Source organism: Hemitrygon akajei, chromosome 20 (assembly GCF_048418815.1).
Source record: "Hemitrygon akajei chromosome 20, sHemAka1.3, whole genome shotgun sequence".
Lineage (NCBI taxonomy): Eukaryota > Metazoa > Chordata > Chondrichthyes > Myliobatiformes > Dasyatidae > Hemitrygon > Hemitrygon akajei.
The window spans coordinates 20320578-20464756 of NC_133143.1; the positions used below are offsets into that span (position 1 = coordinate 20320578).

At 42.9% G+C, this 144179-nt stretch overlaps 1 protein-coding gene across 3 annotated transcripts; it reads right to left on the reverse strand.

Moving 5' to 3' along the window:
• Positions 1-48566: 48566 nt before the first annotated feature.
• On the reverse strand, positions 48567-115704 carry LOC140713622 (Y+L amino acid transporter 2). Of its 3 annotated transcripts, XM_073023964.1 has the most exons (11): positions 114829-115233; positions 113214-113292; positions 104243-104761; positions 88367-88492; positions 86202-86346; positions 78503-78626; positions 70770-70873; positions 65398-65494; positions 62762-62911; positions 56256-56439; positions 48567-51359 (listed from the first exon to the last, which is right to left on the reverse strand). In XM_073023964.1, exons 3-11 carry the CDS (start codon positions 104685-104687, stop codon positions 51283-51285), a joined length of 1452 nt encoding a protein of 483 aa, XP_072880065.1. In that variant the 5' UTR covers positions 104688-104761; positions 113214-113292; positions 114829-115233; the 3' UTR covers positions 48567-51282. The 3 variants fall into 3 exon arrangements, with proteins under 3 accessions (XP_072880065.1, XP_072880063.1, XP_072880064.1); XM_073023962.1 differs by lacking the exons at positions 113214-113292; positions 114829-115233 and adding an exon at positions 115501-115704; XM_073023963.1 differs by lacking the exon at positions 113214-113292.
• Between the last annotated feature and the right edge of the window lie 28475 nt (positions 115705-144179).

Here is a 144179-nt window from a genome sequence, read left to right on the forward strand (position 1 = left end):
TGTAAAGAGGTCACAGGACAAATTTATATAAACTAATAGAAAGATGAATGAATGAAGAGATGAAGAAATATTTTTCATTCGGTGTGATAGTCCTCTGGAAAACAATCACTGGAAGTGTGCAAGAGGCAAAGATTCTAAACTCCAATAAACAATCTGCTGGAGGAACTCAACAGATCAAGCACCATCTGTGGGGGAAAGGAACTGATGACATCTCAGCTTGAACCCTGAAACGCTGACAATTCCTCTCCTGTCACAGATGCTGCTTGTCCCACTGAGTTGCTCCTGCAGATTATTTGTTGTTGCTCCATATTCATGTAGCTGCAGACTCAAGTGTCTCATCTCCAAACTCCACCTGAGTGTGTACTTGCAGAACTATGTACTGATCTAGTGTCGGAAGGGGAGAGGGGCTATTATACTGACCAGCACAGATACAATGGACAGAAGATCCACATTCGCTGTCATATATTTTTTAATAATTCCCTCATTCTCAACTGTTTGTTCTCATTTCTGATTCTGAGCAACACTTTCTTCATTTGTCTGATAACTCAGTCCCAAGTGTTATAGAAAGCCAGGTGACAATGTGGGGACGATGAGATTTTGTACAGAAAGCTGGTACAGTCTGAAGTAAAATTATAAATCTGTACATTATCCCACACACAGCAATTCAGGAACAGCTTCTTCCCATAGAACCACAGAACCATAGAACATTACAGCACAGAAACAGGCCTTTTGGCCCTTCTTGGCTGTGCCGAACCATCTTCTGCCTAGTCCCACTGACCTGCACCCGGGCCATATCCCTCTCATCCATATACCTGTCCAAGTTTTTCTTAATGTCAAGCATTCACCACTTCATCTGGCAGCTCATTCCATACTCCCACCACTCTCTGCGTGAAGAAGCCCCCCCAATGTTCCCTTTAAACTTTTCCCCCTTCACCCTTAACCCATGACCTCTAGTTTTTTTCTCCCCTAGCCTCAGTGAAAAAAGCCTGCTTGCATTCACTCTATCTATACCCATCATAATTTTATACACCTCTATCAAATCTCCCCTCATTCTCCTACGCTCCAGGGAATAAAGTCCTAACCTATTCAACCTTTCTCTGTAACTCAGTTTCTCAAGTCCCAGTAACACCCTTGTAAACCTTCTCTGCACTCTTTCAACCTTATTAATATCCTTCCTGTAATTAGGTAACCAAAACTGCACACAATACTCCAAATTCAGGTCTCACCAATGTCTTATACAGCCTCAGCATTATATTCCAACCCTTATACTCAATTCTTTGATTTATAAAGGCCAATGTACCAAAAGCTCACTTTACGACCCTATCTACCTGTGACGCCACTTTTAGGGAATTATGTATCTGTATTCCCAGATCCCTCTGTTCTACTGCACTCCTCAGTGTCCTACCATTTACCTTGTATGTTCTACCTTGGTTTGACCTTCCAAAGTGCAATATCTCACACTTGTCTGTATTAAACTCCACCTGCCATTTTTCAGCCCATTCCTCCAACTGGTCCAAATCCCTCTGCAAGCTTTGAAAACCTTCCTCACTGTCCACTACACCTCCAATCTTTGTATCATCAGCAAATTTGCTGATCCAATTTGCAACATTATCATCCAGTACACACATTATTATCTTCTGCCATTCAATTCCAAAATGGACATTGAACCATGAACACTACATTAGTACTTTTTATTTCTGTTTTTGCACTATTTATTTAATTTAACTATTTAATATACATATGTAACGGGGGGTTTCTTTTTCTTTGTTACTGTGTATGTAATCAAAATGGCGTCTTTGTTTTGTTAAAAGTAGGAATGCTGGCGCCTGTGTTAATAGTAGGAATGCTAGCGTCTTTGTTATGATAAGTGCTGGAAGCTTGTTTGGGACTGTAAACTGATTGTTGGCGGGGATTTTGGGGAGTCGGCGCGATGGAGTGAGAGAGAGAGGACGGGATGCTGGAAGCTGGGCGACGGTCCCCGGCCCAAGGTTTTCGGTGATGAGAGGAAACGGAGACAGAGGAGTGTGGAGCGTCTGGTCGACCACCGTGGGGGTCCCAGGAGGCGGGTCGAGGAGTTCGGAGGGGATCGAATGGTGGCCAGAAGACTTCAGTAATTGAGCTCCAACGGTTGTGCATGAAGTGGTTTGGACTTTGATAAGTTTGGCGCCTTTTCTTTTTTTCTCTTATTCATATATACTGTATCGTTAGTAATCGCTTAGTTATAGTAATCTTTATAAATTGTACTCATTTAATCGCATAAGGTGTACTGTCTGTTCTTTAGCGAGGCGGGAACATCACACAGCATCCACACCAGCTGATTACCCAGTTTGGCGGGGCCGAAGGCTGCTCCCCCTAGACTAGAACGAGTTTGAGCGATGCCTGAGGCGACCCAGGGGTTACATTGTGGGGGTGTTCGTCCGGGATTGATTTCTGTGGAAGCTGTGTGATCGCCCTCTTTAAATTATGTCTGCGGCGAAGAGCTGGTGTGCCTTTGTGGGTGTGCGATTGCCGGTTATCTCTGCATGTGTGTTGGGTGGGGTGGCTGCTGTTGGTAGCCCGGAGGTCGTTGTTCGAGTTCCGACTAGCGCTGACGAAAAGGTGGTGGGGCCATGGGCTGTCCATGCTGTTAAGAGAGCGGGGAAGGTCTGGTTGGAAGGTTTCAGCAGTGGTGGGCTCCGCCCGGTTGTTGGAATAATGTCCAGCCCTAAAGGGGTGGAGACGTGGGCGGAGCAGACCGCTCAGTTGTTGGGTGAGTGGCAGTGCTTGGCTGAGGGAAAGCGACAGGGATTGGTTGAAAGTTTGAGTAGGCGGGCTGGTAGCGTTGTTAGAACTGTCGGGCGCAATTACCTCGAAGTGACAGCTGCCAGTTCTGGGAAAGTGTGGGAAAATGCGTGTGGTTCGACTGGAAGTCAAATGCCGCAGCTGGGGGGCTTATCATATCCGTGGCAGGAGATGGGTGGGAAGTTTTTAGGGTATCCCTTTTGGTTAGGAGAGCAGATAAATTGCTTGCGGAGCCAGGGGGATCTGTCAAGGGGATCAGTTGTTCCGTTGATCCGAGAGGTGTCGGGAAACTTAGAGGAGGCCCAGTGGGGGAACGGCTTGGGGTCTCTGGGAGAGCAGGTTCCCAGCAATGTACCAAGGAACTCCCGCAAGGAACAGACCCTATTCCTGAAGGCTTAGAGGGACCACGCGCACAGGTGTTGTTACGGATGGATGGAAGTCAAGTTAAAGCCATCCTCGGCACCGGGGCGCCGGTTAAGTTGCTGTACAGTTTGTTTTATAACCGTTTTTGGAAGCCTTTACCCTTGACGACATTGACGGCACTGGAGATTTGGGGTACCAGTGCCGGTGATTATAATGACGACAGTTGTTGGTCAGTGAAAATGGAGTTCTTAGAGGCAAATGTGGAGGTGACTGAGGTTCGTGAATCGTTAATGCTGATGTGTCCGGACACTGTCGAGACAGGCAGCGTTTCGGTTATGGAGAGAACCAATATCCTGTTGGTGCGCTTGGGGGCCTGCCCGGAGGAGGTGGGTGAGAGCTGTTTGGAGGCATTATCGATGCACCCAGAGTTTCGAGCTGCTTGTGCGGACGTGTGTAGCAGCCTTGGGCCGATACCGAATTCAAACAAGAGCCGGTGGTGGTATGGCCTGGAGGAGTATCTGAGGGTGAGACCCTCTTAGTGGACGCTGCGAAATACCACCAGGGAGGGGAGTTGACTGCTGAAGACACCTCGGTGAGGCAGAGGTTGCGGCGACTGGCCCCTACAGCGTGGCAGACATAGGCAGCGTGTGTGTGGATTATATTGGGCCGTAGAGGCGATGGCCTATCTGAGTGGTGCGAAGAGGTTTAAGGTGCTGGATCTGAGGAGTGGATGTTGCCAGATCCCGATGAGTGAGGCCGACAAGGAGAAGACGACGGTTATAAGTTCCCTAGGAGTCTTCCGGTCCGAAAAGATACCACAGGGTATCTCCGGAGCCCTTGCAACCTTCCTGCAGGGCATGTGGAAGACCATGGGGGTGTGGAGGCGTTTGGAATTTTGACGTATGTGGATGATCTCTTGGTATTTGGATTTGCCTCAGGAGAATATGAAGTGAGGTCGTTGCAGGAGCGGCTGAGAACTACAGAGTTAAAGTGTTTTCTGGACACATGCCAGGGCTGGCGAAGGTCGCAGCTCGTGAGTGTCTGTCTCTACGGAATCAAGTTTGAAATGAAGACTGAGAGACCGGAGAGAGTGATCTGGAACCATTTGAAAGACGTACAAGTTGGAGAGAACGAAGAAAGTTATTTGACTGAGGGCCACAGCAAACTGAGAGCCTGGAGAAGGGAGTTTGCGGAGGTGAAGAAATTGCGGACAAATCTCGGAAGGGGGAAGCGGTAGCTTGAAGGGAACCTGCAGATGAACATCGACAGTTCAAATGAAGTGCAAAACCTGAAGGTTGATCTGGAAGAAGTCATGAGGAGAAAAAAGCTGGAGAGAAGTGCAGTGAATACAGAACTGGAGGGTGACCAATCTTTAACTGCTGCTTTGCAGGTTGGGGTGGAAGAAGCTGTTGGAGTAACTGCATTCCAGATTGAGATGGCCGGGATGCAGGAGTCAGAACTGCTGAGCCAGGGGCCAGAGAAGATGATAATCTCAATTGCAGGAGGCTGAAGAGACTGCAGGAGCAGTGCAGGCCACGTGTTTCCGTTTGGAGAAGATCAAACAGCAGCTACCGATCAAAGAAATGAGGAAGAATACGGATTCAAAGGCTGATGTGCTGGATGTGTGGTACATGCTACCTTTTGCTGACTTTCCCTCGATTGAGGAAGAGACCTTTGGCCCTTCTTCCACTGAGTCAGGTGTAGTGGGGAGGGTTAGCTGTGTGCAGTGTGGGGCATGAGTGAGAGGTTGACAGAGGAGTTGGTAGTGGACCCAAGGTATCCCCAGCTGTGTCCTAGCCTAAGGGTTTAGGTGAGGGAGGTACGGAGGTCTCAGAAGGGTTAGGGAACGCCCAGATAGTTGGCCTATATAGCGCCTAAGGAACAGGGCGTGAGGTTTACTGTGTGGGGAGGAGATGTCACTGCTTGTGCTTGGGTTACGGTGTGTTGGCAGGAAAGGTGACGAGTTATCTAATAGTCATGAGGACATGACTTTTATTTGGTGGGGGGAGAGTGTAACGGGGGGTTTCTTTTTCTTTGTTACTGTGTATGTAATCAAAATGGCGTCTTTGTTTTGTTAAAAGTAGGAATGCTGGCGCCTGTGTTAATAGTAGGAATGCTAGCGTCTTTGTTATGATAAGTGCTGGAAGCTTGTTTGGGACTGTAAACTGATTGTTGGCGGGGATTTTGGGGAGTCGGCGCGATGGAGTGAGAGAGAGAGGACGGGATGCTGGAAGCTGGGCGACGGTCCCCGGCCCAAGGTTTTCGGTGATGAGAGGAGACGGAGACAGAGGACCCCACCGAGGGGGTCCCAGGAGGCGGGTCGAGGAAGTCGGAGGGGATCGAATGGTGGCCAGAAGACTTCAGTAATTGAGCTCCATAGATTGTGCACGAAGTGGTTTGGACTTTGATAAATTTGGCGCCTTTTCTTTTTTTCTCTTATTCATATATACTGTATCGTTAGTAATCGCTTAGTTATAGTAATCTTTATAAATTGTACTCATTTAATCGCATAAGGTGTACTGTCTGGTTTTTGGGCGAGGCGGGGACATCACACAGCATCCACACCAGCTGATTACCCAGTTTGGCGGGGCCGAAGGCTGCTCCCCCTAGACTAGAACGAGTTTGAGCGATGCCTGAGGCGACCCAGGGGTTACACATATATACCTGCTGTAATTCAGCATTTTTTCTCTATGTTTATCATCTGCTGCTACAAAGTTAACAAATTTCATAACATATGCCAGTGATATTAAACCTGATTCTGATTCTGAATTTTATGATTTTTATTTTGTCTCTGCCCAGTCATTGGAAGGTGTCCAGTATTACTGCTAGTAAAGCTGCTGCCTCATCGTGGGTTCGATTCTCACCTCAGTCACTGCCTGTGCGGAGTTTGCAGTTTTCCCTGTGTCTGCGAGCATTTCCTCTGGCTCAAACAGTTTTCTCACAAGTCCCAAGGACAGGTGGGACAGGTGGGTCAGTTCATCATTACCTGTTGCAGTTCCACCGTTGTGACTTGTTGATAAGTACTGTTCTAGTCCAAAATGGCAGGGCCCTGTGTAGCGGCAGGGCCATATTTCAGGTGTACCTGAACAAGACTTGTGCACTGAACAACGGAGGCACAATATACCGCACGTGCTGGAACTTGGAGCAACAAACAACCAGTTGGATGAACACAGAGGGTCAAGCAATATCTGTCGGAGGAAAGGATTTGTTGACATTTTGGGTCAAAACCCGGCATCAGATCTGAGAGTGGAATGGAGATGGCCAGCATGCAGAGGAGAAGAGGAATGGCAAGAAAGGATCCTGAGCTGATTGGTGGACTGAGGATGGATGTAAGGTGACAGACAGGTAGTGCCATTTGTGGGGGGCGGGGTTAGCAGGGACAGACTTGAAAAGATGTGGCAGGTGAATGACAGATGGAAACAGATGAAAAGAGAGAGACGAAAAAGAAAAAAATGACAGATGGAGCAATGTTGGAGGGTGGGGTGTGTGAAGATAACAGACAGCTGCTGGAGGAAGATACGTAGAAACACAAAGGGCTACAAGAGCTGAATTTGGATAAGTAACGGAGATAAAAGTGGAAGCCATCAGAGGAAATGGAACAGTTGGAATCCCATGGGGTAAGTAGGGGGATGGTGGGTACCTGTGTGAAGTATGTGGATGAAGCCAGGAGGGAGAAGGTGACAGAGATGGATAAAGGGGTCTGGAGGAGGGTAAGAAGGGGGACAAAAATGCAATGACTGGAGGATTAGAAGGAGAGGAGGTAAGAGGGGACAGAGGGGAAGAAAAGAGAGGCATTGATCATGTGAATAGTCGGAGGCCTTTTCCCAGGGCTGAAATGGCTGCCACAAAAGGGCACAGGCTTGAGGTCCTTGGGAGTAGGTATAGAGGAGATGTCAGGGGTAAGTTTTTTACTCAGAGAGTGGTGAATGCATGGAATGGGCTGCCGGCAACGGTGGTGGAGGCGGATACGATAGGGTCTTTTAAGAGACTTTTGGATAGGTACATGGAGCTTAGAAAAATAGAGGGCTATGGGTAAGCTTGTAACTTCTAAGGTAGGGACATGTTTGGCACAACTTTGAGGGCCAATGGGCCTTTATTGTGCTGTAAGTTTTCTATGTTTCTATGCTTAAAACAAAAAGGGAGAGGAGGTTTACTGGTTTACTTTAAAATGGGGGGGGACGGTTATTCATGCCATTGGGTTGAAACTACTGAGGCAGAATTTACCTTGTTGCTCCTGCAGTTTGTGTTGGGCTTCATTCTGGCAGTCAAGGGGAAAGAGATAGACAGGTCAGTGTTTGAATGGGAAGGGGAATTGAAATGGTCTGCAACTGGGAGCTTGGGATGTCTATTGCGGAATGAACGTATGTGTTCGGTGAAATGGTTGCCAAGTCTGTGTTTAGTCACATTGATGCAGGGGAGACCACATCAGAAGCACTAAGTGTAGTAAATAAGGTTAGAGGACCTGCACGTGAACCTTTGCCTTACCTGGAAGGATTGTTTAGGTCCTTGATTAGTGACAATGAAGGAGGTTCAAAAACAAGTGTTATATCTTCTGCGAGGACAGGGGGAGTGCCAAGGATGAGGGATGAATGGACCAGCAATCATGGCGGGATAGATCCGTCAGGAAGAGTTGATGGTGGGATCACATTGCAGCTGGTTGCAGATGGAGGGTGTGGAGACTCATAGGATGAAAGGTAAGGCTAGGGGAAGTCTATTTCTGTTCTGACTGGGAGGAGAGCCAAAGTATGAGAAACAGAGGAGATGTGAGATGGGCTCCATCAATCACAGCAGAGAGGAAGCCACAAACTTCCTCAAATAGGAGGACAGTTCAGATTTCCTGGAACAGAAAGTTTCACTTTTAATGCAGATGTAGCAGAGATGGAGAAGCTTGGAGAAAGGAACGACTGCTGACACAGTGGGAAGAGAAGCAGTCTAAATAGCTGTGAGAGTCAGTGGATTAGAAGCAAATGTCAATGTATACTTTGTGTCCTGAGATAGAGACAGTGAGATGTAAGAGAAATGGGTGTCCAAAATGACCTATGAAAGTGAGAGACATTTTGAAAAATTTAATTGAAAGCACCTACTCCATTTTGTTCCAAGGCTAGTGGTCTATGTACAAAGTCAAAAATGTAGTGCTCTCACTTCTCAAATTGCATAATCAGATCCTTGGCTATTTTGTTCAGTGATGTGACTCAGTATTCAGTATTTGTCAATAAATATATATGAACCACTTTGTGTGAATTTTGACCCTGCTTTCCATGAGCAATATGTTAATAACAGGAGAATGCCTCACATGGATAGCATGACTAAAAAGTATTTTCTGTTGTAAAGTGCCACTGTGCTCTATTTTCAGACATTACCCATTGCCTTTGCATAAGAATATCGCCTTAGACTATCAGACAGAATTTGGCGTTGTGCCACATAAGAATCATTCATCATAGATATGGGGTCCCTTTTTGCTCACCTCATCTATCTTGACCACAATGCTTAAACGTGCTGATCACAATTGCCAACATTAGTCCTTATTTTCATATCCAAATGCACTTTAAATGGTATAAGCTGTCCTCTGGCCAAAGGGAATACATGCCTGGAGGCAGAAGAAAAGGGTAAGGTTCTAAATGAATACCAAGTTTTTACCAAGGAGAAGGACAAGATGATGATGCGATCAGGAAGGAATATTTTGATGTACTGGGGCACATTGAAATTAAGGAGGAGGTGTTGCCCTCTTGAAGAATGTTAAGGTGAATAAGTCCTCAGAATACATAAGGAAGCAAAGTAGGAGTTTGTCAGGATCTTGGCCAAGATCTTTGTATTCTCTTATCCAAAGGCTAAGTTTCCCACAGCCAAAACCTTCCACAGCAACCAATGTAACCACAGATCAATGAATATTCTGAAAGACCTTCTTGTCTGAGAAATTCATCTTTCATTTGCAGATAATTATTCTGTGAAGCTACACTCTACTGGTCATTCCAAAAGAGAAATTGTAACTATTTATCTACCTTTTGCCAAGCATAGTGTCCCAGTGTGTTTCACAGGAGAGTGGTGGAGAAACCATCAGGTTCTTGACCAAAGGGGTAACTTCAAAAAAACACACCTGCCTCATCATTGAAATGTTCCCACAACCAATGGACCCACATCAATGACTCTTCATCTCATGCTCTCAATATTTATTGCTTATATGTTTATTATTATTATTTCTCCTTTTGTATTTCCAGTTTGTTGCCCAGTCCTCATATTCAGCAACCTAATTTTCAAAGTTCAAAGGGAATTTATTATCGAAGTACATATATGTCACCTTATACAATCATGAGATTCATTTTCTTGCAGGCACACACAGTAAATCCAAGAAACATGATAGAATCCATGAAAGAGCATATCCAACGGGATGGGAAAACAGCCAGTCGGCAAAAGGTAACAAACTATGCAAAGACAAAAAGAAAAAAAAATGTAGCAATAAATATTGAGAACCTGACATGAAGAGGTCTTGAGAGTGAGTCCATAGGTTGTGAGAACAGTTCACTCTAATTCAAGACCCTGGTGGTTGAGGTGTAATAACTGCTCCTGAACCTGGTGGTGTAGATCCTGAGACTCCTGTATTGTCTTCCAGATGGCAGCAACAAAAGGAAAGCATGGTTTGGGTGGTGAGTGTCCTTGATGATGCATGCTGCTTTCCCGCAAAGGTAGATAAGTCACCTGAAGAAAATGGACTACACCCCAGGGTTCTGAAAGAGGTATCTGAAGAAATTGTGGAGGCATTAGTAGTGATCTTTCAAAATTCACTAGATTCTGGAATGGTTCTGGAGGACTGTAAAATTGCAAATGTCACTCCACACTTTGAGAAGAGAGGGAGGCAGAAGAAAGGAAAATTATAAACCAGTTAGTCTGACTTCAGTGATTGGGAAGCTGTTGGAGTCCATTATTCATGATGAGTTTTTGGAATATGTAGAAGCAGATGATAAAATGGGCATAAGTCAGCATGGTTTCCTTAAGGGGAAATCTTACCTGACAAATCCATTGGAATTTTTTGAGGAAATAACAGGGAAGATAGACAAAGGAGAGTCAGTGGATGTTGTTTACTTGGATGTTCAGAAGGCCTTTAACAAGATGCATGAGACTGCTTAACAAGGTAGGAGCTCATGTTATTCATCATCATCATCAGGTGCCGTGCCCAGTTTGAGCTTTGATTGCCATGGCCCACACACTCCTGTTTCGGGTCAAGTGGATCAATTCATTGGTATTCATTCTGGCTGCTGTCTCCATCGTCATTTATCTTTGCCTTCCTCTTGCTTTCTTCCCTTCAATCTTTCCCATAATTACCAAGCATTCTAACTCCTCTTTCCTAATCACATGTCCTGATGAAGGGTTTTGGCCCAAAATGTCGTCACTACCTCCTCCCATAGATGCTGTCTGGCCTGCTGAGTTCTGTCAGCATTTTGTGTTTTTATTTATTTCCAGCATCTGCAGATTCACTGGTGTTGTCCAATGAAGTTACGTTGCCTTTTCATGATCTCATACATTATTTCTCTTTTTGTGCTTGCTCTGTTCATGACATTCTCGTATTAGAGGAAAGATACTACCATGGATAGAAGTTTTGCTGGCTGGCAGGAGACAAAGAGTGGGAATAAAGGGGGTATTTTTGGTTGGCTACCAACGACTAGTGGTGTTCTGCAGGCGTCGGTGTTAGGACAACTTCTTTTCATGTTATATGTCAGTGATTTTGATGATGAAATTGATGGCTTTCTGGCCAAGTTTGCAGACAATATGAAGATTGGTGTGAGAGCAAGTACTGTTGAGGAAGCAGAGGGTCTGCAGAAGGATTTAGACAAATTGGGAGAATGGGAAGAGTGACAGTAGATGAAATATAGCTTAGGAAAGTGTATAGTCATGCACTTTGGTGGAAGGAATAAAGGCACAGACTGTTTTCTGAATGGGTAGAAAATTTAAAAACCTGAGGTGCAAATGAACTTGGGAGTCCTGGTGCAGGATTCACTAATGGTGAACTTACAGGTTGGGGAAGATAAATACAACATGAGAGTTAATTTCAAGAGGACAAGGATATGAGTGAGGATGAAATGTTTTATAAGGCATTGGTCAGAACACACTTGGATTATTGTGAGCAGTTTTAGGCCTCTTATCTAAGAAAAGATGTGCTGGCATTGGAGAGGGTCCAGAAGAATGATTCCAGGAATGAAAGTGTTTATATATGAGGAGCGTTTGATGGCTCTGGGCATGTACTCACTGGAATTTAGAAGATGAGGAGAGATCTCATTGAAACCTATCAAATATTGGAAGTTCTGGGTAAAGTGGATGGGGGGGAGTATGTTTCTTATAGTCAATGGGTCGAGGCCCAGAGAGGCACAGCCTCAGAATAGGGGGACATCCATTTAGAACAGAGATGATGAAGAATTTCTTTAGCCAGACAGTGGTGAATCTGTGGAATTTATTAGCACAGGTGGCTGTGGAGGCCAAGTCATTGTGTATATTTAAAGCGGAAGTTGATATGTTCTTGATGAATCAGAGCATCAATGATTACAGAGAAAAGGCAGGGGAATGGAGTTGAGAGAGATAATAGATCAGCCATGATGGACTGGCGGAGCAGACTCAATGGGCTGAATGACCTAAATCTGTTCTGAAGGCTTATGGTCTAATTGCTTCCCAAATCTTGATAATGTGCACAATCCCTGAATGTCCACATCTCCTTTGACTGATGCCTTCTACTGAAGGAGATGGACTTCACTGACTGAAGCACCCTGGGTGCCCATGACCTGCATCTGCCGACACCGTGGTGACCTGAAGGATGTTGGGAGCCACAGAAACATCCCATAGGAGCTAAGTGTGAGGTGTAGACCAGGTCAAGTGTTGTCTGACCCGATATTAACTATCAGCAAACATTACAGCCCCTCTCATATGATTTTATTTCTGTCATCTTCCGAGAAACATTTTAACAAAACCCTTAGTTTATATTATGTTTAAAATGCTCACTACTGTTCAGTCTATTGTGAGCCAACTTGTGCTCACATAGGATACGACCATCCAGGCCATGCCACCTTCTCGCAGCTGGCACCATCCAGGGGTACAGAAGCATGACATCTCATATCACCTGGTTTAGGAATAGCTACGTCCCTCAGCCATTTAGCCCTTGAACCGAATGGCACAACCCAAATCACTTCCTCAGTTTTACAACACTTTGATCACTTTACAATGGATTTACTTTGTGTCTTAATTGTGTTTTTGTAGAAGTTTTTGTAGAAGCTTTGTAGAAGCTCCAAAGAAAACAACCAATGTTTCTCCAGCCTCTCATGATAGCATATGCCCTCTAAACCAGGCAGCATCCTGATGAATCTCCCCTGCACCATCTCCAAACCCTCGACATCCTTCCTATAGTGGGGTGACCAGAACTATATGCAATACTCAAGATGTGGCCTAACCAAAGTTCTATAAAGTTGCAACATAACCTCCTGACTTTTGAATTCAATGCCTTGACTAATAAAAGCAAGCATTCCATAAGTCTTCTTAACCACCTTATCAACTTTCTAGGAGCTATGAACTTGGATCCCAAGATCTCTCTGCTCAGTTACACTGTTAAGGATCTTGCCTTTACCGTGTACTGTCTCCTTGCATTTGCCCTACTGAGGTGCAGCACCTCACATTTATCTGGGTTAATGAGAATGCAGGGTGACTTGGACAGGTTGGGTGAGTGGGCAAATGTATGGCAGATGCAGTTTAATGTGGATAAATGTGAGGTTATCCACTTTGGTGGTAAGAACAGGAAGGCAGATTACTATCTAAATGGAGTCAAGTTAGGAAAAGGGGAAGCACAACGAGATCTAGGTGTTCTTGTACATCAGCCAATGAAAGCAAACATGCAGGTACAGCAGGCAGTGAAGAAAGCTAATGGCATGCTGGCCTTTATAACAAGAGGAATTGAGTATAGGAGTAAAGAGGTACTTCCGCAGCTGTACAGGGCCCTGGTGAGACCCCACCTGGAGTATTGTGTGTAGTTTTGGTCTCCAAATTTGAGGAAGGACATTCTTGCTATTGAGGGAGTGCAGCTTAGGTTCACAAGGTTAATTCCCGGAATGGCGGGACTGTCATATGTTGAAAGATTGGAGCAACTGGGCTTGTATACACTGGAATTTAGAAGGATGAGAGGGGATCTGATTGAGACATATAAGATTATTAAGGGATTGGACACGCTGGAGGCAGGAAGCATGTTCCCGCTGATGGGTGAGTCCAGAACTAGAGGCCACAGTTTAAGAATAAGGGGTAGGCCATTTAGAACTGAGATGTGGAAAAACTTTTTCACCCAGAGAGTGGTGGATATGTGGAATGCTCTGCCCCAGAAGGCAGTGGAGGCCAAGTCTCTGGGTGCATTCAAGAGAGAGTTAGATAGAGCTCTTATAGGTAGTGGGGTCAAGGGACATGGGGAGAGGGCAGGAATGGGGTACTGATTGTGTATGATCAGCCATGATCACAGTGAATGGCAGTGATGGCTAGAAGGGCTGAATGGCCTGCTCCTGCACCTATTGTCTATTGTCTATTAAACTCCATCTGCCATTTCTCAGCCCATATCTGTAACTGATCTATATTGTGCTGTATTCTTTGCCACTATCCACAACTCCATCAATTCTGGTATCATCTGCAAACTTACTAACCCACCCACACATTTTCATCCAGGTCATTTACATACACCACAAACAACAGAGGCCCAACACAAATCTCTGTGGAACTCCACTAATTACAGACCTCAGTGCCTTCCACAACTACCCTCTGTTTTCTATGAGCAAGCTAGTTCTGAATACAAACAGTCAATTCACCTAGGATCCCATGCAACTTAATCTTCTGCATTATCCTCCCTTGAGGGATTTTATCAAATGTCTTACTAAAATCCAGGTAGACAACATCCACTGCCCTACCCTCATCAACCTTTTTCGACACCTTGTCAAAAAATTCTTGTTGGTAAGGCATGACCTGCCATGCACAAAGCCATGCTGGCTCTCCTTAATGAGGGCATAGTTTTCCAAATCCTATCCCTAAGAATTTTCTCCAGCAACTTCCCTCCAACTGATATGAAACTCACTAGTCTATCGTTCCCAGGATTTTCCCTTGTTCCATTTTTACATCATTAGCCACTCGCCAGTCCTCTGGGACCTCACCTATGGCTAGAGAGGACACTAAGATACTGGTTAAAGGCCCTGCAATCTCACCTCTTGCTTCCTTCAATAACCTGGGGTAAATACCTTCTGGCCCTAGGGACTTATCCATCTTAATACTCCATAGGAAGCCAACACTTCCTCCTCCCTGACCTCTAAATGCTCAACCGTATTTACTCACTAAGCACCTCACTCATATTCTCTGCATCCAAGAAAATGTTACTCCCTTTATCCGTTATCCTTTTAGTCTTGATATATGTATAGAATGTCTTGGGATTCATCTTAATCCTATTTGCCAAGGATGTTTCATGGACCCTGCTGGCTTTTCTAATTACCTTATTTGGTTCTTTTCTGGCTTCTTTATGCTCCTCATGTGCTTTGTTTGATCTGGACTTCCAAAGCTTTATTTACTTTTCCTTTTTCTTCTTGACTAAATTCATCACCTCTCTGGACATCCGAAGTTCTTTTATCTTTCCATCCCTGCCCTTCCTTCTAACAAGAACATACCTTTCCTGTACTCTGTGCAATTGATCTTTAAACAACCTCCACATGTCTGATGTGGACTTGCCAGAGAAAAGGAGTTCCCAATTAATGCTTCTTAGTTCCTGCCTAATGCCCTCATAATTTGCCCTACCCCAATTTAGAACTCTCCCGCAAGGACCTTGTCTATAGCTATTCTGAAGGTTAAGGAGTTGTGGTCGCTGTTCCCTAACTGCTCACCCACTGAAAGGTCAGTCACCTGGTCCAGTACAGTCCCTCCTCTCACTGGACCGTCCACATATTGATTTTATTTCCTGGATACACTTACCAAATTCAGCCCCATCTAAACCCCTTACACTAAGAAGGTCCTAATTTATATTAGGGAAGTTGAAATCCCCCATGACAACAACCCTATTAGTTTTACAAATTTCCACAACCTTATTCCACAATCTGTTCCTCAATATCCCGATGGCTATTAAGGGCTCTGTAGTACAATCCCAACAGTGTGATAGTGCCCTTCCTATTCCTGAGTTCCTCCCATATGGACTCAGTGTCTGACCCCTCCGTTATCTCTCCCCGGAGTGCAGCTGTGATATTGTCCCTGAATAGTAATGAGACTCCATGCTCTCTTTTCCCTCCTCTTCTATCTTTTCTAAAACTTATATATGATATAGGAGTAGAATTAGGCCATTTGGCCCATCAAGTCTGCTCCGCCATTTCGTCATGCCTGATCCAATTTTCCTCTCAGCCCCAATCTTCTGCTTTCTCCTCATATCCCTTCATTCCCTGATCAATCAGTTTTACTCTGTGCCCTGTGAAATAAGCTTCCAAAAGAACTCGCAGCAAAACCACAGCTTGCGTCCAGGTTTTGGATCTGCTCAGTGACACGTATTTGGAAGTGTTGGGAAGAAGGAGGAAGAATTCTTCATTTGCATTGAAAGCTTAAAAGAAGAAACTAAAAGGATTATTTGCTGACATTGTTGGCCATTAAGTCCATGATGAAAATAAAGCACGCATTTGTAAACTGATCCAACCCTAACCCTAACCCTAACCTCTTATTCCCCCACAGTCCCACAGATTCTATCCCTCACCTACACACTAGCGACAAGTTAGGACCAGTTATCCTACAATCCCACACGTGTTTGTGGTGTGGGAGGAAAGGAATGCTCGTAGAGGAAACCCACTCAGTCAGAGGGAGAACATTCAATCTTCACACAAAGAGCACTAGGGGTTAGGATTGAACTCTGGTCACTAGAGTTGAAGGCCAGGTTTTTGCTAACTGCACCACTGTGTCACCTAAATGTATGATGCCATAAGGCAAATGAAATAAATGTAACCAGAACATTTAAAATGGAACCTGATAAATACTTATAGAAGAAAGACAAAGAAGTCTTAAAATGCTGGAAATCCAAAGCAAAGCACACAAAATGCTGCAGGAACTCAGCAGGCAGGTGTGTGGGCTTAAGGGGAACGAGGCTAGCTGGCAGGTGATAGGTGAAGCCAGTTGGGTCAGGAAGATCAAGAGCTAGAGAGGAAAGAATCTGACAGGAGAGGAGAGTGGGAGAAAGGGAAGGAGGAGGGGATCCCGGGGGAAGGCATAATCAGCAGGCGAGAAGAAGTAAAAGTTCAGAATGGGGAGAATTTGTTTACCTGAGGAAGAAATGGATATCCATGCCATCAGGTTGGAGGGTACAGTACCCAGACAGAATAGAAGGTGTTGCTCTCCATAGAAGAAAGTCATTACAGAGAAAGAGCAAGGAAGTGGGATTAGATCAGGCAGTTCTTGATGGAGAGCAAGTACTAATGCAGATAGAATTGTTTGCATGAAATAAAGGACAATTTGTTTTTTAATCTTGGGATGTCCCAAACCACATCACAACCAGCACAATCAGTAAATGCATTGGAAAATTGCAGCCTTGGTTCCAAGTGCAAGCTCCCACAGATATCAATGTGATTATGAACAGGCAATCAATTCTGCTGATGCTTATTGAGAAAAAAAGCTTTGGTGAGGTCATTGAAAGAGGCATAGGAATGAAGTTCTCAAACTAGCACTTGTTACTTTTTTAACCCCTACCCACCCTTGCATTACTAGCACAGCAAAATTGTTGCTGTGTATCCATTGCCTCCTAAATGATCTTGAGAGAAGGAACTAGCCCTTTTAAACAAAAGTTAAAGCAAATATATAATTTTATATATCACAGTCCATAAACTCAGAACATTCCAACACTTTTCTGCCAGTTAGTTGGTTTTGAAGTTCAAAAACCTGGTACATTAATCACTATTCCTGCCCCTCTCTCAGACAAGTTTCAGTAATGGCTGCAACATCATAGTCCCATGTACTGATCCATAATATTCTTATCCATAATACTCCTAGCATTAAAAAACACACACTTCAAACTACACAACCCATTGTACTTGTTATTTTGATTTTGTCTTTCAATACTGTAATTTTCATTTCCTTTATGTTTATGGGTAAGGGTAATGAACTTATGTTTTATCCTATGTACCTGCAAATAAGTTCTTCATTGCACCTGCATATTTATCTACTTTCCATTGGACAATAACTCATCCTTAGCTTTGACTAGTCACTCCTAATCTTACTGTTGTACATGGCTCTCAGTTTCCCTGTGCCTTACATTTTAAATGACTACGTTTGAACATGGTGAAAGTTTCAGAACCTGTCACAGATCAATGTCCAGGAGACACATTCCTGCCACTGCCCAGCTGCTGCAGGATCATGGCTGGTGTGGGTGGTGCTGTTGCTGCCCCACAGCCCTGCTGAACTGGGTTGGCCTGGCCTCCGTTAGCTTGTACATTCGCTCATGGCGGCATGGGATTTCAACAGGTGCTCCGGTTTTCTCCCACAACCCCCAAAAGGTATGCTAGTTATTCGAATAACTGACTATTGTAATTTGCCCCTTGTGTAATGGTTGGTCGGAGAATTGGGTGGGGTGAGGAGTGGTGGGGGAATTGATGGGGATAGATCACAGGGAAAATAAAGAGAGCAATGATAGGAATATTTCTGAGAGCTGGTATTAAAAATAGTAATGCCAGCTATCTGGAAGAATTTCCTAGCAACCCACTCAAAATGCTGGAGGAACTCAGCAGGCCAGGCAGCATCTATGGAAAAGAGTATAGTCGAAGCTTTGGGCCAAAACCCTTCAGGTAGACTGGAGAAAAAAGCTGAGGAGTAGATTTAAAAGTTAGGGGGAGGGGAGCGAGAAGCACAAGGAGATAGATGAAACCTGAAGGGGGAAGGATGAAATAAAGAGCTGGAAAGTTGATTGGTGAAAGAGACAGAAGACCATTGAAGAAAGAAAACGGAGAGGAGCACCAGAATGAGGAAACGGGTGAGAGAAGGAAAAGATATGGGAAATGGTGAAGTGGAGGGGGGCATTACTGTAAGTTTGGGAAACCGATGTTCATACCATCAGGTTGGAGGCTACCCAGACAGAATATACACCTAAGTGTATATTCCAACCTAAATGTGGTCTCATCATGACAGGAGAGGAGGCTATGGACGGACATATCGGAATGGAATGGGAAAATGGGTGGCCACTGGGAGATCCCGCTTGTACTGGTGGATGGAACGTAGGTGTTCAGCGAAGCTGTCTCCCAATCTACGTCACGTCTCACTGATATACAGGAGGCCACACCGGGAACACTGAACACAGTAAATGGCCCCCAACAGACTCACAGGTGAAGTGTCGCCTCACCTGGAAGAACAGTTTAGGGCCCTGAATGGTAATGAGGGAGGAGGTGTAGGGGTAATTGTAGCACTTGTTCCACTTGCAAGGATAAGTGCTAGGAGGGAGATCAGTGGGCAGGGACAAATGGACAAGGGAGTCGCATAGGGAGCGATCCCTGAAGAAAGCAGGAAGTGAGACGGAGGGAAAGATGTGCTTGGTGGTGGGATCCCGTTGGAGGTGGCGGAATTTTCGGAGGATAATGTGCTGGATGCGGAGGCTGGTGGGGTGGTAGGAGAACAGGGTAAGAGTAGACGTGTTTCACTGTCTACTCCCATAACACTACACATTCCTTTTCTTACGTTTTTGTCTTCTGTCACCTTTCAAGAAATACTTCGACAAAACTATTTGCTTATATTATCTTAATATGGGGCAGAATTGAACTCCCAATCTCCCTCCTTATAAGCTTGCACCTGCACTGCACTTTCTGTCCCTGACCCAGTTTATTCTGCATTGTGATTTTGGCTACTTTGTTCTACCTGACTGCACTGTGTAATGATCGGGTCTGTACGAACAGTATGCAAGGCGAGCTCTTCACTAAATCTCAGCACCAGGGATAATAATAAACCAATTCCAGCATCGTGCATTCCATTGTGAGCGAATAGGCGCCACAATAGCTTAGTGGTTAGCGTGATGCTATTACAGCTCAGGGTGTTCTGGAGTTTGGAGTTCAGTTCCAGTGCTGTTCTGTGAGGAGTGTCAGTACGTCCTCCCTGTGGAATGCATGGGTTTTCTCCAGGTGCTCCGGTTTCCTCCCATTGCCCAAAGCCGTACCGGGTAGGTTAATGGGTCATTGTAAATTGTCCCGTGGTTAGGTGAGGGTTAATTGGGTTTGTTGGGGGTTACTGGGGCGGCGTGACTTAAATGGCTGACTCCACACTGTATCGCCAAATAAAAAATATATCGTTTCACACTCGTCATCCTTAATCGCACTGTTCGATTTAAGAGGAGTTTGGATAAGTACATGGATGGTAGGGGTATTGAGGGCTAGGGTCCTGGTGTAGGTCAGTGGAAGTGGGCAGTTTAAATGGTTCAGCATGACTAGATAGGCTGAAGGGCCTGTTCTATGTACTTTTCTATGACTCTATGACTCTACATTGACTCACAAACCGAGTGGCTTCTTCCTACGTCGCAAGAAAACAAGAAATCAAATAGCAGCATCTTGAGTGAAAATCCAAAACATCTGCAATTGTTTTGCTCTCATCGTCAACATTTCCTCAAAGTATCTGGTGTACTCACTGTTGAAGTGTCGCCTATTAGTTCTGCCTCTCCAGGGCCTTTGACCAATCCGCTGTAAACGGTGCGACACATCCATGCTCTTAGGAGTTAATAAACATCATGGTGTAGGGTAGATGGTAATCAATCGATCCAGGAACATCGTGTGCTTTACCACATCTGAGGTAGATGTTCTTGATTCTATTAAAATCCACTAAAAATCGAGTATAAGTTTGTACTTGTGAAGGACCTGCATGTGTTTTGCAGCAACGACACTGAATATTCATTTTTTCCTGTCTCACTCTTATCTCAATGTTTTATGCATGAGGCCAGGACGTAATTTCTTCCATCGTCTCTCCACAATTAACCTGCTGCCTGCTACCACTTGCTACGACTGTGTTGCACAGTGTAATGTGATCTAAACTACATGTAGCGAGCACACAAAAACTACAGCACAATGCCGCCTTTCATCCTTCCGTCTGGCTGCACATGCCAAGTTACCTGTACAGAGAAACTGGGATTGTTCTCCCCAGAGGTTCAGAGAAGGCTTAACTATTCAAGATTATGACAGAGTAAATAGCAAGATCTTCCAATGGTAGGATTAAAAAAGCCCAGAAGAACACTCACTCAGCAAGCTATTTGATAGAGTGATAGAGATTCCATAATAATGGTCATGCTGTTGCCCACCATCCTATTGAAGTCTTTTGAATCCTCGTCACCACTCAGTCTTGAGAACAAACTTAGAAATAAATAGTTGAACAAGCTGATAGGATGGAAAAGAAGGTATATGGTATGCTTGCCTTATTAGTTAAGGCACTGAGTTCAAAGTCAGGAACTTTTCCTGTAGTTTTATAAAACTCTGGCTCAGCCACATCTGGAGTATAGCATTTATTTCTGGTCACGTTGGAGCGTATGCAGGAGAGTTTTACTAGGATGCTGCCTGGATTAGATGGCAGATGCTATGAGGAGAAATTGAACAAACTAGGGCTGTTTTCTCTGGAATGGTGGAGGCCAAGGGAAGATCTGATAAAGTTTATAAAGTTATGTGAAGCATAGATCTGACAGCTGGTAACTTCCTAACACTGGAGGACAATGCATTTAAGGTGAGATGAGAACAGTTTAAAGGAGGTGTGAGCAACACACACAAAATGCTGGTGGAGATGTGAGGGGTTTACACGGAGTGCTGGGTGCCCGGAATTCTCTGTCAAGGTTGGCGGTGGAAGCAGTTATGGCAAAAACGTTTAAGAGGCTCTCTATAGGTACATGAAGAACGGGACTACAAAGAACTGGATGGCAGAAGTGGAAGAGTGAATCTGGGGTTGATTCAAGGCAGTAGACTGGACTGTGTTCAATGATTTGGCAGTATACCAAAATGAACATGCCACAATCATTACCAATTTCATAAGGACATATATGGCCAAGTGTGTACATACAAAAACATTCTCAGTCTTCCCCAACCAAAAGCAAAGGACGAACCAGGATATTCCTAATCGGAGGGCTAGAGCTGGTGACCGACAGTCATATAAGTAGTTCATGCCTGACCTCTGTGTGTGTAAAGAGACAATTCCAGACTAAACTGGAATCACAGTTAGAGACTCTCAACAGCAATGGCAGAACTTACACATTATAACTTCCTACAAGGTGAGATAGGTTAGCATAAGTGGCAACAAGCCATCACTCCCGAAAGAGCTCAATGTCTTTTATGCAAGCTTTGATCGTGAGAACTATGACAAGCACGCACAGGCCTCACATTTCAAGATGACAATTATTGGCTTCTGATGTTTTTGATCCAAGATCCTCAAAGGATTTAGGAGAGAGGCACAAAACTTCTTAACTTGACAATTGTTTTATTAGGAGTTGTTAGAACACTAAGAAAACAGGAACAGAACAGCAATAAAGTAGTTGAAGAGAGAGAGAAAAACTAAGATTAATGATTTGTGCTTTGCTCAAATACCAGAGATTTTAAAAAATTCCATTCAAATCTATAGATAAGAACTAACTAATTAGAAAGAACTTATTCAATACTGCAGTACCAGGTTCTCTCTTCCTTTCAAGCGGTACACATAGCCATTGGGAAGGTATACTCCATGTGCATTCTTAACTAAGTATATTTATTGCATATTTGGCTTTGTAATATCTGTAGCTTGGGGAACATGAATGTTTGGTCGAATTTTTATGTTTGTAAATAAATGATTAATACGTCCATTCACAATCAGTATTTTCTGTCTCCCTTGCAGACCCACGAACCTGATGCAACATTACAACATATTAATATCAATATTAGCACTCACATAAGGAGGCAAAATTGGCAAAGAATATAATAGCAATTATGCCAGAATAAACTTCATAATGTTCAGTAGTTTTCGACTTGCTTGAAGTCTTCTGGCTGGTTAGTCATGTAGCTCAGCAGTTAACCACAGCGCTTGTTGTCCTTGTCAGATGCCACCTTAGCTCACTTCCAGTGGCTGGCATGTACCCACTTACTTATACCTTCTACTTTCACTGCCTTGTTGCTAATTAGCAGAACTTGATAAGGAACTTCCCATCGAGCTCCCAATGGATCTTTATGCAGTTTCTTAAACAGGACCCACTCACCAGGTATCAGGGTGCACCCTCCTTCTATTGGATCACTCCAGGAGGCAGAAACCTGTTGAGAAACAGACTGTACAGTGTGGGTTAGTTTCACACAATAGTTAACTGAACTGTTTGCCATAACATGTATAACTGCCTCTCTGAGATCAAGAGCTCCCAGCAGTGACATAAGGTGTCCTATTACTGCCTCGAATGGACTTAGTTTAGTTTTCTTGATTGGTGGTGCTCTCATGCTACATAAATACACAGGAAGAGCTGAAGGCCATGATATACCTTCCTCGTGATACTCAGTCATCATTATTTGATGATTCAAGTCAAGTCACTTCTTATTGTCATTTCGAACATAACTGCTGGTACAATGCATAGTAAAAATGAGACAATGTTTTTCAGGACCATGGTGTTACATGACACAGTACAAAAAAAAAGACCGAACTATGTAATAAAAAAAAACACAGAGAAAGCTACACTAGACTACAGACCTACACTGGACTACATAAAGTGCACAAAAGCAGTGCAGGCATTACAATAAATAATAAACAGGACAGTAGGGCAAGGTGTCAGTCCAGGCTTCGGGTATTGAGGAGTCTGATAGCTTGGGGGAAGAAACTGTTACATAGTCTGGTCGTGAGAGCCCGAATGCTTCGGAGCCTTTTCCCAGATGGCAGGAGGGAGAAGAGATTGTATGAGGGGTGCTTGGGGTCCTTCATAATGCTGTTTGCTTTGCGGATACAGCGTGTAGTGTAAATGTCTGTGATGGCAGGAAGAGAGACCCCGATGATCTTCTCAGCTGACCTCACTATCTACTGCAGGGTCTTACAATCTAAGAGGGTGCAATTTCCGAACCAGGCAGTGATGCAGCTGCTCAGGACGCTCTCAATACAACCCCTGTAGACTGTGATGAGGATGGGGGGGTGTGAGATGGACTTTCCTCAGCCTTCGCAAAAAGTAGAGACACTGTTGGGCTTTCTTTGCTATGGAGCTGGTGTTAAGGGACCAGGTGAGATTCTCCGTCAGGTGAACACCAAGAATTCTAATCATTTGTTGGACTTGTCCTGATGACTCTGGGAGATGTGCACAATGAAAAGACCATTCAATGTCCATCTATCAATATAACTCCTGACAAACACTCCCAGAGAAATGTGCTCCCTGGTCAGAGTCAATGTGACACGGCAATCCCCACCTAGGAATCTAGCCCTTGATCAGAGTTCATGCTCTGTGTGTGTGGCTCTGGCTTTCCTTGCTGGAATAGTTTCCACACATCTTGAAAACTTGTCTGCTATTATCAGTAGGTCAGAGTATCCTTGACGCTTTGGTAAAGAAATATAGTGCACTTGTAAGTGTAAAGATGGATTTAGTTGTGGTAGCTTCTCAGCTGCTCTGGGATAACTTTCTGACATGTCATGCATCTTTCAAATGTTTCTCGAGCTTGTGCCCTAAACTTAGAGTTCACCACCACTGGGAGAATCTGTCAATCATCTTTGGTAGTTCAATGTGTCCCAGAGAGAATACTTGCTGTGCCAGATAAGGAAGCAATGTGGTTGGGGCTACCAGTCTATGACTAGGGCCATAGCTGTATACTGCATTACTGTTTAACTTCCCACCATTCTCCACCCAGAACCACTTTTCTCATTGAGAAGATTGAGCTTGAGTCTCTCAGGTATCTTGTGTGTTTGTCTGTGATGCAGAGTTCAGCTTCAGTTCCATAATTCCAGTTGTCGGGTTCACTGCAGATGTTCTTGGCTCTTCGTTTACTTCTTTTATTTCTTCTGTTGCTGCCTATGTTGCAATGTCATCTGGGAATGCATTTCCACGGCTTTCCATTGTAGTCATTTTGGAGTGGCTTTTACATTTTAATACAGCAACTTCTGACGGCAGTTTTATGACATCCATAAATTCTTGTACTAGTTGGCCGTAAGAAATCCTCTTTGTCTCCATCAATTTCCGAAAATCATGCACAACTCCAACAGCATATTGAGAATCAACGTAGATATTAGCTGATCTTACTTCTGCCAACTTACAGGCAAAAATCAGAGCTTTCAATTCTGCCTACTGCACAGAGATACCAGGAGATATGCTTCCTGATGCCAGCATTTCAGTTCCAGAAATAACCACCCATCCAGCCATTCAAATTCCTCTCTCAATCACTGAGAAGCCAACAATATGTAAGAACAGATCCAGTTTTGATAAAGGCATTTCTTTGTAACAATTTGTCTCTTCATGGCATATTATTATTCTGGCGCAAGCATGGTAATCATAGCTTTCTATGCCCGATGCTAACAGTGTAGCTGGATTTGCTGGATTTGTTCGTTGAATACAGTAGGTAACTCAAGAACAGTGGACAACTTAGACCACCAAGCAGCTTTTACTTGTGAGGTCCTATCCATAGTCAGTAAAGTGTGGACATCAAACATTTAAAGTTCAATCCAGCATGATGCAAGAATAAACACCACGTCTGCTAGGTAGGTTGTCTGCACTGCTTGCAAACAAGCACACCATCCTAATGCTATGTTATTCAGTTTAGCAGAATAATAACCAACTGGATGCAGTCAGTCTCCATGCTGCCATAATGTAGCCATGTTTCTCATTGACATACAGGGTAAATGGTCTGCCCATATTAGTGATTCCTAATGCAGGTACAGTACACAATGCTACCTTTAAAGTTTGAAAAGTTTCCAGTTGATCTTCATTAAAAGTCACAAGGTCGTCTGAGTGCTTACTGTTCCTCAGCAGATTGTTGAGTGGTTAAACGATTTCAATATATGAATTGACCCATGCTTTGCATTAGTTGTACAAACCCAGAAATGACTGAAGTTGCTGAACTGTTGTAAGAGGCTGACTTAACCACTCTTGCACAATCTTCAGTGATTTCCCTTTTACCTTGGGAAATTTTCTGTCCCAGGAAAATTATTTCCGTTTGTTGCATTTGTGCCTTGTCTAGATTCACTTTGTGACTTTTGGAGGATAGATAATTGAGCAAGTAAGGCACATCATGTTCATTCTAGTCTCCAGCTTCAGGACATCATCCACGTTTGTATGATGGTCAAATCAGTGGCTGGTAAGTTCCTCAGGTTTGTCTCACAGCCAGGTGATAGACAGTGGGACTGTTGTAGAGCCCTTGTGGTAGCCTCATCCACTGGTATTGTTGACCATCAACTGTAAAAGCCAACCATGGTTGTAATTCAAGCATAAGTGGTATAGACCAGAATTCATTGGCCATATCAATAACCCGTAAACAACTTGTATGATGATTTCAGGACATTGAAAATAGTTGATGGATCTGCCAACTTGTCAATACATTGACTAACAATGGTTTCACCTATAGTCCTGTGTGTCTTCATTTCCTTGGTCTTTATTGGAGCAACCTGTGGCAGAACTCTCAAGCTTATATTTTCATCACTGTCATCCTCATTTAAGTCACTAGGGGCCGCTGTAGAGTCCATGTCAAGTCCATCCTGTAGTTCTTCGGAGTTCCGATGGTGTTGCTGTGTTGGGAGAGTGTCCAGCATAGACTAGTTCATGTCCATCCTGTAGTTCTTCGGCATTCCGATGGTGTTGCTGTGTTGGGAGAGTGTCCAGCATAGACTAGTTCATGCCCGTCCTGTAGTTCTTCGGCGTTCCGATGGTGTTGCTGTGTTGGGAGAGTGTCCAGCATAGACTAGTTCATGTCCGTCCTGTAGTTCTTCGGCATTCCGATGGTGTTGCTGTGTTGGGAGAGTGTCCAGCATAGACTAGTTCATGTCCATCCTGTAATTCTTCAGAGCTCCATATCCACTCTATCAACATCTTTCAATATTTGGTAGATTTCACTGAAATTTCCCCCTCTCAATTCTTCTAAACTCCAGTGAATACTATCCAGAGCTATCAAATGTTCCTCGTGTGTTAACCCTTTCATTCCCAGAATCATTCTCATGAACCTCCTTTGTTCCCACTCCAATGCCAGCATATCTTTTTTTAGATAAGGGGCCCAAAACTGCTCACAATATTCCAAGTGCATTCTGACCAATGCCTTATGAAGACTCAGCATTACGTCCTTGCTTTAATATTCTATTCTCTCAAAATGAATGCCAACATAGCATGCGCCTTACTTACCACTGACTCAACTCGCAAGTCAACCATAAGGGAATCCTGCACAAGTCCCTTTGCACCTTTGATTTTTGAATTTTCTCTCCATTTAGAAAAGACTATGCCTTAATTCCTTCAATCAAAGTGCATGACAAAATGCTTCCCTGTATTATATTCCATCTGCCACTTCTTTGCCCATTCTCCAAATCTAAGTCCTTCCACAGACTCCCTGCTTCTTCAGCATTATCTGCCCCTCCTCTTATCTTCGCATCATCTGCAATCTTGACCACAAAGTCATCTATTCATTGACATATAATGTGAAAAGAAATGGCCCCAACACCGATCCCTGCAGGACACCACAAGTCGCTGGCAGCCAACTAGAAAAGGCCCCACTGTTCTCATGCTTTACCTGCAGCCAGTCAGCCAATATTCTATCCATGCTAATATCTTTCCTGTAATACCATGGGGTCTTGTTTTGTTAAGCAACCTCATGTGCAGCACCTTATCAAAGGCCTTCTGAAAATGCAAGTACCGTAAGCAATTCCCACTGACTCTCCTTTGTCTATCCTGTCCGTGTTGCTTCCTCAAAGAATTCCAACAGATTTGTCAGACAAGATTTCCCTTTCAAAAACTATGCTGACTTTGGTCTATTTTATCATGAAGTACCTTGAAGTTCCCTAAATTTCATCCTTGGTGTTGGACTCCAACACTTTACCAACTACTGAAGTCAGGCTAACTAGCCTATAACAAACAAGAGAAAATCTGCAGATGCTGGAAATCCAAGCAACACACACCAAATGCTGGAGGAACTCAGCAGGCCAGGCAGCATCTATGGAAAAGAGTACTGTCAACATTTCATCAACTATACTTTTTTCCATAGCCTTCTGAGTTCCTCTGGCATTTTGTGTGTAGCTAGTCTATAATCTCCTTTCTTCTGCATCCCTCCCTTCCTGAAGAGTGGAGAAAAAATTGCAATTTTCCAATGCTCCAGAAGCATTCCAGAGTTCAGCGATTCTTGAAAGATCCTCTGATGATGCAACAGCCTCTGCCCTCCACTCTGTCCTGTCCCACCAGGAAAATGTTGCCTCATACGCCTGGATGTTCTTTTTATCATCTTTGGCTCAGTGTTTAATGCAATCATCCCTCTGAAGCTGGTGGGTAAGCCGTCCTCACTGGGTCTCAACCCCTCTCTCTGTAACTGGATCTTGGACTTCTTGATAGAAAGACCACAGTTAGTCCACGTTGGCAGCAACATCTCTAGTTCCATCACGGTTAACACTGGCACAGCTCCCTCCCCCCAGGGCTGCATGCTCAGCCCACTGTTTTTCTCTGCTGATGCATGGTTGTACTGCTAGATCCAGCTTAAACTGAATCATCAAATTTGTTGATGATACAACAGTGGTTAGCCTCTTCAATGATGATGAGACAAAGGAGGTAGAGCACTTGTAGAATGGTGCAAACAGTACATCTTGAGTCTCAACGTGGACAAGATGAAAGGGATGATTATGAACTTTAGGAAAGTGCAGGCTGATCACTCCTCACTGCACACAAATGGCTCCTCTGTGGAGAGAGTTAGGACCACCAAGTTTCTGGGAGTGAGCATAACGTATGATCTCACCTGGTCCGACAACATGATGTATTGCATTATGCACCTTGGTCTGGAGGAACTTGGTTCACTTGGTGGTATACATGTGCGCAGCTGAATAACAATAAACTTAAACTTGAACTTAAATTAAACCTGAGAGAGTAGTGAATTTTGCCAAATACATCTCTCCCTACCATTGGTGGTATCTACAGGAGGTGCTGCCTATATCTATCGTCAAAAATCCTCACCATCCCCACCATGACATCTGTTCGAAGCTACCATCAAAGAGGATGTATAGAAACCTGAAGTCCCACACCACCAGGTTCAAGAACACCTGCTTCCCTTCAACCATTAGGTTATTGAAACTACCAGCAAAACCCTCATCACTTCAGTTTAGCAACACAAAGATTACTTTGATTAATTTGTACTAAAATGAGCATTTATTTGTTCTAATTGTGCTCTTTCTAATTAAAATATATATGTAATTCATGTTTATTTCATATTTTTCTTGCTTCTTAAATGTGCCCATGATGATTCTAGTTAGTTTTTCATTGCACCTGTACATTCTGCTACTTGTACATATGACAATAAACTTGATTTGACTTGGATATGCAAAGAATAGTAAGATACTGATCATGCACAGACAGGAGGGTTTAGCTTAAGTAGGCATCACTAACTTAATTATATCATGGGCCAAATGTTCTCTTGCTGCTCCAGGTTATGAATGTAATGGCCCATAATGCATTGTATTAAAGGGTGATGGAAACAAATCTAACGGTAAGTTTTGAAAAAATGTTGAATAAACAATGCAGGACATTGGGGTAAAGTACAAGACTGCGGTAAAATTTGGACAATGAACACAAGCTGCTTTGGCCAAGGCACCACATTGATCATAGAGTCATAGAACACATAGAAGGCCCATTGGCCCACAGAGTCCATGCCGAACTATTTTACCTAATCTCATCAACCTGAACTTGGACAATAGCCCCCATACCCCACCCCTCCATGTACTTATCCAAACTTCTCTTGAAATTGAACCCCCATCCACTGGAAGATCATTCCACACTCTCATCACTCTCTGAGTAAAGAAGTTCCCCCTCATGTTTCCCTTAAACATTTCCCTTTCACCCCTAGCCCATGACCTCTATTTCTAGTTTCATCCAACCTCAGTGGAAAAAGCCTTTACAAGGGTTTGACTGCTGCTCCCCCTACTCTTGCCACAAAACCCCATCCAATACCTCCACCATTTGCACTATTTGGTCTCTCTAGGTTCCTGCATTAATTCCATCTTCTCATGGCCAGTTAGATTGGTCGATGATGATCAATCACTCATCCTGAAGATTGACAAAGAGATGACAGAGGATCACCCTGAAAAAAACAAAGATATGTCTGCTACATAAAGTCCTAAATATCAAGAATTTGTGGTCAGAACCAAGTGCGGGTGAGCAATAATAGGTTAATATGGTGACAAAAGCAAGGAGCTAACTGAAGAATTGACTCATACAACAGCTGAAGAGAAATGAAATGCGGATTACAGCCTTTTTAAAGGATGAAGACTGTCCACCACTTAATACTGATGTATTTGATTCCTTTTTTAAAAATTCATTCACTGGATTTGGGTGTCACCAACTAAGCCAGCACCTAATGTCCATCCCTAGATGCCCTTGAGAAACACAGAAACACAAAAAACCTGCAGCACAATACAGGCCCTTCGGCCCACGCAGTTCTGCCGAACATGTCCCTACCTGAGAAATTACTAGGCTTACATATAGCCCTCTATTTTACTAAGCTCCATGTACCTATCTAAAAGCCTCTTAAAAGTTCCTATCGTACCCAGCTCCACCACCGTTGCCGGCAGCCCATTCCACGCACTCACCACTCTCTGAGTGAAAACCTTACCCCTGACATCTCCTCTGTACCTACTCCCCAGCCCCTTAAACCTGTGTCCTCTTGTGGCAGCCATTTCAGCCCTGGGAAAAAGCCTCTGACCATCCACACGATCAAAGCCTCTCATCATCTTATACACCTCTATCAGGTCACCTCTCATCCTCCTTCGCTCCAAGGAGAAAAGGCCGAGTTCACTCAACCTATTCTCATAAGTCATGCTCCCCAATCCAGGCAACATCCTTGTAAATCTCCTCTGCACCCTTTCTATGGCTTCCACATTCTTCCTGTAGTGAGGCGACCAGAACTGAGCACAGTACTCCAAGTGGGGTCTGACCAGGGTCCTATATAGCTGCAACATTATCTCTCGGCTCCAACTTACAATTGGAGCAGAAAGGTAATGTTGTAGCTATATAGGACCCTGGTCAGACCCCACTTGGAGTACTATTCCACGATTGATGAAGGGCAATACACCATACGCCTTCTTAATCACAGAGTCAGCATGCACAACTGCTTTAAGTATTCTATGGACTCGGACGCCAAGATCCCTCTGATCCTCCACACTGCCAAGAGTCTTACCATTAATACTATATTCTGCCATCATATTTGACCTACCAAAATGAACCACTTCACACTTATCTGGGTTAAACTCCATCTGCCACTTCTCAGCCCAGTTTTGCATCCTATCAATGTCCCACTGTAACCTCTGACAGCCCAACACACAATTCACAACACCTCTAACCTTTGTGTCATCAGCAAACTTACTAACCCATCCCTCCACTTCCTCATCCAGGTCATCTATGAAAATCACGAAGAGCAAGAGTCCCAGAACAGATCCCTGAGGCACTCCACTGGTCACCAACCTCCATGCAGAATATGACCCGTCTACAATCACTCTTTGCCTTCTGTGGGCAAGCCAGTTCTGGATCTACAAGGCAATGTCCCCTTGGATCCCATGCCTCCTTACTTTCTCAATAAGCTTTGCAGAGGGTACCTTATCAAATGCCTTGCTGAAATCCATATACACTACATCTACTGCTCTTCCTTCATCAATATGTTCAGTCACATCCCCGAAAAATTCAATCAGGCTTGTAAGGCATGATCTGCCTTTCACAAAGCCATGCTGACTACTCCTAATCATATTATAACTCTCCAAATGTTCATAAATCCTGCCTCTCAGGAACTTCTCCATCAACTTACCAACTACTGAGGTAAGACTCACTGATCTATAATTTCCTGGGCTATCTCTACTCCCTTTCTTGAATAAAGGAACAATGTCCACAACCCACCAATCCTCCAGAACCTCTCCTATTGATGATACAAAGATCATCACCAGAGGCTCAGCAATTTCCTCCCTCGCCTCCCATGGTAGCCTGGGGTATATCTCGTTCGGTCCCAGAGACTTATCCAATTTGATGCTTTCCAAGAGCTCCAGCACATCCTCTTTCTTAATTATCTACATGCTTAAGCTTTTCAGTCTGCTGAAAGTTATCACTACAATCACTAAGATCCTTTTCCATAGTGAATTCTGAAGTATTCATTAAGTACCTCTGCTATTTCTTCCCGGTTCCATACATACTTTCCCACTGTCACACTTGATAGGTCCTATTCTTTCTTGTCTTATCCTCTTGCTCTTCACATACTTGTAGAATGCCTTGGGGTTTTCCTTAATTCTGCCTGCCAAGGCCTTCTCGTGGCCCCTTCTGGCTCTCCTAATTTTCTTCTTAAGCTCCTTCCTAATAGCCTTATAATCTAGATCTCTAACATTACCTAGCTCTCTGAACCTTTTGTAAGCTTTTCTTTTCTTCTTCACTAGATTTATTACAGCCTTTGTACACCACGGTTCCTGTACCCTACCATAACTTCCCTGTCTCATTGGAACGTACCTATGCAGAACTCCACACAAATATCCCCTGAATATTTGCCACGTTTCTTATGTACTTTTCCCTGAGAACATCTGTTTCCAATTTAAGCTTCCAATTTTCTGCCTGATAGTCTCATAATTCCCCTTACTCCAATTAAACACTTTTATAACTTGTCTGTTCCTATCCCTCTCCATGCTATGGTAAAGGAGATAGAATTATGATCACTATCTCCAGAATGCTCTCCCACTGAGAGATCTGACACCTGACCACATTCATTTCCCAATACCAAATCAATACAGCCTCTCCTCTTGTAGGCTTACCTACATACTGTGTCAAGAAACCTTCCTGAACACACCTAACTAACTCCACCCCATCTAAACCCCTTGCTCTAGAGAGATGCCAATCGATATTTGGAAAATTAGAATCTCCCACCACAACAACTCTGTTATTATTATACCTTTCCAGGATCTGTTTCCCTATCTGCTCCTCGATATTCCTGTTACTATTGGGAGGCCTATAAAGAACACCCAGTAAAGTTATTGACCCCTTCCTGTTCCTAATCTCCACCCACAGAGACTCTGTAGACAATCCCTCCATGGTGTCCACCTTTTCTGCAGCCGTGACACTATCTCTGATCAACAGTGCCACACACCCAACTCTTTTCCCTCCTCCCTGCCCTTTCTGAAACATCTAAAACCCAGCACTTGAAGTAACCATTCCTGTCCCTGAGCCATCCAAGTCTCTGTAATGGCCACCACATCATATCTCCAAGTACTGATCCACGGTCTAAGTTCAGCTGCTCTGTTCACAACACTCCTCGCATTAAAATAGACACATCTCAAACCTTCAGTCTGAGCGCGTCCCTTCTCTATCATCAGCCTATCCTCCCTCTCACGCCGTCTACAAGCATTCTCTATTTGTGAGCCAGCCAGTCTCTTCAGTTTGGTTCCAACCCCCAACAATTCTAGCTTAAACTCTCCCCAGTAGCCTGAGCAAACCTCTCTGCCAGGATATTGGTCCCCCTGGGATTCAAGTGCAACCCATCTTGAAGGTGGTAATGAGCTGCCTTCTGCAGTCCATGAGGTGTAGGTACACCCACAGTGCTGTTAGGGAGGGAATTCCATGATTTTCACCCAGCAACAATGAAGGAATGGTGATTTTTTTTTCTAAGTCAGGATGGTGAGTGATTGGTGGGGGATTTCCAAATGGTGGTGTTCCACGGTATACCTGCTGTTCATGACCTTCTAGATGACAGTGGTTGTGCTCTGGAAGGTGCTGCGTTAGGTGCTGTGTTGTTGCAGTGCGTCTTGTAGACAGTACACTCTGCTGCAACTGGTGGAGGGCTTGGATGCTTAAGGAAGGGGTGCCAATCAAGTGGGCTGCCTTGTACCGGATGGTGTCAAGCTTCTTGAGTGTGGATGGAGCTGCACTCATCCAGGCGAGTGTCAAGTATTCCATTACGCTCCTGACTTGCAGATGGTGGACAGGCTTTGGGAGTCAGGAGGTGAGTTACACGCCACGGGATTCCTAGCCTTTGACCTGCTTGGAAACTTCCAAAACATTTGGATAAAATGGTGGAATCCAGCACCAACTAATTTTGAAATGTAGATCAGTGAGACAAGGCAGTGACCAAATGGATTTTGGTGTGTTTTTTTCTTAATTCATTCAGGAATTTTAATACTTATAGAACTAATTTTAATATGAATTTTAATGAATTCATATATGCCATTCGGCACCCAGCCATAATGTCAAGCTGGAGTGACCTGCCAGACTAGCTCAAAGAGCAAAAACAGTGTAAGACACATTGATTAAGTGACATGATCAGATGAGGATGGTGGGTTGCTTACTCTTTAGTGATTTCAATGACAATCCAGTGATTTCATTGTTATTCCTGGCTTTCAGAATCAGGTTTAATATCACTGGCAGATATCATGCAATGTTTTGTTTAGCACCAGTACATTGCAATACATAATAATAAAAACTAATTTTATATATAAATATACCAATAGCGCAAAAAGAGAGGAAAACGTAGTGAGGTAGTGTTCATGGATTCATTGTCCATTCAGAAGTCTGATGGTGGAGGGGGAAGAAGCTGCTCCCAGAACATTCTGTGAGTGTCCTCAAGCTCCTGTACCTCCTCCTTGATGGTAAAGGTGAGAAGAGGACATGACCCGGGTGGTCGTGGTCTTTAATTATGGAAATCTATTTGAGACCTTCTTTAAAAAAATGATAAATACCCTAGGTATTGAAGTATTATCTGAATATCTCTGCATTCCAGTATTCTGATTACTTTGTTACTGTATGCCATAAATTTAGGAAGGTGGGTTACATCATACCCTATTATTTTGGAATTATGGTAACAAAGATGTGAAAGTAGGGAGAATGGAAGGTGCCACTGGAACAGTCACCAGGGCTCCCGGGGAAGCACTTCCTCTGCCCTGCATATTCTCAGACAGAGAACGGGAAGAATTTTTGCTTGAGTAGTGGATCTTTGAAAGTCTGTTCTGGAGGAGTGCTGAGTTCCAGCTGAGTGTAAGGAATTACAATCCCTCATTGTCAAGAAATAAACGGGCAGGCTATTATTTAGACAGGGAGAGAATTCAAAATGCAGAGATGCAAAAGGACTTGGGAGTCCTTGTGCAGGATACCCTAAAGGTTAACCTCCAGGTTGAGTCAGTGGTGAGGAAGGCAAATGCAATGTTGGCATTCATTTCTAGAGGTATAGAATATAAGAGCAGGGATGTCTCTATAAGGCACTCATGATACCATGCTTGGAGTATTATGGGCAGTTTTGGGCTCCTTATTTTAGAAAGGACATTGGAGAGGGTTCAGAGAAGATTCATAAGAATGATTCCAGGAATGAAAGGGTTACTGTATGAGGAACATCTGGCAGCTCTTGGGCTGTATTCCCTGGATTTCAGGAAAATGAAGAGGGATCTTATAGAAACATTCTGAATGTTAAAAGGCCTGAACAGATTAGATATGGCAAAGCTATTTCCCATGGTAGGGGAGTCTAGGACAAGAGGGCACGACTTCAGGATTGAAGGATGTCCATTTAGAACAGAGATGCACAGAAATTACTTTAGTCAGAGGGTGGTTAAACTGTGGAATTTGTTGCCACGTCATTGGGTGTATTTAAGACAGAGAAAGATAGGTTCTTGATTAGCCAGGGCATTGGAAGGTATGGGGAGAAGGCAAGGGAGTGAGGATGACTGGAAGAATTGGATCAGCCCATGATTGAATGGTGGAGCAGACTCGATGGGCAGAATGGCCTATTTCTGCTCCTATATCTTATGGTCTTATATGGCCAGCTTGAGAATAAGTAGGGGTTCAATGCTAGGGACATAGACGTGGGAAAGGACTCTGATATTGGTACATTTATCATTCCAGTAAATTTGGAGCTTTTTTTAAAAAACAGGATTGGTGTTTTAAAACCCTGACTGTCAGAACAAAAAAAAGCTTTATTTGAGATTTTACATGTCCAAGAAGTCTACAGAGTGCCCTGTAAATCATGAGTTCTGTGGAGATCTGAAGTTTTAAACTTCAAATACCCTTCTCCACAATCAGCTAGTCTGTGGAGCCCAGACCAAGCATTTCTGTAACATTTCTACCCACTGAAATCATACTCGACCATTGCTCCAGGAAGCCAATTGAGTCAAACCGTCTGAATTCATGCCTCCGAGATCCAAGTTGTTTGATGTGATCCTCACCTCCAATGCTGCAGTCTTTTCTGAATGCTAGCATTCATTGTTTTCGTTAACCAACAGAACTGTAATAATATATGAAAGAAATGTTGAGAAGTATTGGAGTATAAAATATTATGGAGTATAAAACTTGTATTATTTGCTGTGTAACCAAAACTATGTGAAATGCTAAAGACAATGGTGTGTTAATATATGCTAATGAGAGGTAGCTAAGAGAGATAGTCAGCTTTGAAGTTTGCTATGTGCTCTGCATGTATCCAATTGAATGTAGACGACAATGGTGTGGTAATGAGAGGTAGCTAAGAGATGTTTTGCTTTGAACTTGTTTGCTGTGTAACCAAAGCTATGTAGTTTGAACTTGTTATTTAAAATCTTAAGAATGTAGGAGACAATGGTGTGTTAATAAGAGGTAGCTAAGAGATGTAGACTAGAACATGAATAAGTCAATAGGTAGAAACAATAATGGCGGATTCACTTGTGATATGCACCTATAGACCGCTTGGATATGTTAATGCAACTGGTCCAGGAGATTGCTTTAAAAAGCTGCTGTATCCGAGGATCGGAGACAATCAGCGACTAGCTCAATGACTGTCTCAGCTTTGATTTGCAAATTAAAGTTTAACCCTTCTTGAAGAATCTTCTGCGTCTCCTGGTCATTTGTAAGGCACGAAAAACCACGACAGAAGCTGGGCAAACTAAGGCAAACTGTCAGTAATATTGTTAAGTTTTCACAAATAAAATGAAGTGAGGTGTTTTATGTTTAATAAACTCTGTAACACATTTTATTGAACTCCAAAATCTAAACACAATAGCAAGCTAAAAATTCTTACTAAACAACCTCATCTTGTCAAACCAGCCTCTTAAAGTGAAACCCCAAACCAACCATTGTGAGCCTGTCCAGAACTTGGACAAGCCACCTGGCTCGAGTCCTGTGTGGAGGAACCGCAGGTGCCTTTGGCTCATCCAGAGGTGCGTTGACACACTCATGGTCATGTTGTGATGCCAGGGGCAAGGCAGCAGAATACTCCATATCTTGGTGGGCTGGTTTAATGTGATCTACCAAAATATGTTCAGTTTTACCCCTCTTATCTATGGTAAAAGTCTTCTCTCCCCATTCCAAAATGAGGACCAGGACATCCTCTGAGGACCTAAGGAGAAGCTGGTGTGCATCATGGTGGATGAAAACAAACAAGGCACAATGGGGGTCAACAGGATCCCAAAAGTGCTGTATGACATGATGGGTGGAAGGAATAGGTGCAAAGTAACTGCATTTACCGAGGAGGGTGGAATGCTGTTGAGAGGCTGACCAGTTGGTCATGGTGTCAGGAATGAAATCACCTGGCACTCGTCACAGCTGCCCATATACCAGATCAGCCACTGACATCTACAGGTCCTCTTTTGGAGCTGTTCTGTGCCCCAGCAGGGCCCACGCGAGACGATCATGCCAACGCTCATTGGGCAGGGAAGCACTCACAGTAGCCTCTCCTAAGATGCAGTGAAACCACTTGCATAGGCCATTGGACTGTGAGTAATACACTGTGATGTGATGTAGCCTAACGCTGAGGTCCTGGGCCACCTCAGCCCAGAGGTCTGAAATGAACTGGGGTCCACAGTCAGAGGAAACAGCAGATGGGGTGCAAACCAAGCAACGCAGGTGCTGATGAATGCCCGAGCCACGTCTGTAGCTGTCGTCGACAATAGAGGGACAACATCCACCCACCTGATGGTACGGTTCACCACTGTAAGAAGGTGCATAAAACTGCAGGGGGAGGTGCTGGAAGAGGACCAACAAGGTCCAGACAGATTGACACGGTTGAACTGTCACTCAGGATCCTCAAAAGTGCTGGTGTCTGAACATGATGGGTGTTTTTTGCCCACTAGCACTCCACACGGGCCTGCAGTCCTTTCTGAGGCTATGCCAAACAAACTTTAGTGCAGCCAGTTTCTGTGCAGCTTCCCAGCCCGGATGCCAGAGGCCACGTATGGAGTTAAAATCAGTCTGTCTCCAGTTCGCAGGCACGATGGGGCGAGGGCGACTGGTTGAAATATTGCACAGGAGAGAAACCCCAGCTGCCCCAAACTTAATGTCAGCCAACCACATGCCCATGTCTGCTGTTCGGTAAACCTGGACCTCTGGGTCAGTAATTTAGTCAGCTGCCATGCCGGCATAGTCAACCACTATGTGTATGGCCTCAGTGGCTGGCCGAGAGAGACAAACAATCACAGCATTATTTATCCCCTTGATATGTTGTATGTCCATTGTGAACCAGGTGTAAGCCAGGTGGCATTGCTGCCAGGCAAAGTGGACAGTCAGATAGAGTCCAAGAAGCTGGATTTCCTTTCGGCGGGATGGAGCTGCTGCTGAAGAAGGCAAGTGGCTTCCACACACCTCTGAACAACTGTTTGTGCACAGCACCCACAGCGTAGCCTGGTGCGTCCATAGGGTCACTTTGGAAAGAGCTTATTTGACAACATCATGTCCGCTGACCAGTCAAGCACGTGATTGGGGTATTGCCTTTAAGCCACTATACAGGGGGAGCACAAGTTCAGCAGCTCGCAGAATGGAGCGGTGATCAAAATTCACTGCACCTAAAAGCTCCTGTCGTTTTTTAGTAGTGTCTGCCCGTGGGAAACCCAGAATAGCGGCTACTTGTGATGTGAGGAGTTTCGTACCTTCTGCAGAGATGTGATGGCCAAGATAGTCAATGATTGACAACCCGAACTGGCATTTAGTAGGGTTAATAATCAACCCATATTGGCTTAAGTGCTGGGGAAGTGTGCAGGGATGTGATACATGTTTGGATTTGGACGCACAGGTGACTAGTATGTCATCCAGGCATGCAAAAAGAAAATCTAAATCTTTTAATACAGGGCCCATCAGCTGTCAGAAAGTCTGTGCTGCATTTTTCAGTCTAAATGACATGCAGAAACTCAAAAAGGGTTATCACAGCTGTTTTGGGGATGTCCTCCAAGCACACAGGCACCTGATGGTAGCCCCTAACTAGAACTATTTTGGAAAAAAAAATTAACTTTCCATTTAAACGTGCTGGGAAGTCTTGGATGTGTGGGTCCAGGTAACAACTGGGAGTGGTGGCCTCATTAAGGCTTCAGTAATTGCCACATTGGCGGTAACCGCCATCAGACGTGGGAACCATATGGAGGTGTGAACCCCAGGAGCTAGTCGACTGGCATACAATGTTGAGCCTTTCCACGTTGTCAAGCTCAGCCTTTGCGATTGCCAGCTTTTCTACACGCATGGACAAGGACAAGCGGGCCAGTTGTGGGAATGTGGTGCTCGAACCCACGTTTTGTGACAATGTGGGCTTGGTGAGGTTTGGGAATTTTGCTCAGCAGTCGAGTAAACTCACATGTAGCAGTGCATGCGCTTGACAGAGTTGTTGTGGGAGCAGGGTAACAACCCAAAGTTCTTGACAGCCACAAGCCAGCAGTTCTTAAGATCGACCAACAGGCCTTGGGCACATGGGAATTCTGCACCGAGCAGAAGTCTATCCACTTTAGCCAGGATGAAGTCCCACGTGTAACGTTGCCCACTGAAGCAGAGTCGTGTCCCGTAAGTCTGGATCCTGCTGCCGTTGGTGGCCTCCAGCGAGGTTTTGTTGCTCCTTGCCTTCTCATCAATAGGTGATGCTGGCTGCACACTCACTTGAGTACACTCCCGTGTCACATAAGTAGTGTCCTCTGAAAGAATGTCCGTGATGAACAGTAGGCGTCCCTGGCCACTGGGGCACATGGTGTCACAGACCTCAGACGTCCTGATGCGGTGGCGCTGCCGAAGCTGCACGGTTCTCAGCACTTCCTAGCAAAGTGACCACAGTAAAAGCACAAACCCGGTGTTGTCCGTTTCTCAGCCTTGGGCGTCCTTATGTTGAGGGCCTTGCTGACCAGGCTTATTGAGGTAGAGAAAGGCGAAGGAATGATGCATCTCTACCTGGCTGACTGTAGACTATCAGCCATTTTAGCAAGCTCTTTATGGACCATCACGAGTGCATTAGCGAGGGCTATGTGAACTTCATCAGGCACTTACTGCATGAAGAGTTCCTTTAAAGTAAAACAAGGATGGCAATTTCCCAGGAGAGACAGAAAGCGCAGAGACTGGGTAAGGCCAGCAACTGTTTGGCATGCTCAGACTCTGATAGTCCAAAAGTTTGTAAAAGGGAGTTTTCAGAGATTGGTATTTGTCATGTTCAGGTGGGCGTTCAAGCACTGTCGCAGCTGTGGAACTGCTGAGCGACACTCCCACGTGGTAGAATTTGGTGTCATCAGCGAAATTGGCCTCAGCTTGTACAGACAAAGCAACGGTATTTTGCTCCTAAAACTCTGTCAGTTTCAAAGCAACTCACACAAAATGCTGGAGGAACTCAGCAGGCCAAGCAGCATCCGTGGAAAAAAAGCACAGTAGACATTTCAGGCCAAAATTCTTCGGCGGGACTGAAGGAAAAAAGCTGAGGAGTAGATTTGAAAGATGGGGGAGGGGAGAGGGAAACACCAGGTGGTAGGTGAAACTTGGAGGGGGAGGGATGAAGCAAAGAGCTAGGAAGTTGATTGGTGAGAGAGACAGAAGACCATGGAAGAAAAAAAAGTTGGGGCAAGGGCACCAGAGGGAGGCAATGGGCGGGCAAGGAGATGAAAGTGGGAAAAGGGGATAGGAAATTGGGAAATAGTGAAGGGGGGGAGGCATTACTGGACGTCAACTATGCTTTTTTCCATTGATGCTGCCTGGCCTGCGGAGTTCCTTCAGCATTTTGTGTGCATTGCTCGGATTTCCAGCAGTGAGGCGTTTTATGTTTAATGAAACCCGTAACACATTTTATTGAATTCAAAAACCTAAACACAAAAGTGCGCTAAAAATTCTTATGTAACAACATCATGTCAGACCAGCCTCTTAAAGTGAAACCCCAACTCAATGTCAGTGGCTGTTAATTATGCACATTTCTCCCAATTATGTTACCCTACAATATTAGCTAAGCGACCTCTACCAAAGGCAGTAAAACCAGTGCAGAGCCGGGAGACGTTGTACGTTACTTATCTGCACTGCATTTCTCTGTGGCTACAACACTTTCTCATGCACACACGAGGAAATCTGCAGATGCTGGAAATCCAAGCAACACACACAACGCAGCAGGCCAGTCAGCATCTATAGGAAGAAGGACAGTCGACATTTCGGGCTGAGACCCTTCGTCAGGACTAACTGAAAGAAGAAATAGTAAGAGATTTTAAAGTGGGGGGGGGGGGGAATCCGAAATGATAGGAGAAGACAGGAGGGGGAGGGATGAAGCTAAGAGCTGGAAAGTTGATTGGCAAAAGGGATACAGAGCTGGAGAAGGGAGAGGATCACGGGATGGGAGGCCGAGGGAGAAAGAAAGGAGGAGGGGAGCACCAGAGGGAGATGGAGAGCAGGCAAGGGGGGGGGGGGGTGGAAAGAGAAAGAGAGGGAGAGGGAGGGAGAGAGATATCTGTTTTTCTTTTTACTGCTGTGATGGTGCCAATAAGTGGTGACTCCTTGCATGCAGTTCTGATGGGAATCATCAAATATTCCCATTTAGGACTACTACCGCTGAAATCCAGTCACAGCCATGGGCACTTCAGGAAGCAACATCCTTTCCAGGCGTTTAAAAATTTTTACCAATCCTGAAATTTGGTGAACCCCGAATAGCAAACTCAGATTGCAGGGTAGTCCACCTTTAAGAACATAGAAGTGCAGAAGCCTTGCTGATCTATAGGTATGATTGAAAAATTAAGGCCTTAACACCCAATCCCAACTATCCTGTTGATGAATGTACAGTCTTAGGAAAATATAATTGAAGACCTCACAGCAAGTTGCAGAACATGAGGGACATCAGGGACTGCAGTGTCATTTGCTTCACAGAAACATGGCTCACCTCCACCATTTTAATTTATTTTATTAAGATACAGTGCAGACTAAACCCTTCCAGCCTTTTGTGTTGTGCCACTCACTGTAAAGTATTGTGCTAACCATTATGCTACTGTGCTGCCGGATGCAGTGTTGCAGCCCAAAGCCGTCGCCATCCACAACTGATTATTTTAACAATCAAGGAGGTCGATCCTGCTTACCCAATCTGGAACATCAAGCGGACAGGTGTCGTCCATTTCTATCTGCCAAGGGAGTTTTCTGCCATTGTCATGGTAGCCGTGTATATTCCAGCTCAGGCCAATGTCAGGCAGGAGCTGAGCATGTGATCAGCAGTCACGAAACAGCACACCCTGAGCCTTCTCAGTCATTGCAGGGAATGTCAACCAGGCCCACTTGGAGAAATCTCTGCACAACTACCACCAACACATCACCTGTGGAACCAGAGGCAGCAACACACTTGACCACTGTTACACCAGGCTTACCCATGCCCACACTTTGGTAAGTGCAATCACCTGGCTATTCTTCTACTCCCAGGGTATAGGTAGAGGCAAAGGACCGCAGTGGTGAAGACCAAGAGGATATGATAAGGGGAAGCAGAGAATCACTTTCAGAACTGCTTTGAGTTGGTGGGCTGGACAATGTTCAATACGGAGGGGCAACTGCACAGGATTGGAAATATCTGCACTAAGTTGTGAACTCAGCCAGATCCACAATGGGCACCCCAGCATCGAGGACATCTTCAAAAGGCGATGCCTCAAAAAGGCAGCATCCATCATCAAGGACCTCCTTCATCCAGAACATGCCCTCTTCTCATTGCTACCACCAAGGGGGTGGCACAGGAACCAGAACACACACTCAACATTTTTGGAACAGCTTCTTCCCCACTGCGGTCAGGCATCTCAATCAATCTGCATTTCTTCATTTTTTCTCTCATTTTGCACTATTTAATGATTAAAAATACACCTTTTTGTAATTTATAGCTTTTTATTGCTATGTATTGCAAATGTTACGTATCTCGTAACTGGATCACTTACCAGCAAAGATAGAGAGGTCCGCTGAAGTCTGATGGTACCATTTTTAAACGTTTTTATTTATAAAGGGGCACAAAAGTAAGGTTAATACAAACATTCAGATAACATACGTCGTCAATACTCAATCTAAAGCGCAGGTATAGTAATAATCAATAAGAAATAAGCTCTATCGTTGTCTAGGGGATATATATATATATTGTCCAGTGTATATCTAAAAGTCTCTTGTGTTCACTGCAGTTCCACCAGCTGCCGTCTTTTGGGGGGTGTCGCGGTGGTGCACTTTTGTTAGAGAGAGAGAGATAGAGCTTGAATGAAACAGTTACCCGGCGGGTTTTTTCCAACCTTTAGGAGTTCGATCCGTTGGAGTCTCGTTGGGGGGTGGCCGTTCACTCGTGGCCTCTCTTGTAGCTAAAGCCTTTATTTCGTGGTGAGGTCGCCAATCCCAGGTAAGGAAAAGACGCACACGAACCCCCCCACTGGCTGTCACTATTAAACGCTGTCACAGGATTTCTAGCGTGTCTTCTGGTGCGTCTGGGGGGCCGTCTTTACAACCCCTCTTTTATCTGAACTCACAGGGTCTCAGATGTCAATCAGGTTGGGATGATGCAATCTCTCTCCATCTCTCCACCCACATTGCCCCGAGGGTATACACGTAGTACGGTTCCCAATTCACAAAAGTGTCTCCACGAGACAATGACCAGTCGCCAGCTTTTGCCTCGCTGTGAAATGAGGGACACCGCACGTATCTCTCTCTTCTCTTGGGTCATTGACCCCCCCTTCACTAGGGCTCTTGCGATTCTCACAAAGGAGGGGCCTGGGGTCATAACACAAAGTACTACTGCCACAGAACAACAGATTTCACAAATTATACCAGTGATGTTAAACCTTATTCTGATACATTTATTGATTGATTTGGCTTCATGGGAAGCAAACAAAAGTATACAGTACATACAACAATACCGCTACGAGGATGAGTAATCTCGATGGAAAATGCTGAGACAGTGCGGTCAGACATGGGAAGAAGCCTCTTAACAATGTGTGCCGTCAAGCTCAAAACCCATCCTTAGGCAGATACACAACCAAGCCTTATTACTTGGGATTTGTATCCCATTCATTTTACTTCCTGGATGCAGAAGGGATTTTGCTTTTTTAATTACTACAATTGAGTTGTTACGGATCATGTTACAGAGATATAGAAGCACCCAGAGATTCAATTTAGACAAATTAGTTGTACGATCGGCCACTCTGATATTAATAGCTTGCGAAGTCAGCCGGTAAGTAGATTGTAACCATAGCAACCACCTGCCGGTGGGACAGTCCAACAACATTAACATCAAGCCAGAGTCCCAAGCTGAACAACACCATGGGGTATTGTCCTAGAGGCTCGTGGCACACTAACACAGCAGGGTGAGGTCTACCCAATGTGTGCTATTCCATTATAGAGCAATAAACAAGAGGAATGCAGCAAGAGTGGAGCTCATGACCGGATTCTGGGTTGTTTCTGATCCAGCCATGGAGACCTACAACTCTCACGATAGCAGAGAAAAGTCGCCAACTGTCCCAGGCTCCGGAAGGACAGGTAGCACAGATACGTATCAGCAACAATTTCAATGGCAACTTCCCCCTTTATCAATGGAGAATGAGGTGTTATATTCAAGGGAAAAATTCCATTGAAGAGGCAGGCAGGCAACTGTTGCAATTGCACAAACATGTCCTTCATCAGACTGTGCTCCTCTGAAAAATATCCCAATGTCTGAAGGAGGAGGAGCTAGGAAAGATGGTGCCAATGGTTTTTGCAGACCCAGGTGACTTCATGCATGAAATAGCTTATCCTTCTACTCTTAGGTCTTGCTTTTCTTTTCAAGGTGGCTGGGGTTCTGTCAGAGTCTGGGATCTACAGCTCAAACTACGGTTCTTCACAAGCTGTGAGTCTTCGGACCCGCTGTGCAGCCTGGCACTTCGCTAAATGAGGAGCGGCCAGGAAGGCATGCACCTTCAGGAAGCAACCCCATACACAAGCCGCCGACTGAAGCACCGTGGGAGACTGAAACGTAGAGACAGCAGGCAGTGTATGTGCTGCTGTTGGAAGGCCTCTGTACTTGAGTTATCTCCCCCTTTTGATGATGAATTATAGTCTGCTGGTCCTCGAGTTGGGGGGCCTGGAGAAGTGACATGGCTTTGTAACATTGGCACAGTGGTCTCCGCTCTCATTGCTGCAGGAAAACACCCTCTCTTGCCCTCGTTGAAGAGATAGAGCCTGTCTGAGATACTGAAGAACTGTAGTTTTTGATGAACTCTAGATCAAGGCCTCTTTGGGGGGCTTTTACCATTGCTTGCAAGGTGGGGGTGTCAGTGCTTCTGCTGTCACAAGGGGGGGCTTCAGGGTTCTGATGTTTCTATCATTCATTCTATGGGGTTTCTTGTTTCATGGATGTCTGTGAGGAGTAAGAATTTCAGCTTGCATACTGTATACATTCTCTGATATTAAATTGAACCATTTGAATCCACATCACAACCCACTTCTCAAGGTAATAACGATGGGCAAGAAATACTGGTCTGGCCAATGACATCTGTGTATCCAAGAAACAACTCTAGGACCTGCTAATGTCATCCATGTAATATGAGTATTATAGTCTTTAAACAACCCACTCCTGAATTTCCTTATGTAGTGAGTGGCATGTTCTCTGCTTTTCTATTTTACATCCTTTACATTAAAACGGTTTTTATTCAAGAGGGGTCTTGTGAAGTTCTTAAGCAACAAAATGTTTGACTGAAAGTGGAAAAAGTTGCAGATGCTGAAATGCTCAGCAGGCCAGGCAGTGTATATAAGGAGTTAACTTTGCAGGTCAAAGACTTCAGGAGAAAGTGGTAGAGAGTGTAGGGGAGTGAACATCTTCAATGGGGGAGGCCAGGATTGCTGATGGGATAAATAGTAGGGTTGATGGATTAATGGGTAGAGTTATGGAGAGAGAGAGAGAGAGAAAATATAGCGCAAGTTGTGAAATGCGGGCAGTTAGGGAGAACACAAACAATACAACATTAAAGCTATTAAGTGTAGGGTGTGGGACACGTCTAGAAGGTCAAGGTGTACTAATAGAGAGAGAATACCTGAGCAATTTCACAGAAGAATAAATTGTTGAAATTGATAGTCCTGGTACAGAGAAAGAAAGTAAGTTACTTGAAATTGCAGAAATTAATATTGAATCCAGAAGATTTTGGTATGCCCAGCTGGAATATGAGATATTGTGCCACAAGTTTAGATTGGACCAAATAAAAAAAAGTGAATTGAATTATAGCTTATATCAGATTTTAGAACTTATATTTCAGTAGACAATTTCTTTATGAAATTAATACACACAGGACTGTCTGCAGAGAGGATTGGAAGAGCCATCTGGCGTTGTAGCAACACAAGAATTCAGCTGACATTTCACAGAGTTATCAGAATCACTGACTCACATATTTAATTGTCTGACCAGTAAAACCAGGTTGGTGAATGATGTCAGATTGGGGTAACAATGACAATCTACGTAATTGAATAGAGTGCACTGCCGAAACATGTAATTAAGTCACTAAATTTACTCCAAATATTTTGCACATTTGTATTGTTTGTACAATTCAAACTCTCCATCTACTGGAGAAAGCTTGTTTAATCTCTTCACTCTACTGTAACATTTCAATGTCCTCCTCTCTTTCCTCTATTCACCTGCACTTGTTTAAAACTATAAAACTTGTTAGTAGCTTCCTGGATGAGGTGATTGAAATGCAAAATCTGCCGCTGAATTGGAATGAAAACTATTTTAATTGTGTGCCTGGATGATCTCTCAGTAGTTAATAATTAGTACTCAGTTCAAACTGGATTGTGTTTAACTGCAGACTGCAAAACATTCATGGACTCAGTGACTTGGACTAGTTTTTATGTGACTGTATTTTACTATCTATTTTAAATGTGTCTTGTGCTGTGTATGACTATTGGTACTGCGTTTTGCACCTTGATGCTGGAGTAAGTTTTATTTGGCTGTATTCATGGATGGTTGCATGAAAGTTAAACTTGAACTTAAGAAAAAACCAAGAGAGAATGCTAGGAGTTGGCAACAGATAATGTCCCACAGTTCATCCAGGCTTTATTGATGACATTACAATTTGAGTAATGATTAAATAGGTGTTGCCTTATATGGCAGAATACTGACCTGAAATTTGTGGTTAACAGAATTTGCATCCTCCCATTACCCATTATTATCTGGGAATTTTCATTCCCCAGTATTCCATCCATTTATCTGTACCCCCAAATCTCAAATATCAACTGGAGCTGGTCTTAGTCCCCTGCCCTACTTCCGACCAGAGATGCCACTTTGCAGAAGGCATCCCGACTTGTCAGCAAAACACAGCTCACTTACCTGCCCCTCAGGGGTCAACAAATACCAGGTTGATCTGTACCAGGTGAGTCAGCTAAGTGACGAGAAGAAAGTGATAACCAGCTCTGAGAAAGAATCTACCAATAGTGGATTTACAATCTCAAGAGAACATCAGTGGCAGCCATTGGTGCCCTCAACAGAGTACTGTTAAAAAAGCAATAACTTAAAGCCAGAGAACCACAACTGCTACTGTGCACAACTAAATATTAAATGAAAGAACTTCCCCAAATTGGTCAACTAGAGTGGCAACTATAGTTGGTGATGACAATGGACCTCCTTCCTGCCGGCATGAACATCCAACTCACTGACCTCCATTGATACCCCTGCCCCTCACCTCATCTATTATTTTAGTCTGGTTCTCTTTTTCCCCCCCTCACTATAATCTCTCCCCCCAGCCCTACCTTTCTTTCTCTTTTATTTCCCATAATTCTCCACCTTCCCCCAGCCCATTACTTCCCAGCTCTCTACTTTATCCCTCCCCCCACTTCTTATCCCCCCTCGACCATCCCATGTTACTTCACTCCTGATGAAGGGTTTCAGCCCGAAACGTCATCATTACCTCCTCCCATAGATGCTGTCTGGCCTGCTGAGTTCTGCCAGCATTTTGTGTTTATTTATTTATTTCCAGCATCTGCAGATTCACTCATGGGACCTAACATTATTCATTTGAAACCAACCCATACTGTGTAGGTCCCTCAGACTGGTTGTCAACATCTGTATTCTTTTCTCCAAAAACCCCTTAATCCTACACTTGGGAGGTAATGGAAGTGTCTGAATTGTTGAAACATCCCACTTTCTTAGATATTTGTTTCCATTACTTATCTTTATCGGTCTCCTTGCTGTGATGTGTCTTACAACAGCTGAGAGGAACAGAACGTCTCAGTCTCTTGGTTGAGACTCCAAAAACAACCCGTTTTACCACTTGAAAATTCAAGGCTAAATAACTTCACATTGCAAATGTTAAGTTCAGATAATATGAAGTTCTTGTTATTTCTTTTGCCAGAATGTATCATGACATGGCATTGATACCAACCAAGGAGTGTGTCCACAACTCATACCTTGCTCAAAGAACTGCCCTAATAAGTCTGAATAGTTATATCCTAAATTATTTTATTAAAATACTTAAGATTTTACACTATTGTGTGCATGTTTAAAGATTTGACTCAAGACTGAAACAAGCATCATATAATAAACTTTCTGGTCTATTCAGGTAATTGAGAGGATAATCACCATCTCTGCAATCACCATCCTTCAAGCAGCAGTTAATAATATAAACAATTCTGAACCCATTGCATTACTCCAATATTTTGATTGCAGTAATTGCAAATTGTTACAAGAAAGAAGATATTCCACATACTTGTGAAAGGACTTATAAGACTGAGTAAAAAATTAAGATTTAAGACTATACCTGCTGTGAGGTGGCATGGTAGTGTAGTGGTTAGTGCAGTGCTTTATAGTACAGGCTACCAGAGTTCAATTCCAGCCGCAGTGCCTGTAATGAGTTTGTACGCTCTCCTTGTGAATTTTCTCCGGGTACTCCGGTTTCATCCTGCAGTTCAAAGACCTACCGGTTGGAAAGTTAATTGATCATTGTAAATTGCCCCATGACTAGGCTAGGATTAAAACTGCATAATTGCTTGGCCGTGTGACTCAAAAGGCTGGAAGGGTCTATTCCATGCTATATCTCAGTAAATAAATAAACATTTTAATGAATATTTCTAGTATTTCTATGCTCTGCATATTATGGAACTGAATTATTCTAGAATTTGTATGTCTATAAAAATGATCTGTACACCAAACTCATCAAAAACATTTTATAATTATCCATAAACTGGTAAGACTTTACAAAAAATACAACTTTATAACAAACAATAAAACAATTACAGGCAATAAGTTTCCAACCAGTGTTTGAACCTTATAAACTGCAAATGATTTACGCATTAGATTTTGTATAAAGTAGAATACAAGAGAGACCATGCATGTTTGTAAAGTTACCTACAACCAAGTTAGGAATCCCTGCTGTATGTTGTAAACACCAGTTACACTCAATTCCCTAAACATATGTCAGTATGTGTGCAGCTCATCATCAGCTGAGAGATATCCTAATTGGCCAGAAGCCAATGAAATCAGACTTGATACTCCCAATCTTCCCTACCTTAAAGCTGATGATAGGGCAGGTGAATCAAAACATCTTCAAAGACCTTGTGGTTCAATTGAACTTACACAGTGAGACAAGTATCATGAAAGTTGCTCTGTGAAACCAAAAACTTGATTTAACCGAGGTGGCATCAGTTGGACAACCACCAAGACTGATTTGTGGTTCACTGTCATTAGGCCAGCAGAGCCATCTTCCAACATCACTACTTCTACGGGAATTAGAGGTAGTGTAGAGAGTAGTGGAGTGACTGGGGAAGGGGGCGGGGGGAAACAGGCGGTGTATCACAGCAGTACCTCAATAACAAAATAGATGATAGTTATTTCTCCACTGTACGTCAGCTGCGCAGTTGCAATGTGACAGCCTGTCTGGTCCAAAGACTTCTTGGCATAACTCCCCATGAGTAACAATTCATACTGAATAGCAGGCTGAATATCTGCGGCATGAACATCATAGCAGATGCAAATCTGTGAACAGCTTAGAGAATTATAGCAACAATGTCCTCAAGGAATTATGTAATTGCTCATCTTGTTTATGAGGCAATAAATCTGAGGTTCAAGAGTCAAGGCTCACTGATCTAAGCTGAAGTAGTCCATTGCTACTTGGGCTTTGTTTGCTCGGTGCAAAGGACATCTGAAGCAAGTACAGGTCCCATCATATGCAAAGTTGGATGTGACAAATAGTATTTGTATATTTTGTTATGATGTGACAATAAATAGGTATCGTCATAGTACAACATCAGCAGGCCCTTGTCGTGCTGATTGTCACTGGAACAGAGCTGAAAAAAAAGTCCCTCTATTGAAGAAACATGAGCTGGGCTGTGTCAGGAAAGGAGTTCAGACTCACAGAAAATAGCAACAGTACTGCTAATAAACATGATTTACTTAGAAAGCACTCTATTTAAAGAATGGGTGAAAGAAAGTTCAAACAAACAAACTAATGTAATCTTTCCCCAACTAAAGCCAAATAATAACAACAGATTCCAGTTAGTGAAGGATGATGGTTCTACACATATTTATGTTCTTCAATTTAACCCCAGTAACTGTGCATAATTAACTGTAAAATTAACCAACCATTGTCAGTCTACACAACCAAGAAAAAGGCAACAAACCTTCCTTATCTCATTAGCTCCAGTGAATCTTGCTGGCAAGTCTATGTGTAAATGTTAAAGGTAAAAACAGGATCAAACCCTTGTATGTGGCAGAATTTAAAAACATTTAATTTTGCTTACAAATTTTAACCTTAAAAATCTTTTTCTATTTTTTCCACAGATTTTTCTATTCTGTTTCTTCAATTATTACCAAAACAGAATTGCACATTTAATTGGAATGCATTAAACACATCATAGTTATGGACTTCTAGTTCTCTGGAATTTGATTGGTTGAATGCTGACTGACCAAATCTTTCTGCTATTTCAGAAATTATCTGCTCTGGCACTTCGAACAGAGGCAATTACACAACAAAGGTTTCAGGAGGTTGTGGTGGGGATTGATGCAGTGTCAGCACCTGGAAAGATTCACTCCAGGCTTAATTTCTTCATGGGAAAAATCATGCATCTTGAACAAGGAAAACTGCTTGCCATGAGTTTGCCTTTCTATATATAAAAAAAAAGTGAATTTCTAAGGGATTCTTGAATTAGTAATGATAATACTTAAGGGAGTTGCTACAAAATAAACTGGAGGAGCTCAATGTTAGACAAGGAGTGCAATGTTAAAAAGTGTAGGAGCGGTTATACCAGAGCTTATGACAACAGATCATGTTGAACTCCATGGAATCTATACATGACAATTGGCAAGGTGGATGAACATCTACCTTGGAGGTGAACTTGGAAATATAGCGCTGGTCCTTTATCACTTCTGGGTCTAAATCTGGAACTTTCTCCCCAACAGCCTTGTGGGAGTACTTTCACCAGAAGGGGGTGGGGGGGGGTCATCACCACCTTCTCACTGGCGGTAAGACTTTGAGCAATACATGCTGGCCCTGCTGACAACATCCACATCACAGGAACTTAATAAATCAAAAACATCTCTTGAAACATAAATCCATCCAATGGCTCAAAAGAGAGCAGAGAGTTACCTAAATTAACTCTCTCCATCACAGAAAGAAAGTGGGCATTGACAAACACAAGCACCAACATTTGCAACAAAACTATTATTTTTAAAAGCAGGAAAATAATGCATCTTTTTAAAATTAAAACTGTTTTTCTAAAAGAGAAATATTCAATCCTTTGAAAATAGAGGAGACTCCAGCATTTTGATAATCAAGAAGGCAGGATTCAAAGTTTTAATAGTGTGAAAGATTGGCATTTGTGTAAACAACTTCTGGTGCCACAGTTATGGACAGTTCTTTGGTTGTTTCTTGTTAAACATCTTTCTCTTCAAACTCATTTTCCGTTAGACAGCACAGAGCCAACTTCTGCATGTACAAAGAAATGATACCTGGGGGAAAAAAAAGATAAAGAAACAACATTTTTTAATAAGCAACACACTCTTGTCTTGTTTGTAACACATTTTAATACAAGTATTTAATCACACGGTAAAGTAACTAGTCATTAAATAATGAACCTTCATATTGCTGTGCAGGAAAACATACACAATTAGAAGAAACTAATTGGACCAAATTTCTCATTTACCTAAAACTTTAATTCAATTTCTCTCTTCAGAGATGTAACCTGATCATATTATTTCCAATACTTGGGCTTTTATTTCATTATAATTCTTTTTAGACAATTATTGAGAAAAAATAAATCTCCCACATCCAATTCAAATAAAAATGGATCAGACTCACATTTAAGTAACAAAAAGAGGGGATATTTTCACCAGGAGACTGGAGGAGCTATGCCAATTTAAGTAGGGGAACAGGTATTTAAGCTTTAACCAGTTCCACCATTCAGTAAGATCAGAGGAGAGCTATGGCCTCATTTCTTACTTCTGCCTCTCCCCACCTTTCCTCAATCAAATTAATGCATTGGCCTGCTGAGTGATTCTGACATTTTGTCTTTTACTTTGGATTTTCAACATCTGCAGGTTTTTGCTTCTAGTTTCTGCCATCTTGCTTCTTATTAATACTTATTAAGACTTCCTGGTCCACACGTCCCTCCCCATGGATCTCCCACTTGGCACTTATCCCTGCAAGCGTAAGTGCTACACCTGTCCCTACACCTTGTCTCATACCACCATTCAGGGCCCCAACAGTCCTCCCAGGTGAGGCAACACTTCACTTGTGAGTCTGTTGGGGTCATCTATTGCATCCGGTGCAGCCTCCTCTACATCGGCAAGACCCGATGCAGATTGGGGGACCGCTTCGTCGAGCACCTCCGCTCCAGCCGCCACAACAGACAGGATGTCCCGGTTGCCACCCACTTCAACTCTGCTTCACATTCCCATTCGGATATGTCCATACATGGCCTCCTCTACTGCCACGATGAGGCCAAACTCAGGTTGGAGGAGCAACACCTCATCTACCGACTGGGTAGTCTCCAGCCCCTTGGCATGAACATTGAATTCTCCAACTTCTGGTAATTCCCTCCCCCTCCCTTCCCCCATCCCACTTTCACTCTGTCTCCTCCTCCAGCTGCCTATCACCTTCCTCATGGTTCCGCCTCTTTCAACTACCCATAGAGCTTTCCCCTTACATTCCTTCTTCACCTCTCCTGCCTATCCCCTCCCTGCTTCTCCTCCCCTACCCCTTGATCTTTCCTCTTACTGGTTTTTCACCTGGCACCTACCGGCCTTCTCCTTCCCACCCTCCCACATTCTTTATAGGGCCCCTCCCTCTTCAGTCCTGACGAAGGGTCTCGGCCCGAAACATTGACTGCTCATTTCCATGGATGCTGCCCAACCTGCTGAGTTCCTCCAGCGTGTTGGACGTGTTTCTTATTAAGAGGGTTGTGGGTACATGAATGCTTCACCTGTTTGCTGGGCACAGTCATCTTCACCTATCTATAACTTCTTATTGGCTCTTTCATCAGATTTTTCCCCCCCAATATGCTGTGATCAATGCCACTCATAAACAGCCTCTTTTGAAAGCATCTTTGAATATCAAGTGTTATGTAGCAACTGGTCTCTTGGCAAATACGAGTTCCCATTTGGATGCCTTTGGGGGTTTCAGCACTTGTCCTTTGTCCTGACATGCAATAGTAATTTCAGACAATGCTGATTGAACGTACTATATTTACTAAGGTAATTGAGCATGTTACTAGCCTCTACGTTTATAACAATTGATATCCACTACATGATGATTCAGCATATGTTGATCTTATATTTATGATTCACTTTGAACAAAATCCCAAGCATAAAGTCATAATTATGTTCTTGAGCTGTTAAACTTCTTTTTGTAATTCCAAATTCTTTTGTTTTGCTTTCCAAATATGTGAAGCATTCTCCCTGCTAATGGAGCACTCTGGCAGTTCGGGGCGATGGCCTAGATAGAGTAATGGTTAACTACAGCTTCATGACTCTCTCAAACATACAATGATAAAGACACCTCACCAAGTTTGAATGTGACACACCCCAAAATAAACATTATTGTCCAAAGGCTGCATAGTTTTATATTTACATAGCAGTGCTCACATAGGTGTGGTCCAACCAGGACTTTTATATCCTGCACTCCAGTGATCAGGTTATGAATCACAAGTGTTATCAGCATTTCTGTTCATTTTCTCCATTGGTGCATACACTTCAATGATTAGGAGCAGCAAGTCCCTTTGGATCCCTGTGCTTCTAGTTCTCCATTATTTAGAAATTCCCTGTTTCATCATTTTGTTTTCAAATTGCGAATCTCACATTTATTTATTTGTTTATTGACATACAGTGCGGAATCGGCCAATTCTGGTCCTTCAAGCTGTGCCTCACCGCATCACCCAATTTAACCCTAGCCTAATCACAAGACAATTTACAATGACCAATTAACCTACTAACTGGTACATCTCGGGACTGGAGCACCCGGAGCAAACACACACATTCCATGGGGAGGACGGACAGGTGACATTAGAATTGAACTCCAAGAGTAGTAGCACTATGCTACTGTATCAGCAACTGGCATACACTGAATCTGTTGCCCATTCGCTCAACCTTTCATTCCTTAATGCTCAAATCTACACCGTTTGCAATGACCTACACTTCGTCTCTTTGTCAAACTTGAATAAGTAGTTCCCACCATCATTTCTAAGTGAAATGTTTTCAACATACCCTCAGAAGACAGAGTGAATCACAATCCTGTAATTCCAAGTTCATTTCTATTACTGACCTTGCCCTTCAACTAATTTCCAAGCCAGGCCAATACAGTGCAGTCAATTACTCTCACTTGCAAGAGCACAGTTGGAAGTATCTGTAGCTTGAAATTTTCAGAAGCAGTGTTCATAAATTGGTGTCTATATTTTGTTCATCCGTCGCATGGATGCCTGTTCTTTCATTAACTAGTTTGTAACTCAATCACAACGCTCACGATAAAGCACTCTAATTGAGTGAGCCACTCCCATGCCTGATGGAACACAATTAGATATAGATAACCACATAATATACGTGTAGCTTTGCAATAGCTCAGGGACCAAGTAGAAACCACAAAATGCAGTATTAGCTTGAAGAGATTAAATAGCAATATAAAGGGGATTTCTTCTTTTTCTTTGTTACTGTGTATGTAATCAAAATGGCTTCTTTGTTAAAAGTAGGAATGCTTCTTTGTTGCGAGAGAGTGCTGCAAGCTTGTTTCGGTTAAAATTTACTGATAACGAGAATTGTATTCCTTTGTAAACCAATTGGGATTAATGTTGTTCTTTCTTCTGAGTCTGTAAGCTATTGTTGGCGGGCTTTTGGGGAGATCGGTGCAAGGGGTTGAGAGAGAGAGGACGCGATGCTGTAAACTGGGCGAGGAACAGACCCCAAGCAGGGGTCCAAGGCCAGGAGGTACCTCGAGGAGAGGAGATGAAGCTAGATGTGCTTGGTTGACCACTTCGGATGGTCCTAAGCTGCGAGTTGAGGAGTTCGGAGGGGATCGAATGGTGGCCAGAAGACTTCAGTAATTGAGCTCCAACGGTTGTGCACGAAGTGGTTTGGACTTTGATAAGTTGGCGCCTTTTCTTTATTTTCTTTTCCTTCATATATACTGTATCGTTATTAATCACTTAGTCATAGTAATCTTTATAAATTGTACTCATTTAATCGCATATGGTGTACTGTCTGTTTTTGGGTGAGGCGGGGACATCTACACCAGCTGATTACCCAGTTTGGCGGGGACAAAGGCTGCTCCCCCTAGACGAGAACGAGCTGAGCGAGCCTGAGGCGACCCAGGGGGTTACAGCAACAATGGGTTTCACCAACACCTTGCTTTTATAAACACTAACATGTTTAAATAGTAAAGGCCCTTCACAAATGTATCACAAAACTAAGCTACACCCAGGGCAACATAAAGGCTTGTCAGGATGAGTGACTGACACTTCATTAAAGTATATTTTAAAATCCATTTTAAAGCCGAGAGGGTGAACAAGACTTAAGGAAGGATTCCCAGAGGTTTGTATGCCAAAAGCACTGGTGGGGTGATTACAGTCTGGAGACTAGGGTTGGAGGTTAACATAATACACAGAACATTGAACAGTACAGCACAGTACTGGTTGTTCAGCCCATGATGTTGTACCGACCTTTTAAACTACTCCAAGATCAATCTAACACTTCCTTCCAACATAGGCTCAATTTTTTCTCCATCCATGTGCCCATCTAAGAGCCTCTAAATCTCCCTGTTGAATCCATCTCTACCTTCACTCATGCACTTAACATCCTCTATGTAAAAAAACTTGCCTTTGACACTCTCCCTCTAGTTTTCATTAAATTAGCCATTTTGGCTCTGGGAAAAAGTTTCTGTCCATGTGATATGCGCCTCTTATCTTGCACTTTTCTAAGTCACCTCTAATCCTTCTTCACTCAGCCTCTCCTCATGGGACATGCTCTCTAATTCCGGCATCACTCTGGTGAATCTGTTCTGTACCTTCTAAAGCTTCCACATCCTTCCTATAACAGGCAACTAGAACTGAACATAATACTCCAAGTTTACGGATCTCATTTGTCATGGGACTTATAACGTCGAGTCAGTGTCAGCTGAGGTATTGGTGAGTGACTGGAGAAAGGGGTTCGGCCAGCAGCAGAAGTGTGGATGAACTCCAGTTCAGAAAAGGCACTGCTCCACGGCTTGCCCAAGATACTACTATAATAATTTTGTCCAAAAAAACAGGGACAGAGACTCCGCAGAGTGCAGGAGAAATTATTAGATTGAGATAGGCAAAGAACACATTAAGACTTCCTAGCAGAGAAAGAAAAATATAGTATTTTCTGCATATTACTTACGTAAAAGCTTTTCTAAGCACTTGGGTTGCTTTTCAGGTGGGAGATAAACACAAAAGAAGTAGACTGGAGCTCCAGAGAGTGCGACTGCAATTCCAACCAGGGAGTTTATGGTGTCGCTGAAGAGAGGAGTCACCACCAGAAACAAGCTGCACATGCAGTAGATAATTGGGAAAATCAAGCTGAGCTGCAAAAAAGAAATTTCAGATTTTAACATCACTAATGACAGCTGACGGCAAAGAATTTTGCAGATATTCACATTATTTCATGGTTACAGGATTGTGGTCAGCTCCTGCCATTGTTCCATTGACATCAATGGTATTATATGTCAGCCCAGGACCGTGCCTGGCAACCAATTTTATCAACGCACACACAAAATGCTGGAGGAACTTAGCAGGCCAGGCAGCACACAGTTAACATTTCGGGCTGAGACCCTTCATCAGGACTGGAAAAGAAGGTGGAAGAAGCCAGGGTAAAAGGTGGGTGGGGGGAGGGGAGGAGGTAAGGAGTACAAGGTAGGTGAAGCCAGGTGGGTGGGTGAAGTGAATAGCTGCGAGGTGATAGGTGGAAAAGGCAGAGAGCTGAAGAAGGAGGACTCTGATTGGAGAGGAGATCCCATCTTCCCAGCATCTGCAGATTTTCTCATCTTTGTTCACAAGCAGCATTTTTAAAACCAGCCCTTCCCCTTCCCCTCATCATTGTGTACCTGGGGCTTGCCACACCAATATTTTTTTTCTCTTGCCACTCGTGGGTACCAATTTTACATCCTCCTTTCATCTTGAATGACCCAGCAACCCCACTAATGTTTTAGTTGTTAATAAAGCTCAGATGTTTAGTAAGAACTGTCGTTCATAAGGAACTCATGTCTAATTCATTTTATTGAAGTGTTTTTTTTTAAGTGCATGGAGCTGGCTGCCAATTTTTCTACAGCTGGCATCAAATAAATTAGTGCAAATTAATCAAATTAATCCTGCAGCTAGAAAGAGCCATTCCAACAAGGCAGTATACCTGTGGTACTGTAATGCAAATGCCAGTTAATGCACCCTAACAGGGAGACGCAAACTCACAACCTCAGAAGCTAGAAGCCAATGTCTGCTCTCCCTGCACATCCATCCAAACCATCACTTACTGTGCCCAATTCAAATGAGCACTTAATTAACTGAAAATTAAAATAACTGCAGACGATGGAAATCTAAAACCAAAACAGTAAATGCCGCAAACAAAAAGCACAACAGGTCAGGGTCCTGACGATGAGTGTCGGATCTGAAATACTGACTCTATTTCTCTTCCCACAGTTGCAGCCTGAGTTGCTGAATATTTCCTTTCTGGTTTGAATATTTAATTAACATCAGTATAAGTAACAAATGTCTCGAGGTGATTTCCAAATCCCAGTATTTAAAGTTTGGTTTCACTAAACTGGCAGTCTGAATATTTTATGTGTAGAATACACAAGTTTAAGCAACAGCAGTGTAACACAAAGATCCACAAAGGACGAACAGAAGGGACGTTAGGGATCATTCTAAGGACCCTGACCTGGAGTTGCAATAAGACTTTTTTTTTGTGATGGTGGGACTCGTCTCTGAGGGCTCACGACCGGCCGCCTTTCCATATCACAAGGATGCGGCCTGGAAGGCAAGCGCAGCTTCACAGTCCCGATGCTTTGTGGCCCTGTGGACAAACCAACTCTATGCCGGTGTTGCCAACTAAAGTGTCACGGGACAAAACAGAACATCAGATCCGCTGCCAGCGGCCCTATACTCGACGAATCGCGCACTCTCTCTCTCTCTCGGTGGGGGAGAGTTTGTTGCCGATTCTTGAGTTGGAGAGCTCAGGGGAAAAAAGTAACGCAGCAGACTTTATCATCACAAATCAGCGAGTTGTTTAGTTTATGTCTCCCCTCTCGCTGAGTTACACGCCTATGTTAGAGACAGAGAGCCTGTGAACTGCCGGGTGAACGATCAGTTTTTGTTGAACTGCAGATCATGGTCTTTCTTTGGGGCTTTGCTATTGCTTGCATGGTGGGTGGAGGGTGCTGATGCTTTTTGCTGAAGCAAATGGGGGGGTCGTTGCTTTGCTGCTGCTCGTGTGTGGGGGGGAGGGGGCTTTGCAGTTTTAACTGTCACTCATCTGTTTTTGCAGGTGCCTGTGAAGAACAAGAATTTCAGAATGTATATTGCATACATTTATTTGATATTGAACTATTCCAGAGTTATTGAATTGTGGATAGCTGGGATAGAGATACAGAGCCGGAGAAGGGAGAATCTGATAGGAGAGGGCAGAGGACCGTGGAAGAAAGGAAAGAGGAGGAGGACCAGAGGGAGGCGATGGGTAAGTAAGATAAAGCGAGAGAGTGAAACAGGAATGGGGAATGGTGAAAGAGAGCGGGGAGGGGGTCAATTACCAGAAGTTCAAGAAATTGATGTTCATGCCATCAGGTGGAATATAAGGTGTTGCTCCACTTTTTCTGGCAGATGGAGTGCAGGTGCTTGGAAAGCAGTCTCCCAGTGGTAGAGTGGGGAGGCTTACTCAACAGGTTTCAGCAAGAAAAGGGTTGAGCGAAGTAACTTTCTGGCAACTTTCTTCTTGATTCTTCATCTGTTGGTGCACAGAGGAACAGTGAGAATGGCTCCAGGAGATGTGGGAATTCTGAGAGACCTCCAGCCTCCCGGATAACCACATCTGCACCAGGTGCACTGAGCTGCAGCTCCTCAGAGAACGTGTTCAGGAACTGGAGATGCAACTTGATGATCTTTGGCTCATAGGGAAAAATGAGGAGGTAATAGACAGCAGCTACAGGGAGGCAGTCATCCATAAGGTGCAGGAGGCAGGCACCTGGGGTAACTGTCAGGAGACTGGAAGAAAAAGAAAGAGATCTAGGAGTCCTTGTTCATCAGTCATTGAAGGTGAATGAGCAAGTGCAGCAGGCAGTGAAGAAGGCTAATGGAATGTTGACCTTTATTACAAAGGGAATTGAGTACAAGAGCAAGGAAATCCTTTTGCATTTGTACAGGGCCCTGGTGAGACCACACCTGGAGTATTGTGTACAGTTTTGGTCTCCAGGGTTAAGGAAGGACATTCTGGTTGTAGAGGAAGTGCAGCGTAGACTCACAAGGTTAATTCCTGGGATGTCCGGACTGTCTTACGCAGAGAGGTTAGAGAGACTGGGCTTGTACACGCTGGAATTAAGGAGATTGAGAGGGGATCTGATTGCAACATATAAGATTATTAAGGGATTGGACAAGATAGAGGCAGGAAATATGTTCCAGATGCTGGGAGAGTCCAGTACCAGAGGGCATGGTTTGAGAATAAGGGGTAGGTCATTTAGGACAGAGTTAAGGAAAAACTTCTTCTCCCAGAGAGTTGTGGGGGTCTGGAATGCACTGTCTCGGAAGGCAGTGGAGACCAATTCTCTGGATGCTTTCAAGAAGGAACTAGATAGGTATCTTATGGATAGAGGAATCAAGGGATATGGGGACAAGGCAGGAACCGGGTATTGATAGTAGATGATCAGCCATGATCTCAGAATGGCGGTGCAGGCTTGAAGGGCCGAATGGTCTACTTCTGCACCTATTGTGTATTGTTTATTGTCTATAAAATGGGCAACTACTGCAGAGGACCCGGTAGCCATTCTCCTCAAAATTAAGTATACCAATTTGGATACTATTGAGGGGAACAACCTACAGGGGGGAGCCAGACCAACCTGATCTCTGGCCGTGAGACCTGTGCTGTGGCTTAGAAGAGAAGTGGAGGGGGGTTTAAGGAGAAGAGGACTACAGTAGTGATATGGGACTCCATAGTTAGAAAGGTAGACAAGAGATTCAGTGGGGGTGAAAGAGACACCGAGATGGTATGCTGCCTCCCAGTTACCAGGGTCAGGGATGTCTCAGATCAGGTCCACAGCTTTCTAAATTGAGAAGGTGAGCAGCCAGAAGTCTTGCTACATTTTGGCAATGACTTAGGTAGGAAAAGAAGAGATCCTGAAGAGAGAATTTAGGGAGCTAGGTAGAAAACCGAAAAGCAGAACCTCAAGGAAAGCTTTTAAAAACGAATAGAAGGCAACTAAAAAGCCACAAGGAGGGGAAAGGTGAAATACAGAAGATAAGCCAGCCAATACAGTAATATCAAAGAGGATACCAAAAGATTTGTCAAATATATAAAGAGTAAAAGAGAGGTGAGTGTAGATAGGTCTCGGCCCAAAACATCCACTGTGTACTCTTTTCCATAGACGTGCTCTGATCTGCTGAGTTTTGCCAGAGAATCCACTGTGTACTCTTTTCCACAGACGTGCTCTGATCTGCTGAGTTTTGCCAGTGTTCTCTGTGTGTTCCTGTAATTATAGTAGTTGGCAAATGCCCCTCCAAGCTCTTCACCTTTATTCCTTGTGACAAGAGGAGGCTCCACAAACATCACCCTTTTGAATAGGATCAAAGTGCCTATTGGCAGTCCAAATGATAACTAAGAGTCAAGGTGTTGATTCCTGTCTGCATTGTACACGATTACCACAGATTGTATTCTTTGCCCAATTTGATGCAAACGACACCAGGCACACCAATGATGTATTTTAGCTTTATTTCCCCCTGACTGTGTTCTTTCTCACATAATTTTGTACAATACGTTTAATTTTTATTTTCCTTGTGACTGTTAAGTGTCAAATGCCTCATGGGCGCAGAGAAGCTTCTCATTGCACCTGTGCATACATGTACTTGTGTCAGGGCACGAATTAACAACGTAACAATAAACTCAGGTATCGAATCTGCTCCATAAATACCTGTGCTCCAAGCTCTTTCAGTCCAACCACAATGTTTCATCACTCGTCTCCCAGCGTGTCACAAGTGGGAATTTCAAATACATGACGCCCAGCTACAACACTAATTCTTCAGGTGGGGAAACAGACCACCCTCACATTCAGCAACCTTTGCATAACAACCAGACATGGGCTAAAACATGTCAATATTTATTTACAGCACACAGTGAAAGATAATGGGCACAATGTCTGAGGTGAAAGTCTTTAGTAGCCCCCTTTCCTGCACGTTCAATAGCAATATCATTGTTTAATGCAAACGTCATCATTCTTAACTATATCACTGACTCAAAACCAGAAGCTGTCACAGTGGCACTGAATAATCTGTAGCAAGTGCCTCATCTGAACAATACACCAGGACTGTGATAAATTGGACTTACCCTACACTTAACAGATAAACAGGAAACATTAGCAGCTCCACAGATCATCTCCAGGATCCTTTATAATGTAACACTGAGAGACAGTAGTTAAATTTAATCAATTTGCCAAGTATGATTTACCGTCAACTGTACTTTGGGAATCTATATTCTTCCTGCAGTTACAATGCAAATTGATAATAGCTGTGACACAGACTGCTGCTTAATTACAAGGTAACCAGGGAGTTACATGGCATCAGATCCATGCTTGGGAAGTAACAATGGGAACATCTGAAGGCAGATCCTTGCTACTTTCCCACAGAGATCTTCTCCAAGAGAAACACACACACACACACACAAAAAGTACATAAAAAATTAAATTTGTATCAGTTTTCATGACATCATTGCATTGAAGCATTTTCCAGTCATTTGATTATTCAAATGCATATGGGGTGCTAACGTTTTCTTTGTCATTAATTTTTGGAGGGGTTTTTCTTTGTTTTGTGGATGACTGTGAAGAGCAAGAATATCAGGCTGCATACTGTATATATTCTCTGATATTAATTTCAACCACTGAATGCAGGGAAATCTGCAGTCACTTTCAATGTGGCAAATTCCCTTGAGAGACCAAACACAACTTGGCATCGGACTGTAGAGGCAGAAATGAGGACCCTGAATCACACCTGGGGCACAATAGAGAAGAGGGCCAAGGACAGACAGAGATTTAGGACCTTCATTGTTGCCCTAAAACGCCACTGGTGTAACAGACAGTAACTACTACTACTATTACCCCCATGAAAAGCCGTGCAGAAACAACCACAACATTTGTTGTGATGTCAACTGATTGACAAATACAGGCTGGCCGATCATCAAAGTTCACTTGCACCCAACTAGAGATAACAGAGTCTTCAGTACCATCCAAAAGTCACCTCCATTGATAATCCAACACGTTCTCAGAATCACATTGGATAGTCCCTAGATTCATGTACCAGAATCTTCAACACAGATGCTGAATCCAGTTATCTCCTCCACAAACAGGTGCTGCACTAGATGAGCTACAGTTTATCCAAAACAGAATGGAAGCACAAAAGAGTGCACACTGGAATCTGGAGCAACAAACAAGGTGCTGGGAGAACTCAGTGGGTCAGTTTACACCATGGGTGCGTGGGGTGAGTGGAATGGAGAGCTGGAGTTTCTGGTGAAGACCCTTTATCTGTCCAGATGAAAGCCCTGGACCTGAAATGTCAACTGTCCATCTCCTTCCATAGATGCTGCCTGGCACACCAAGTTCCTCTAGCATTTTATGCTGACACAACATACATGTTCAGTGAGTCTACTTTAACTAATTTTACCTTCACTGGTCTTGGTAGATCTGGGAATTTCCATCTCAGGTATATCTGGCTGGCAACAGAGAGGCCAATGAAGAGCCAGTAGTTAAAGCTGAAGTAATTGATGAGCGTGTAAATATCTTCAATGCAGAGATAGATTAAAGCCATCCCTCCCTGAATAACAAGAATAAACAACATTTAACTTGAGAGTCAATAGAAAATGACAGGAAGACACCAAGGACATACTCTTCTTCAATACTTAATTACATTTCACTTTTTTCCTTCAAAATAGTAAATATTTTCAGTAGTTTTATATCATATCTCATAAGCATTTTTGATGTGCAATGTACTGATCAAAGTAGGTGGAGGTATATAAGATCAAATTTGTACACCACTTGATATTAATAGGCTAATCAGAATATAACTTCTGTTACTGTAAAATTAATGACATTCTACATCCTTCAGCCTAGGAGTTCTTTATTTCCTCAAAACATGCACAAGTTTTGCATCAGGGAATTTGGCAGCCAGATCCTGTCATACTCAAGCAGCTGTGTGTGACTGACGTTCATACAGGTGAATCCTTCAGCCAGCTTCTCCACTAGAACCAAACAGGTAGGCTGCTGATCAGGAAGAAAGGCTGTGATATCAGGAGAAGCAGTGTCAGGGGAGGAGTGACATCAGGTGATGGAGCTGAATACCGGAGGAGGCTCTAGCTGCAGCACAATCATTTTACTGCCAATGGGCAAAATAAGTGGCAAGACTCAATATCAATGATTTGGGTGAGAATATACAAGGTATAGTTCGTAAGCTTGTAGATGACACTAAAATAGATAGGATGTAGATTCAAAGTCAAAAATTACAGGGGAGTTTTGATCAACTGGGTGAATGGGCCAAGGAATGGCAAATGGGAGTTTAATTCACATCACTGTGAAATGCTCGATGTTGGAAAGTCAAATCAAAGTAGGGCATTTACAGTAAACGCCAAGTCCTTGGTGAGTGTGCAGAAGAGGGACTTTGGACTTCAAGTAGATGGATTCCTGAAAATGGAGTCAGGTAGACAAGGTGGTGAAGAACATTTTTTTGGCACCTTGGCCTTCGTCAGTCAGTTTAGAAGATGGGAGGTTATGTTTCAGTTGTACAAGATGTTGGTGATGTACGTGTGTTCAGTTTTGATCATCTTGATGTAGGAAAGATTTTATTAAACTGCACAGAGTGCAAAAAATATTTAAAAAGATGTTTCCAGGACATGAGCGAAATAGTTACCCACTTGGGATCAATAAAGTACTTATTATTATCGTTGCTGTTATTATAGCAAGGGACAGGACTTCCTTCCTCAGAGGATAGGAGATTTGAGAGGTGATGACTTAGGTATAAAATCATGAAGAGCATAGGTTTAAAGTGAGAAGATAGTTATACAGCAGGAATTTGAGAGCTAAGTTTTCCACCCAGAAGATGGTACATATGGAATGAGCTGTCAGAGGAAGTGGCTAAAGTTGGTACAAAAGACAGCTGCACATGTACATGGATAAAGAAGGTTTAGAAAAATTGGGCCAAAAACAGGCAAATGCAACTAGCTTTGTTGGGCACTTTGGATGGTGTGGATGAGTTTGGTTAAAGGCCCTGTTACTATGCCGTACGACTCCAAGGGTCTCAGATCCAGAATGGACATATTGAGCAAGTGAGTTCAAGAGAACGCAGGGGAAATTTCTGGGACAGACATGCAAAGAATCCCATCATCAATTATTTTGAGATCCAATTCATTTGCAAGCCAGACAAACCTATTGTGCCACTTCCAGACCACTTAAAAAAATAACTGCCATCATATATTTGAAGTTATATATGACTGTAAACTTGCTAGAATACTCCACATGGAAGTTTGTAGAAATTGTGTTTTAACTAACAAATTTTCCCAATTGGTAACGGGGTCAGAAGGAAGTAATGAGCAAAGATACCATTCCATTACAGAAGGGAGGACGAGTTTATCAAAGACCGTGGCTGCATCATTTGGGACCCTGACAGCATTCTAGAGCACAGTTACATTTGGTGAAAAATTAGGGAAATTATTACAAAACTGGACAAAGGGAGGCTAACATTATATTATACTGCTGAATGACATCAATTTGAAAAGGATCACCTATGAAATATTTTAACCAAAACCCCAAAATCTACCAAATGTTGAATAGTCTTTTCCACTACCCATTGTATCTATGTCACGTTGATTTTCTCTGGCTATGTCAGTAATACATCACGGACAAAATACAAACTGAGATGACCGTGCATCTGCATGGATTTCATCTCTAATAATCAGAATGTGACATAAGATGGTGAGAGTGGGGAAGTGGGAGTTAAAGGGAAAACTAAAGCTAAATAGATTTATTCACAATGATGACAAAATTGAAGCACTCCATTTTTTAATCCTCAGAGGACTTTTGTGGTCCAAAATTACCTTGCATCAGTATGTTTGTGGGCAATAAAGAAGCTGCTTCTATTCCCTTGTCCAAGTGTTTGTAAAATGAGGGTTAGCAGCGAAACTCACCAATTCTTTCCTTCTGTCCATCACCAGCACCAGGTTAAATAGATGCAAGTCTCCCAACAAGCTCCACTAATCCACTTAATGTTGATAAAAGTATGAGAACATTCATTTCATGGAGTGTACTTACATTAAAGCACAAGGCTGGGATCGGGGTGCATCTAAAAACATGGATCATGCACAGAAAATTTGGTAGGTGACCTTCCCTTGAAGCAACAAAGTAAAGCCTGGAACATAATGATTGGAAATAGGAAACAATGTTTTACCAGTTGTTCAAACTTATTCACAATTAATCTACTTAACATACTGGAAAGAAACCAAATGCAGAAAGTTTAGCTCAACAATAATATTGTTCTGGAAATGCCACTGGAGTTTAGTTCAAAGTACATTTATTATCAAAGTATGTCTACATTATTCAAGCTTGAGATTCATCTCCTACCAGGCAGCCACAAAACAAAGAAACTCAAAAGAACTCTTTAAAAGAAAAGACCATCAAACACCCAATGTGCACAGAGGAAAGAAAATAATGCAAACAACAAACGCAAGCATTCTGAACGGAAGTCCACAGACACTTAAACTCAGCACAGAGCAGAGCCGGGAGCTAAACCGGCCCATCCCTTGCCTTGGACCCCCACACCCGGACCTTTCCAATTTACTCCAGCACCTAAATCACCGCCCAAACAGCGAGTTCAGTTACTTCGATACACTCAATCAGCATTGCATGTTCAGGAAGAGGAAATGCTTGGTACACATCCAGCTGCAGTAACAGGATCTGTATTTCTCAAATACATAAAAAGCAAGATGCATCACCTGTCCACACCTAGAGAGAAACTTTCAATATAGTAAAATTCCAATAATTAGCCATGCTCAGGGCTTCAGTGCTGCTGGACCAGCAGAATGTGTAGACAACTCATTCAAAGCACTTTTAACTGACTTTTAAAAAAAACATTACACAGTATCCAGCGAGTGAGACAACTTCAAAAGAGAGAATGGGAAAATGCATGGGAACCAGGGCCTTAATGAGCAGAAGGGGAGGTAGGAACCAATCCTCAGTCAGAGCTTGGAAAATAGCTGGTGATTCAGGTGCCGAACTATCGGCATAATCGTCCAATTGCACATTATTAGAGGAGCTTTAAACCTTAACTGAAGATCAGTGACCCATATAACAGCTACTGTCACAAATTATAAAATTATAAGGACAGACATCATGTCTAGCCATCTAATCCAGAGAGGGATTGTAGTATGAGGGAAATCAGGACGTCCAGGCATTCTGCAAAACTAGTCGGCTCGTACTCAAATATGGATATATTTGTCTTCAACTCTGTGATGAGGATCTGCCTTAAATTCACTCTTCTTCGCCCACTGACAACCTTCCAAGAAATCTGGTTTCTTCTCTTCTCCTACTGTCGCTGTTTCACTATTAATGACTACAACTACGGACTTTCAGGCCTTAAACAGCATCTCTCTCTCTCTCTCTCTCTCAGTTTTAATAAAATTAAAGAAAATACAATTGTGTGCACCACTGATTTACTTTAAATATAGCAGTGTTTGCATTATCCTAACAATTTGAATATTGTTTGAAATTCTTCAAGTTAATTCTAGCATCAAAAATATGTCTGGTAATGAAGTCAGCCACCAGAGAGAACTTGTCCAGATTTTTTTTAGCGTTAATTTCCTGTTCCTTTCACATCAAAGGGAAGTCCAATTCATTTGATTAGACTGGCAACAGATGGAGAATAATCACTGCTCTGTCTTCAACTCATTAGCCAATTGTGCCTTGTTTAGTGAAACTCGCATTGTAACATTAAACACTGAACGAGACATCTGGAAAAGCAATGAAGCAGACAGTCGCAATGCAACCATGCAAGTTGTGTCCAAGGTACAGTCGGCCTCTGTCTCTGAACTTACTTAACATAATGGCACAATAAATCTTTCCTAACAGAAATAAGCATGGGTAAAAATGCATGGCGCAGTGAGCTATAACAGCAGAATTCTACTTCAGGGCTTGAATTTAAATCCAGATTGCACTTGTGATATCGAAGTTCTCTCTCACTGGATGGCAAAATTACCTCAGGAGATGGATGAGAAGGAAGAGTCCAGGGTGACAATTACTCAACACCTTAGTAGTCAATCAACATCAGAAATGAGAAGCAATTTCACTCTCCACAAAAGCTGCCTGGCCTGCTGAATACTTCCAGCATTATGTTTGTATTATAGCTGCTTTACTGAATACATTTTACTCTAGATTTCCTATTTCCATTTATAGATCCAGAGCAAAATTAGTCAAATCCTATATACATATTCGCGTAACCATCATATTCGAGCCTGAACTTTACAGTATGCTAGTAGGCACCTCTTCCAACTAATAAAGTGGCCACTGAGTCCATCTTCATGGTCTTCTGCTGCTGCAGGCCATCCACTTCAAGTTTCAACATGTTGTACATTCAGAGAATCATCTCTGCACACCACTATTGTAATGGCCATTCTCCTTTGACCATTCTCATTAACACGGCATTTTACCCACTGAACTGCCACTCACTGAATGTTATTTGTTTCTCGCAACATTCTCTGAAAACACCAGAGAATGTTACGCATGAAAATCTCAGGAGATCAGCAGTTTCTGAGATACTCAAACCACCCTATCTGACGCCACGGTCAAAGTCACTTTTATCGCCTACCTTCCCCATTCTGATGTTTGGTCTGAACAAGTGAACCTCTTGACCATGTCTGCGTGCTTTATGCACTGAGTTGTTGCCACATGATAGGCTGATAAAATATTTGCATGAACATGTAGGTGCACGGCTGTATCTAAAGTGGCTACTCAGTGTACGTACTGTGATTAATTAACTTAGCAAATGGAGTATTTTGGGAAGCGGGAGGAAAATGGACCAGCTGGGGGAAATCCATGTGGTCGCAGGCGAATGTGCAAACTTCACACAGAAACCACTGGAAGTCAGGACTGAGTCTGGCTACAGCTCTGTTAGCTCCATAGCAAATGGCCATTTCACCCATGGGCCCAGAGCTGCAAGTTTCAGCAGAATTTTCCCATTGAGCGTCATACTTTCTCTTTTTGCGCTCTACCAAGCAGGAAGAAAAATGCATCATCTAGGCTGAGGTACCGAGGCTCAGGGAGGAGAGGAGCGGGCCAACTTGTTGATCAGAAGATTGGGGAATCCTAGGGACAACAGAGTATCAAAGTCAGTTCAAGGGTCGGGGCCAATCAGGGAAGGAGAAGATTGGAAAGGTAAGAGGGGGCATCCCAAATGATGTAAGACTAATATGGAACTTAATTTAATGTGGATCACATCAGGCACAGAGCTTTTAGAGAACCACTGAAACGTAGGTGCTACTTCCTCTACAACCCTCAAAATGCAGTACTGAAAGGAGAATGAAGTAATCTGATACAGGTCTGATACTGAAATCATCTCAGACCTTATAAGGAAATGTCTTATTGAATTTCCAGTGACTTAAACCAATGCAGAAATGGTCATAACAAAGTTTTAGTCAGTACACAGCATACTGTTAATCTTGCAACATTGAAACAAATAGCCCTATGTAATCAAATTTCTAGAACATCTATCAACTCCTTTCTGCAAAGCCCCTTGGATCTGCTCCAATTCACTTTCAAGGACTCTTCGTCTCATGTTCTTGATATTTATTACTACTTACAGTCGGCCCTCCTTATCTGCGGGGGACTGGTTCCAGGACCCCCGGCGGATAACAAAATTCGCGGATGCTCAAGTCCCTTATTTAACATGTATCAGTGCGGTGGTCTTTAGGACCCAGCGGAACCCTGGACTTAATTTAACATGTCTCCGTGCGGTGAACATTAGGACCTGGCAGCGCAGCTCTGAATCCGCAGTGTTTCTGTTCACGAAAATAATCACGATCGCGATTGAAAATAAGGTGGAAGTAATAAAGCGATCAGAAAGAGGTGAAATGCCATTGATCATTGGAAAAGCGTTAGGCTACAGTTGGTCAACGATCGGAACAATTTTAATGGAGAATGTGAAAGGCCCTGCCCCGATGAAAGCTGCAATTATTACTAAGCAACACAGTGGTTAAATTATTGAAATATGTATGTTTCTTAAGTGTTTTATATGCATAGAAAGGTAAAATATGTACTACATACTAAGAAAAATGTTTGACTAACTGACGCTAAATAATACCGGATGTACCTGTTCCGACTTCAAATCCGACTTAACGACAGATTCAGGAATGGAACTCATTCATAACCTGGGGACTGCCTGTACTTTTAAGTCATTTCTAGATTACTTATAATACCTAATACAATGTAAATGCTATGTAAATAGTTGTTACAGTGTATTGTTTAGGGAATAATGACAAGAAAAAATAGTCTGTACATGCTCAAGCAACCAGTGCTGGAGAGAGAACTTCCGAGTTTTCCCGATCCGCGGATAAGGAGGGCCGACTGTACTTATTATTAATATTTCTTTCTTTATGCATTTGCACAGTTTGCCGTCTTTTGCATACTGGTTGAACTTCCAAGCTGGTGTGGTCTTTCATTGATTCTATTATGGTCATTATTCTATTATTGCTTTGCCCACCAGTAAATGAAAATCAGGGTTGTATATGGCGACATATATATATTTCAACAATAACATTTACTTTGAACTTTATGTTGAAAACATTTTGCAATAGGATGGAGAGCAGTGGAAGGAAAGAGAAAGCACCACTAATTCATTATCACCATAAACTTAACAATTTATTATGCATTTTAACTTACGTACACAGGAAACTTCAATAAATAATGCAAAATATTGCTGCCACAAATGTGGATTTTTAAAAAAATTGCTGGAAGTAGTCAACTGGTTAGCCACATCCACAGAGCAAGTAAAAGGCGTTGCATGACATATTTCATCAAAATGATAAAAACCATGAACTTTCATTTGAAATTTGATGAGCACAAATGATGAAAAATGACACGCCAAGCTATCCTGCTGAGAGAAGTTATTACTTGAAAACATCCATTCACTCTCAGCAGTTACTACTTCTGATCAAATCTTCATCAGAATTTGAAAAGGGATTCCTGAAACATTTAACTGTTTCTCTCTCCACAGATACAGTCAGACCTGCTGAGTATCCCCAACATTTAGCTTTTTCACTGCAGCGTCTACATTTTGGTTTTGCTTTTCAGTTACTGATGCACGTTAACTCAGAATGTACTGTGAAGGTCATTCACACTCCCAGTGTCCTACACTCAACATGCCATCACTGCTTGTGGGATCTTGCTCTGTGCAAGCAGGATGACACCATTCCCAAGTTACAAGAGACAATACCTCAAAAGCATTTCGTTATCTATAAAGTAACTTCGCCCACCCAAATGTCTTAAAATGCATGATATACAAGTATCTCCTTTTCCTTCCACAGGGTCAGTCTCCAGCTTATTAAAGAGCAAGCCATTCTTCTCAATGAGTGAAGTTAGGCAGTTTGCATTCCTCCACCCACCACCCCAGACCATTCCACACATCTCAGACTTACCGGGACGCTGCAATGATTGAAGAGTTGAGGCCACCGTAACAGGATATTGCCACAGACAATGGTATGAGCCACTTCACGTAACCCAAAACAATCTCTGCAAAAGTCTTAAGAAGCATCCTCATGAGTAATTCTAAATTTCAACGTGCTTGCAAAAACTTAATACTTAATAGACAGAAAATAAAGTACATTTGCTGAGGTTATTTTAATATGGCTTCTGATGACCATTAAGCATTATACAAATCCTTAATTTTTATTTATTTATTGAGATACAGCACGGAACGGGCTCTTTCAGCCTTTCGAGTCACGCTGCCCAGCAATTCCTCAATTTTAATCTGGGCCTAATCACGGAACAATTTGCAATGACCTACTATTTACAATTAACCTACTAACCGGTACATCTTTGGACCGCGGGAGGAAACCCACACGGGCACAGGGAGACATACAAACTCCTTACAGACAGAACCCGCGTCGCCTGTACCGTACAGCATTGTGCAAACCACAATGCTACCATGACACTCTATACAGCTGAATACCAGAAGTAGTTGTTGAATATCTTTAGGGCAACTTATGCGACCTTAAGTTTTCTCAGCTCGGGGAGGAAAAATAACTTCTGAAAGTGGCTGAATGAGACTTTGTGTCACAGAGCAAGTCTGACCCTCACAAACCAAAGATGGTTAAAGACAAGGTCCCACCTCAGTCTTATCTCAGGTTCTTACTTGTTAACAGACTGGGTACATTCTCTGATGACTGGAAAACAGAAACCCTCTTCCTATCTTCACCCCCACACAACCTCACACCAGGTTAACGATATACGTGAGCTGATTCACTTGCATCCTCATGATAAATCCTCAAGTCCAAAATGCGATGGAGTACAGCCTACTTGCTCGCAGCACCAACAAGTCCAAAATGCGATGGAGTACAGCCTACTTGCTCGCAGCACCAACAACTCACAAAATGCGATGGAGTACAGCCTACTTGCTCGCAGCACCAACAACTCACAAAATGCGATGGAGTACAGCCTACTTGCTCGCAGCACCAACAACTCACAAAATGCGATGGAGTACAGCCTACTTGCTCGCAGCACCAACAACTCACAAAATGCGATGGAGTACAGCCTACTTGCTCGCAGCACCAACAACTCACAAAAAGCCTGAAACAACCAACATAAGTGGCACCTTATCACCACCTTAAAAACATACCCCCTCCACCGATGGTACTGTGCATCATCTCAGTTGGAAAGGAGTACAAACGAGGAACAGGCTCTTCGGCTCACTAAGCCTGCTCTGACCGTCAGCCACCCATTACACAATAATCCTACATGAATGTTATTTCTTATTCTCCTCAAATTTCCATCAACTTACATAACATCCCCACCTCCGTCCAATTCAACTCACGAGTAGCAATTAGCTCTCCAACCTGCACGCCTTGTGGGAGGAAACTAAAGTCTGCAGAAGAAACCCGCACAGTCACAGGCAGAACGTACAAAAACTCCACGTAGACAACACCTGAGGTCAGGATTGAACCCTGACTGTCAGTCCGAGTCCATTAGCTGTTTATCTCCAAAAATATCCCCCAAACATGTCCTCTACCAGGATTAATGACAAGGATAATGATAAGGATGAAGATAAAGCCACCACCTCAGGTTGACCACCATTGTGACTTGCTCCAGCAATACATTTCCGTTGTTGCTGGGTCTAAACACCTTGCCCACCAGCACTGCTGGAGCACTTCCACCCGAAGGTCTGCAACAGTTCCAGAAAGTAGCTCATCACAACCCTCTGAAGAGCAATTAGGAAGAGGCTGGCCTTGCCCAGGTCACTCTGATTCCAAACAATAAATAAAATAAAAACACAAACTGGACTCCAGCTTTGGGCAGTCTAATGAACAACAGAATCAGAAATATTGTATCTATCACCTGATAACTTGAAGAGATTCAATAAAATCCACAGGTACTCCAAGTAGCGTTGTGGCTAGCATAATGTTATTACAGTGCGAGGGATCAGGGTTCAATTAGCGCCGTTGTCTGTAAGGTGTTTGTACGTTCTCCCCGTGACCACATGGGTTTCCTCCAGCTTCTTCAGTTTTCTCCCACATCCCAAAGGGTTGGTATGTTGTGGCATGCTATGTAGGCACCAGAAACCTGGTGACAGTGGCCCCCAGTACACTCAGGACACAAACAATGCATTTCACTGTGTGCTCTGACGCTTCAGTGTACCTGCGACAAATCTTTAAACTATGGGTGAAGTACTTGCAAACCCTCACCTCTATCATAGCCATGTTTGATAGAGGAAAGAGCCCTAAATACTTCAAAGAAACAATGGTATTTATGATATCTGTGGTATAGAGTTAGTGTTGGAAAGTTATCAGCAGATGACGAATGACAATACTTTGCATTTTGTATGTTAGTGCAAGAAACTGAAATTTGTTTTTCCAATCTAAATGAGTCACTGTATATACTTCTTGGTGTTAAAACAGTTGTGACATGTCTAATGTGGTTGCGTAGTGAGTAGTGCTTGTTGTTCTCCTTTCAGCTTCCACCGCATCATACAACAAAGAGAGACTCAATAGCCCAAGATATACATATCAACTTTTGAAAGAGTAAATATTAACATGCACTGTAATCAAAATGCCTCTCCTTTCAATAAAGTTTCCTGTTTCTGAACCAGAAACTCTCAGCATCAATTAAAATGCTCTAATACACAAAAACAAAAGGTTTTCCTTGTCATTTTATCATTCTAATTAAGACATAGCCAACCCTTTAGGTTTCAACAAGTACATTTAGTGTCAGAGAAATGTATACAATATACATTTATAATCTATAATTCAATTACAAGTTATAGCAATGTGAAGAACAGCAAATGTAATGACTTTATTATGAACTGCTTAATATGGTAATAGAGTTCTGACAGAACAGGCATCAAACTTCAATACAAAGTCTAGTCTGACATGCATTATTTGTAATTGTTTGAACAGGTTTGAATGATGACGTTATAACTTCACCCTAGGAAAAAGGCATACAGGATTGCCTATGGCACAGAACACTAGAATAAAGAGGTCATGCCAGTACAGTATGAACTATTAGGGCATAGCCAGAGTTTTGTGTACAGTCTGGTCACATTAAATGAAGGATATGCTTCAACTACAGAGGGTACAGAGGAGAGTTACTGAGAGGATGAGGGGCTGGAAAATTACAACACAACATAAAGTTGCTGCATACCACAGCAGGTCAGTTAGCATCTCCTGTAATGTTTCAGTTCAGGCACCATATCATAACAAAAGGACAGTCTTGAAGCATTAACTGTTTCTCTCTCCACAAATGCTGCTTGATGTGGTGAATGTTTCCAGCTCTTTATGTCTTTGTTTCAGATTTCCAGCATCTGCAAGGTTTTTGATCTTAAATCGCATAAAGTTCCAGTTGTGACGAGAAACCGATGAAGCTGGAACAAAACAAAATGCAGACGCTGGAAATCTGAAACAAAACCAGAAAAAGCTGGAAATTGTGGGCATGGGGGGGAAGGAGGGGGGAGGAGGAGTGGGAGGGATAAATAAGGTTAATATATTGATGATGGAACTGGAAAATTGAGAATACAGATGTATTTGAAGATTCATAGAAACATAGAAACCTAGAAAATAGGTGCAGGAGTAGGCCATTCGGCCCTTCGAGCCTGCACCGCCATTCAGTATGATCATGGCTGATCATCCAACTCAGAACCCTGTACCTGCTTTCTCTCCATACCCCCGATCCCTTTAGCCACAAGTGCCATATCTAACTTCCTCTTAAGTATAGCCAATGAACCCGCCTCAACTATTTCCTGTGGCAGAGAATTCCACAGATTCACCACTCTCTGTGTGAAGAAGTTTTTCCTCATCTCGGTCCTAAAAGGCTTTCCCTTTATCCTTAAACTGTGACCCTTCGTTCTGGACTTCCCCAACATCGGAAACAATCTTCCTGCATCTAGCCTGTCCAATCCCTTTAGAATTTTATACGTTTCAATAAGATCCCCCCTCAATCTTCTAAATTCCAGTGAGTATAAGCCTAGTCGATCCAGTCTTTCTTCATATGAAAGTCCTGCCATCCCAGGAATCAATCTGGTGAACCTTCTCTGTACTCCCTCTATGGCAAGAATGTCTTTCCTCAGATTAGGGGACCAAAACTGCACACAATACTCTAGGTGCGATCTCACCAAGGCCTTGTACAACTGCAGTAGAACCTCCCTGCTCCTATACTCAAATCCTTTTGCTATGAATGCCAACATATCATTGGCCTTTTTCACCACCTACTGTACCTGCATGCCCACCTTCAATGACTGGTGTACAATGACACCCAGGTCTCGTTGCACCTCCCCTTTTCCTAATCGGCCACCATTCAGATAATAATCTGTTTTTCTGTTCTTGCAACCAAAGTGGATAACCTCACATTTATCCACATTAAATTGCATCTGCCATGAATTTGCCCACTCACCTAACCTATCCAAGTCACCCTGCATCCTCTTAGCATCCTCCTCACAGCTAACACCGCCGCCCAGCTTCATGTCATCCGCAAACTTGGAGATGCTGCATTTAATTCCCTCGTCTAAATCATTAATATATATTGTAAACAACTGGGGTCCCAGCACTGAGCCTTGCAGTACCCCACTAGTCACTGCCTGCCATTCTGAAAAGGTCCCGTTTACTCCCACTCTTTGCTTCCTGTCTGCTAACCAATTCTCTACCCACATCACTACCATACCCCCAATACCATGTGCTTTAAGTTTGCACACTAATCTCCTGTGTGGGACCTTGTCAAAAGCCTTTTGAAAATCTAAATATACCACATCCACTGGCTCTCCCCTATCCACTCTACTAGTTACATCTTCAAAAAATTCTATAAGATTCGTCAGACATGATTTTCCTTTCACAAATCCATGCTGACTTTGTCCGATGATTTCACCTCTTTCCAAATGTGCTGTTACCACATCTTTGATAACCGACTCTAGCATTTTCCCCACCACCGATGTCAGACTAACCGGTCTAGAATTCCCCGGTTTCTCTCTCCCTCCTTTTTTAAAAAGTGGGGTTACATTAGCCACCCTCTAATCCTCAGGAACTAATCCAGAATCTAAGAAGTTTTGAAAAATTATCACTACAGCATGTGGGAAATCAGGGATACTTCCAGTGTCCCTGACGACTATATGTGCAGGAAGTGTGTCCAGCTGCAGCTTCTGGCAGACTGCATTGAGCATCTGGAGCTGCGATTGGATTCATACTGGAGCATCCGCGATGCTGAGAAAGTCGTGAATAGCACGTTCAGTGAGTTGGCCACACCGCAGGTAAAGGCTACACAGGCAGAAAGGGAAGGGGTGGCCACTAGACAGCGTAGCAATAGGCAGGTAGTGCAGGAGTCCCCTGGGGTCATCTCCCTCCTAAACAGATATACTGTTTTGGATACTGTTGGGGGAGATGTCTCATCAGGGGAAGGCAGCAGCAGCCGAGTTCATTGCACCATGGGTGAACTCCCTAAATTCACCTTGTAGGACCTCATCCTGTTTTTTACCTATATTGTTGGTACCTATGTATGGTACCTTATTCATAGAGAAGAAACAGGATATCCATGATAGGGCAAAGATTAAAGCTGACTGGGTAATGTAATGCTTTCAGTTCTGTTAATTACAGAAAAAAATCCAAAATCTGGAACTACTAAAAAAAAGTGTTAATTTGCAGAGGAAAGGGAAAGGAAGGGAGAATAAGAACAACTTTGACAAATGGTTATTCAATTGAAACAACATGACAGGGAACAACCATATTGTACTGTTTGGATTGGACCCTGCAACCCCGACAACGAGTGATCACTACCTTTCAAATTGCTGCAAACTCGGAACAGTTCTGCATTGATTTTGTGATCAAGGTTGCACAGCAAACAATGGCATTTATTTGAGATGACAATAGACAAATTCCCCAAGTCAACCAATTTACAGTCTTACACGGACACACATGGTTAACACTAGTCCATTGTCATGGTCATGATTTTAGTATTACATACAAGTGTACTTAAGGCAAAGGAACCACCTGCCCCATGGACGCAGTCTTTTCCAAGTGATTATTAGAGTAGGTGGTGTCTAACAAGGTTAACAAGAACAGTGTACATGAGTAATGTTTACAGGTTGAAGGAACTGTGTGTTAAAGAGGATAGTGTACCAGTGTTTGTATGGTACTTGAACAATAAACCACTGAAAGCACAATGAGCCAAACTGCCTTTAAGCCACATCGACAGATTCATAATGAATTTGGGAATGATACCATATTGAGAGGTTTCTGATAGGAACACTAGCCAAGTGTTCAGTGGAGAACTGTATGTGTGTAATGTGAAGGGTTCATTTATTTGCCGGTTAAAAACCGCTTCTGCCCTGCCAGTTACTGACTGACCCTTTCAAGGGATGCAGCAGCTCGTTCCCATTGGCTGCCTTGCTCGCCACAGGTGCCTCAGAGGAATAGGAATAGCACGTGCGAGAGCCTCACTGGCTTTCCTTCGTCTCCAGGGGCTCATCGTCACACTGAGATTGCGACCAAGAACCACTGTGAAACTGCTGCAGATAAAGGAGGTCCCACTTGGCTAAGTATCCTGTTGTTGAAAGTTAAGTTTTGTAGTTGTGTAATTTGGGGAGACGTAATGTAGTACCTGTTGAATTTGAAGTGTTGCTGAATGTTTAGTCATATCATTTTTGTAACTTTGGGTGGCTTAGATGTCTGGTTGAATATTTTACTGTTTCTTTGTAAATAAATAGCTAATGTGCTTATCAGTGTCTTCTGTCTCACTTACCAAACCCATAAACCTGCTTCGTCATAATAATGTGTGACTAAACATAAAGACACAAGTGTACACAGAGGCTAGCGAGGTAAAAACTCCATCCAAACCATCCTTCATGCCCTTCACTCTTTTTCCCAAAGAAACACAAATCTATTTTCAGCAGGGTCTGGTAAATTCTGCTGCACTTTTTTCCTGATTGACTTTTTTTATGAATGAACCGTTCTGCACTGTTCAGGAAATTCAACGTGCTACTTCCCGTTGTCACAAGCACATCCCCAACTGAATTCCCAGTGAGGGAGATACAGACCAACACCATTCCCTGTGTAGCTACCTTTTAGTGTCCTTAGGGATACGGTTGTTAGGCAGGAGTTGTGCTCACCCCACTGGGAAGTCTGCAGCTTAGCATTTACATCCTTGGGATATATTACTCCACTGAAATTACTCATCCCTACACAACCAGTCTCCAAGTCACCTTAACACCATCTCCTCTCAGTCACCTATCACTGCTGGTCCCCTTCATAAATCTACTGACCTGTGATTCCTCCAGTTCTCCTATCTGGCACACTACCAGTAATACCGACCAGCCTGGGCAATTCCCTGGTCTCCATTAACTCCATCTGTCCTGAGCCTCAGCCTTCACCTCCTGAGAGCCATGAGGTGGCTCGTTGTTCGTTGACAAAGGCCTCTTGCTCAGCTGAAGTTTCATGAGGTGATTGAATGGCCAAACCGTTCCAACACAACCCCACAGAGAGATGGTTGCATCGGAGTTATGACATTACTTCACTGAAGAATGTTTCACCTCATGATACCAATTTTGTAAATAATAACTACTGCTGTAAACCTGAATCCCAGCTTAAGGAACCCAATGCGTTAAAAGACAACAAAATCAGTGTCACCACAATCCAGCAATTGATTCAGCTTGTGTTAACAAATCTGTACAAAGACTTACCACAGCCACAGCATCACTGTAGAGGATGGTGGGAATGTCCAGGACTGTGTAGTAAGCCACGTTTGTCAGAAGGTAGATAACTGTTACAAGAGGCATTGAAATACCAATAGCTAAAGGCAGGTTTCTGTCACAAAGCAGAGAAATAGGTCATCAGTTACAGGTTTGCAATAGCACATCAAGAAGTAAGTGAATATTCCCTTAGGATAGTCACAAATACTCATAACATAATGCTATAAAAACTTAGATTAAGATTGCAAATAACTCTTGTAAATGCTGCCACAAGGAAGGACATTCCCTACAGAACTTCTGTGGTATGTCCTGATGAGGACAATATTTCCAGCACGGCATTCTTCCCACTAATAAAAAGCATGATGACAAGGACTGATTAAATGGTGAAGTACATGGCCTTAAAGAGTAGCGTGCATGACAGGTCGTGCCTTACAATTGAGTTTTTTGACAAGGTGACCAAAGAGACTGATGACAGCAGGGCTGTGGATGTTGCCTACATGGATTTTAGTAAGGCATTTGACAAAGTTCCTCATGAGGGGCTAATCCAGAGGATTAAGATGCACAGGGACTGCAGTGAATTGGCTGCTTGGATTCAGAACTGGCTTGTGCGTAGAAGAATCAGAATCAGCTTTATCACCACCAGCATGTATCATGAAATTTCTCAACTTAACTGCAGCAGTTCAATGCAGTATATGATAATATAGAAAACAAAAGAAATACAGTCGGCCCTCCTTATCCGCGGGGGATTAGTTCCGGCTCACCCCAAAGATACCAAAAAACATGGATGCTCAAGTTGGTGGACTTTAGGACCTGGCAGAGCTCCAGACCTTATTTAACCTGTCTCAGTGCGGTGGACTTTAGGACCCTGTGGAGCTTGGGACCCAACCCCCGCAGTGTTTCTGTTTCGTTGTTGGAAAACGATCACGATTGAAAATAAAAGTAGAAATAATAAAGCGATCGGAAAGAAGTGAAACAGCATCGGTCACTGGAAAATCGTTAGGCCAGTCGGTCAACGATTGGAATAACTTTAAAGGATAAAGTGAGAATAATGGAGCATGTGAAGGCCGTGCTCCGATGAAAGCTACAATGATTACTAAGCAATGCAGTGGTTTAATTATTAAAATATATACGTTTCTTAAGTGTTTTATATGCATAGGAAGGTAAAATATATACTATATACTAAGACAGAAGATTGACTGACTGACGCTAAATAATACCAGATGTATCTGTTCCAACTTAGAGAACTTCCAGTTATTTTTTGCGATTCCCGATCTGCGGTAACCTATGCACATCCTCCCATACACTTTAAATCATCTCTAGATTACTTATAATACCTAATACAATAGTTGTTATGCTGTATTGTTTAGGGAATAATGACAAGGAAAAAAGTCTGTACATGCTCAAACAACAAGTGCTGGAGAGAGAACTTCCAGGTTTCCCTGATCCGCGGTTCGTTGAATCCATGCATGCGGAACCCGCGGATAAGGAGGGCTGACTGTAAATAAAGCCATTATAATAAGTGTATATATATATATATATATATATATATATATATATATATATATATTGAATAGATCAAAAATACTGCAAAACAGAAATATTATATGTTGGAAAAAAATAAGATAGTGTTCATGGTCTCAAGTGTCCATTTAGGAATCCTATGGTAGAGGGCAAGAAGCTGTTCTTGAAACACTAAGTGTGTGCTTTCAGGCTTCTGTACCTCCTTCCTGTCAGTAACAATGAGAAGAGGGCACACCCTGGTTGACAGGGGTCCTTAATACAGGACATTGCCTTCCCAAGGCACCACTCCTTGAAGATGTCCCGGGTACTATGGAGGCTAGTGGTTGAAGGGACTTATTTGAGCTGTAGGCCGTAATTAGTGGGGCTCTGCTGTTCGTGATGTATATAAATGACCTGGATGAAAATATAGATGGGTTGGTTTGTAAGTTTGCGGATGATACCAAGATTGATGGAGTTGTGGATAATGTAGAAGATTGGCAAAGAACACAGCACAATATAGATCAGTTGCCAATATGGGCTGAGAAATGGCAGATGGAGTTTAGCCCAGATAAATATGAAGTATTACGCCTCGGTAGGGCAAATGCAAGGAGACAGAACAGTGTTAAAAGCAAGGTCCTCAACAGTGTTGCTCAGCAGAGAAATCTTGGGATCCAAGTTCACAACTCCCTGAAAGTGGCTACACAGGTCGATAAGGTGGTTAAGAAGGCTTATGGAATGCTTGCTTTTATTAGTCAAAAACCAAGAGGTTATGTTGCAACTTTATAAAACTCTGTTGGGCCACATCTGGACAGACTCCGAACCCTGACTGCAGTACCACCAACGCAGGTTCCTACGGCCATGGACACCCCCTCAGAGACTCCGGCCTTGAACTTCTAGTCAGACCTCCTCGTGCTGCCATCTCCCCCCCTCCCCCCACCAGCACACTGGATCCCAGCCTTGACCTTCGAGCTGGACCCCCATGTGCTGCCTTCTCCCCTTCCTCCATCACCACCACGCTGCCATCTTATCTTTCTGAGCCTGAGGTTCAATCACCGGTTCCCGGGCCCTCGGGGGCTTCAGCTTCCTCTCACCCCCACCCCTTCCCCGCTGACTCCACCAGCCTCCCACCCCCCTCGGACCAGAGCTCTCAACCCTGCCGGGTCTTCACTATCCCCTCCGACCTTCCTCTCTCTGAGGCTGAGCGCTCTGTCCTTAGTAAGGGCCTCACCTTTGTCCCCCTTCGCCCTCACCTCAGTGAGTTCCGCGTGCGCCAGGACGTGGAGCTCTTCTTCCACCGGCTCCGTCTTCGAGCCCACTTCTTCGGTAGGGACTCTCCCACCCCCACCGATGACCCGTTCTCCCGTCTCCAACCCTCCTCCTCCTCGTGGACTCCCCGCCCAGGACTTCTACCCGCCCTGTATCTGTTTATCTCTAATTGCCGTCGGGACATTAACCGCCTCGACTTCACCACCCCTTGTTCCAATTCCAACCTTACCCCCTCTGAACGCTCTGCTCTCCATTCCCTCCGCAACAATCCCAACCTTACCATCAAACCCGCTGATAAGGGGGGTATTGTTGTCGTCTGGCACACCGACCTGTACATAGCGGAGGCACGACGACAACTCGCTGACACCTCCTCTTATCTACCCCTGGACCATGACCCCACTAGGGAGCACCAGTCCATTGTCTCCCAAACCATTTCCGATCTCATCAGCTCGGGAGATCTCCCACCCACGGCCACCAAACTTAGAGTTCCCACTTCCCGTTTCTACCTCCTACCTAAGATTCACAAACCTGCCTGTCCAGGCAGACCCATTTGTCTCTGCTTGCTCCTGCCCCACTGAACTCATTTCTGCCTATCTCGACTCTGTTTTATCTCCCCTTGTTCAATCCCTTCCCACCTATGTCCGTGATACTTCCCATGCTTTACATCTCTTCAAAGATTTCAAATTCCTTGGCCCCCACCGCCTCATTTTCATCATGGAGGTCCAGTCCCTATATACCTCTATCCCCCACCAGGAAGGTCTCCAAACTCTCCGTTTCTTCCTGGATTCCAGACCCAGCCAGTCACCCTCTACCACCACTCTTCTCCGCCTTGCGGAATTAGTCCTCACCCTTAACAATTTCTCCTTTGGCTCCTCCCACTTCCTCTAAACTAAAGGTGTAGCCATGGGCACCTGCATGGGTCCTAGCTATGTCTGCCTTTCTGTTGGTCATGTGGAGCAATCTATGTTCCAAGCCTACACCGGTATCTGTCCTCTTTTCTTGCGTTATATCGACGACTCCATCGGCGCTGCTTCCTGCGCACATGCTGAGCTCGTCGACTTCATTAACTTCACCTCCAACTTTCACCCCACCCTCAAATTCATCTGGTCTATTTCTGACACCTCCCTCCCCTTTCTAGATCTTTCTGTTTCTATCTCTGGAGACAGCCTATCCACCAACGTCTACTACAAACCTACAGACTCCCACAGCTACCTAGACTATTCCTCCTCCCACCCTGTCTCCTGCAAAAATGCTATCCCTTTCTCTCAATTCCTCCGCCTCTGCCGCATGTGCTCTCAGGATGAGGCCTTTCATTCTAGGACAAAGGAGATGTCTTCCTTTTTTTTAAAGAAAGGGGCTTCCCTTCGTCCACTATCAACTCTGCCCTCCATCGCGTCTCCTGTATTTCATGCACCTCTGCCCTCACCCCATCCCCCCCACCAGGGATAGAGTCCCCCTGGTCCTCACCTATCACCCTACCAGCCTACAGATCCAACGTATAATCCTCCGTAACTTACGCCACCTCCTACGTGATCCCACCACCAGCCACATCTTCCCCTCCCCCCCCACTCTCGGCTTTCTGCAGGGATCGCTCCTTACGTGACTCCCTTGTCCATTCATCCCCACCGACCTCCCTCCAGGCACTTATCCCTTCAAACGGAAGAAGTGCTACAACTGCCCCCACACTTCTTCCCTCTCCACCATCCCATGTTACTTCACTCCTGATGAAGGGTTTCGGCCCAAAACGTCGTCACTACCTCCTCCCATAGATGCTGTCTGGCCTGCTGAGTTCTGCCAGCATTTTGTGTGTTTATATCTGATATGAGCTGCCTTAATGACTTTCGCACGGTAGCACTCACACCTACAGTGATGAAATGCTTTGAGAGGTTGGTCATGACTAGACTGAACTCCTGCCTCAGCAAGGACCTGGACCCATTGCAGTTTACCTATCACCACAATAGGTCAACTGCAGACACAATCTCAATGATTCTCCACACAGCCTTAGACCATCTGGGCAATACAACACCCACGTCAGGATGCTGTTCATCGACTATAGCTCAGCATTTAATACCATCATTTCCACAATCCTGATTGAGAAGTTGCAGGACCTGGGCCTCTGTACCTCCCTCTGCAATTGGATCCTTGACTTCCTAATGGGAAGACCACAATCTGTGTGGATTGCTGATAACATCTCCTCACTGACGATCAACACTGGTGCACCTCAGGTGTGTGCTTGGCTCCCTGCTCTACTCTCTATATACCCATGACTGTGTGACTAGGCATAGCTCAAATACCATCTACAAATTTGCTGATGATACAACCATTGTTGGTAGAATCTCAAATGAAGATGAGAGTGCATATATGAGTGAAATATATCAATTAGTGGAGTGCTGCCGCAGCAACAACCTGGCACTCAACATCAGTAAGATGAAAGAGCTGATTATGGACTTCAGGAAGGGTAAGATGAAGAAACACATGCCAATCCTCAGAGGGATCAGAAGTGAAGATTGTGAGCAGTTTCAAGATCTGAGGATCTAACCTGGTCCCAACATATTGATGTAGTTATAAAGAAGGCAAGACAGCGACTATACTTTATTAGAAGTTTGAAGAGATTTGGCATGTCAACAAATACACTCAAAAACGTCTATAGATGTACCGTGGAGAGCATCCTCACGGATGGGGGGGGGGGGGGGGGGGGGCTAATGCACAGGACCGAAAGAAGCTGTGGAGGGTTGCAAATATAGTCAGCTCCATCTTGGGTACTAGCCTACTAAGTACCCAAGACATCTTGAAGGAATGGTGTCTCAGAAAGGCAGCGTCCATTATTAAGGTCCTCAAGCACCCAGGGCATGCACTTCTCTCACAGAAGCCTGAAGACACACACTCAGCGATTCAGGAACAGCTTCTTCTCCTCTGCCATCTGAATCCTAAATGGACTATGAACACTACCTCACTTTTTTTAAGATAAATTATTTCTGGGTTTTTTGCATGATTTTTAATCTATTTAACATACATATAACTGATTTACTTATTTATTTTTCCTCTTCTTTTATATTATGTTTTGCATTAAACTACTGCTGTTGCTGCTATGTTAACTAACTTTAGGACACATGCCGGTGATAATAAACCTGATTCTGATTCTATATCATCTCATTATTCTTTCTGGCATGCCTTCTCCTCCCATAAATAAATTTCTTATCTTGGTTTCTGATTAGCTCCAACTCCCTTATCATCCTTTCCCTGTTCACATGCCAACAGAATATCTTAGGATTCTCTTTTTTTTTTTAAAAATGTTTGCTACTGATCTCTTTTCCTTCCCTTTCTCTTTTTGTCTTTGGGAACTTTCTGTAATCAGCCGCATTCTCGACTGTGCTAACAGCCTGTTATCTGTGATATGTTCTACCTTTTTTGGTTTTACTGTTATCCTTGTCTTAGATTTTCCTACATCATTTTTCTCATGGGAATGAATCTAGATTCTAGCGAGAACAATCTCCATCTTAAAGTACCCATTGTCTAATTTACAGTAAAGTAGAAAAATTTATAACCACTCAGCCCATCATCTCTGTGCAAGTGAAACTACAGCTGCTCAACCTTATCCCACTTTCTAAAGGTAAGCCCAATGGTAAAGGAGTCCATTGCTCCATGGGTCGCAGCTGCTCACAGACACACCCAACTACTGTTTAAACTTTGAGATATTAGCATCATATGTCCCTTCTATGTAATATGCCACATTGGGTGCCATGGTAGCGTTACTGTTAACAAAAAACTACTACAGCTCAAGATGGTCCAATGTTCAAAGTTCAATTCCAACACCATGAGGAGTTTGTACGTTCTCCCTGTGAACTGCATGGATTTCCTCCGGGTGCTCCAATTTCACCCCACAGTCCAAAGATGCACCGGTTAGCAAGTCAACTCGTCATTGCAAATTACCCTGTGATGAGCCGAGGAGTAAATAGGTAGATGGCTGGGCAGTGCACTCATCAAACCAGAAAGGCCTGTTCGCGCTCTATCACTAAATCAGATGAATAACATAAAGAACTTTAGTACCAACTAAGGATAGTATGGAATGAGTAGTCTTCCCTTGGCATTCTTCCTGCTCTATTTGGACGTGTGAGTTTTGTCTATAAAGCTTTGATGCAAATTTACCTGGGTCACATCAATCCTTACTCCACTGAAGCCAGCAAATGCTCACGATTAGGAATTAGCTGCTTGGAAGGGTAGCAGATGCAGATTTAACTGTGATATTCATTGATGAATTGTAGGTTCTCATGTGGAAAACAAAATATAGGGATATGGGAGAACTGTTCCACTTTAGGTACTCCATCAAAAGCAAAGCATAGGCTGGTGACCCAAACTGCTACCGCAATGTAACATCTCTAACGCAAGCTAGGATTTTGTGAGCTGCTGAGTTCTAAACCTTAAAGTATTTATACATTAACTATTTTAAAAAATTCATATGAAGAAATATCACAATAGCTGACAAAAGGAGAATTAAAACATTATTGGGGACAGCTCAAACGCATCCAACCAATACATGGTCAAGCAATTTGGAGTGTCGATGCCGATTGGCTAAATCTGGAATTTGATGCTTTGCATGCATGGCATTGGAGGCTGAAGTCAGATCTATCTTGCTCACATATTCAGCAAGAAATGTTGTTTGAGCGAGAAATATTCAGCGAGAAATGGCTTTAGAGAGACGCCAGGAAGTGAGGCTCCTCCCACCATTTAGAGTTCATTGTGGAAGAGGAAGAACTAATGGACAGTGATGGGCCAAGCATCAAAACCCAGATGTGTGGGCAAGTGCAGGATATCCTGTCTCCCCTATTTTTTAAGCCACTCTGCTGCAGCGCTACCAAAGACGACAGAAGATAGAAAATGAAATTCCAGTGTTTGCTCTTGTGAAGAATGAAGGCTTTGTGCTCACCTTTCAGGGTTATGTATCTCCTCAGTCACAAAGTTCAGCGTGTCCCAACCTGAGTAGGAATATAATGCTGAGTACAGAGCGAGAGCCATATCTCCACCATTTAGCTTGGAGCCCTCAAAGGAATTTTGGAATTTATCCGTTTCTCCTGCAATAGATGATTCCAATATTAGGATCAGTACATTCACTGTCAGTGCATCTTCCAAAGATCTTTGATATAAAATGTACTTTTTGACAAGGTAATACTTATTCTGAGGATCAGTGATTTGCCTCTCTCAAAACTGCATGACAGATTGAATTGAATTGACTTTATTTCTTACATCCTTCACGAGTAAAAATCTTTACGTTACATCTCCATCTAAATGTGCAGTCACAGTAATTTTTAATAAGTTATAATAAATAGAACAGTCAATGCAGTATAGAGTACACTCAAATCAGCATGAGTTCATCAGTCTGATGGCCTGGTGGAAGAAGCTGTCCTGGCATTCATGCTGCGGGACCACATCCCAGATGGTAGCAGCTGGAATAGATTGTGGTTGGGATGGTTTGGGTCCCCAATGATTCTATGGGCCCTTTTTATACACCTGCTTGTTATGCAGATCAGTAAGTGATTTTTTTTTTAAACTTTCTGCTTATTGACTGGGACTCTCATACTATAAGAAGTCTAGATAGGATAGAGTCTGTCAAATGTGTTCCGGAAATTTTCCTTAATCAGTACAAAGTCTCAACGAGAGAGTGTGCAATGCTTGATGTACAGGGCAGATGACAGAAGTTTGTGTAGGGGAACACTTTGCATCTAGTGATCATAATACCGTTAGTTTCAAAGTAAACATGAAAAAAAAAGAGGGTTCTGGTCCTTGGATTGAGATTTTAAATTGGAAAAGGGCCAATTTTGATGGTATCATAAAGGATCTAGCAATTGTAGATTGGGAAAAACTGTATTCTGTCAAACGTGTACTTGGTAAGTGGGAGGCCTTCAAAAGGGAAAGTTAGAGAGCACAAAGCCTGGAAATGCCTGTCCGAATAAACGGTACAAATAACAGGTTTAGGGAACCTTGGCTTTCAAGAGAGATTGAATCCCTGGTTAAAACATAAAGGTGTATAGCAGGTATAGGCAGGAAGGAACAAGTGAGCTTATGGAGTACAAGAAGTGCCAAGAGAATACTTAAGAAAGAAATCGGGAGGGCTAAAAGAAGGCACGGTGTTGCCCTAGAAAACAAGATGGAGGATAACCCCCAAGGGATATTTTACATGCAGTGATGCTTGAAAGTTTGTGAACCCTGTAGAATTTTCTCTATCTCTGCTCGAATACGACCTAAAATGTGATCAGATCTTCACTGAAGCTTACGAGAGTCTGCGACTTGCAAACAATATACCATCGCTACAGCATCAGAGATGCTGGAAAACATGGGCCTCTTCACAAATCTCTGGAGCCACTCTCAGAGACAGATATCAGCAAAGCTCACCAGTCTTCTTGGGCCGATTAAGCAAAACAATATATGAAGATCACAATCTCAAATCTGACACAAAGCTCATGGTCTATCGGCTGTGGTCACTCCCGCCCTCCTTTAAGTTGCTGACTGGACCAGAGTGGACATCAAGGAAAGATACCACACAGAATCTGCTTCCACAAGGTCCTCCAAATTCACTTTTAGAATGTTAGGCAGGCCACATAATCTGCAAGCTCTACACAGACACTTTTCCGAGCTCTGTCATAGGACTGTTCAGGTGGACAGAGGTAAAAAAAAATATCAGAGATGCTCAAAGCCTCCTTCAAAAAGTGTAACATTCCCACTGACTCAAGGAATCCCTGGCCCATGATCACTCAAGGTACATAAGAAACATTCAGGATGGTACTGAAGTCATACAGTAAAAAAAAACTCAGGCCCTTTGGCCCAATTTGCTCATGCTGATCAAGATGCCCATCTAAGCTAGTCTACCTTAAAACGTTCCATCCTGAGCACATGAAAGCCCTGGATAAACAGTGAAAGGATATCGCCCTTTGCAAACTACCCGGCATCTGCTCCATGAAATGTCTCCTGCCCCATCCCTAGAAGAGATCCTGAGTCCCACACTGGTGTCACCTGTAACCTCAGAACTGGAGCGAGATGAAAGCTAGGCATACTTTGCCCCAAGGAGCTTCCCAAGAAGAAGAACAACAATGTTACCTTGACACAGCTTTACCAGGCCAGCCACGATGATGATGATCAAGGCAATCACCTTTGCAAAAGTGGACACCACTTGTAGAGAAGCTCCCCATGTCACTCTGCCACAGTTCACCATCGTCAGCAGTACTTCAGATATAAAACAGATGGTTATGTCATAAAACAGGTATAATATTCAACAGGAACTTATCATCATGAAATGCAAACGTAATACTTATCTGCCTGCCTTCCCTGTGACCCTTCTGACACTGGAATCCAAGATAAAAATTAAAAAACCTGCAAATACTGAGGACTAGAGTTGTGAAATGCCAGTCACATCAAGTGGCACCTCTTCCCCTCTCCTCTCATTTCAGCATTCCACAGGAACCAGTCCCTTCAGGACTCCATTCTCCACTTTTCCATTCCTACTGACCACTGTCCCTTTCATACAGCATGTTTCGGCAAAATATTACTTGTCTTCTACCTCACTTCCCAGCTCTCAGGCAAAGCAGCATTTCACTTACACTTCTAATCTAACATATGGCATTTGGTGCTCACAGTGTGAACTCCTCTTCATGAGAGCCCCAGCACACATTGTGGTGACCACTCTGTGGAACATCTGTGACAACCCTGAGCTTCCTGTTGCCTCCCTCTTTAACACTCCATCCTATTCCAACTCTGGTGTCTCCAGTAACTTCAGAGCGAGGCCCAATACAAGCACAAAGAACAGCACTTTGTCTTCCTTCTGAGCTCACTGCAGCCTTCTGGACTCAACATTGAATTCTACAGCTCAAAGTTTAACCTTTTCTCTGTCTGTATCAGTCATCCACCTGTGATATTGGCTCAGCTGGTTTGTTCTTTTCCGCCCGCTTTTTGTCTTCTGTGGATGGAGATCATGCCCAGACTGACCTGCCATTCATAAAGTTGAGAACTATGCAGCATGGACCTTTGGCCAATTTATCTTTGCTGACCTAGATGGCTTTCCATTTGCCTGCATTTTGCCCATATCCCTCCTAACATTTCCTACCCATGTACTTGTCCCAATATCTTAAACATTATAACTGTACTCTCTACTACTTCCTTTCATACCTTGTTCCATTAACCTGTCAGAACAATATTTACATTTAGACCATTTACATTTAGCATGACTTTGGCTACCAGTCTTCACATCTGAATATGTATTGGGGATTTAATTTGGAGTGCAGCTCTGAACAATGGGTTCCTAAAAGCCGTGAATCTCAGACCAGACAATGCTTGTTAAAATTCATTTAAATGGCTGGTGTGCATGTAAATATGGAGGTGTGAAGTTTCTGTGTAGTTTCAAAGAAAGCATTGTCTATACTTTGTAAATATGGAGTTGCCCTTTGATGTTTAGCACATAAAGTATCAGGCCTCACACTGGGCCAGCAGTCCTTTCGGCCGAAAACGTCTCCATGATGCCTGCTGCTTTGCATCTACCAGTACTGTACTTTTCTCAGGTAGCTTCAATCACACAACAAAACCATAACCCTCTTTGTGAAAAAGCTTCCCTTCAATTCCCCCCCCCCCCCAACGTTAATCTCATGCCCTCTAGTTTTAGGCTGCCCCTATCTGAGGAGATGACTGCAGCCATCCATATAAACCTCTATACAGTCGCTCCTCATTGCCTCTGCTTCAAGGAAAACTGTCCCAAGGAAGTCTATCCAATCTGCCCTCATAACTCAAGCCCTTCCAGCCTGCCAACTTTGTTCTGAGCCATTTCTGCACCTTTTCTAAACTAATCCTTCTTACGATATGGCAACCAGAACAGCACATAAAATCCCAGGTGGTATCTCACCAGTAACATGACAGTCCAACTGCGCATCCTCCTGTTCTGCACAGACTCCTACATTCTGTTCTCACCCTCGAACAGCTCCCTTTCACTCGCTGACCAGATAACCCTTTATTAGCTTATCTCCATGTTCCCCCTGGTTTTACCATACCAGATACAGTCCCATCATCCTCCCCCTCCCTGCAGAATAAGCTTGTTCATCTCCGTCCAAGTTCTGACAAAGGATCCAACCTGGAACATTAACCTGCTTCTCTTCCTACAGATGCAGCCTGACCTGCTGGTATTTCCAGCATTTCATGGTTTTATTTTAACCCCTTTACCCAAGCTTGGGCTGCAAATTTATTCAAAGAAATACAACATGCTGGAGGAGAAACTCAGCAGGTCAGACAGCATCTATGGAAATGACTAGATAAATGACGTATTGAGCTAAGAGACCCTTCTTCAGGACCTAGAAGGAAGCAAATTTATTTAGACTTTTCTCCTAAACAACTGTGTATTCTTCAGCCAAAGTATAATGAATTTTAGAACAACTCTGATCATTTTGAATAGATTGTTCACTGCTTTCTCAACCAGATAAACAACACAACTATAATTTGCTCCACTAAAGCCCTTCATAACTATTGAAAGTCTTTTTATTAAATACCCTGTTCTCAGTGGAAATGATATCTTACAATTATGGCTTTCTATCCCGCAATCATCATTTGAATCCTTAAAAGGCAATCTCAATGAGCTTTCTATAATGGAACACTCAGTAACTTGAACTTGTGTTAACTGTCACCTAAAAATCCTTTGTACAAAATAAGTACATGCCCAAAACAGTCCATATTTAAAAATATATTCTCTGTAACAATGCAAATTTCCTCCAGGTGTTCAGGTTTCCTCAAACCTGCCAGATATGTTGCCTCATTATTTAATAGCTACTAGAAATTGCCTCCAGAATACAGATGGGTTGCAGGAAAATTAAGGGATGTGGGACATTTATGGAGATCCAAGAGGAAAATGGAGTTGTGCAGTTGAATACTTACTTTTAGCACAGAAGCAATAGAGTCAAAGAGAAGTACAGCACAGAAACAGGCCCATTAGACCAACTAGTCCACGCCGAGACCATTTAAACTGCCCAGTCCCATCTACCAAAATGTGCCAAAGGGCCTGGTTCTGTAATGAAGGACCTCATGGAATGTGGAATAAAATTGCAGGTGCTGGAAATCTAAAATAAGAATAAGGTCCTAGAATCACTCAGCAATGACCAGAAACACTGTTCTTCTCTCTCCCCAGAAGCAACCTGACCTGTCGAGTATTTCCAGCAATTACTACCTCCTTGGAGATGCTGCATCACTGAGAACCAGCCCAGCAATTGTACAGTCCTCATTCACACTCACTCACCTGGGTGCAAAGGACTAATCTTACTGGCTTTGCACACCCATAAGTCAAATGAGAAAGATTGGGAAAAAAGTCTAACCTCAAGGCATGGTACTGAGGCTCCAAATCACCTCAATAGACTATGACAGAGGCAAAGACTTACCTTGTGTCAAAACTGTTATGTAGCTTGACTTTCAGATACAAACTAACAAATTGCTGTAAACTAGAAAGAGTACAGAGAAGATTTACAAGAATGTTGCTAAAATTTGAAAACCTGAATTATGGGAAGAGGTTGAGTACATTAGAACTTTATTCCTTAGAATGTAGAATATTGAGGAGGTGACCTCATTGAGTATAAATCATGATGGGCATAGATAGGGTGAATGTGCAGATTTCCTCCCCCACCCCCCCCCCCCCCCCGGGTTTAGGGAACCTAGCACTACAGGTCACTTGGGCAATGGGACTAACTCAGATGGACATCTTAGATTGGTGGACCTGTTGGACAGAACAGCCAGTTTCTGTACTCTATGATGCTGACTCAAAACCAGAATTGAGCTTTTTAGCCAGCAGACTAAAAACCACATAATTGTTGGGAGAGGACCTCGATACAATAGCTATCACTGAAGAGGTAGTGCTAAGCAAACTCGTGGACCTGAAGATAGACAAGTCCCCTGGTCCTGACAGAATGCATCCCAGAATGATGAATGCGGGGGAGGTATGACCTGCTCAAAAGTGATGGGTTGCACCTGAATGCGAGGGGAACCAATATTCTTGCAGGTACTTTGTTAGAGCTGTTGGGGAGTGTTTAAACTAATTTGGCAAGGGAGTGGGAACCAGAATAGACTCAGGATAGGAGAGATGGTAAAGATAGCATGCAGTCAGATTGTCAGGAAGGGCAAGCAGGTGAATGGGCTTAGTTGCAGCCAACAGGCTGAGTATCAAAACATTAGGGATGCAGAATCAGGAAGGATAGCAAATAAGGTACTCCAGGTGGATGATCTTGTTGAACTATTACCAGGCATAATGTTGTGGCCATCACTGAATCATGGCTGAAGGACAGTTGTAGCTAGGAGCTGAATGTCCAAGGTTACACATTATATTGGGAGGGATAGGAAGATAGGCAGAGGGGGTGGTGTGGCTCTACTGGTAAAGAATGGCTTCAAATCAGTAGAAAGATGTGATGTAGGATCAGAAGATGTTGAATCCTTGTGGGTTGAGTTAAGAAAGTGCAAAGGTAAAATGACTTTGATGCCAGATATATACAGGCCTCCTAACAGTGGCTGGGAGATGGACCACGGGTTGCAACAAGAAGTAGAAAAGGCCAGTCAAAAGGGCAATGTTATGGTAGTCATATGCAGGCCGATTTGGGAAAAGCAGGTTGGTAATGGATCTCAAAAGACTCAGTTTGTCGAATGCCTAAGAGATGGCTTTTTAGAGCAGTTTGTCGTTGAGTCTACTATACTGGACTGGTGTTATGTAATGAGCCGGAGGTGAGTAGGGAGCTCAAAGCAAAAGAACCCTTAGGAACCAGTGATCACAATATGATTGAGTTCAACTTGAAATTCGATAGGAAGAAAGTAAAGTCTGATGTATCAGTATTTCAGTGGCGTAAGGGAAATTCCAGTGGTATGAGAGAAGAGTTGGCAAAGTAAATTGGAAGGAGCTGCTGGCAGGGATGTCGGCAGAGCAGCAATGGTGTGAGTTTCTGGGGAAAAATGAGGAAGGTGCAGGACAATTATATTCCAAAAATAAAGCAATACTCAAATGGTAAAATAGTACAACTGTGGCTGACAAGGGAAGTCAAAGCTAATGTAAAAGCAAAAGAGAGGGCATACAACAAAGCAAAAATTAGTGGGAAAATAGAGGATTGGGAAATATTTAAAAACCTGCAGAGAGCAACTAAAAAAATCATTAGAAGAAAAAGATGAAATACAAAAGCAAGCTAGCAAATAATATCAAAGTGGATATTAAAAGCTTTCTCAAGTATGTTAAAAATAAAAGAGAAATGAGAGTGGACATAGGACCACTAGAAAATGAGGCAGGAGAAATAATAATGGGGACAAGGAGATGGCTGATGAACTAAAAGAGTATTTTGCATCAGTCTTCATTGTGGAAGACACTAGCAGTGTGCCAGATGTTGTAGTGTGTGAAGGAAGAGAAGTGGGGCAGTTACAATTACAAGAGAAATTGTTCAAAAAGCTGAAAGACCTGAAGGAACGTGAGTCACCGGACCAGATGAACTGCACCCTAGGGTTCTGAAAGAGGTAGTGTTATAGAATGTGGTGGCATTAGAAATGATCTTTCAAAAATCACTGGACTGACATGATGCCAGAGGACTGAAAAATTGCAAATGTCACTCCACTCTTTAAGAAAGGAGGAAGGCAGCAGAAAGGAACTTATAGACCATTTAGCCTGACCTCAGAGGTTGGGAAGATTTCGAGTCAACTGTTAAGGGTGAGGTGATGGAGTACTTGGTGACACAGGAAAAGATAGTACAAAGCCAGCATGGTTTCCTTCAGGGAAAATCCTGCCTGATGAACTTGCTGGAATTCTTTGGGGAGATTACAAGTAAGATAAAGGGGATGCAGCAGATGTTGTATATTTGGACTTTCAGAAGGCGTTTGACAAAGTGCCACACATGAGACTGCTAACCAAGTTAAGAGCCCAAGGTATTACAGGAAAGTTACTAACATGGTTAGACCATCGGCTGATTGGTAGGAGGCAGCGAGTGGGAATAAAAAGGATCCTTTTCTGGTTGTCTGCCAGTGACCAGCTGTGTTCCACAGTGGTCAGTGCTGGGACCACTTCTTTTTATGCTGTATATAAATGATTTACATGATGGAATAGATTGTTGCCAAGTTTGCAGATGATACAAAGATTGGTGGAGGGACAGGTAGTGTTGAGGAAACAGGTAGGATGCAGAAGGACTTAGAAAGATTATGAGAACGGGCAAGGAAGTGACAAATGAAATACAATGTTGGAAAATGCATGGTGATGCCCTTTGGTAGTAAAAATAAATTGTGTGGACTATTTTCTAAATGGGGAGAAAATCCAAAAATCTGGAATACAAAGGGACTTGGGAGTTCTCGTGCAGAACACCCTGAAGGTTAACTTGCAGGTAGAGTTGGTGCTGAGGAAGGCAAATGCCATGTTAGCATTCATTTCAAGAGGAGTAGAATACAAGAGCAGGGATGTGATGTTGAGGCTTTATAAGGCACTGGTGAGGCCTTGCTTTGAATATTGTGAACAGTTTTGGGCCCCTCTTCTTAGAAAGGCATTGAAGAGGGTCCAGAGGAGGTTCACAAGGATGATTCCAGGAGTGAAAGGATTATCATATGAGGAACATTTGATGGCTCTGGGTCTGTACTCACTGGAATTTAGAAGGATGAGGGGGGATTTCATTGAAACCTTTCGAATGTTGAAAGGTCAGGCAGAATCGATGGGATAAGGATGTTTCCCTTGGTGGGAGAGTCTTGGACAAGAGGGCACAGCCTCAGGATTGAGGGGCAACTTTTCAAAAACAGATGCAGAGAAATTTCTTTAGCCAAAGGGTGGTGAATTTGTGGAATTTGTTGCCACATGGGGCTACGGAGGCCAGGTTGTTGGGTGTATTTAAGGCAGAGATTGATAGGCTCTTGATTGGACATGGCATTAAAGGTTACAGGGAGAAGGCCAGGAACTGGGGTTGAGGTGGAGGACAAAAAAGGATCAGCCATGATTGAATGGCAGTGCAGACTCGATGGGCCAGATGGCCTCATTCTGGTCCTAGTCTTATGGTGTTACAGTGGCCAACGGCCAATGAACAATCTAATGATAAGGATCTCTTCCACTATAGGACTGTTGATTAAAAATATAGCCAGTCAGAACCTCGTCCATAAACATGAAGGAGGTACACATAGTCAACACTAGTACATTTACACAGGACACAAGAAACATATTGCTGCAATCACAAAGAAGACATGCCCATTGCTGTGTTTTATTAGGAATTTGAGATTCGGTATGACACCAAAGTTTTTAGCAAATTTCTACACATGTACATGGAAAGTGTTCTGACTGGCTGCATCACCATGTGCAACAGGAATTTCTGTGTGCAGGACTGGAAGAGGCTGAAGAGGGTTGTAGACTTACACAGCTCAATCATAGGCACAGCTGAGCCCACCATCAAGATCATCAAAAGCTGATGCCTCAAGAAGGCAGGATCCATCATTAAGGACCCCCAGCACATGTCCTTTTCTCATTGCTACCACATCAGGAAGAAGGTACAGAAACCCGAAGCCACATGCAATGGTTCAGGAGCAGCTTCTCCTCTATCGTCCGGTTTCTGAATGGATATTGAACCCATGAACACTACCTCAACACTTTTTTTAATTTTATTTTTGCACTACTTATTTAACTACCGTAGATGCCGGATTATATGCCGCTACTTTTTTCCCACGCTTTGAACAGCTTTGAACACTGCGGCCTTTACTACGGTGCGGCTAATGCATGGTTTTTTTTTCATGCCGCCAAAAACATTTTGCCTCGTAACAGTAGACCAATAAAATTGATGAGTAGTTCACAGAGATCCAATGAAATTGTACGATAAATCAAGCGTACTTTCACAATTAAATTATTGTAAATTAGTCATTTGTACTCACCCTCATCAACATGGAAAACACTCGAAGAAAAGCATTGTGCTGCCTTTATGGCAGTTATTTAGTTTATAATATTTTCGCTTAGTAATTCATTTGTTAGTATTTTCTAGTTAAAGTTAGAAGTGTTTTAAGTATATTTGTTTTCTGTACTACATCCCGGGATGCTATGACATCACATCCGGTTTCGCCGCGTCTTGTGGGAAAATACCGGTTTGCGATAAATGGAAAGGAGGGGGGCGAGCGCATTAGACCCGCGCGAGAACGCTGCTTTTAAGTTAAAGGCGATCAATAACTTTTCCTGGTAGGCTGCAGTATATATTTTTTTACCAGTCGTTAGGAGATATTGGAATGTTGTTCGTGCACTGTTCAGTAAAAAAGTATACACAACGTAATTTGTGTGTTACCGATACGTATGTATATTTAAAAGTAGCCGTGTTACAGGCACGGTTCGAAAAAAAAGCATTTGCAATATGTATTTGTTTATGTTACCATACGGATTTAATTAAAAGTTAAAAAATCCTCACGTGTAATATCTTTCTGTGTAAATATCTCATATTACAACGTGGGACACCTGTGGCTTAAAATCCGGTGCGGCTTGTACAAGTACAAAATTGATTTTCTTTCTAAAATTAGAGCCTGCGGCTTTTAATCAGGTGCGCTCTGTAGTACGGAATCTACGGTATATATTATACTAACTGTAATTCTCTATTTTTATATATTGTATTATACTGCTGCTGCAAAGACAAGAAATTTCAAGACATAGGCCTGTGATATTAAACCCAATTCTGATTCTCTTTCACACTGTTTCTCCATTTATTTATTGTTTGGAACTTACAGTAAATTTTTTATGTCTTCCACTGTATGGCTGCCACAAATAACAAACTTGACTATGACAGTGATATTAAACCTGATTCTGATATACTGTCACTCCTAGTACATTTACACAGGACATGCAGATTGACACCATCTCCTTCATTTAAATTACAAGTGCCAATGTCTAAATATAAAATTAACTGGTGCTCCACCTCTTTACTAGCTGTACAAACAACTAAAGACGAGAAGGTCTGCATGTTTCTAAGTGGTCTGTTACCCAGAGATGAGTCAGTCCCTTGACTCACAAGCGATCAGGCTCTCTCTCTCTCTCTCGAGGATTCATGCAAAGCATCTAACATGAATAATGAGACTATTTCCATTTGCTGGAAGTCTTGCTCTGCTCCCTCCAGCAGAGCGTCCTAGAAACACTGCTGCTAAACTTGCAAAGCAGGTTCAGTCCAGTACTGCCAGCCCATGAAGAAAATATTTCAGTTTCCATTACAGCGATAGGGATAACTTTCTGTTCCATGTTCTGACAACTTCCAACCTAGAAACTGGCAACTTGGAAGCTGTTTGAGGAAAGCTTTCAAGTTCTTAGCTTCAACATAGCCCAAGCCTACTCCAATCCAACCCAGCTTATTCGAAGTGCAATGTCTCTGCCCATTACAACTTCTCCTGCTGAGCAGCACCTGGAAACCTTCATTTCTGTGAAAGCTGGACCAGTTTGGCCAAGCCCCGCCCCTCCCCCCAAAGGCTGAATATGGGCCTTTATAAAGGAGGCTAGCACAAAGAGCTTCGGATGGGGATAGTGTTCTTTCTCAAGCAGCAATCATTTGTTTAATGCAGCTGCCCAAAACAGACACACAGGCGAGTTTGTAGCTGGGGTGTCTGTCTAGCTGCAGGTAAACTTACCATGTAGCAGGAAGGAATCATGTCCCCTCTAGCACATGGGATAGTGGGGGGAGGTGGTAATGGGAGAGAATACAGCTTCTCTGGTTACGATACCGCACAAGTCTATTACACTATTACACACATAGAACATAGAAAAGTAAGTCCAGGAACAAGCCCTTCAACCCAGGTTGTGCCAAACTAATTAAACTAGCACTTAAAAGCTCAACTAAACTACTTCTTATGCCTACACAAGATCCATATCCTTCCATTCCCTGCATATTCATGTGCCCATCTTAGAGTCTCTTAAATGTCTGCATCCTATTTGCCTCCACTACGAGTCCTGCAAACCATTTCAGGCATCTGCCACCCCTTCTAATAGAGATCTTGTTCCACACACTTCCATTAAGTTACGCTCAACTTAAATGCCTGCCGTTTAGTGTTAGACATTTCTACCTTGGGAAAAAGATACCGGCTGTCCAATCTATCTATGCCTCTCATAACCTTCTATCATGACTCCCTTCAACCTCCATCACTCCAGAAAAAACAACCCCAGTTTGTCAAACCTCTCTTTATAGCACTTACCTTCTAAGCATCCCAGTAAATCTACTCTGCCCCTTCTTCAAAGCCATCCCTCCTGTGATGCTGTGACCAGAATTGAGTGCAGAAATTGAAATCATATGTCTTACAACTTAAAAATTCAGCGAGGAAGGAAGCAAAGAGAAGTTCCACGAAAATCACTCAAAATGCATTCAATGGAATTACTTGGATAGATTCCCTGTATGTTGAAAACTTCCGGATATATTTGTTTACTTTCCCAACCCCCTCCCCACCATCAGTTCTGTACAGACACAGTGACTAATGGATTGCAGCATACAAATATTTGCGACAGACTGAGTATCAGATAGGCATTTTATTTATATTTACTGCTGATGCACAAATTTGATCTGACCAGTTGCTCTAATGATCTGCTGACGGTTTAGTTGTGTCCATTTCCACATCAGTCAAGAAAACGATTCCTTCAGAACTCTCAGAACATACACAAGATGCTGGAGGAACTCAGCAGGCCAGGCAGCATCTATGGAAAAAAGTACAGTCGACATTTTGGGCCGAGACCTGGAACCCAAAATGTCGACTCTACTTTTTTCCATAGATACTGCCTGGCCTGCTGAGTTCCTCCAGCATTTTGTGTGTGTTGATTGAATTTCCAGCATCTGCAGATACTCTCTTGTTTGTGCTTTCAGAGTTCTTCCCACATGTTTAAACAAAAGCATCAGACTGTGGAGAGATTAAAGAGATTGAAGCACTAAAACCTGAACAATAATTAATCTCAATTTCTTGCCTTCTGCTTCTTCACAAGTTGAATCATGCCAATTATTTTCATTAGGCCTTATACCATGACAGCAAATGCCAAATTATACTGATTCTTTATCAAGTTACCTGCAAATTTATAGCAGTTATGGACCTCAACATTTGACTTGAAGTAATTTAAACCATGGTGCACATTTTCTCAGAGTATAAGATTTAGAGCTAATTGACAGACCACTTCAGGGCGTTCAGTTTATTTCTTTGGTTTTAAATGTTTTGGTAAATGCACATTTTAAATGAGTTTGCTTAACAATTTGTAGAATTAATCATAGAAAATATGATATTTGCTGATACAAAGTTAAATTCAAAATAGAAACAAATTCAAAAAAGAGTAGGTGGAGCTAAGGAGACAATGGCACCTAACAGTGAATCCTTAGCTTGCATCTTCAGAAACAGCTCTATCTCTGTCCTTAATATCTCTATTTTTTCCTTTCAAGGTTCTTTTGAAGACCTTGACCTGGAGTTACACTCTGACTTCGGGAATGGGACCCGCTATTTGATATAGCGAGGGCACGGCCTAGAAGTCTAGCACACACTCAGGGCTCCGGGATTTTGTGGCTCTGGAGGCAGGCAGACTTGAGGTTGGTGCCTCCGCAGGAAATCGGTGTGTTGTAGGAGACAGAAGATCAAAAGCAGCAAACTGGCTGCTGTCTGTGTGCCCACAGACACGAGGTCTTTGGGCACAGAGGTAGAAAAAAGCGACGCAAGAGACTTTTAACATTGTAAATTAGTGGGTCTCCCCTCTCGCTGTGAAACGGGGACACCTCTTTTTCCCTTACGAGGGAGAGAGAGAGCCTGTGGTATATCAAAATACCGGGTGAATAAGTAGTCTTTGGACTACTGCAAGTCTGTGTCTTTACTGGTGCTTTGCTGCACGCTTGAGTGCTCGATGGGGCGGGTGCCAATTCTTTTTTTGCTGGTGGGGGAGGGGGGAATCGTTGCTTTGCTACTGATTATGTGTGGGAGAGGGAAACCTTTGGGGTTCTAACATTTAACTGTCATTCATTCTTTGGGGCACTCCTCTGTTTTTGTGGATGCTTGTGAAGAAAAAGCATTTCAGGATGTATATTGTATACATTTCTCTGACATTAAATATACCTTTGAAACAGAATTCCTAAGAACTCCAGATAATTTTCTGGAGGAGTTGAATACAAGAATGGCCTGTAGCTTCATAAGCTATCTAGTAGTGAAACTGGATGAACTAGCAAAACCATTTTTCATATTAATTTGACCAAAGAGGTAATAATTATATCACTTGTATTCATCGGTACAACCATGAAAGCCAATTTTGTAGGAAAACTTACCCCTCCTGATCACATCCATTATTTGACAGAGGTAAGACAAGGGAAACTGGGAAGATCCATTTATAACCATATAACAATTACAGCACGGAAACAGGCCATCTCGGCCCTTCTAGTCCATGCCGAACACTTACTCTCACCTAGTCCCACTGGTCCACACTCAGCCCATAACCCTCCGTTCCTTTCCTGTCCATATACCTATCCAATTTTACTTTAAATGACAATACCGAACCTGCCTCTACCACTTCTACTGGAAGCTCATTCCACACAGCTACCACTCTGAGTAAAGAAATTCCCCCTCGTGCTACCCTTAAACTTTTGCCCCTTAACTCTCAACTCATGTCCTCGTTTGAATCTCCCCTACTCTCAATGGAAAAAGCCTATTAACGTCAACTTGATCTATCCCCCTCATAATTTTAAATACCTCTATCAAGTCCCCCCTCAACCTTCTATGCTCCAGGAATAAAGACCTAACTTGTTCAACCTTTCTCTGTAACTTACGTGCTGAAACCCAGGTAACATTCTAGTAAATCTTCTCTGTACTCTCTCTATTTTGTTGATATCTTTCCTATAATTCGGTGACCAGAACTGTACACAATACTCCAAATTCAGCTCTATCAATACCTTGTACAATTTTAACATTACATCCCAACTCCTATACTCAGTGCTCTGATTTATAAAGGCCAGCATACCAAAAGCTTTCTTCACCACCCTATCCACATGAGATTCCACCTTCAGGGATCTATGCACCACTATTCCTAGATCACTCTGTTCTACTGCATTCTTCAACGCCCTACCATTTACAATGCATGTCCTATTTGGATTATTCCTACCAAAATGTAGCACCTCACATTTATCAGCATTAAACTCCATCTGCCATCGTTCAGCCCATTCTTCTAACTGGCCTAAATCTCTCTGCAAGCTTTGAAAACCTACTTCATTATCCACAATGCCACCTATCTTAGTATTATCTGCATACTTACTAATCCAATTTACCACCCCATCATCCACATCATTAATGTATATGACAAACAACATTGGACCCAATACAGATCCCTGAGGCACACCACTAGTCACTGGCCTCCAACCTGACAAACAGTTATCCACCACTACTCTCTGGCATCTCCCATCCAGCCACTGTTGAATCCATTTTACTACTTCAATATTAATACCTAATGATTAAACCTTCCTAATTAACCTTTCGTGCAGAACCTTGTCAGAGGCCTTACTGAAGTCCACGTAGACAACTTCCCTCGCCAACTTCCTTCTTTTTCTTTTCCCTTCTCTTGAATGTGAACTTACTGCTAAATACAGTTCAGTCCAGTTGGCATACATGCAAAACCCGACAGCCAGTGTTGACTAATTACTGAAGAATGTTAGGCAATCCAGTACGAGCCGACTTTCGCACAATATGTCCACCAGGTTCTTGAAGCAAGTTGCACAACCCTACCTCAGCAATGGAACACTACAGACCACCTCCTGCACCACCAAAGACTCGTCTCTGACGTCTCTTTCTCCACTCTTCATTGTGTTCTACAATTTATATTCCACATGTCACCTGTACCTGTGATATTGCTGCATGAAAGTTATCTCACTGTACCCCACCACACTTGTGCTCATGACAATAAACTCAACTCAACCTGAATACATGCAGAATCTTTAACAAGTCACCTCTTCCTGACCAGTGCACCCAGACAGTTCATAAGCGCACCTGTAGAACTGAGAGCGCAAGCCTGAGACAGCATCAGCCAAACCACAATTTTCTATTGATTTTTCATTAAGTGTTCGCAATAATTATGTTTTGCCATGCCTTGGGATCTTTTCTACGTTACAAGTTGCTGACAACAGGTGCTAGCGTGAGTGAATAAAAGGACTGATCTGTTGACTCCACATGCTAGAATTTTGAACTGCAGGCCACACAGCTCAGTTCCTCCAGCATCTTGCTTGTCACGGTTAGCGCTACCCAATTACAGCTTGGGGTGCTGGAGTTCACAGTTCTGTATGTCCGCACCATGACCACGTGGGTTTTCCTCCAAGTGCTACGGTTTCTTCCCACAGTTCAAAGGCGCACTGGTTAGTAGGTTAATTGGTCTTTGTAAATTGTCCCATGATTAGGCTAGTGTAAAATAGGTGGGTTGCTGGGTGGAGCCCAGCATGGCCTGTTCTGCACTGTATCTCAACAAGCAGATAACAAGGCTTAACGTTAGGAGAATATTAGATTAACTGCAATTTATAGGGCATTGCTGAGGCAACAATCAGATTGAAACAACACACACAAAATGCTCACGAGTGAATCTGCAGATGCTGGAAATAAATAAAAAACACAGAATGCTGGTGGTACACAGCAGGCCAGGCAGCATCTATAGGGAGAAGCACTGTCGAAGTTTCGGGCCGAGACCATTCGTCAGGACCTATAGATGCTACCTGGCCTGCTGCATTCCACCAGCATTTTCTGTGTGTTGCTTGAATTTCCAGCATCTGCAGATTTCCTCGTGTTTGCTTTTTGAATCATACTGAGAGCAGTGGTTAATTTCCTTACCTCAGAGAGACTGTGACTGCTATCGAGGGAGTGCAGTGAATGCACCAGATGGAATCAAGGGATGGTGGGCTTGATGTATGCGTAAAGATTGAATAGACTGGGGCTGTATCCTCTAGAGTTGTCAGTAATGAGTGGATCTCACTGATGCGTTCAAAAGTGCTTAACAGGCTAAATCCAAAGAGGATGTTTCATTTTGGGAGAAGGATGAGGAAAAACACCTTCAACTCAAAGAGGGCAATGATCCTTTGCGATTCTCAAACCTGAAAGCTGAAGAGGCTCAGTTCTGTTGCATTTACAACAGATGGTGAGATTTCTGGCTACCAAGGAAACCAAGTGATAAAGGAGATAATGCTGGAAAGTGACTGAACTACCCAGAATTAGAAGCAAGCTAAAGGAGTGAGTGGCCTGCATCATTATTTTCTTCAAATTCTCCTCAACTCTTGAGATAGTAAAAAATGTTTTTACAGTTCTGGTTATTATCTACTACATTTAAAAGATCACCAGCAGTAATCATACACAAAACACACAAGATTACAGACAGTAATAGTGACTATTCTGGGAAATTCCTCTGACAATGGGCCATTGATCTGTGACATTAACTCTGCCAGCCCCACCACAGAACCTACCTGACCTGACAACTTCTACTTTTAATTCAAATTCCTGCATCTGCAATTTGTTTTACTTTTGTGAAGCATGGCTTTGGGCAACTATTAGGACCATTATACTGATCAGGGACAGATGGCTTACATTCAAAGTTTTGGCCCTCACCCTCTAAAATCCTTGAGAAAAGTTACCATATTTCATGATGTACTGTAAGCTCAATTTCTATGAAACACAATTTAGTGACATACACAGTTACTTAATGAGCACGATCATTATTAAAAATATTGCCAGAAGTATTTGGGCTACACCGGGTAGACACTTTTTTGACAAAGTTATTGCTATTTTAATAATTTTACTTCTATAACTAAGTGGGTGCAGGTTTAAGAGTCACGAGAATATTCATTAAAAACATTCACTAAGAGGATGCAATGCTAACAGGGCACTGTTGATGACCATTCAGAGTAAGCTAATCCTCAGCTACAATCTTTCAAGGTCATTTTCTTTCTGCCACCACCCAACCAGTTATTATAATAGTTGAGTTCAGTTTTAACAGCACTAATATATGATTTAGTACTTCTCCCTCACCTATACAGCAGGCAGCCAACAATCGCACGGAGGAGTAAGGTGGCTCACAGGAAGGAAAGAATGGCTGGATGAGGTAATTGGCAAAAGTGATAGCAATAACTGCTTGGCATGCTGGTTCAACAATCAGAAGAGACGTCCAGAGACGCAGGAATGCCAGAAAACCTCCAAAGGACACCAAAATGTATGAGTAGCTTGCTCCTGATTTCTTTATCGTTGTTCCAAGTTCTGCATAGCACAGCGCTCCAATCACAGAGAAGATTCCTCCCACTGCCCAGATAATTAACGACATACCATATGAACCAGTGAATAGCAAAACTCCTTTGGGAGAAACAAAAATGCCAGATCCAATCATATTTCCAACTATCAGGCAAACTCCATGTAGCAAAGAAATATCCTTCTTCAGTCTCACAGCTTCAGTACCGGTATTCTTTGAATCAACTTCCATGTTGTCACAATATAATGGATCTACTCACTCCCACAATATCAAAATATATTTCAGACGAAGGTACGTTTCACAATCTGTATTGAAGGAAAAATATTACAAGGACAATATTAGATCAAGAAATACAAGGAGCATAACACCATAGATACAATTTTCAATTAAACAGTTTATTGAAAACCATGACATTAGATTCTCAATTTCTCTGGCCCAGTTTGACTACTTACACATCAGTCACTTTCTCTAATAATCTTTATGACTACAATTAAAGCACAAAGTTCAAAAGATCTGCAATCTCTTAACTCAAAACCTTTCATTACGAGCATCAAACAAACTGCCAGAGGAAGTTGGCAAGTCAGGCAGAATCTGTGGAGGGAAATGGACAGTCAGCATTTCAGGATGTGATCAATCTTCTTGACAGTCCAGATAGAAATTATGGGAATCATATATAAGCCTTCAAATAGTAGCCAAGATGTGGGCTTGAGATTGCAAAGGGAGTTGAAAAGGGCATGTAATAAGGTTAATGTCACAATTGTAATGGGGAATTTCAACATGCAAGGGGATTAGGGAAATCAGGTTAGTGTAGGATAGCAAGAGAGGGAACTTGTTGAATGCTTACAAGATGGCTTTTTAGAGCAGTTTGTGCTCGAGCCTACTTGAAGAAATGCTATCTTAGATTGGGTGTTGTGTAATAACCAAGATCATTAGGGATCTTAACGTAAAGGAACTCTGAGCAGGCAGTGATCACAATATGATTGAATTCATACTACAGTTTGGAGAGAGAGAGAGAGAGAGAGAGAGAGAGAGAGAGAGAGAAAACCACAAGTCAAATGCATCAGTATCGCAATGGAATAAAGGGAATTACAGAGGCAGGAGAGTGGAGTATGCCCAGGTGGATTAGAGGGAGATACTAGCAAAACAGAGGCTGCTGAAGTTTCTGGGAATTGTTCACAAAGCACAGGATAGATATGTCCCACAGAAGTAGTTTTCAGATGGCAGGGTAAGGCAACTATGGCTGACAAGGGAAGTTAAGAACTGCAAGGAAAGTGCATACAAGGTAGCAACAGTGCGTGGGAAATTGGATGACTGGTAAGTTTTTAAAATCCAACAAAAGGCGACTAAAAAGGCTATAAGAAGGGAAACGATGAAATATGAGGGCAAATTAGCCGATAATATAAAGCAGAATACTAAAAGCTTTTTCAATCATACGAAGAATAAAAAGGTGAGAGCTGATGCTGGACCACCGGAAAATTATGTTGGTGAGGTAGTAATGGGGACAAAGAAATGACAGATGAACTTAATAAGTACTTCAGTCTTTACTATGGAAGATACTAGCTGTATGCCAGAGGTCCATGAGTGTCAGGGAGCAGGAGGGAGTGCCATTGCTATTTGTAATAGCAATAAAAAGTGCTAGGCAAATGGAGGAGTGGCAGATGGAGTTCAACACGGAGAAGCGTGAGGTGGTACACTTTGGAAGGGCAAACTCCAAGGCAAGTAAGTGGCAGGATACTTGGGAGTGTGGAGGAGCAGAGGGATCTGGGGGTACATGTCCACAGATCCCTGAAAGTTGCCTTACAGGTAGATAGGGTAGTTAAGAAAGCTTATGGGGTGCTAGCTTTCATAAGTCGAGGGATAGCGTTTAAGAGACACGATGTAATGACGCAGCTCTATAAAACTCTAGTTAGGGCACACTTGGAGTACTGTGTCCAGTTCTGGTTGCCTCAGGATAGGAAGGATATCGAAGCATTGGAAAGGGTACAGAGGAGATTTACCAGAATGCTGCCTGGTTTAGAGAGTATGGATTATGATCAGAGATTAAGGGAGCTAGGGCTTTACTCTCTGGAGAGGAGGATGAGAGGAGACATGATAGAGTACAAGATATTAAGAGGACAGAGTGGACAGCCAGCGCCTCTTCCCCAGGGCACCACTGCTCAGTACAAGAGGACATGGCTTTAAGGTAAGGGGTGAAAAATTCAAGGGAGATATTAGAGGAAGGTTTTTCACTCAGAGCGGTTGGTGCGTGGAATGCACTGCCTGAGTCAGTGGTGGAGGCAGATACACTAGTGAAATTTAAGAGACTACTAGACAGGTATATGGACGAATTTAAGGTGGAGGGTTATATGGGAGGTGGGGGTTTAAGTGTCGGCACAACATTGTGGGCCGAAGGGCCTGTACTATGCTGTATTGTTCTATGTTCTATGTTCAAACTGAAAGGTCTTAAGGTGGATACCTGAACCAGATGGACTACATCCCAGAGTCCTGAGAGAGGTTGTTGAAGAGGTAATGGTCACGATCCATCAAGAATCACTTGATTCTGGCATGGTCCCAGAGGACTGGAAAATTGCAAATGTCACTCCACTCTTTAAGAAGGGAGGAAGGCAAAAGAAAGGAAATTATAGGCTGGTTACTCTAACCTCAGTGGTTGGGAAAGCACTGGAGTCCATTATTAAGGACGAGGTTTTGGGGTACTTGGAGACTAAAGATAAAATACATCAAAGTCAGCATGGTTTCTGTAAAGAGAAATCTTGCCTGACAAATCTGTTAGAATTCTTCGAAGAAGTAACAAGCAGGGTGGACAAAGGAAAGGCAGTGGATGTCACTTACTTAGATTCTCAGAAAGTATTTGATAAGGTGCCTCACATGAGACTGCTTAACAAGATGAAAATCGATGGTGTTACAGTAAATATACTGGCATGGATAGAGGAATGGCTGACAGGCAGGAGGCAGCAAATGGGAATAAAAGAGGCCTTTTCCGTTCAGCTGCTAGTAACTAGTGGTGTTCCTCAGGGATCAGTATTGGGACTGCCACTTTTCACATTATTTATCAATTATTTAGATAATAGAATTGATGGTTTTGTGGGGAAGTCTGTGGATGATACGAAGATAGCTGGATGGGTAGGTAGTGCTGAGGGAACCATGTGATTGTTGCAGGACTTAGACAAATTAGAAGAATGGGCAATAAAGTGGCTGATGGAATACAGAGTTGGGAAATGTATGATAATGCATTCTGGTAAAAGGAAAAATAGTGCAGACTATTATTGAAATGGGAGAAAATTCCAACATCAGAGGTGCAAAGGGACTTAGGAGTCCTCATGCAAAACTCCCAGAAGGTTAACTCACAGGCTGAGTCTGTGATAAAGGTGGCAAATACAATGTTATTTATTTCAGGGGGGATAGAATATAAAAACAAGGAAATAATGCTGAAGCTTTATAAGAGACTAGTCAGGCCTCACTTACAGTATTGTCAACAGTTCTGGGCCCCTTATCTCAGAAAGGATGACCATCATTGGAAAGAGCCTAGAGGAGGTTCAGGAGGATGATTCCGGGAATGAAGGGATTAACATATGAGGAGGGCTTGGCAGCTTTGGGCCTGTACTCACTGAAATTTAGAAGAATGCACGGGGCTCTCACTGAAACCTACTGAATGTTGAAAGGACTAGATAAAGTGGATATGGAGAGAATGTTTCCTCTGGTGGGGGTATCCAGAACGAGAGGGCACAGCCTCAAAATTGAGGGGAGACCTTTTAGGACAAGTGAGGTTTTTTTTAGCCCAAAAGTGGTGAGTCTGCCACAGACCAAGTGCATGGGTATATTTAAAGCGAAAGTTGATAGATTCCTGATCGGTCGGGGCATCAAGGGATATGGTGAGAGGGCAGATGTATGGGGTTGAAAGGGATCTAAGATTAACCATGATAAAAGGTGGAGCTGACTCGATCAGCTGATACGATCTTATGTTCAATACCGTGGAAATAATATCAAAAATGTCTTTCCAATATTTTTTCAAAAGCAGACATGACCAAAACATATGAGTTAAAGACGCTATCTCAGAATGACATCTGTCACAAATAGGATTTATATAGGAATAAAAACGAGCCAATTTATCCTTAAACATATGAGCCCTATGCACAACTTTAAACTGTATTAATGAATGTTTAGCACATATAGATGATAAATTGACTAATTGAAGAATTTTATCCCAATTCTCAATAGGGATAGTAAGGTTAAGTTCTCTTTCCCAATCATTTTTAATCTTACAGAAGGGCTCTGAACGTATCTTCATAATTATATTGTAGAGTTTTGATATTACACCTTTCTGAGAAGGATTTAGATCTAACAAATTCTCCAAAATACCCGAAGACTCAAGATTTGGAAAGGTAGGAAGTACAGTATTTAAGAAATTCCTAATCTGTAAATATCTAAAAAAAATGAAATCTAGGCAAATTATATTTATTAGATAATTGTTCAAAAGACATAAAACAATTATCCAAAAATAAATCGAAAAATCGTAGTAATCCTTTAGTCTTCCAAGCTGAATAAGCTTGGTCTATAATAGAAGGATAAAAAAAGAAATTGGATACAATAGGAATAGTTAAAACAAACTGATTCAACCCCAAAAATTTCCGAAATTGAAACCATATATGTAAAGTATGTTTAACTATCGGATTTTCAATTCGTTTCTGCAATTTAGAAAGAGCAAAGGGAAGAGAAGACCCTAAAATAGAAACCAATGAAAATCCTTGTACAGATTTAGTTTCCAGGTTCACCCAATGAGGGCTAAAAGATATATCTCAATCCTTTAACCAACATATCAAATATCAGATATTAACTGCCCAATAATAAAATCTAAAATTAGGCAATGCCAATCCACCTTCCTTCCTTGCCTTCTGTAAATATTTTTTACTTAATCTAGGATTTTTATTCTGCCATATATATGAAGAAATTTTTGAATCAACATTAGCAAAAAAAGATTTCAGAATAAAAATTGGTATCGCTTGAAATATATATAAAAACTTGGGTAAAATAATCATCTTAATAGCATTAATCTGACCTATCAGAGATAAAGATAATGGTGACCATTTAGTGAACAAACATTTAATCTGATCAATTAAGGGTAAAAAATTAACCTTAAATAACTCCTTATAATTTTTAGTAATTTTAATCCCTAAGTATATAAAACAGTCATTAACTAATTTAAAAGGTAAATTTCCATAAATTGGAACCTGTCTATGTAAAGGAAACAATTCACTCTTATTAAGATTTAGTTTATACCTGGAAAAATTACTAAATTGAGCCAACAATGATATAACTGCAGGAATGGATTTCTCAGGATCAGAAATAAATAATAATAAATCATCTACATATAATGATAACTTATGTATATCCATCCCACGAGTAATGCCAAAAATGTTCGGTGATTCTCTAATAGCAATTGCCAAAGGTTCTAAAGCAATATCAAATAATAATGGACTAAGAGGACAGCCTTGTCTAGTACCCCAAAATAAACGAAAAAAGGGAGATCTTTGATTGTTAGTAAAAACCGAGGCTACTGGAATATGATATATCAGTTTAATCCAGGAAATGAATGTTGGACTAAAATTAAACTTCTCAAGCACAGTAAATAAGTATGGCCATTCAACTCTATCAAATGCTTTCTCCGCATCTAATGAAATGACACATTCTGAGGTGCTACGTGAAGGAGTATAAACAATATTCAATAATCTCCTAATATTGAAAAAAGAATAGCGATTTTTAATAAAACCAGTTTGATCTTCCGAGATAATTTGAGGTAATACCTTCTCCAGCCTGGACGCCAGTAACTTGGAAAAGATCTTGGAATCTACATTCAATAAGGATATTGGTCTATAGGATGCACAGTCAGTAGGGTCTTTATCTTTTTTCAATATTAAAGAAATGGAAGCTCTATAAAAAGATTGTGGCAGTTTACCCAATCTAATTGCTTCTTCAAAAACCCTGCATAACCAAGGAGAAAGAGTAGAGGAAAAACACTTTAAAAATTCCACTGTATACCCATAATACGATACGATCTTATGGACCAAACAGTCAACTATCCAATTCTGCAGCATCTGTAATCCCTCATGTCTCCTAATTTTTGTTTCGTTGGTGCATGGAGTATAATAGCTCAGTGCAGTCAATGCACAATTACCTTTACACAACTGTACAATTAAATCACCCAGTGAAGACTCCGGATCCCTCCAGTAAAAAAGCACACACACAACTAATGAGCCATGTATACACTTTGAATGAACAGTAAACAGCAGAGTTTTAATTTGGATGCACTGGTCAGAAAATACAGAAGCTACACAAACATTAACCTTCTAAAGGATTTATCAAAAATCAAAAAGTAACAGTTTGAAGGTACTACTATTCGAAGCACAGAAACTCATAAGCAGGCCTTTCACTTCAAGTCCAGTACTCTCCCTTTTCCTTAACATCTGAGACGCAGACTTCTCAGTCCCCTCTCCTTTCTCAGTGACCATCTCAATCTTTCCTTCCTTCCCAACAATAACACTTGAAAATCTGCCCTCCGTGTTTTGGTTCCATTGCTATCCCAGCAGATCAATGCTACTTAAAATTCATTGTCTTTTTCTAATAATGCCCTTGTGCTATTCTGAATTCCACCAAATCTCAAGAAAATCAAATGTGATTTGAAAAGCAGATTCTGAAGTGTAACACAAAATCTTGACTATTAAAATAATACAGATCTCTGGCTAGTTCTTTAGGTTGTGAGTCTAGAGCTAAAATAAAATCATCCTTTACTGCGTTCATTAACGTACGGACATTACAATTAATGAAGAGATCCTGAAGAGCAAATATAGGAAGCTAGGTAAGAAGGTGAAAAGCAGGACCTCAAAAGTAGGAATCTCTGGATTGCTGCTTGCGCCACGGATCAGTGAGGGTAAAAATAGGACGATCTGGGAGGTGAATTGGTGCGGGGGCAGGGTTTCAGATTCCTGGATCATAGGGACCTCTTCTGAGGAAAGTATGAACTGTACGAAAAGAACAGGTTACACCTGAACTCAAGGGGGCTCCAACAGACTTGTGAGCAGGTTTGCTAGAGTCATTGGGAAGGGTTTAAACGATCTAATCCAGGTCATTTTTCATGCACATAAGCTGTGATTTGAGCTTCCTTAGGGGTTTGTGGATGATATTAATCTGGTATTTTAGGATCCTGGTGCTTCTTCCAGAAACTATGGAAATATAGAGGAGACAGGTGACCTGGGACTCAGGATGGCTGGTATTTACAGGATTCCCTGTGAATGCAGTGCAGGGTACATCAACCATACAGGAGTCACAGCAGAAACTCACATCAAAGAGTAGAGGAGGTGTACTGTATCTGTTTGATTACCCAAAGAAAATGGTGGTAGCAGAACATTGCATTTGCAATGGCCATAGGATTGACTTCAACAGCACAAAACTACAGTGCCATGCCAATGGTTTTAGGGACCACCTGGTGAAGGAAGCCATTGAAATAAAGCTAGAGGAAAAGAATTTTAACAAAGATGAACGTCTCACTCCTAGTAAGAACTGGAATTCAATTGTAAACAAGGTGGAACAATGGAAACCTGATTGGATGAGGACTAACCAATCAGGAGGGTAGGACATTGGGGGTATAAATACCACCAGACTAGAAATGCCTGGGCATATCCCTAATGAAGATGGCAGAGTTTGTCATCGAAACATTAGTTAAAAATCGATATCTGTACCCAGCTGGAAGCCCAAGAAGAGTTTATTTGTCATATACGCCGGGAAAACACTAGATCCTTTTTCGACAACCTTGTGCAACAATAGTAAGACCAAGGAATTGACTGTGAAGTCATGTGAACATGCACCAGCCTCAATGAAGAGTCAGCAGTGGAAAGTTGCCAACTTCCAAGTTCCTAGTTGTCAACATCTCTAAGATCGGTCCTGAACCTAACATGTTGATGCAATTACGAGGAAGGTATGCTCATTAGGAGTTTGAGGAGATTTGGTATGTAACCAAGGACTCTAGCAAATCTCTGGAAATGTTCCATGGTGAGCATTCTGACTGATTGCATTACCATCTGGTATGGCGGCTCCAATGCACAGAATTAGAAAAAGCTGCAGTGGGTTGTCAGCCAGCCCCAACCTGGCAACTAACATCCACCCCCCCCCCCATAGAAGATGTCTTAAAAAGGCGATCTCTCAAGAAGGTGGCATCCATAATTAAGGACCCTCATCACCCAGGGCATGCCCTCTTCTCGTTAGTACCATCAGGAAAAAAATACAACAGCCTGAAGACATACACTCAATGTTTTAGGAACAACTTCTTCCCCTCTGCCATCATATTTTTTCTCTCTTTTTAACACCACTTATTATTTTATATATACTCAGTGGCCACTTTATTAGTACACCTGCTCGTTAACACAAATATCTAATCAGCCAACGTCATGTGGCAGCAATTCAATGCATAAAAGCATGCAGACATGGTCAAGAGGCTCTGTTGTTGTCCCAACCAAATAGCAAATTGGGGAATCAGAAAGAAATATGACTTTTGTGACTGATCATGGACTGATTGTTGGTGCCAGATAGGATGGTTTGAGTATCTCAGTAGCTGCAGATCTCCCGAGATTTTTATGCAGATTTTAACAGTCTCTGGTGTTTACAGGGAATGGTGCAAAAGAAAAAAAATCCAACAAGTGGCAGGTGTGGGTGAAAACACTTCATTAATGTGAGGGGTTAATGAAGTTCGGAGTTCAATGCTGACATTACCTGTACAGAATCTTTACATCCTCCCACAGTCCAAAGACGTACTGGTTATTAGGTTCCAACACGAGGAAATCTGCAGATGCTGGAAATTCAAACAACACACACAAAATGCTGGTAGAACACAGCAGGCTAGGCAGCATCTATAGGGAGAAGCGCTATCGACGTTTCGGGCCGAGACCGTTCGTCAGGACTAACCGAAAGGAAAGGGTCTCAGCCTGAAACGTCGACAGCACTTCTCCCTATAGATGCTGCCTGGCCTGCTGTGTTCTACCAGCATTTTGTGTGTGTTGCTGGTTATTAGGTTGCTTGGTTACTGTAAATTAAGGGTTAAGTCACGGGCGCTGGGGCAGTGTGGCTCAAAGGGTGGGGAGGGTCTATTCTGCATTGTATGACTCAATAAAATAAATAAACAGAGGAATTGAGCAAGTAATTCTAATCTAGTGCACCATAAAAAAATGAATTGTGAAATTCTTGTTAATCTGATTTTTTTTTAAAGTAGTTGTTTTTTTATAACTGGCTCATAAACAACTATTTAATTCTGCATGAGTCAGTGAAAGATGCTTTGCCTTAACAAAAACTAAAAGTAGCTTAAAAATTTAGCTGTTCAAATATCTTGCAGGGCAGGAGCCATTGTATCTTTGTGATAGCTACCATCTCACAACTCATCATTTCTCTGATCCTGCCCTCTTGTGCACCCGGGTTTCTTGGCTCTACTTAATAGGCTATTTTCATCTCCTGTTAAAGGTGATAAGAGAAATTCATGATAGTAATACAATAATGTAAAGACTTTGGAGAAGGTCCAAAAGAGATGTCCAACATGATTCCAGGTTTAAGGGAATATATTTATGTAGATGGACTGGAGGAGCTCAGGTTGTTCTTGAGGCAGAGCTAGTAGCAATGAGATCCAGTGGAGGTGTCTAGAACCACAAAGGTCAGGTGGAACAAACATTGTTTTCCCTGGAAGGAGAGTGAAATAAAGACAAGGAACACAGAATGAAAGTAGTTGGTAAAACAGACACGAGGAACAGTACAACACGTGGCAAGAGACTGGAATACACAGCCAGCGGTACGAGTGGAGGCAGATTTAATTGTGATCGAAACAGAGCTGCTGAATACGAAAGGAAAGAAAAAAAACCCTATCTATGGGGAGATGGCGCGAGAGTGGGGCCAATTTGATAGACTACTACGTACAAACATTCGACGGGCCGAAAGTCTTCCTTGGCGCTGTTATATTTCAAATCTAGCTGCTACGCTATGCAGTATATCACAAAATATAAAATGATACAACTAACATTTTCAAACAACAACACACACAAAATGCTGGTAGAACACAGCAGGCTAGGCAGCATCTATAGGGAGAAGCGCTATCGACGTTTCGGGCCGAGACTCGTCGCAACTAACATTTTAACACGAGTAGCACCAGGAAGTACAACTGCATCAACGTACTGGTTTGATAATATCATAAAATTACAAGAAAAAAACTGTAAGAAAGATTGACCAAATTGAAATAAAAACGGAAGCGACCGACTCAAATGAGGTTAATGATCTTTTGGACAAGCCTGCGGGGTAAGTTTACACAATGCTTGAAAAAGGAAGCTAGGCATGTCGCCTTAAATACCTCTAGTAACTTGGAAAATGACCTTTTTCGACAGCCGGTCAGAATGGAGGACGGGTTCTTTCTACCGAGAAGAAACCTCACGTTTCCTCGATCACGCACAGCACTCCCGAGATATACCGAGGCGCTGCTTTTCTACACAAAAACGTTTACACATCGCTAATAGGTAGACCAGCGATTGTAAAAGATGTCAGTCTCCGCACCGAATATCTAAGTTGGAATGAAAGGCCAAGAAGTGCGCAAAATTAGGCAGGCAGCAGCAGAGAAGTGATGGGCGAATTTCCAAACAGCAGCAGCCCGGCCACGCAAGAACACGTTTACTTAAGTCCGAGTAGTGACCACGCGGCGGACTCACGACTCCTTTGTACAGCAGCTTTCCGTGTCGTTCACACGTGCACAGCTTACGCTAATTTTAAAAAATAGAATTTTGTGACGCTATTCCGGGCGGGAAAGGGCGATAAGGGGACACAATGAATTATAGAAGGTATATTTCATCATACACGCACATCTGCGTGGCGGGACCAGCGCAGGCCCGGATCTGCGATGATAACCCACGCCGTGTCGGATCGGAACACCAGACTCCATCCCAGACCCTTCCGAGACATGACAGAGCCGCCACACAAAGCCTGCCCGCGCCGAGCCGACGGCGGGCAGAGAATGGAAATTCAAACATACCAAGACACTCGAGCCTCGAAGGCGGGTTTCCTTTTAGCAGTAGCTATACCAGCTCAGTTTCTTTCTTTCTGCTTTATAGGACACAGGCGCTTTCTTCACGCATCCTTTAAGATCCGCTAAGTTTCACATAAAGGGGCTGAGCGGGACAGGCAGCGTGCGCCACGTCTTAAAGGCACAGGCATCAAACATTGAAGAGTCCATTGCAAGATACAACCCACATCCGCCCTCCTGTTGCTGTCAATATCTGAACGCTGTATCAACTATGCTATTTCTAACGCACTTATGAATATTGAGCAATTCTATGCGTTTGGTAGGAAAACTTGAAGTTTTATTTTAGATTTCTAACAACTGCTGTGTTCCTTCTCACAGTTCCGGCATTATTGTTTATCGTTCTCTCCCTCTCCTCTGCCCTCGTTTTTCTTCCTATTTACATCCCCTGAAGATAAATCAGTTACGATTAACAGGAGGCACAAGAGAGACTACGGATGCTCCGAATATGGAGCAAGTTAAATCTCTGCGATGCTTCAGCCTTGCTCTCTGAAATTTGTGTCATTTGTCCTACCTTGTTCCCAACCTGACCACTGGCATCCTCTCTCTCCACGCCTCTTCCTCCTCTGCACATTAACAATATAATTTTCTCAGTTTTCCAGTTCTGATCTCTGTGTTTCTCTCTCCACAATAATCAATGAGTTTTGTTTTAACTCAGCAACATCCTTTTATGGTGAAACACAGCAGGCCAGGCAACATCTGGCAACCGTTGAAGTTTCAGGCCCAAAAGGTCGACAGTGCTTCTCTCTATAGATGCTGCCTGGCATGTTGCGTTCCACCAGCATTTTGTGTGTGTTGCTTGAATTTCTAGCATCTGCAGATTTCCTGGTGTTTGCTTTTTAAACATCCTTTTATGTAGTGTATCTATTGAAACTTCTCAAAGCACCACATTAGCTTCACAAAATTGAATGCTAAACTGAGAAAATAAATCACAGAGGTAAAATAGGACTCAGGTTAGATTGAGATGAAATTATCTGCTTTTGACATAAAATTGGCAACATATTTTCTGGAGGCTGATAAATCATAGACACAGAATTTTCACACTGAGATCTGTTCAACCTCATGAAACTGGTTGTTTCACTGGGTATTTTTACTTATTTCTATTGCAAAATGTAAATCTGCCTTAAAATTTGACTTACCCCACATCGAAATTGGAAGATTAAAACTGTTCAACGATTTCCTATAAACTGGGTTGTCCTGGTAGATTAGAGACAGAAAGAGACTGAGTTTGCAGCTTTGAATCTTTCACTAGCATTGTCACAAACTAAACCACAATCAACAACTGAACATGCCTCTGCTTAAGTGGAGGAGGTTGAGAGCAGATTAAATGCTCCTGATGAAATACTGAAAATATATCACTGGAAAAATGGACATATAAATGTGTATGACATTTCTGAAAGATCACCTGTCCCGGAAAAGATATACTCTAGACTTTTAAAATTAGTAATGCAAGACACAATGATCAGTACAGGATCAGGCTATCAATTTCTAAACATCCTTGTCAATAGGTGTTTTGGCAGAGTACCAAGGTGAAGCCCTGTTTTAAACAAGATAAAGGAGAATGCATATACTCAAAGCCAATGGGTGAATGTATTGAACTCATTTTGATCTGAAGCACCTGAAGAGCTCCCAACATGGAAGAAGGCCAAGTCACCACAGTTCAGTGAGCTAATATTGATGGTGGAGTAATCTTTGTAGATATTTCTGAACAATAGCATATAAAAGCATCTATGAAGACAAAGAATGGGACAAAACAATTTCCATTGGCAGAAACACACACAAAATGCTGGAGGAACGCAACAGGCCAGGCAGCATCTATGGAAAGGAGCATTGTCGCCTTTCAGCAGGACTGGAGAAAAAAAGATGAGGAGCAGAGATAAAAAGTGGGGGAGGGGTGAGAGAAACAAAAGGTGATAGGTGAAACCTGAAGGGGGAGAGATGAAGTAAAGAGATGGAAATTGATTGGTGAAAGAGACAGAAGGCTATGGATGAAAGAAAAGGGGGGAGGAGCACCAGAGGGAGTTGATGGGTGAGCAAGGAGATAGGGTGAGAGAGGAAAAAGGGCATGGGGAATGGTGAAGGAGAGGGGACAGTGTGGGAGGCATTACCGGAAGTTCAAGAAATCGATGTTCATGCCAATAGATCAGAGGCTATCCAAATGAATATAGGTGATGTTCCTCCAACCTGTTGTTGCATGAATGAAGTCACTGGAGAAAATTACTGGTAGATCCAAAGCATCTTCTTTATTTGACAAAACAAGGTAGAGCAGGCATCATATGGAGATGCTTTCAGCCGAAAGATCTCACTGGACCAACATGAGGCTCGATATTTTATGTGCCAAACATCAAAGGACAACTCCATATTTACAATGTATGGTCAATGCTTTCTTTGAAACTACACAGAAACTTCACATCTCCCAATTCACATCCACACCACAGACATGCATTGACTGGGATTCACGGCTTTTAGAAATCCATTGTTCAGAGCTGCACTCCAAATTAAATCCATAATACATTTTCAGATGTGAAGGCTCATAGCCAAAGTCAATTGCTACATGTAGAGTGTATGTCCTAAACCCAAAAATCACTCTAACACAACCTAAATGTGGCTTCATCATGACAGTGGAGGAGGCCATGGATAGACATAGTAATAGTCCCTTCCTATTTACATACTTGACACTTCACACACTCTGGATCTTTTCAATGATTTCAGGTTCCCTGGCCCCCATCATCTTAATTTTACTATGGACACCCAGTCCCTGTACACCTCCATCCCCCACCAGGAAGGCCTCAAAGCTCTCTGTTTCTTTCTGGACACCAGGCCTAAACAGTTCCCTTCCACCACACCTTCCTCCTGGAACTTTTCTTCACTCTAAATAATTTCTCCTTTGGCTCCTCCCACTTCCTTTCAACAAAAGGTTTAGCCATGGGCACTGGTATGGGTCCCAGCTATGCCTGCCTGTTTGTCAGCTATGTGGAACAGTTTATGTCAAGCCTGCAATGGCGACCATCCTGCACTGTTCCTACACTACATCGACGACTACATTGGTGTTACTTCCTGCACCCGTGCTGAACTCGTTGACTTCATCCACTTTGCCTCCTACTTCTACCCTGCCCGCAAATTTACCTGGTCCATTTCCGACACCTACCTCCCCTATCTTGATCTCACTGTCTCTATCTCTGGAGACAGCTTATCCACTGTTGTCTATTATAAAACCATTGACTTTCACATATACCTAGACTACACCTCTTTGCACCCTGTTACTTGTAAAAATGCAATCGCCTTCTCTCAATTCCTCTCATGCTAGAGTGAAGGAGAAGTCCTCCTTTTTCAAAGAAAGGGGCTTCCCTTCCTCCACCATCTTGTCTTGTCCATACTGCACCAACTGCTGCCACTGGGCTATAAACGTGCAGGAGCAGTGTGTGGTTAAGTGCCTTGCTCAAGGACACACATGCTGCCTCAGCTGAGGCTCGAACTAACAACCTTCAGATCACCAGCCCAAAGCCTTAACCACTTCGCCACGTGCCATCAATGTTACCCTCAGCTGTATCTCTTACATCTCATGCACGTATGCTCTTAACCGATCATCCCACCACCCTACCAGGGATAGGGTTCCTATTGTCCTCACCTAACACCCCACAATGTCCAGCTCCATGTCCAAAACTTCTGCCATCTCCAATGGGATCCCACCACCAAGCACATCTTTCCCTCCCCCACTGCTCTCTGCAACTCCCTTGTCCATTCATCCCTACTAGCACCTATCCTTGCAAGCAGAATAAATGCTACACCTCCTCCCTCACTACTATTCAGGACCCTAAATAGTCCTTACAGGTGAGGCAACACTTCACCTGTGAGTCTGTTGGGGTCATATACAGTGTCCCGTGCTCCCGGTGTGGCCTCCTATATAATGGAGAGACCTGACCTAGGTTGGGAGAGTGCTTCACTGAGCACCTATGTTCCATCCACCAGAAAAAGCCGGATTTCCCAGTGGCCACCCATTGTAATTCCGCTTCCCATTCCCATTCCAATATGTCTAACGGTGGCCTCCTCCACTGTTGTGATGAGGCCACACTCAGGTTGGAGGAACAACACCTTATATTCTGTCTGGATAGCCTCCAACCTGATGGCATGAACATCAATTTCTCAAACTTCTAATCATGCCCCTCACCCCCCACCCTCTCCTTCACCATTTCCCATCCCCTTTTCCCTCTCTCACCTTATCTCCTTGCCTGCCCATCGATTCCCTCTGGTGCTCCTCCTCCTTTTCTTTCTTTCATGGCCTTCTAGCTCTTTCACCTGTCAACTATCAAGCTCTTTACTTCATCCCTCCCCCTTCAGGTTTCACCTGTCGCCTGGTGTATCCCTCTTCCCTTCCCCCACCTTTTAAATCTATTCCTTTTTTTCTCTCTAGTCCTGCCAAAGGGTTTCATCCTGAAATGTCGACAATACTCTTTTCCACAGATGCTACCTGGCCTGCTGAGTTCCTTCAGCATTTTGTGTGTGTTGCTAGGATTTCCAGCATCTGCAGATTTTCTCTTGTTTATGATTGGATTTTCCATTGGCAGAAAGCTAGATAAAATATAGACACACATATATATGTCAGTTGGTATTCAGTTGAAATACTCACCAAGCTTAGCTGTACTCTGTGTTACGAACCCCGTAACTGGGTCACTTACCAGCAAAGATAGAGCGGTCCGTTGAAGTCTGATGGTACTATTTTTAACAGTATTTATTAGTAAAAATACACAAAAATAATATCAATGCAAACATACAGATAATATACATCGTCAATACTAAACCTAAAAGTGCAGGTATAATAATAATCAATAAGAAATAGCTCTATCGTTGTCTAGGGGATAATGTATTGTCTGATGGAAAGATAAAAGTCACTCAGTTCATTCAGTTCATACAGGCTTCAGCCTTTGGGAACCGCTGGGTTTTCAATTGTTGGAGAGAGAGAGAGATTTTGAGAATAGAACTTGCCAGCTTTCCCTTATCTGCTCTTGATCCGTATTCGTCCTTTAGCGAGGCCGTTCCGTGGAGGACTTAGTCATCCGGGCAAGGATGGACACACACACGAGCTTCCACTGGTCTCATACGTTTCTCCTGGTGTGTCTAAAGGGGTTGTTCCCCAGACCCTCTTTTATCCTTACTCACAGGGTCTCAGATGTCAATCAGGTTGGGATGATGCAATCCCTCAACCAGCCCACTCTGGTCATTCCCTGAGGGCTTCAATGAATAGTACAGTACTCAATACACAATTCCGTCTCCAAGAGACAATAGCCGTTATCAATGGTTCTGCCTTTCAGAGGCCAGGACACATTCCAAACCTGTGTATTCTGGACGTCTCTCTCTCATTTCCTGGGTCCCAGACCCGAATTAATAGCGATCTTGCGATTCTCACAAAGGAGGGGGCTACTTGGTACCCTTCGGCCCCTCAGAGTTGTGGCACATTCGTAACATCTGCGAATCTTTGCCTTGTTAAGAAATGGTGGCAGAAGGCCTCACCATGCATGTGATTGAAACTCTGAAATAATTGTCACTGAAATAATGGGGCAAGTGGTCTCCCTCCATCTGAAATATGTGCTGAATATTGCCCATGAAGGAAGAGAATTATCCTCCTGGATACAACCCATTAAACGGATAAAAGTACAAGAAATGCTTACCCTAGACCAGGGGCCCACAGACACCTCAGTTAATGGTAAGCGTCATTGGCATAAAAATGGTTGGGAACCCCTGCCCTCAACAGCTAAAGGACAATTTGCATTTTCCAAAGAATGAGCAGATTGATGAACCCTGTCATCCAGGGGCAACTGTCCAAATGGGAAGCCAATATTACATGCAGCTATAGAACAACAAAACAAAATGAAAAATCTGACCAATTGTTATGGAGAGTAATGGACGAGATGGCCAATTGAGAACTGATCAACTGCCCATGACACAGGAACATCAGAAATAGAAACAGGGCCAGCATTACCTGCTCCCAAAGTTAAATACTGAAAAGGTTCATTGCTCATCACAGCAGCACTTTCATGCATAAACCCCACATCCCCACATTCCCTTTACATTTAAACATCTATCAGTTTGTCAGTCCATAGATGCAGCCTTGTTTGCTGAGTCGCTCCAGCATTTTGTGTGTGCTAGAAACATAGAAAACCTACAGCACAATACAGGCCTTTGAGCCATAAAGCTGTGCTGAACACGTCCTTACCTTAGAAATTACCTGGAGTTACCCATAGCCCTCTATTTTTCTAAGCTCCATGTACCTATTCAGGAGTCTCTTAAAAGACCCTATCATGCCTGCCTCCACCACTGTCGCTGGCAGCCCATTCCACGCACTCACCACTCTCTACGTAAAAAACTTAACCCTGACATCTCCACTATACCTATTTCCAAGCACCTTAAAACTGTGTCCTCCTGTGCTAGCCATTCCTGCCTGTCAGGATATTCTCCATAAACTTATCAACCACTGAAGTAAGACTCACTGGTCTATAAATTCCTGTGTTATCTCTACTCCCTTTCTTGAATAAGGGAACAACATCTGCAACCCTCCAATCCTCCGGAACCTCTCCTGTCCCCATTGATGATGCAAAGATCATCACCAGAGGCCCAGCAATCTCCTCCTTCGCCTCCCACAGTAGCCTGGGGTACATCTCATCTGGTCCCAGTGACTTAACCAACTTGATGTTTTCCAAAAACTCCAGTACATCCTCTTCCTTCGCATCTACATGCTCAAGCTTTTCAGTCTGCTGTAAGTCATCCCTATAATCGCCAAGATCCTTTTCAAGTCAAGTCACTTTTATTGTCATTTTGACCATAACTGCTGGTACAGTACATAGTAAAAATGAGACAATGTTTTTCAGGACCATGGTGTTATATGACACAGTACAAAAACTAGACTGAACTGCGTAAAAAAACAACACAGAGAAAGCTACACTAGATTACAGACCTACACAGGACTGCGTAAATTGCACAAAAACAGTGCAGGCATTACAATAAATAATAAACAGGACAATAGGGCCAAGGTGTCAGTCCAGGCTCTGGGTATTGAGGAGTCTGATAGCTCGGGGGAAGAAACTGTTACATAGTCTGGTCGTGAGAGCCCGAATGCTTCGGAGCCTTTTCTCAGATGGCAGAAGGGAGAAGAGATTGTATGAGGGGTGCGTGGGGTCCTTCATAATGCTGTTACCTTTGCGGATGCAGCGTGTAGTGTAAATGTCCATAATGGCGGGAAGAGAAACCCCAATGATCTTCTCAGCTGACCTCACTATCCGCTGCAGGGTCTTGCGATCCAAGATGGTGCAATTTCCGAACCAGACAGTGATGCAGCTGCTCAGGATGCTCTCAATACAACCCCTGTAGAATGTGATGAGGATGGGGGGGTGGGAGATTGACTTTCCTCGGCCGTCGCAGAAAGTAGAGACACTACTGGGCTTTCTTTGCTATGGAGCTGGTGTTGAGGGACCAGGTGAGATTCTCCGTCAGGTGAACACCAAGAAATTTGGTGCTCTTTACGATCTCTACTGAGGAGCCATCGATGTTCAGTGGGGAGTGGTCGCTCCGTGCCCTCCTGAAGTCAACAACAATCTCTTTTGTTTTGTTCAGATTCAGAGACAGGTTGTTGGCTCTGCACCAGTCCGTTAGCCGCTGCACCTCCTCTCTGTAAGCTGACTCTTCGTTCTTGCTGATGAGACCCACCATGGTCGTGTCATCAGCGAACTTGATGATATGGTTCGAGCTGTATGTTGCAGCACTGTCGTGGGTCAGCAGAGTGAACAGCAGTGGACTGAGCACACAGCCCTGGGGAGCCCCCGTGTTCAGTGAGATGGTGTTGGAGATGCTGCTCCCGATCCGGACTGACTGAGGTCTCCCAGTCAGGAAGTCTAGGATCCAGTTGCAGAGGGAGGTGTTCAGGCCCAGTAGGCTCAGCTTTCCAATCAGTTTCTGAGGGATGATTGTGTTGAATGGTGAACTGAAGTCTATGAACAACATCCGAACGTATGTGTCTTTTTTGTCTGTAGTGAATACTGAAGCGAAGTATTCATTAAGTACCTCTGCTATCGCCGCTGTTTCCATACACACTTTTCCACTGTCACACTTGATTGGTCCTATTCTCTCACATCTTATCCTCTTCCTCTTCACATGCTTGTAGAATGCTTTGGGGTTTTCCTTAATTCTGTCCGCCAAGGCCTTCTCATGGTCCCTCCTGGCTCTCCTAATTTCATTCTTAAGCTCCTTCCTGCTAGCCTTATAATCTTCTAGATCTCTATCATTACCTAGTTTTTTTGAACATTTCATAAACTCTTCTTTTCTTCTTGACCAGATTTACAACTGCTTTGTACACCATGGTTCCTGTACACTAGCATCTTTTCCCTGTCTCATTGGAACGTATCTATGCGGAACCCCATGCAAATATCCCCTGATCATTTGCCACATTTCTTCCGTACATTTCCCTGGAAACATCTGTTCCCAATTTATGCTTACAAGTATTGCTGATCCAGATATTCAGTATCTGAACTCACTTGTGTATCAATTTCTATCTTGATCATTCTAAGTAAATGAATATGCCACCACAATCCTCTTGGGGAGCAAATCTCAAGGATTTATTTTTTTATCTACATTCTAAATGGCCAAAACGTTTTGAGACAGTAATTCCAGCTCTGGGCACATCAGCCGGTGGAAATATCAACTCCACATCTCCCAGGCCAAGTTGCTAAAGGATTCAACTTTGCAAACTCTTGCAACACTCCCTTTATCACTTCCACAGTAACGACAGCTTGATCTGTAGCCACAGATAAATGCTGAACAGAGTTCACCGCAGCTATCAAGGCCCAGTGGCTGATTTCCAGGAGGTATTCTCCAGGGTTTGGTATAGAGATCACGAGGTCACCAGTGTGAGTTGAGCTACAGATCAACATGTTTGTTGCCTGCCTGGCCCCATAAGAGTCTGAGATAAGAGAGTGGAAATTCTGTGCTTTCTCAGAATATTTCCTCAAAATTTATCTCTCAACCTTGTTTCCATGGTCCCAACTCTCCTCAGAGGGTTGATACTCCTGTAGCCTTGACACTATTTTAATCATCACTGCAGACTCAACAGAGAAAGAACCCACCCCAAGGCCAGACAGCCAAGGACATGAGCAGGAGCAACACGTAGAGATGGTAAAGGAAGGAGCACAGAAGGAAGAACATGCTGCATTTACACTTTCATACAAGCACTCAAGGTGAGCATTCAGCACAAATCCCATTTTTCTCACCACAGAAAGGGAGTGAAAGCCCTCATGGGAAGTTTACACAATAACTGGACTAAATATTGTTCAAAATGTTCGAACATCATGTGTGTGCTTCATTGTTCAGAAAGATTATTGTTTAATAATATAATTTCATTTTGAATAAAACATTTTTGTTTATTTTTCAAATTAAACGTGAGAAGGAAAATGTCAGCACATGAAATGGGGTTACTCAAAGGCAAGGGGTGAATATGTTGTGCAACTTGAGTTCATTTTCATCTGAAGCATCAGAAGAAACCAGTGCATTGAAGCACATCTGCTTCCGTCGCCATGGAGGGCAAGACGGTCTTGAGGGTAGCAGTGTGGCCAGTTACGGTAGTGACCATGATTAGGGGTGATGTGGTTGTTTTCCATTACATAATGGTTCAAATGGTTGAGCTTCATCATAGCATATGCATGTATAACACAACGATGCTGGCCTCTATCCTCACCAGTAACAGAGGCATGTATCAGGAATGAGCTCTCATTTTATTGACAAATATATCTCAAGCCTGAGAGTACAAGGAGCCTCAAATGAGTGAAGAAACTAGTGGTGTAACAAATAAGGCACTGGAGGAACTCGGGTTGCTTCTAGGGAAGGAAAGATATTTTGGATGTGGGAGGAAAGTAACTTTAACGTGAACAGTTTCAACTTGAAACGTCAACTTTCTTCCCGCATGTTGCTCAACTCGCTGAGTTCCTCCAGCAACTTCTTTATTGCTTCAGATTCCAGCATCTGCATTCTCTTGTGTCCCTAAGAAACAAATGGTGTTTGAAGTTAACACACCATTCATAGAGGGGCAATCCATGCCAGGACATCTCCAACCCCATTTACAGAGCCCCTTTCCATTGCTACAGAGATTCCAACATCAAAATCAATAGTCCAAGTGTTATCATAGACACTTTCTGCCATTAATACTCTTTTCCTAATTTAGATTCTAGTGATAGAAAGGATTTCTCAGAAGTGAACCCAAATAAACACTATCTGTTGAGCAAGCTCCTTTTACCCTTTTACTCTTGGGCATCTTAACCCACAATTACTATGCAACTTCCTCCCACGAATATACTACATGGTGAGAAGAAAATGCAATCTCATGCATAGTCATGAGGCGTTACTTCTACCTTAAAAGCACCTGCTGTAAAATTTGAATGTGTATTGTTCCAGTTAAGGGATCGACAATTGAAAATTATGTCATATATAATCATATAATCATATAACAATCACAACACGGAAACAGGCCATCTCGGCCCTCCTAGTCCGTGCCGAACTCTTAATCTCACCTAGTCCCACCTACCCGCACTCAGCCCATAATCCTCCACTCCTTTTCTGTCCATATACCTATCCAATTTTACCTTAAATGACACAACTGAACTGGCCTCTACTACTTCTACAGGAAGCTCATTCCACACAGCTATCACTCTCTGAGTAAAGAAATACCCCCTCGTGTTTCCCTTAAACTTTTGCCCCCCTACTCTCAAATCATGTCCTCTCGTTTGAATCTCCCCTACTCTCAATGGAAACAGCCTATTCACGTCAACTCTATCTATCCCTCTCAAAATTTTAAATACCTTGATCAAATCCCCCCTCAACCTTCTACGCTCCAATGAATAGAGACCTAACTTGTTCAACCTTTCTCTGTAACTTAAGTGCTGAAACCCAGGTAACATCCTAGTAAATCGTCTCTGCACTCTCTCTAATTTATTGATATCTTTCCTATAATTCGGTGACCAGAACTGTACACAATTCCTGGGAGTGTTTTTAATCTGGGCAGCAAGGTAGCAATACACCAGAGATCAGTGATCAGGGTTCAATTCCTGCCACTCTCTGTGAGGAGTTTGCACATTCTCCTTGTGAGTGTGTGGGTTACCTCTGGGTACACCAGCTTCTTCCTATTTTCCAAAGACATATGTAATTAGGGTTAAATTGTGGAGATGCTATGTTGGTGCCGGAAACATGGTGAAACTTGTGGGCTGCCCAAACACATTCCAGGACTGTGTTGGTTGTGAAGACCATAAGACATAGGAGCAGAATTAGGCCATTCAGGCCATCGAGTCTGCTCTGCCATTTCATCATGTCTGATCCAGGATCCCCCTCATCCCCATACACCTACCTTCTCGCCATATCCTTTGATGCCCTGAACGATCAGGAAATGATCAACTGCTGATGAAAACAACACATTTCACTGTGTTTTGATGTATATCTAACAAATAAAGCTAATCTTTATCTTTCTTTAATCATACTGAGAATAAAGGCTACCAATACAATTTGCAGGTTGCCCATTCACCTGGCAACAGACTAGATGACCTCACGGTTCTATCTCTATGATACCTGATCAACATCTGCAAGGCTCAGTAATGAAAGGAGATGTTTGCCATGAGGGGATTAACACTGCCTGGAGATTAATTATGTAAGAGGCAGTTGGGAAGCAGCCTGGCTGACGTAAATGCAGACTGTCATTTCAAACAGCTCTCACAGAAAAAGTCATGATTAATTAGAGACATTTAACAAATATGCAATACCCTTTTATGGTTGGGTTGCTGTGTGCATGTATGACACAGAGGTCGTAAATCCATTCTTTATTTCAGTATTTTAATGAAGCCTGTGTTAGTGTTAATGATAGAATGATGTAGAGTCTTTGAAATGTTACCTAAGTGTCTTATCAAGAATATTTTTTAAAATGGCTCTGTGGTTGTGAATGGCCATGGATGAGCCAAAAACAATAGGATTCTGCACGTACTGAGATTCAATTAAACAGTCCCTGACAGCATGGCCATTTAGAGTCTCTACACTGCCTCCTAGTGGGCATTTGCCTTTCTACCAACTGTGGGTACCTCTGATGATCAGCCAGTTTCTCTAGGGCCTTCTCAAACTTGTCTCCTCATCTCTCTGTTACCTGGGAAAGTATCAGATCCTAGGAGTAACCAACAGTCTGTTGGAGGAACACAGTAAATTGAGAAGCATCCATGGGAGGAAAGGAATTGTTGGCATTTCAGGTTGAAACTTTGAATTAGGACGTGATGAAGTGTTTTGACCGGAAACACTGACAATTCCTTTCCTCCCATGGTTCCTGCTCGACCAGCAGAGCTACTCCAGCAGAATGTTTCTTGCTTCAAATTCTAGGATCAGCAGTCTAAGTAACAGTAACAGTTACTCCAAGTAACAGACCCTATCAGCTGCCTTGATTGTAGAAAGGGCAAAGCTCGTTTTAAGAGGGCCATGGTGGTTTTCACAAGGCCTGTATACTGTACTCACAAGCTATAGTTTTCATTATAAAGGCTCTTAACTATAATAGTTGGACAATGCGTTGGAATGAGAAACCAACAGAGGAATGAGAGTCTTTATATCTAAACATAAGGGTGGATTAGCTCCTGAAAATTGAAATAGCAAACTACGGCTGATTTAGGATAAAGGAAACAAGCAAGCCTCAAGGATAAACACCAATAACCAAAAGTGGTTCCTCGGTCAGCTAACCACACTCAATATTGAGCGAGTGGAAGCCTTTTCCATTCAAAAAGAGTGTCAGGTTCTTATCTTACATCAGAGAATTCTATGACACCATGAGCTTCATTGACCCACACCCCTCCACCCCCATCACAGTCTTCCTCTTCTTCGGGGGGAGTGAAGGAAAAATAGAGGCAGTTACTTCTGCATGAATGTAGAAGATCAGGGATAGCAATGTTATAGTGTACAGCAAGCAGCAAGACATTCCAGTGGGCAGTGTCAGCTGTTTGGGATGACTTGGGGACAAAGAACCTAACTCTGACAATGACCTTGGCCTTAACTATCAGAAAGGTGCATGCCTGTAGTGATATCAGTCTTAGAGAGTTTTAGTACTGCCATCTCCAGTGGGATCCCTCCATCAAGTACCTTTCCCTCCCCCCCACCACTTTCTCCTTTCCACAGGGATTGCCCCCTACACAAATCCCTTGTCCATTCCTCCCTCCCCACTGATCTCCCTCCTGACACTTACCCTTGCAAACAGATTAAGTACAATACCAGCCTATTCACCTCCTCCCTCACTACCATTCGGGGTCCCAAACAGTCCTTCCAGATGAGGTGACACTTCACCTGTGAGTCTGTTGGGGATCATTGATTGTATCTGGTGTTCCTGGTGTGGCCTCCTGTATATCGGTGAGACCCAATGCATATTGGAAGACCGCATCACCAAGCCTCTACACTCCATTCACCAGAAAAAGTGGGATCTCCCTGTGGCCTCCCATTTTAATTCCAACATGTCTGCCCTTGGCCTTCTCTACTGTTGCGATGAGGCCACACTCAGGTGGGAAGAGCAACACCTTATATTCCGTCGGAGTAGCCTCCAACCCGAAGACATGAACATTGATTTCTTGAACTTCCGGTAATGCCCCGGCCCCCTTCACCATTCCTCATTCCCATTTCCCTCGCACACCTTATTCCTTATCTGCCTATCGCCTCCCTCTGGTGTCCCTCCCTCTTTCCTTTCTTCCATGGAGCAAAGTGCTGCTGAGCAACTATAATTCTTACTCTTGTACTTATGGAAATGATATCCAAGCATACATGACACACCAACGAACGTCAGTGTGCTTCACCAGGTACCTCAGTGTGTAAGTGCACCTACCTCTCAGAGGGCCACATAAGAAAATCATAGACCTTGCAGGATATGATCTAGGTTACAAATCTTCATCAGAGCTTTCCTTCACTGCAATGATTTTCTATAATACATTTGTTAGTGTGTTATAAAATAGGATCCGAAGACCACATTTCTCATTTTAATCATACAGACAAGAATTCAGTTGATTCAGAATTTATCTGCAATGATATGCTTTGCAGATATTTCAAGCAGCTGATGGCACAGAAGATTAGTTAGGCTATGTGACAGATCTTTCTTTGAGCAGTTGGGCTTGACTTGTTTCCACTCCAGTTCTAAAAGCTTTGAGGTGGCAAATAAGGCCAACAAAGCACCCACCAAGTGGGGCGGGAGGTGTATTCTTTCCTTCATTTTCATTGAGATCTGTGCACTCCCAATAGACTCAACTTGCTCGATACCATCCCAATTGCCCCCTTTGCAAATTCATGGGCCAGGAAATCCCTGGAGTTGATGAAGTTGTTACATTTTCTTGAAGAGGCTTTGAGAACATCTCAATTGCTTTCTCTGTCCACCTGTCTTCATCTCCTGTAACAGAACTTGGAATGCAGAATTTTGGTGTATGGTACTAGAACTGCCCATAACCTTCCGGGTGCAGTTAGAACCTTGACTCTCAGGACACTAGCCTTAGGAGTGATGCTGATGTTGGTTTACTTGGAGAATTTTGCAGAGATGGTATTGGTGGTATGCACCTCTAATGTCCAACCCTACATCCCCGCCTTGAGAAGTAGGTATAGGTAAGGCTGGCCAACGGGACTCTGGTGAAGTTGTATATGCCAATCCCCTGTAGAGTCGATATAATGGATTGCAGAAACATTGACGAACTCCAACCATACAATCAACTTTGGATGATGGAGATGGGAGGTCATCAATGGGCTATGCTCCACTAGGAGCCAAGAGCCCAAGAAGACGAGATTGGTGGTATACTTCTAATGCTCAGAAATGCCTCAGCATGACAGGGATTTCCACTATCCAATGACAAATTTGAGGTTTTGATCTTCAGATGGCCAAAGGCAGTGCAGGCATAGTATAAGTGTTAGTGAATTTTGGTAGTGATATTTGTGCTCATTGAGAGAGGACTGTCTACTTATTCCAGGATATCATTATACACCTTTATTTTTGGAGATGTTCAGTATGGCTAGATCTTTACAAGATCTTTGTTTTTAAGGATGTTGAGTGCAAATCCCAGTCTTTCTCATGCTTTAGCAAGAGTTGACGAGCTCTCAGAGTTGAGCCTATGAATTTGCAATGCCAATTCCACTACACCATGCTTCAGAAATTTAGAGGGGATACCGTCTGTAGCCAAGATCTCCTGGGAAGCTGTTTAAAAAAATCAAGCATAGCAAGAAACCATTCAGCAGGATCTATTGACAGAATCAGCAAATTTTAAATGTTACACCCATAGCATAAATTGTCAAGCATTTCCTCCCAGTGTTTATCAACTGGGCAGTTTCTTTAAATCAGAAACAAAAAGCATCAACAGAATCAGAATCAGGATAGTCTTATGTGGTAGGTCATGTCGAACCAATCTTATAGAGTTTTTTGAGGAAGTTAACAGGAAGGTTGATGAAGGCACGGCTATGGATATTATCTGCATAGATTTTAGCCAGGCATTTGTCCTTCATGGGAAGCTGGTCAAGAAGGTTCAGTTGCTTGGCATTCAGGATGAGGTAGTAATTTGGATTAGACATTGACTTTGTGGGGGAAGCCAGAGAGTGGTAGTAAAGGGTTGTCTCTCTGACTGGAGGCCTGTGACTAGTGGTATGCCGCAGGGACTGGTGCTGGGTTCTTTGTTGTTTATCATCTATAAAAATGATCTGGATGATAACATGGATAACTGAATCAGCAAATTTGGGGATGGTGCCGTGATTGAGGGTGTAGTGGACAGTGAGGAAGGCTATCATGGTTTGCAGAGGGATATGCATCAGCTGAAAAATGACAGATGAAATTTAATGCAGACAAGTGCAAGGTTTTGCACTTTGGTAGGACTAACCAGGGTAGGTCTTACACAGTGAATGGTAGGACTCTGAGGAGTGTGGTAGAACAAAGGGACTTGGAAATACAGGTACATAATCCATTGAAAGTGGCATCACAGGTTGATACAGTCCTTCATAAATCAATGTATTGAGTACAGAAGATGGGATATTATGTTGAAGTTGTGTAAGATATCAGTGAGGCCTAATTTAGAATATTGTGTGCAGATTTGGTCACCTACCTATAGGAAATATGTAAACTAGGTTGAAAGAGTACAGGGAAATATTACAAGGATGTTGCTGGGTCTGGAGGACCTGAGTTACAAGGAAATATTGAATAGGCTAGGACTGTATTCTTTAGAATGTAGAAGATTGAAAGGAGATTTGATAGAAATATGCAAAATTATGAGGAGTATGGATAGGGTAAGTGCAAGCAGGCTTTTTCCACTGAGGTTTGGTGGGAGTACAACCAGAGGTCATGGGTTAAGGGTGAAAGGTGAAAAGTTTAAGGGGAACATGAGGGGAAACTTCTTCACTCAGAGGGTCGTGAGAGTGTGGAATGAGCTGCCAGAACAAGTGGTGCATGCAAGCTCAATTTCAATGTTTAAGGTAAGCTTGGATAGGTACCTGGAATTGGGGACATGGAGGGCTATGGTCCCATTGCAGGTCAATGGGAGTAGTCAGTTTAAATGGTTTTGGTGTGGATTAGATAGGCTGAAGGACCTATTTCTGTGCTACACTCTATGACTCTATGTCGTGAAATTTGTTGTTTGGTGTCAGCAGTACAGAGCAATACATGAAATATAATATAAATTACAATGAGAAAAATAGAAATATATCAGTAGTGGAAAAGTAATGAGGTAGTGTCCATATGTTCTATATTCCACATTCTGTTTTAGTTGTATTCTGTCTCAATGTATCTCAATTCTATCTCATGGCATGATCTGCGTGGATAGTGCCCAAAACAAAAAGGCTTTCACTTCATAGGACGGTTCATAAACAAATACCAATAAACTTTTAAAATGAGCAGCACTTGAGTAATTCACATTTCAGATTAATGTGACTTTAAATTTCAAGATATTTCCTTGCTTATCGCAAGTTTTGATTCATGTATGCAGCTGATCAGTGAATTGGGATTCCTTAAATCTTTGATATAATTACTGAAAGATTGATAAATGATCCCATAAACCCGGCTTGCCAAGTTGGTTATGCTGCTGACACCAAACGGTCTGCAAATAATGATCTATCGAAGTGCTGCTGTGATGAAACAGTTGGCTTTGCTTTAATGTTACATGCTGTTGGTTATCCAAAGCTTGTTTGATCTCCCAGTTAAATGTGATGCAAAAGAACACAAGAATAATCATTTTTATCAGAGTAAACTAAGTAGGTTTCACCATGTTGAACTGTACAAACTGAGCACATTCAGATTCATAAAGCGGAATAAATCCTGAAGATATGTAATCAGGTGGAATCCGAAATGTATTCCGTCTGTTCAGCCACGTATTGTGTCACAGGATTATCACCAAATGAGAACCATGTTTGCTCCAAGTAGCTGCTTAGGTGATGTCAATACTAAAGGCAAGTAGCAACATAACCTATTTATATGCTCAAGTATATGGGATAATAAAACAGTTTGATTGCTTGAATCACCAGGTTATAAGACACGTATAGATATAATAAAAGACCAAAGGTTCAACTCATGACAAATTATTCCTCCATCCAGAATCGCTTCCTCACTTGATCATCCCACCCCTTCCTATTCTCTTGGGTCCCAAAAACTTAACAATGTTCGACTCTATTTTGCCAAATAAAGCTTCCACTGTTCACCAATTAAAGTGACGAGGGAAGTTGAAACATCAAGGCGAATGTGGAAGGTGAGGGTCGGCCACCTGCCTTTTAACCACTGGTGGGATCGCTCTGCTACAGAGAGGGGAGATAGCTTTTGCTTGCTGGTGGGATCACTCTGCTACGGAGAGGGGAGATAGCTTTTGATTGCTGGTGGGATCGCTCTGCTACAGAGAGGGGAGATAGCTTTTGATTGCTGGTGGGATCGCTCTGCTACAGAGAGGGGAGATAGCTTTTGATTGCTGGTGGGATCGCTCTGCTACAGAGAGGGGAGATAGCTTTTGCTTGCTGGTGGGATCGCTCTGCTACAGAGAGGGGAGATAGCTTTTGCTTGCTGGTGGGATCGCTCTGCTACAGAGAGGGGAGATAGCTTTTGCTTGCTGGTGGGATCGCTCTGCTACAGAGAGGGGAGATAGCTTTTGCTTGCTGGTGGGATCACTCTGCTACGGAGAGGGGAGATAGCTTTTGATTGCTGGTGGGATCGCTCTGCTACAGAGAGGGGAGATAGCTTTTGCTTGCTGGTGGGATCACTCTGCTACGGAGAGGGGAGATAGCTTTTGATTGCTGGTGGGATCGCTCTGCTACAGAGAGGGGAGATAGCTTTTGATTGCTGGTGGGATCACTCTGCTACGGAGAGGGGAGATAGCTTTTGCTTGCTAGTGGGATCGCTCTGCTACAGAGAGGGGAGATATTTTTTGATTGCTGGTGAGATCATTCTGCAACGGAAAGTGAAAGGCCTGCCGCTGGGCCTGGAGATCATTCCCCAGGTTTTCTGCGTTTTGGATGTGGACTTGGACTGTAGACTTTTATTCAGTCTTATAATTTTTTTGTATTCTGTGTCTTTCACCTGATCTTTCACATTTTTTTGTGTGGGGGAGGGGATTTGGGGGGTTGATGACAGTGCTGTCATTCTTTTCTGTTCTTTTTTGGTTTTGTGCCGATCTGGAAAAGAAGAATTTCAAAGTTGTATAATCTGAAAATAAAAGAACCTCTGACTCTCAAGATATGTTCAGTGGTAGGGTCCACAATTAAGAAAATTGTGACTAAAGCAAACCAGGACGACCAATTGGATTTGTGGCTCAATTAAACAAAAAAAATGCATGCTAGAGTAAATTAATGGCAGGTGTAAATTTAACCATGACATTATGACATAATAACCACTCCCATGCCATGGGTCAGTACTGGATAATAAATTAAGCTACAAGTTTTACATCCTTTGTCATAAAGTTTGAAATTCACCTTCTTAGATGTCCCTAAAAGTCAAGGAAGACTTGTTTCCATACGAATTCCAAGGTGTGGAAGATGATCTTGCTGAGACCTTCATTTAGCCTTGGGTAGTTTCTTCGCACCAGCTTTCAAACAGGCAGAATGAGCTCAAAGAGTCATAGCATGGGAAAAGGCTTTGGGACAACTAAATCCATGCCAAACATTAAGCTCATATTTATTGAATCCTAGTGTAAACTCATTTTATTCTCCCCGTACTCCAGTCAACTGTCCGCAGAATCTCCCACATCTGCACACTGGGGGCAACATAAAGTGTCAATTTACATGTTTTTGGATGTGGGAGGAATTTGGAGAACCCAGAGAAACTCAGAAAGTCACAAAGAGAAAATGAAAACTTCATACTAATAGTACCCAAGGCCAAGACTGAATGTTGGTCAGTGAACTGTGAGTCAGTGGTTGCACGAGCTGCCTGTAAAATCAAAAGTTAGCAGTGCTGGAATGGTTGAAATAAAAACAGAGAATTCTGGAAACACTCAGGACAGGCTTCGTTTGCAGAGGAACAAAACAAGTTAATGTTTCAGGTCCAAGATCATTCTTCAGCACTGGGAAAGAGAGAAAGCAACACACACAATGCTGGAATATAACATGTTGCTCCTCTACCCTGAAGGAGGCTTCATCTTGACACAAGAGGAGGCCACAGACCGACATGTCAGAACTAAGATGTTTGACCACTGGAAATTTCCACTTTTGGTGAATGTAGCAGAGGTACTTGACAAAGAGGTCCCCCAATTTGCGACGGGTCTCACCAATGTAGAAGGGGCCACTTTGGGAGCACCGGACAAAATATACAACCCCAGCAGATTTGCAGAAGAATGTTTCCTCACCTAGAAGGACTGTTAGGGGCCCCGAGTGGAGGTGAGGAAGAGGTGAATGGGTAGGTGTAGCACTTTGGCCATTTGCAGAGACATGTGCCTGGAGGGCAATTAGTGGGGAGGGATGGATGGACAAGGGAATCACAGAGAGAGAAATTCCTGTGGAAGCTGGAAAGAGGAAGGGAGGAAAATATATTTGGTGGTAGGAATCCTTTGGAGATGGTGAAAGTTGCAGAGGATGATATTTTGGATGTGGAGGCTCATGGGGTGGTAGGTAAGGACAAGAGGAACTCTATCACTGTTAAAGCGCTGGTAAGATGGGGTGAGGGCAGACGTTCAGGAAATGGAGGAGTGTGGGAGAGGGCAGCGTCAATGGTGGAGGCTCGGAAACCCCTTCATTGAAGAAGGAGGAAATGGCTGATGTTCTGGAAAGGAAATTTGCATCCTGGAACAGATGCAGTGGAGATGAAGGAATTGAGAAAAGAGAATAGCAGAGGTGGGGGAGGGAATAATAGAACCAAGAAGTATCTATAATAGGTGAGGCCTTAGTTGCCATGGGAATATACTTTAGAGATAATGATGGAAGAAGTCCAGAACTCTGCAAAATGCCCAGAGAGAATACTGGGTGCTGTTTGTCAAGAATAGGTGCAGAGAGGGACAAGTACATAAATCAGATTGGGAATTGGATCGGCAATTCAACCGGCAAGCAACAGGGTGTAGAGTTGACCCTGTGGACTGAGAGCAAGAGATGCACAAAGTGATCAGCCAAATTGTTGGTTTTTCTTCAAAGCAGAGGAGGACACATTGTGAACACTAACTGCAGCCCACTAGACAGGAGGAAGTGAAAGCAAATTGCTGCTTCACTTAAAAGGACTTTTTGGGTCCCTGAATGATGGGAAGTGAAGAGGTAAAAGGACAGGTTTTGAATAGTCCGCAGTTGCCCTTGGAAAGGGAATGCTTTGGCCAAATGGAAGAGCTGACCAAACTCCCCTTGCCCACAGAATTGTGACGTCTGTGCATGATGCAGCATCAGTTGGTTCTGAAGTAAAATGACAACCATATTTCCATATTAAAAGTCCCAATCATTTCCAACTGGCCAGTTCTTTGACCATCTGCTGGTAGGACAATATCACTAGTGCTATTGGAACAGTAACATCATAGCACCATGTTATTGTCCAGATGCAGGGAGTAAGTGTTGTTGTGTGACTGAGATCACCGGAGAGAGAGTTACTGGTGGATGCAAAGCAGCTTCTTTATTCGACAAAACAAGGTACAGCAGGCATTCGGAGACCCTTTCGGTAGAAAGGTCTGCTGGCTCAATGTGGGGCTCAATATTTATTCGCTAAACACAAAGGACAATTCATATTTACAAAGTATAGACAATGCTTTCTTTTGAAGCTACGTACAAACTTAACACCTGATTACATTCATCCCACAGACGCCAGCAGGTCTGGGCATTGTTACAAATGGACTGGGATTCTGAGAGTCACAGCTTTTAGGAACTGCATTGTCAGGGAACAGAAGACTGGTGGCTGAAGCCATTTACTAAGTGTTAATGACCTAAACCCGAAAATTACTCAGCAAGCAAACAGTAAGCAAACCGTGAGGTACCTGAGAGCTCAAATTTATCACCACCAACTGAATTTTCATTGTTCTCTCCATTATTATTTAATAGACTTCCGTCATTCTTTCAGTTAGCTCCACACCATTCCCACCTTTTCATACAGTAGAGTGTTGATCAGATCGTACGGAGCACACCTCTATCAACGTCATCAAGAACCGCCACATCCAGGTCATGCTTCATTCTCACTGCTGCCATCAGGAAGCCTCAGGACTCTCTCCACCAGGTTCAGGAACAATTATTATCCCCCAACCATCAGTTTTTTTAACTAGCCTGATCACTGAACTCGCCCCATCACTGAACTGTTCTCACAACCTATGGGCTCACTTTCAAGGTGTGGGTGCATTATGGCCCCCTGTGTATCAATGAGATCCGAGACTGGGAGACTGCTTCGCCAAGCATCTGCACTCCATCGGCCAGAAAAAGCAGGGTCTCCCAGTGGCTATGCATTTTAATTCCACTTCCCATTCCCATTCTGACATGTCAATCCGTAGCCGCCTCTACTGTCATGATGAGGTCACACTCATGTTGGAGGAGCAACACCTTATTTTCTGTCTGGGTAGCCTCGAACCTATGGCATGAACATCGATTTCTCAAACTTCTGGTAATGCCCCTCTCCCCTCTCCTTCACCATTTCCCATCCCCTATCTCACTTTATCTCTTTACCTGCCCAGCACCTCTCTCTGGTGCTCCTCCCCCTTGTCTTTCTTCCTTGGCCTTCTGTCCTCTCCTATTAGATTCCCCCTTCTCCAGCCCTGTATCCCTTTCACCCATCAGCTTCCCAGCTCTTTACTATACCTCCTTACCCTTCCCTTCCCATTTCACCTATCATCTTGTGTTTATTCCTCCCCTGCCCCCACCTTCTTACTCTGACTCCTCATCTTTCTTTTTCTCCGGTCCTGATGAAGGGTCTCGTCCCAAAATGTCGACTGTACTATTTTCCATAGAAGCTGCCTGGCCTGCTGAGTTCCTCCAGCTTGCCAATTGAGTTCACGTAGGTGGGGAAAAGGAAAATAAGGAAAGAAAGATGGCCGTGTGAGGGAGAAACTGTTACAGGGAAATAAATGGGGGAATTGGGCTCCAAAAAACTAGCTGAAGCTCAATAAGTTGAATAACCTTCACCATTGATGTGAGAAACTTGAACCTGATGTCCTCAGCATAGTGATAGTTCTAACAGGATTAACATTTAGATGAATTTAGTACCTCTCTATTCAGAGATTCAATTGTAACTTCCAAGAGGCTCCGTCATAGTGTTGCCCGCAAGACATCTATGACCAAATGGAAACATTCCTAATCAGACCAAAGTTCAAAGTAAATTTTATTATCAGAGTACATATACATCACCATATACAACCCTGAGATTCATTTTCCTGCGGGCATACTCAGCAAATCTACAGAATAGAACTGTAACAGGATCAATGAAAGATCAACCAGAGTGCGGATGACAACAAAGTGTGAAAATGCAAATATAAATAAATAACAATAAATAACAAGAGCATGTGATAAAGTGATAACGAGTTCTTAAAGTGAGATCATTATTTCCCAGCAGCGGATGTATTTCCTGCGGCTCTTGAGGAAATACGGTCTGCCTCAGGAATTGCTGCTGCAGTTCTACACTGCAGTCATTGAGTCTGTCCTGTGCACCTCCATCATTGTGTGGTTTGGAGCCGCCACCAAGCAGGATAGAACCAGACTACAGCGCACAGTGAGGACTGCCGAGCGCATCATTGGAGCCTCCCTGCCCTCTATTGTGGACCTGTACTCTTCCAGGTTAAAGAAGAGGGCGGGGAACATCATAAAGGACTCCTCCCATCCTGCGCACGGACTGTTTGATCTGCTTCCGTCTGGTAGGCGCTTCAGATCCCTCCAGACTAAGACTAATAGGCACTGGAGAAGTTTTTTCCCTACTGCGGTCACTTTGCTGAACAGTTAACTGCCGGTTAACTGTTGGCTAACTATTACTTGGATTGCACTACCTGTATGTATAATCTATATTTTCATTTATATTTATCATTATTATTGTTATGAGCAGAGAGACAACATCTGCCAGAAGTAAATTCCTTGTATGTGCACAGGTACTTGGCGATTAAAGTCTGATTCTGATTCTGATTCTGATTTGCGGGAATATTTCAATGGACAGGCAGGTGAGTGTGAATATCCCCTTTGGTTCAAGAGCATTACATGTGCCAAACACCCCCTCAGAGTATTCGGAGCCTTTACACTAAGTTAGTAACCAGCAGCCTACAGACTAAGTTCTGGCACATTGGATAAGTGTAAGTACACACTTGATGGTTGTGATGGATGTGGTGGGCTAAAGCCTGTATGACTTGATGACGAGCTGTAAGATTTTGTGCTGTGCAGGCTGTTTCCTTTGTTTTAAACTTTGAATCTACCAATATTTCCCTCTATAGTTCTGCTCAAAAAGTACCGGTAATTTTGAAGGTACTCAAAATGTTATCCTCAAGTACTGTGGTTACGATTGCTCAGCATTGTGATATACTGCCCTCTCATGGTTTATTTCTTAAGCATTGGGTTTTATTTCTCATTCTACACATGACACTGCAGGCATTGTTTAATATTTATACAGTACATTCAGTGCAACCTTTGAAACATCAAATAAGGCTGATCATTTTCATAGATTTGAGATGTATTTGTATAAAGTTGAATATATCGGTACCTTGTCAGACGAGAGTTTAATGTTAATCTGTGGAAGGTTAATTAGTGTCACATGTATGTGTTTATAGTGAAATGTTTATGCTTGTGTGTCATCCAGCCAGATCATTCCAGTGGGTTAGTAAACGAAAAACAGAATTTACAATATAGTAATGCAGTTACAGAGAAAATTCAATTCAGAATAGGTAGACAAGTACAGTAAAAGGACCAGAAAGAGGTAGATTGGGAGATCAAGAGTTCATCTTTTAGCATTTGACAGATCCCTGCAAAAGTCTGATAATAATATGATAGAAGTGGTCCTTGAGCCTCATGGCATACTCTCAAGCATTTGTAAGAGCTTCCACTGCTAAATCTGTGAGGGTCAGTTTTAAAATACCTAAAATGTTAAATCCTGATGAGCAGACTGAGCACATGTTCGCAACTCACTTTTATCCCTTAATTGCACCTCTTAGCAAGCGTTGACAGAGGAGATTCTTTCTCCTGGCTGGGGGGGGGGGGTGGGGGGCTAGAACCAGCTGTCACCATCTCAGAATCAGGAGTATGTCATTTAGAGCCGAAATGAAGAGAAATTTCTTCATGCTAGGAGTGGGGAACCTTTGGAATTCTCTACCCATAAAGTCGTGAACATAGTTATTGGGTATATCCAAAACAGAATGATGGATTCTGGGCACTAGAGTTGAATTTCAGCCGTGATCTTAATAACTGGCAGAATAGCTTGAGGTGCTGAATACCTATTCCTGCTTTTATTTTTCATATTTTTACAAATAAGTGCTAACAACATATTGTTCAAGCATCCTTGCAGCATCAAAGCATCTAAAACAACCCAGACTAAGTTAAACACCATTGGCTTCATCATATAGAAGATGGTCAGTTGGCCTACTAGTCTGTGTTGTTTTCTGTTTATTACAACGGCCCAGACTTTACAACATCATCATCATTATTCACCCTTCATGTCAACAAGTTAAGAAACTTCCTTCCTCTACATGCAGTATATTAATCAAAAAGCAAAAGAATGGAAAGCAGACATGTCATAGCAGTTATTTTTCACTAGGCTTAGATTTAAATTGCTGAACTGAGATGAAGGTGGAGCATGTGCCACTAATTATCCAATATTTGCTCATTCACACAAGGCAAAGATTTTGTCCTTGAGCGGTCAACGTACCAAAATGTGGGAACATTTTGGATTGCGAAAAGGGAAAATGGAAGTATATGTGCAATATCTCCCGACCTTGTCCATGAAGGGGTGGTGGGGGGAGCAGTTTCAGAAGGTTGGCCAAAGAGTAGACTGGAATGGTATTTCAGAATTCTGGCAGGGAAGAGGAGAAAAGAACTGTTTAGTGTTAGGATCGTGAACGAGGCAAAGGTACTGAAGAGAGATAACATAAACTTTGAAAGTGGAAATGGTACTGACACTAAGTGGGGTATGGAGAAATGCATCAAAATAGCTGTCAAAATCTCTAGGCTTAAATTACTTATTAGTTGACAGTTCGTTGCCAAAAGACAGAAAAGGAAACCAAAGGAGAAAAATTATTAATTTATTTGCCGATCACTCAAAGTGATGGGAAAACTAGATATTGATGATATTTTTCCAGTTTGATGTGCGACCAGGAAATGACATCAAGCATCATTAATGTATTCATAAATACATTATGCAAGTGAAGCAGGGTGCAAAAAACCAAAAATATTCCATACATCCCACAAAAGGGTAAATATAACTTCCACAAAATCGCCTGTGATGCATTGACAGACAATTTTGACAGCAATGACTCTTATCAAAAACAGTGAAGTGTTTGTGTGAACCAGACCGGCATAGGGGGTGGGAGCTCACGATGTTGGGTGTCCTGTGTTGGTCACGTGGAAGAGAGTTGCAATCGGTATTGGTGGGTCTTTCTCAGACTGCAAGGATCAGGCGCATTGATTATTATTTAGCAATGATTTAAATGAATTCTGCTGGCTGCAGCTTGTAGAGTATTCGCTGATGACAAGAAAGGAATTAGGAGGGCAAAAAAATGTTTATGTAAGGTTATTGAGAATCTAAAGCATTCTATGACAAGTAGACAGGGAACGAGTGGGATTCCATGTATACCGGAGAGGTGTGAGTAGAAAGGTGGATGAGCATGGGGCGGGAGCTTCTTGTCTTTATTCTCCACGGAGGTGTAGACTGATATTCTAGAACTGCCAGAAACAGTGGTTGAGGCAGGCACTTTAGCAACCTTTAAAGGTCATCTAGACAAGCGATACAAAAGATTTAGGGGACTATGGGCCAAATGCAGGAAGATGGGACTAACTCTCTGGGCAACACAGTTAACATGATTGAGTTAGGCTGAAGGCCCTGTTTCCATGCTGTTTTTAATCTATAACAGAGCAGGTTAAGCAGCGTCTGAGAAAATCGATGTTTCCAGTCAAGAACTTACAGCAGGACAGAAGGGAATATTGCCATTATAGAGCAGTGTGGGGGTGTGGAATGTTGGTGTGGGATTGAGCTTCGTGTGTGACAGGTGGGACGGGGATGAAGGGCAAATGGAACCGGGTGAGGAGAAGGGGTGGAAACGATAAGCAAAGAGTCCACAAAGCTAAGCTGATGGGTGAATGTGTGGAAGGAGGGCACTTCCTTGGTCCTATCCTTTCACCCCACCAGCCTCTGCATCCTCACTATCCTGCATCATTTCTGCCTACATTGATGTGGTCCCATCACCAGTCATTTCTTCCCACCTCTCCCATCCACACTTCTGCATTTTGTGGGGACTACGCCCCTCGGGACCTACCATCCCTTGGGACTTACCCCTGAAACTGAAGGAGCTGCAACACCCATCACTATAGCTCTGCCATTACTCATGAACCTTTCCGGGAGAGGTAAAGGTTCAAATTTGCCTCACTTACTTCCCTCAGCGTTCACTCCATGGGCTCCCCGACAGTGGGGAAGCCTAGCACAGGACAGGTGAATATTTTGGGGAGCATCTGCACTCTGTCTCCAACGACCATCTGGAACTTCTGGTCACATGCCATTTATTTATAATTTCCAGCCCAACGAGCCTACGCCGCCCAATTATATCCACATGACCAATTAACCTACAAACCCGTACTTCTTTGGAATGTGGGGGAAAACAAAGCTTCTGGAGGAAACCCACATGGTATAAACTCCTCACAGACAACTGAGGAATTGAGCCCGGTTCACAGGCACTGTAATAGAGATGCACTAATCACTATGCGACTGTGGGAAGTCACCTTCCCACACCTGCACTGGCCTGTTTGCCCATGGTCTTCTCCATTGCAATGAACAGACTGGATAAACGACATCTCATGCTCCACTGTGGTAGTTTACAATCCCATGGTATAAACACCAAATTTCCAGTCTTCAGGTAGCTCACACCTTTGGTGCTCAGCTCCCACACAGGAATTCAAATATCCTCTGAGCTTCTTTCTGCCTTTGGTCACCTTTCTGATTCCCTCACCTCACTCGATTCCATCTGCCTATCATCTGCTTTCAAGCTGACACGGCTCAAATCCATTACGGGTTTTCCTCATTTGGGGGACTAACAGGTCAACATACACCCATCAATGGATAAAGGTGATTAGAGAAAAAGAGAGAAAATTAGTGGCAGAACAGTGTCCAAAGAGTAGTAAGGACAAATGACAAGAAATATCCCACCCTCAGTATGAATCATTGACTAGTGAGCGAGAAAGTAATGTCAGAGATTAGGAAGAGACCGGAATGATAAAGGTCCAGGGATTGTGAGTAAGGTCAGAAGAGGTCTGTGACAGGGAATGAAGTTGCTTGTACAGTCGGCCCTCCTTATCTGTGAATTTGCATGCGCGAATTCAACCAACCGCGAATCGCGAAAACAGTGCTCTTCCAGGACTTGTTGTTCAAGCATGTACAGACTTCATTTTCTTGTCATTATTCCCTAAACAATGCAGTATAACAACTATTTTACATAGCATTTACATTGCATTAGGTATTATAAGTAATCTAGAGATGATTTAAAGTATACGGGAGGATGTGCTTGGGTTATAATGGATCGGGATCGAAAAAATCGGAAGTTCTCTTACTAAGTAAGTTGGAACAGGTCCATACTATTTAGCGTCAGTTAGTCAAACATTTGTCTTAGTATATAGTATATATTTTACCTTTCTATGTGTATAAAACACTTAAGAACGAATGCTTCAGCGCCGGGCTCGGGAACGATCCAGTGACAGACCGCTCCCGAGTGCGCTCTCCACCGTGCCTGGTTGATGGATCAAAAACCCCAAAATTAAACCACTACGTTACTTAGTAATAATTGTAGCTTTGATCGGGGCAGGGCCTTTTTCACTTTATCCTTTAAAATTATTCCGATCGTTGACCGACGTAGCCTAACACTTTTCCAATGTTCGATGGCGTTTCACCTCTTTCCAATCACTTTATTATTTCCACTTTATTTTCAATTGTGATCATGATTATTTTCGTGAACAGAACACTGCAGATTCAGGTTGAATAAGGGACTTGAGCATCCACGAATTTTGGTATTTGTGAGGGGTCCCAGAACCAATCC

What these genes read in the sequence shown, in the direction of transcription:
- LOC140713622 (XM_073023962.1), bottom strand. Translation starts at nt 104,687, where the DNA reads ATGGAAGTTGATTCAAAGAATACCGGTACTGAAGCTGTGAGACTGAAG. An exon ending in CCTGGTAAAGCTGTGTCAAG is followed by an intron (nt 86,347 to 88,366) that starts GTAACATTGTTG and finishes CATCTATTGCAG; the next exon opens with GAGAAACGGATAAATTCCAA. An exon ending in TCAATCATTGCAGCGTCCCG is followed by an intron (nt 65,495 to 70,769) that starts GTAAGTCTGAGA and finishes ATTATGTTCCAG; the next exon opens with GCTTTACTTTGTTGCTTCAA.